The sequence below is a fragment of the Plasmodium malariae genome (genome assembly GCF_900090045.1).
Source record: "Plasmodium malariae genome assembly, chromosome: 5".
Classification (NCBI taxonomy): domain Eukaryota; phylum Apicomplexa; class Aconoidasida; order Haemosporida; family Plasmodiidae; genus Plasmodium; species Plasmodium malariae.
The window spans coordinates 786,394-930,572 of NC_041779.1; the positions used below are offsets into that span (position 1 = coordinate 786,394).

The window sequence follows — 144,179 nt, forward strand, 5'->3', positions numbered from 1 at the left end:
GTAATTATTATTACTATTGCTATTACTGCTGCGATTATTGCTGCGATTATTGCTGCGATTATTGCTGCGATTATTGCTGCGATTATTGCTGCGATTATTGCTGCGATTATTGCTACTATTATTCTGCATTATTGCTGCGATTATTCTGATTATTGCTGCGATTATTGCTACTATTACTGCTACTATTACTGCTGCGATTATTGCTGCGATTATTGCTGCGATTATTGCTGCGATTATTGCTGCGATTATTACTATGTTTATTTTATAATTCTTTTGTTATCACAAATATAAAAGTAAGCAAATTGCTCGTTTTTCCTCCTCTTCCATTTTCTTTTGGTCAATTTTGTTTCAGCTCGTAAAAAGTTTTTGCTAAATATTTTCCTCTGTCCTTGGCGAACTTTGCGAATGTCAGCTGCTCCTATATTTGAAAAAAGATAAAAAATCATTTCAACAAATACAATTAATTCAACAAAATAGCGAAAAACGTTTCAAAATACGTCAAACAATTTCTAAAATCTCCAAACAATTTCCAAGAAACAAATGCGCATATGTAAAAATGCAGAGAAAAAAATAAATGAACGTATGACAACTACTACTTTTGCACATTTTGCTTACCCTCAGTATTTCCTTGCTTGAAATGTGTAACGTTTTTATATTTTTCGTAAATTTCTTTTTCATTATGCCGCTTAATAGAAATAAAAATGCCAAGGTTATGTTTATCAATAAGTACGAGTTCTCCCCTGTTTTTTAAGAAGAGTAAACATGAAAATAAGAAAAAATAACAAAAAAAAGGAAAATACAAAAAACGATGTACGAAAACTTAATGTATTATATATATGTACATGTATATGTACCTACAAATGCACACCCACATTAAACATTATAAATAAATTTCTTCCTTACATTTATTCAGCACTGTTCCCGTATTTATGATATAATTATTGTAAAAGCGATTACTCGAGATGTTCACATAGCTGGGGGAAGGGAAGGGACGATAAAAAAAAAAAAAAAAAAAAAAAAAATGACATATATATATACATATACACACATACACATATACATACGTATATGTATATACACATGAAGGCTTTGACTGAAACGATTAAATCGTTTGAAGTGTATACACAGCCTATATTAGATATTGTGCACATTCACTTACGTATGCATACATGTTTATGCGTAAAAATATGCACAAGTGTGGTTACCTCATCAACATATGCTTGTAGTTCTTGTTCACTGAAAGCTGTGTGCACAGGAAGAAAAGAAAAAGAATAAACAGGAAAACCTGAATTATGGTGTGTTTTACTCCTATAAGAAAAGAAGAGATATGGAGCAGCGACCACGTCGCACACATGCATGTAATGAGAAAGAAGGGTGCGTATATTATAAACAGAACTGAAATGTGTTTTGCTAATATAGACATGAACAGTGCATGCACAATAAAAAAAAAAAAATTAAAAAAAAAAATTAAAAAATAAACAAATGAACAAATGAACAAATGAACATATAATATATATATATATATATATTTGTGCCAACAAAGGCGTATTACGCTCGCGCTTCAAGGTTGACTTGTGGACCCTCCTCTCGGAGTCTGTCTTTAAAATGTCAAGAATTTTGTTTATGATACAGTCGCAATCATTGATAAGGCAGTAGAGATCCTTTTCCAATTTTCTGAAAAATAATTTTTTTATTTCATAAATGATATCATTAATTCTGTTAACTATACATAAGTCATCATTTCTTGAATTTTCGAATAAATATTTTCCGTTTTTTGCTCCGTAAATGTATATAGGTAAAAGATCAATATTATTTCGTACATTGATTTTACTAGCTAGGCATTGTGTTGTTTGGCATAACAACTTAATTCTGTCTTCTTCATGTTTAATTTCATCAATTTTTGAAAAAACAAAAACAATTTTTTCCATATGTTTTTCATATATTTCTTTAATTATTAAAAGCAGACGGTTACTTAACAGTTTTCCAGAAGAATCAAAAAAAATTAAAATTATATCTACATAATCAGATAAATCATATATAATACTGTTAATGTCAAAATCCATTTTGTTCATAATATCTTTTAATCCAGGTGTGTCAATAAAATCAATATTTTTTGTTTCCAAATTTTTACTAACATACATTTTTGTACATAAATTATTTTTAAAATTTCTATTTCTATTTGATATATGCTTTAAAAAGTCAAATGTTTTTATAGTTATATCTCCATTAAATTCTGAAAAATAATTGCCACTCGTTATAAGTGTAAAATGATTTGTTTCAAATTCATATCCAGTTTTTTGTATATTTTCTTGTAAAAACCAATTAATAAATGTACTCTTCCCAGATGATGAATTACCTATTACTAATACACGCACTTTTTTCGAAATGGTCTTATTAATATTTAAGAATAAACCCTTTGCTACATTTCGTATATTTAGCTTATCTAGACCTTTATTATTCATTACTATATTCCCATTATATAATTCTTTTATTTCACTTACTATGTTATCATATATATTTAATTTCTCATTCATATTATTACTTAACCTTTTTTCAAAATCTTCTTTCTTTTCATTATCCTCCTCCTTGATATTTGTTGTATCAGAATTATCTGAAAATTCAGTGGACTTTTCGTTCCTGCACATGTCCAAGTTGTCCTTACTTTTGTAGTGCTCTGAGTTTATAGTCGTCTCACTCGGAACGCTTTGCATTTTGCACACCAAAAAAAATGGAAGTAGTGAAGTCGAGAAGTCGGGAAGTAGTAACGTAGCCAGATTACAAAATAATGCGCCTGAGAGGGGAATATATCGTAAGTGTTTATTTTAATGTTATCCTTTTGTACATACAAAAAATATTTGCATAACTGTGCGTGATTATGAAAAATGGTCAGGCGGGGAAAAATATTTGGTATATGAGAACTACTGTTGCCTACGTTTACTACTGTAAAGGTGCCACACACACACATATATATATATATATATATATATATATATATATATATATATATATATAACTGTATTGAAACGTATTTACTACCACGCCGTAGCATTATAAGAAGTTAAATATATTTCACTCATAATGTTTTGTGTCCTACTTTATATGAATATATTTTCACGTTAACTTTATTTCCAATATTAATTTTGTGTATATGCACAATGATTGCTCACACTAATAATATGCATGCACAAATAAAAAAAAAAAAAAAAAAGAACAATTTAAAATTTTCTCCTGTTATTCAACATTCATTGATAATTTTTTTTTTTTTTTTCTCACTTAAAAGAGGAAAAGGCATAAAAATGAATTCTTAGAAGGACAAGTGTGACAAGGAGAAAAAAAAAAAAAAAAAGGAATAAAGGAATGAACGAATAAATGAACGAACAAATGAACGAACAAATGAACGAACAAATGAACGAACAAATGAACGAACAAATGAACGAACAAATGAACGAACAAATGAACGAACAAATGAACGAATTAACGAACGAATTAACGAACGAATTAACGAACGAAAGATATGTATCATGGGTTGTGGATAGGGGAAAAAAAAAATTAAATAAATAAGAGACAGTCATGTACGTTTTGAAAACAGCAAAATATACATGCATATACCCATATAAATAAATATACATATATGGGTATTTTTTTTTTTTTTTCCCGCTTTAAATAGGTTAAATGGATAAAATATGTACGCATAGGTGTATAAATACATAGATATATGCATAAATTGATAAATAAATATATGCATAAATGCATATATGGATAAATAAGCATATGCATAAATAAACATGAATAAATAAACATATGCATAAATAAACATGGATAAATAAACATATGCATAAATAAACATGAATAAATAAACATATGCATAAATAAACATATGCATAAATAAACATATGCATAAATAAACATATGCATAAATAAACATATGCATAAATAAACATATGCATAAATAAACATATGCATATATGGATAAATGAAATTCAGTGAACACAATAGAATTAAATAGAAAAAATCATAGGGGTGCTCACCAAACTTGAAAAAAAACAGAGAAAAAAAAGAAAAGAAAAAAAAAAAGAAAAGAAAAAACAAAAAATACAAAAAGATGAACAGCAAGCAGTGAACTACGAAAAATAAATTACATCATGTTATAAGAATAATTACTGTAACAAAAAAAAAAGAAATATAAAAAGTGCATTTTTTGACAGTTCTCTTTGCTTTTTTTTTTTTTTTAACGTATGTGACAAATGAGTGTAAATCTTATATGCATACATAAGGGAATTCACATGAGCATACACATGAGCATACACATGAGCATACAAATAAGCATACACATGAGCATACACATGAGCATACACATGAGCATACAAATAAGCATACACATGAGCATACACATGAGCATACACATGATCATACACATGATCATACACATGAGCATACAAATAAGCATACACTTTAACTCGCTTAGACTTGCCGATCAATCAAAAAAGGCAAGTATAAATTGTAAAATAATTACATCATTCATTGATACATATGCATATGGATTGTCATGTAATAGTCGGGTAACCCCCCGTTCAATTTATTTTGTTTGTAAGATACTCTAACCAAAAAAATATTATCAAAAGGAAAAAATTTAAAAACAAAAAAAAAAAAAAATATACACACATAATATATATATATATATATATATGTATGTATATATGAAATCAGTACAGTATAGCTCTCACCATTTCATGCATGTGTATTATTGCTTCATTTTTGCTAAATGACGAAAATGGGAAGAGTATGCGTGTAATATTTATGCACATATATACATATGTACACAGGTGTGTGTTAAGTAAGCTTAAAAATTGTGCAAAATGGTAACTAAAATGTATTTTTCGAGGTAGCATTATGATAATGTGTTAATGTGCTAATTTTTTAATGTGTTAATTTTTTAATGTGTTAATTTTTTAATGTGTTATGTTTTAAACGTGTGAATGTTTCATTCCTATCGCTTTTTTTTTTGCCATTCCTTTTATTCGTTCATTTCTCAGATAGTCATCATATTAAAAAAGCAATTTTTGAAAGCTATATTAAACAAATATGTAACTTCTCTTTTTTTTTTCTTTTTTTTTATTAAGAGTAGCTAAAAATATATACATTTAAACCATCCTTGGAATACTATTACTAAAGTCTCACAAAATTAAAAATGAAACCAAATTAACGAAAAAGAGCATATACTTAAAATTTCTTTTCTCACTACTTATTTTATTATTTTTGTTCGAATGACTCTTTTTAGTATTTCTATAAAAAAACAAAACATTCTTTTCATGTCAACAAAGGAATAAATCAGCATCATCAAAAAAAAAAAAAAAATAAAAAAAAAAAAAAAAAAAAAAAAAACAATAAAAAAAAAAATAAATAAATAAACAATAAAAAAAAAAAAAATATACCTATGGGTAGGACTATCATAAAAGCAAAATTGCCAAGTAACATTTTGCCTGTTCTCACTTCTATGTATTGAAGAAAAACCATCACAACAAAAATAAAAAAAAAATATTTAAAAAATAAACATTAAAAAAAAACAATTCTATATTAAAAATAAGAATTAAAATGAAAAATATTCTGTTTAATTTTTGAAGTTAACAAAACTGAGGAAGGTGTTGTATAATAATTTTTTATATAATCCACATATCCTATTTCGAACTTTCAGTAGGAAGTAACATAGTCAGATAATTCCGGTATATTCAACCTCCACACGTGTACACACAATTACCAAAGAAAGAGCGAAAGAACATCAAAACAGCAAAATGGAGAAAAAAAGGTAAGTAGCTGAAAACTCCTAAGCATTTTTTGTAAGCTCTTTTTAACAGTCATCTTTCTTTTAAATATTGAAAATGCTATTTCTGATATATCTGACTTAACACATGTCGACACTTTTTTTTCATTTCTTCCTTTCAACGGCATGACGGATTTAAAAAAAAAAAAAAATAAATATAATAAACCAGATAAACAGAATAAACGAGATATGCAAATATATGTATAATAAATAAATGTAAAAAATGTATTTAATAAATAAACGTACAAAATGTGTATAATAAATAAATATGAAAAATGTGTATAATAAATAAATATGAAAAATGTGTATAATAAATAAATATGAAAAATGTGTATAATAAATATACAAAATGGAACAAATTCACGGCTACTTCAACAGTGATAGTACTCACTTGACAGTTGTAATGGCCCCCCCCCCATTTAAGTTCATGGCTTAGATATATTTTGATTTTTGTTCAAGTTTCTGTTTCTTCAAAAATTGCAGAAGCTACTAACAGATTTTTACACTCATTGCTTAAACAAAGTGTGTCAAGTTTTAATAGGAAGTGCACTGAAAAAAAAAAAAAACAAACGAAGCAACAAATAAACATTTCGTGGGTGCATAATTATGTTTCCTTGTCTTTTTTTATTTTTAAAAATAGTATCACAGAAGTTGCTGCCCATAAATAAGATTATTCCTTTGAACTAAATATAAGACTACCTTAATTTCAGGAGAATACATATCTTTTCAATTGTTTTTTTTTTCTTTTTTTAAAAAGAATGAAAAACGAATTTATATGAACATGTTCATACTTATTCACACATTTTTACAAGCATTCATGTTGGAAAAGGAGAAATATTATTTTTTTAAATAGGAACATCACATTTACAACAATTTCTGTTTCGACCATATGAGCTAATTATTCTTTCCGAATAACACGTTGACATACCACGTGTCTGTGTTACTCTTGGGGTGGGCTCTTTTTTTTTTTCAAATTTTTACGCTCGTTCATTTTTTTAGTTTCACATTCTTTCGCTCATACGCTCTTTCACCTTTGCAAATGTTTTTTTTTTTGCATTATAAAAGGAGTAAACTTCAGGGGAGCCACCAAAGATTGCTCAAATTAAACAATCTCATTTATTTAGTAGTTCATTTATGTATATGTATATATCTATTTATGCATTATTTGTTTGTGTATTTATATATACATTATTTATTTGTGTATTTATATATACATTATTTATTTGTGTATTTATATATACATTATTTATTTGTGTATTTATATATACATTATTTATTTGTATATTTATTTATCCATGATTTATTTGTACATTTATTTATACATTAATTATTTTTATATTTACTTTTTTTATTTTCCCTTAACACTGTGCAGTTTACCTGAACACTGTTCAGGTGCTATATAAAAACAGCAAAAAAAAAAAAAAAACTGTGATATGTAATTGCGCAAACTTTCCCATTTGCTTAACTATTCTTCATAGGATTATGTTTATTTCCTTTTGTGTAATTTTATTGTCACTCTAGACCTGCAATATTATCTGTATGTCATATTACGATTATTTTTTTACCTCACCGAACTACAATTTTTTCTTTTTTGTTTCCTCTGCTTAAAAGCAAACGATTAACTACTTGGTACTGCCTTAGTCAGCCTTAAAAAGTTTTTTTTTTTTTTTTCCCTTACTGGGCAATAATATTCGTTTTTCTTACTCTTTTCTCTCATTTTCTTTGACGAGGAAAAGCAAACAAGATAAGCTTCCGCGTTGAAAAGTTAAAATAAAAATGGAAGCAAAAAAAAAGGAAAAAATAAACTGAAGCAAGGTAAGGTAAAATTTTATATGTAGCTCTTTTTTGAATTTTTTTTTTTTTTTTTTTAATGTTACAACTCTTTTACGTCTATTCTTTCACCGAGTAGATAATTTTAAAATATGAGGGGCATACCATGTATTACGCATTATGCATATATTTGTATATATATATATATATATAGATAAATATAGATTTATGTGCGTATATTTAATCCCCAAAAATTAGAACATATATTAACACAAAATAGCAAAGATGATAAAACGCATGCCCGTTTATTTTTGTCATGGTATATAATAGTATATTCATAAATGCACATATAAGCATATGCATACATATATATATATATATATATATATATATATATATATATATATATATATATATATATTTATATATTCATTTTTTACAATTTTTGCGACCATACATTTTACTTAATTACCACTGCTTCATAATTGCTATTTACCGCTTCCCCTCTTGTACACCCTTTGTTCCTTTTAATGGGACAGGCAAAACAGTTGGACGCTGCATAGTAAGAGTATATAAAATGTAATCCCCTCACATGAAACGTACATAATGAAGTCCAGGAAAAACAATAAAACCGATAAAGCTAATAAAGCCAGTAGAGCTAACACATGTAAAGTAAAATATAGTTTTTTATATAATGACAAAATTTTAAAGCTGGCGGAAAACATAGTTATCTTAGCAAACAGTTTATCATTATACAAAAAGAAGTACAATAATTATGTTATGAGAGAAGAGTTAAGTACCAAGAAAAGAAATTGCAAAAATGGGAAATGCATAGAGAGTAATAATAATAATAATAGAGACCAATTAAACAGAAATAAATATATCCGAGGACTTTCTATAAATTCATCGTTTTTTCCAATTTTTAATTTTTACGAATGTTTTGTACGCGACTTAATAGATCTATGTAATAACTATACAGACATATATGTAGAATTTCTGTACATATTAATAATTAACAGTAATCTTTTCAACAATTTTATTTATATATGTACGTTTACCAGTGGTGATAAAAATGATCTGTTCCTTTATCTTATGTACAAAAATTTTTTAATTCTCATTGAATACTACTACTATTTCAACAACTCATTTTACTTCAACGAGTTATATATCAAGCTAAAAGGAATTTATGATAATAGAGAAAATTTGGTGGATAACTGCAAGGCGAGGAAAAAAAAGTATGTCCTCTTAGGGAAAAGCGTTAACTTCCTGTCAAATCAGATCGATCCTGAGCAATGTGGTACCTTCAGAGAGAAAAAACGTAGAAAAGTGAGAGGTGTGCAGAATGTGCGACACGTGTGAAACGTGCTTACTTTTTTATTTCTCGTTTATGCGAATGTTTTGTAACGTTATACTTACCCACCTACCCAGTAAGGTGCCACATACCATATTACAAACCATTTTCCACATCATTATATATTATTTATTTTATTTTATTTTATTTATTTATTATTTATTTATTATTTATTTTTTATTTTTTTCATCGCATTTTTGAACTTTTTATCTCAGATCCTTACGTACGAACAAATTACGAGGCTAATTTTCTATACAGATACCCTATCGAATACAGCGATTCTTCAAATTATGAACATGGCAACGTAAAACTTGCCAGGGATTACATTAATGGGCGCGATAATAGAAGAGAAAAAAAAAAGAAAAAAAAGAAAAAGACAGAAAGAGATGTGCAGATAAATACAGGAATTGACTCTGCGATGGGTGCACAGATGGACACCCCAATAAATTTAAACATCGGTGAAACACAGCAAAAGAAGTATAATCGACCTTCTGCCAACACTTTAAAAATAAATGATAGCAACTCCCCACCTGTACACAAGGAGCAGTCTTCTATTTTATTGTCAGAAAATAATGGGTCTTGTGCTTATGTCCAAAAAAATGAAAATAAAGGCAGCACATGCCATAATGCGAAAGGGGAAAGAGATAAAGGTAAAGATAAAGGTAAAAGTAAAGATAAAGATAGTGATAAACATAGTGATAAACATAGTGATAAACATAGTGATAAAGATAAAGCGTGTAAACGGGAGAAGGGTGGAGGGGAAAAAAGAAAAAAAAATAAAAATATTAATACAAATGAGAACAAAAATAATAACACAAAAGAGAAAGAAAATGATAACAAAGAAGAGAACGGAAATGATAATGAAAAAGAGAACGGAAATGATAATGAAAAAGAGAACGGAAATGATAATGAAAAAGAGAACGGAAATGATAATGAAAAGAGAACGAAAATGATAATGAAAAAGAGAACGAAAATGATAATGAAAAAGAGAACGGAAATGATAATGAAAAAGAGAACGAAAATGATAATGAAAAAGAGAACGAAAATGATAATGAAAAAGAGAACGGAAATGATAACACAAAGGAGTGCATAAAGGAGAACAGAAAAGAGCAGCTGGACAAACCGCGAACCATTTTAAGCAAATTATTTTCAAACTTTTCGGATAGCAGAAGAGACACAAAAAAAAGATGTAACCTGTATAAAGAAACCGTGGATGAGAAAAAATTTTTCTTTAACCAGGAGTCTTTGTATTCTCATAACAAAAATTTTAATATAAACAACTTTTATCAATTAAAAAATATGTTCATAATTTTTGAAAAGTTAAAGTACGAGCACTTGTACATATTGCTATATTTTTCTTTGTCCATTTTACCTTTCCTTTTCCATATATACCTAACCAGAATAATGATAAGAGAAAAAGAAAAATTCCACATCAATCATTACTTGATGTATATATCAAAGAAGATAAAAGAATACACTACTTTTTTTTATTTTAATCGTAATGGAGCAGATACGTCTAAGGAGGGGCATACCAGTGAGCACTCACTTGTGGGGAGCTCTCAAAAAGGGAAAAACCAAGGAGGAGAACGAGCAGTAGAAAGAGGAAGAGAAGGACAGCATTGGGAAGAACACGGGGTAGGAGAGAAAGTCAGGGAGACTGCTTCGATGAGTACAATACGTTGGCACAAAGCAGGGGGTAAAAAAAGATACAATGATCATCTTACGGGTGATCAGCAAATGTATACACATGACCATTTAGTAGATCCATATGATACCATTTGGGAAAACATAAACAGGATAAATATAAAAGATACGTTAGACCGACTAACAAAAGTACAAGAAGAAAAAAAGAATTATAATTATACATCTGTGTTTAAGAAAAACATAGATCTCTTGCATACCCTTCAAATGAAAAACGATATGAAGATGTTGAACCTTGAAATTGTTAAGGATGAAGAAGACAAAGAATTATCAACTTCTGAATTTTCGACCTTCATGAATTTAGAGAAGTTGGACATTTCGAAAAAGAGGTACATGAAGCAGCACCGGGGAAGTAAAGAAGAACAGGTAGAAATAGAAATAGACAAGGCAGCAGACAATGTAGGTGATAAAATGGAAAAAAGTGGTGTACAGGTTGGTACTAAAATGATGGATGAAGGAGTGATAAGGACTAAGAAGGAAAATGGAGCAAGGGAGGAGCGATATGACAGAGAAAGTTCCATGAAATCGAGGAGGAGAAAGAAAGGTGTTATGAACGGTGCGATGAAAAACGAAAAGGAGGAACAGGAAAAGGCATCCCCGAAGAGGAGTGAGGATGCTGATCTGCATACACTACTGTGGAAGAACATGAAAAGGGATCGCATCTACAAATGTTATAAAGCCATAGTAAGGAGAAAGAGCCTCCTTAACCATGGAGGTTTTGAGGATTTATTGAAAAGCATAAGCATCATTTGTAGTGATAAGTTTTATTCCTTCTTTATGAACAACATAGATATTAGAAATTCGGTGGAAAACAATTACTGCATTTTGAATGTAGTTCAGAATAATTACAATTGTAGGAAGCACAAGAGAGAAGAGATAGATGCAGATATACTAGACCATTTACACATTTCTAGTGTATATAAAGACAATACTTTAATTCATAATGAATATATTAAAAAAAAAATAAAACGAAATAAATTGTATACATATAAACTTTTTAATAATCAAATAGAAACATTACTTAGCTCGAAGGAATTATTGGATTATATAAAAAAGCAAAAGAAAAGAAAAAGGAAAAAAGAAATAGCACAAAAAGAAAAAAAAAAAGAAGACTTCCTATACATACAATCAAAAATAAAAAATAATGCATTAAATAATAAAAATAAAAAAATATATGATGATATATTTAAATGTGTTAAAAGTAAAAACTCAGAATTGATCGAATCTGATTGCAATTCGTATGATAATAGTGACTCAAGTGATAATATTACTTTATATAATTATACGAAAAAATATTATTCCGAAAATGTTTTTACCATTGACTACTTTGTTTTTTTTATTGTTAATATGTTTTATGTGTTTATACATCTTCATAATATTTATTTCTCTTCAACGTATTTGAATATCTTCCTTTCCTTCTCCATAAAACTAGTTTACAAGTACAGTCATAGAGCCCATCGTTCCGAGTCTGTATTCCCTCTTAGTGTTACCCCTTGTGGGCACATACACCCCATCGGCTGCCTACACGGTGATCCGAAAAGTAAGCCACGAACATGCTCAGGTTGGAAGTATACGCGTGTTAGAAGCACGCACAAAGATGCACGTACCTGTGCGCATTTTCTATGTTGCATATATACCTACCTATGTGTATGAAGTGCCCCGTCTTCTCTTAACTTTGCACCAGTTGTTCTACGCACGACTCCATTTATTACCATTACCATTACTGTTACAATTACTATTTCTTTTTTTTTTTCTTTTTTTTTTTTTATCCTTTGTAGACCTTTGTACAAGATTTCTAAACTTGAGCAAACCACGAAGGTACTCAGTTAGATTGACGAAAAGAAGCAAACGGATAAAAATAAAAAGGTGTTATAGTGTAAATAACATAAGCTGCAAAAACAGCAAAATGAAGTTACAGGAAAAGGATTGTGAAGAAAAAGTGGAAAAGCATAACAAACTAAATGTAGACGATAGCGGAAAAATAAAAGATATAATTGAATTCATTTTGAAAAAGAAAAAATTTTTGAACAAGAGAAGAAAACAAAAAAAAATTGAAAATAATATACATTTAAGGAAAACAAAGAGTTCTACTAAAGACATACTATTATTAAACACATTCGACATAATTGTAAACTCCTTTTTTGATTTATGTATATCGTTATGTAGCATTAATTTTAAATGTGTATGTGTCAGGAGGAAAAGACTAAACAGAATGTACATTAGTGAAAAGATATATTTTTATTATCATCTAATAAATAAACAGTATGATGTATCTTCTTTAAACAACTTTAACATGGTAAACTATAACAATGCGGTGGATGCATATTTATTTTATTTTAATGAATTCAAAAATTATGAAATGTTTGCCAGTCAACTTTTAACGAAGGACACAATGGAAGAAAAAAAAAAAAAAAAAAAAAAAAAGAACACACACGTGGATAAAGTCGAGGGGGGAAACACAGATAGGCAGATAGTCAATCAAGCGGTTATACGAGAACACAAACGGGCAGACAAATACTATAAAAATTCCAGTTTTTCCAGTAGTATGGAGGATGACAGTAATTACAGGGGAGAAACATTTGAAGGATACACTAGCAACATCACTTGTGCGAAGAGAGCAAACAGCACAGCAAGCACATCCTCTACCAAATGCAGCGACGAAAGCTTTTTATTTTTAAAAAAGATGAAAAAAAAAATGAATAAGAGAATTTACATTGACGAAAATAACATAATAAATATTCTAATAAACATAGGCTGCATATATATGAATAATATTAAATACAATGTAGATATATCCCTAAAAAATTTGCACAAAATGAATAACTGTCATCTTGTGAATGATAAAGAAAATTTTTTTAAGTATATAGACCAAGTGTTTTATCGTAATACCAATTTACAGTTTTCTAATATTTATAATCAATATTTTCTTTCTTTCTTTTTTTTTTTTAAAATGCATTATCTGTTTTTCTTGGTTAAGTATAAATGCGAGCAAGAAATGTTTTTGAAGGCTTACTGGTTCCTCTATGCGGTATATAACATTATACAGAGCTGAGAATGTCGTTAGCGATGTTGACAATAGAGGTGGTGGATGCTTGACTGTCCTTACGAGCAAACAATCGTGCAAAACGCCGATGTGGTGTAGCGCTACAGAGTTGCAGCGCTGTATGAAGTTGAGCAGATATGTATATATATACACATATATGTATGTATGTATGTATGTTTGTATGTATGTATGTATGTATGTTTGTATGTATGTTTGTATGTATGTTTGTATGTATGTTTGTATGTATGTATGTATGTATGTATGTATGTATGTATGTATGTATGTTTGTATGTATGTTTGTATGTATGTACGTGTGTATGTATACCTCGGAGGGAAAAGGCCACTCCCTTTTCCTCTCGATTTTTACGATTCATCTTCCCATACGTTTGCTTGTCATCCGTCATTACTTTTTCGTTCGTCCTTTCCTCTGCATTTTTTTTGAAAAAAAATACAAAAAAAAAATGGGAAAAAAATAAATTAAAAAAAAAAGGAAAAAAAATATAAATAATAAATTTTAAAAAAATGAAAAAAAAAATTTATCTAGCCACTCCTCTTAGCGAATTACTGATAAATCTGATAAAAACATCTTTTTTTTTTTTTTTTTTTTTTAAACGATATATAACATTGCTATATGTGTAATAAACACTTCGTGAAAGGAATTATCCTTGCTCTTTAATTTGTGCATGTAAAACGGATTACATTTAAAGGTTAACATTTAGCAAATCAAGTTTACAGGTTAACAATTATTACTTTTCATGTTATATTTCTTTTCTTTTTCTTTTTCTTATTCTTTTTTTTTTATGTTAAACGATAATACAACACCTACCCAAGTGAGAAGTTTACGTACGGACTTTCAGCTTATACTGTGGAACTACATATCTTTACCCGGCTGCTTGACATATAGCTTTCCTCTTTGTTTTCCCCTTTTTGTGCAACTCCCAAGCATGACTAATTTGAATATATATGCACACTAATCGTTTAATTAAAAAATAAAAAAGGAAAACACTGAGTTACTTCGCTAGTAGTACATCCCACACAGTACAGCGAGGTTGACCATGTGATAAATAAATTCCCTCAGTTATTACTCTCTTATTAGGTAAAAGGAAAACATAGCATTGTATAACAACAAACGGAAGAGGGAGTAATTCGAACAGTAGGACTTCAAGTATGGACGCTCCTGCACCTCAGCATGTTAAAATGAGGTAAACCTGTGAACTGGACAGGTATCGAATTGGCGAAGTGGTGAAGCCGCTAATTGGTGAAGCCGCTAATTGGTGAAGTCGTTAATTGGACGAAATGCTGGACGTGGTTTGGCTTTTGGTTCTTTTTTACTGTACCCTGGTGTTCTATCCACCCTGCATAGTAGTACTTTCAAGGAACGCTAAAAAGGTAAGGATGTATTTGGGATATTCAAACAAAACGTTATTACCAAATAAGTACAAGCGTAAACATTATTATAGTGTTATTCGCTGTGAAAAAGAAAAAAAAGATAGGGGATCAAATGGCAAGGCAGAAGAGGAAGGATTAAGTATTAATAAATTTGAAAAGGAAGATATAAAAGTAAACAAAAACTTAAATGTTAATATATTTCGAAGTGAAAATGAACAAGAGGAATCTGCATATGATAAGGGATTATGTATATATAACATCCTCAAAGATATAGAAATTAAAGATGTTAAAAAGGTCCCTATATTTAATGAAAATCTTACTAATGTAAAAGTCGAGAAAAAGGAAGATACCATAAATTTAATACAAACAAATCATAAAGATAAATATTTAAAAAACCATTTAATATATAAGGACACTAACTATAAATTGCCATATATGCTGAACTATTATCCTGATGATATGTTCATATTTAATTTCGACGGAGTTATAAACTTAAATAAGCAAGAAAAGATTATTGTTTCTTTTTTTACATTTTTAAAAATCTTTAATCAATCCCTAACGTTTAATGGTAAGAGGGTAAGTAACTTGGCTTTGTATGATTTCATGGAGAAGAGAAAGTATTTATTCGAAAGTATGGAGGGCAGCTCAATGCAAAGGGAAGTTGTTCCAAACCACTTGGACAGTGCCCCTAACCATTGCTGCGATACCGTGAAGGGGGAAGATCCGTTCATTCTTCTGAAGCTTATGCCCAAATTTATGTACACTAGATTACTTTATATATATAAATATTTAAAAAGGAACGAAGATATAGTTATAGCGATAAAATATATATACGAAGAGATCAACAACATTTGCATTAAGTATAACTACGATATTAATGAAATTATTCGAATGTGTGAGGAAAAAAATACCATGGCCATGAAATTAAATAGGCTTAGAGATTTGGAGAAGACTATGCAGATACCCACAGATTGTGGAGCATCGGATCATACGGATGTGGATACAAATGTGAATACGAATGTGGACGTGAACGTGTACGAAATAACCAAGGAACTGACCGAGGGAACATTCAACCCTAATGTACTTTACAAATATAAGCACATAGAAAATTTGGCCAATGTATTTCCCAGTTTTCGCTTCGACTTTGAAGATTTTTATACGAGTAATTTTTATTTAAAATTGTATGATAGGTACAAAGTAAATGCGGAAGATGTATTAACCCAGTTTGATATTATGCGTAGCTTGCTAATGAAAAAGGAGAAAGAAGCTTATACAAATTTACTCAAGTATAGATATGTATGTAATAATTTAACAGATGAAGAAAAAAAAAGACATGAAACTTTTAACCTTTGTTGCATTGATATAATTAATAATAATATTAACGTTTATAAAAAGCCGATATATATAATTTCTTCTGTTGAGGACTCAAGCTTCATTAGGTATACACTGCAATCGTTTGGATTAAATATCGTAGAGCCAGATGATGAGCATCTGCTTCGCATTTTTGGAAAAGACTCCTTAAATGTAAATCATGAGCAAGAACGAACTAATACAGAAAATTCCATTCTTTCCAGTTTAAAGAAACTCGTCAAATCGAAGTATTTCTCCGGAGGGGGGAAGCAAAAAAAAAGGGGCAGAAAGAATGAAGACAGGGTGGAAAAGGCAGATGACGAAGCGGAAGACAAAGCGGAAGACGAAGCGGAAGACGAAGCAGATGACAAAGCGGAAGACGAAGATGTGGCCGTCTGTCAATCCACATCAGTGTTGTTACCTGATGACAACTCAGAAAATACGGACTACTTGTTCGATCCGTACTGCCCAGACATAGGTTATTTAAATCATGTTAAGAAAACACAAAAAAGAGACTATTTTTTTAGAAAAAATCCACATTATATGAACATGTTAAGGCAAAAATGTAACTTAGTAAACACAATTATAGAGAAATATCATGACGATAATATAATACATATACTAGATCACAAATATGATGACTTAAATGCGTTAAACAATGACAAAAGATTTAATAAAAAGGTACGTTTATACTTTTGTGAATGGGGATATAATACATATGAAGAAAAACTAAAAGCTATATATAATGATAAGATCAAAACCTTTTCCCAGTCTTTTAAACTTCTATTTTTATGCTGCACTTATCAGAATTCTTCCAGAAGAGAACACACTCATGGAAAAGGTATACCCATGGATTTTTATGCGAAATATATGCATAAATATTTCTTGAAAAATAATTTAATTACGTACACAGACAGATATGGTAATCCGGTACAGCCTCCCTAGATGTTCATTCAGTTTATCCTCTTCGCTTTTTTTTTTTTTTTTTTTTTTTTTTCTGGAGAGTCATTCGAATGTTTTTTTACGTTATTACATGTCCGTTTAGTTTCCTTTCGTTCTATTTTTGTTTCCTTTTTTTCCACGTTTGTCTATCTTTTTTTTTTTTCTCCTTTCATCCAACTTTCTTGTATCGATGTGCATATTTGTCCCCGTATGTTTGTGTATATGTATGCATATATATTATGCTTGCTTCTACCTTTTTGATTCCTTATCCCCTGGATATACTTCACAAATATGAACCGGAAATACGAGCATACCTTCACGTACCATCGTGTATTACTCATTCGATTCGTATTCATGTACACCCTCACCTTAATGCATTGCTGTGTTTCGCTGTTTTGTATTACTAACTAGCCTCATGTTTGGCGGCGCAAATGCCCTCTTAGCATTTTAGTGTGCACCTCACGTTCATCATTGGAGGAGCCCTTTTTTTTTTTTTTTTTTTTTTTTTTTTTTTTTTTTTCATCATTTTCCATTATTTTTCAAAGTCCTGCTCCATTTCGCCAAGTTCCTAGTCTATGTCACCATAAAGCACACAAAAAAATAAAAAGAAAATAAAAAGAAAATAAAATAAAAAAAAAGAAAGACGTTCTTATGATCTATTCTCCCATTCGCCTCTTCCTTTTTGCACACTCAAATAATAAACTATTTTCTGAATAAAGGAGTTTTACATTTGGGTGTGCAAGTCATGTGTTCAGGGGTAATGGGTGATAAGTGTACATTGTTTTTTAATAGAGAGGAATCTTACACAACTTCTCAAATGGGGTAAAAAAATGGGGAAAAATGGACGAATACATAAACGAATAAATGGGAAAAACTGCACGTGAACAAACTGAGCAGCATGAGCTTGGTCCGCTCAACAAAAAAAAAAAAAAAAAAAAAAAAAAAAAAAAGACGAATATTTGCATGTGTGGGAGTACCCCTGGTCTCCATTCCTATCACAGCGCAACCGTGTACTTGTGTGCATGCATGTGGTGAGTCTTGTTGAGGTCGAAAGAGTCAACGAGAAACTCGTCTAGTTGGTAGAGGTGCAAGTTGAGATCTCCCGCGGATTGAGCAGCATAAACATCCCTACCTGAGTAGTACACATCTGGTATTTGTATACCCCATCCAGGATTGTCCTTCTTAAGCTGTTTAATAGCTGCTTCTATACGACGAGAAACATAGAACCATGGACCCATATTCATGTGTTCTTCTTGGACCCATATAACATCTCGTAAGTTTGGGTACGTCTGTAAGTCGTTCATAAATCTTTTAAAAGGAAATGGTGATAACTGTTCAATTCTGGCTATAGCAACACTCTGAATTTTATTAGTCTCTCTGTAATTTAGTAAATCATAATATACTTGTCCTGAACACAATATTATTCTTTTAATTTTATCCTTTTGATACAATTTATGACTGAACTGTTCAGGTAAATAAGGTAAAAATTCGGTTGATGTTAAAAAATTTTCTATATTATCAAAAGCCATTCTCATTTTAAGCATTTTCTTAGGTGTAATAGCTATTAATGGTTTTCTAAATGATCTATGCATTTGTCTTCTCAAAGCATGAAAAAAATTTGATGGTTTCGTACAGTTAATTATTTGCATATTATGTTGTTGTATTATCTTCTTATCTTTTTCTACAGAGTAAGTAGCAATATCTTCTCTATCATCACATAACTGTAAAAAACGTTCAATACGAGCAGATGAATGTTCAGGTCCTTGTCCATCATATCCATGTGGTAATAACATTACTATACCTGATTGTTTATTCCATTTGGTTTCCCCTGAAGCTATGTAGTTGTCTATCATTACTTGTGCTCCATTAGCAAAATCTCCAAATTGTGCCTCCCATATAACTAATGCATCTGGGTGTTCATAACTATACCCTATCTCATACCCCAAACATGCATATTCAGACAATAAAGAATTATTTACTTCAATTGTATGAGGTGTTTTCAACGAATCAAAGATATTATACGATTTGTATGTTACTTGGTCATGTACTACTGCATGTCGGTGTGAAAAGGTACCCCTTTGTGAATCTTGACCTGATAAACGAGCATGAAAACCATCTGATAGTAATGTAGCATAAGCAAGTAACTCGGCTGTTCCAAAATCAATATTTTTCCCTGTTTCTAAACTATCAATACGACTTTTAAATAATTTTGTTATGATAGGATGAGCATGAAAATCTTCTCGTAAGGTAAATATTTGTTTTCCTATATTTATTAATACATCTTTTTCTACTCCTGTTTTTCTAGAGGGGGAAAATTTTTGTGGTGTAACCATATGCTCCCATTGTGGAAGGTATCTCTCCTTTGGTGTTGGCACAAACGATTTAGACTGTTCATATACTTTTTCATATAAATTATATATATTTCTTTTATTTTGTTCAAATTCTTCTAAAGTAATTACTTTTTCATCAATAAGTTTTTTACTGTATAGATCTAACACCGATTTATGTCTGGCTATTATATCATATAATAATGGATTTGTAAATTTGGGCATATCCAATTCATTATGACCAAATCTTCTATACCCTACTAAATCTATAATAGTGTCTATGTTAAATTTATTTCTAATATCTAGTGATAATTCGAATACGTAAGTCACTGCTTCTGGATCATCTGCATTTACATGTATTATAGGAACATCTATACACTTTGCAATATCGGTGCAATATTTACCCGATCTTGCATCTACCGGGTAAGTGGTAAACCCTATTTGATTATTAACAACAATATGTATGGTTCCACCTACATTATAACTTGGAAGTTTTGACATTTGAAATGTTTCATAAGCAATTCCTTGCCCAGCAATAGATGCATCTCCATGAATAGTAATAGGTAATACTTTCTTCTTTTCTTTATCATTACAATAATATTGTTGTGCTCTTGCTTGACCCATAAGTATAGGATCTACTGATTCTAGATGAGATGAATTATCTACAATTCCCATGTGAATATATCTTTTAGATTCTTCATCAAAATAATCTATTTCTACACCTAGATGATATTTCACATCACCTGTATTACCCCATATGTTATCACTAAACCCAGTCTTTCCACGAAATTCTGACATCATTTGTTCTAATGGTTTGTGTAATACATTAAATAATACATTGAGTCTACCCCTATGTGACATACTCATTAATACACTATCTACATGTAACACTGCTGCTCGCTTTATTAATGCTTTCATCCCAGTTATTAATGTTTCACATCCATCTACTCCAAATCTTTTCGTTGTAGCAAATTTTGCAGCCATATAATTTTCAAAAATAAATGCTCTTGCTGTATCTTCCAAAATTTTTTTTTTCATATTTTTATTATATTGATATTTCTTATCATTTTCAATTCTTCTCACAATGTAATTTACTACATTCTCATCTGTTATATGCATATATTCAAATCCAATAGTTCCACAATATGTTTCTTCTAATCTATTTATTAAGCTCCTTAACGTATATTTTGTTTTCTTCTCTTTTGTTAAAAAGCCTGTTATGGATGGCAGATCAAATGAAAATTCTTTATCTAAATCATCATTAGTAAAACCAAAATCTTCAAAAGACATCTTTTTTTTATCCTTTTCATATATTACACTTGAGTATGGGGGCATGTTCGGTAATGGCAATGGATTTATATTTGCATACAAATGCCCTTTCTTCTGATACCACCTTATAAGTTGAACTACACGTGCCAAATCGTATATATTCTGAGTTTTCCCCTTTTCTAGCATTTCCTTGTTTACATAAGTTATTCGTAACTTACTGTTCTTAGATAACTCCCCTATACATACGTTACTCTTTTCTTCTTGTCTACTTACTATCCTCACCTGATTGGAAAATGGGGAAGGCACATCCTCATAGATATTTGCAAAATATTCATCCCATGACTTGTGAACAGAGTTTCTAAAAAGAGGCAGGAAAAAAAAAAAAAAAAAAAAAAAAAAAAAAGCGCGTAAGCGTACATGATATATGAGGTGCAAGCAATAAACACGATAAATGCGGTATATGTAAAAAACGCTATTGATCAGGCAGATAAAATGATGCACACAATGAACAACATTAACAACGAAGGGAAACTCCGACAGAGAGCCACTAACAAATTTTACTTGTCCTTTTTCCATATCCTGTAGGTCCCCTCTATGTATGAGGCCATGCTCGGGTTAAAGTTATGACTGCATGCAAGACTACTTAGATGAAATGCTCTTTTTATATATTTTCCATTTTCTCTCATCAGATGATTAGTATGTACTATTTTTTTCATCTTTTATTTATATATATATGTATATATATATATATATTTATTTATTTATTTATTTATATATATGTATGTGGGTATATGTCCATATGTATACGTATGTGTGTACATAAATGCAAAGGCATAGACTTACATTCCTATGCACACGAGTTCACTTGTATATAACATACGTTGCATGTGGGAACAGATTTCAGCTAATTCATTTTTCGTATATTGCTAAACTGCGTTTTTTCATACGTATAAATGGTTTGTGTAGTTACGCATATGTTTGTATATGTATATATATATATATATATATATATATATATATATTTATGTATGCACACGCGTCTTCATGTGTGCATGCAAAAAGGTACTTCACCTGTGGCCTCAAAACGCTTCCTCGTAGATTCTTAAATAAATGTGTACCATTACTTTTTACATATTGGGCCTATTTACAGTGTCTCGTCATTATGTAATTGTTAACTGCGTACAGTGTAAGTATATAACATGTAGTTAATGGTGTAACTATATAAAGGGTTGCTTCTATTCTTTCTATTTCTTACAAAATTGGAAGAAGTACCCTCAAAAAAAGAAAAAAATATATATATTTGCAAAACAACAAAGGGTACTTGTTATAGTATGTCACTATTTAAAATGTATATACCTCATGTATATGCACTAACATAACGCATAAAAGTACTTAACTACAAATTAGGAGTAAACATTTTGTATATTTCAAAAAAAAGATAAAATAAAAAAATTAAAAATTAAAAAAAAAATATAAAGTTCAGCGTACAAAGGAAACGCTTCTTGCTCAAAGTTTTAAAAGAAATTTTTGAGATCAAAAAAAAAAAAAAAAAAAAAATTGTTCATAAAGGTTGGAAAAATGGATACATACATATATATATTTAAGTAGTGTTTATGTATACATATATATATATATATATATATATATATATATATATATATATATATATATATATGCATATGAATTTATGAGCATTTTTTTCTTCTATATGGTGTTTAATTTTTTTTTTTTTTCCACGAACATGTTGACCAGTTTGGTTATCATGAATTGGGTAATTAACCCCTTATATGCTTGTTCATCTTTCATAAAAAAAATAAAATAAAATAAAACATAAAAAATAAAAAATAAAAAATAAACAAATTAATGTGTATATAATTATGTATATATAAACACATACGTGTATATGTATATATATATTTATATTTATATGTATGTATGTAAAGATATACATATGCGCATTTGCGCAAGTGCTTGGAAATATATACCAAGAAGTAGTACAAAATTCGCTAAAGAAAAACATATGCATGTACCGGTAGAACCAAACGAAATGCAAAAGAATTGTAAAAACTTGCAAAAACTTTTAAAAAATTGCAAAAAATTGCAAAAAAATTTTGAAAATAGGAAAAGAACAGCAAACTTATTTGAGATTACAAGAAAGCTAATAACACACACTATATTGTAATATTGCATAGAGCAACGCAGGTGAGCTACTGAATACAGCTGTTTAGTACAGATGTTCAGTACAATTGCTTAGTACAACTACTGAATACCCGCATACGTGAGAGCTTAAAAGCTTAGTCTCATTCAATAAGTTAAAGGCATAAAATATGCAATTGAAGATCTTGCACATTGAACGTGTACAGGTCAAGAAGCAAACATGCACATACATACGTAAATATGCCCAAACACATATAATGATAGGGGCATGCATCAAACATTTTATAATTCTGTAAGAGCAAATGCGCCTAGACAAAATGAGAATTTCAAAATGGATTATTTTATTTTTTTTATTTTTTATTTTATTTTAGTTTAGCTTATATTTTATTTTAGTTTAGCTTATATTTTATTTTAGTTTAGCTTATATTTTATTTTTTATTTTATTTTAGTTTATATTTTATTTTTTATTTTATTTTATTTTATTTTTTTTCTGTTCTTCAATTGTTGAGGTGCAAAGCCGTCAAAAAGGTATACCCATGACGGTGTGCTACCGTGTGCTGCTGTGTGTTTGTACATGTACTAGTATTACTGCAAAAATGTGTATACTTCTGCTAGTTAATTTTATTCGTACCATTTTCGCACGTTTCTCTTGGCTCAGTCCCATTAACGCTTGTCTTACCTCACGTTATCCCCATCCCAAAATATTATTTGCTTCCATTTAGTGAGTAAAATCATTTTAAGAAATAAATGAAAAATGGTGGAAAAATGAAAGAACCGAATTGTGTTATAATGCGGTATTAGCCTAAGTTTTTTACATCGAACTGATGCAGATTGCAATTGAGAACAACGTACACATTGAGGATATAAACGTTGTTTTGTATCGTATAATTTAAACAATTTTAAAAAATATAATAGACATTTTTTCTTTTTATAATATTGAATCATATCTTTTATGACTTGTACAGGTGGTTGATGATCACCTATAAATCTTTCATGGCATGTTACACCACAAGTATGACATCCTGTTTCTTTGCAATAATTCCGCAAAATTTCTATTTCTCTTTTTGTTGCATACTTCATATCTTTGTCTAAACTTTTACGTGAGTCAGAGAACACACCTGGCATTTTCACATCGCTTGGTGAAAACTTATTGTATCTGAAAAGGAAAAACAGGAATGAACATATGCATGTGGGGATAGGGTGTGGACGTGAAGTGGATGCGAACCGGACGGTAGGTGTGAACTGCTGGCTTGGTTTGTTCAATTCGTCTATATGTGCATATATGTATGTATATATATATGTATGGATGAATGTATGCACGTTCATGTACATATGGTGCGCATGTTCAGGCCTGTTCAAGTCTTACGTGCCGTTGAAGAGCTTGAAAAACAGATTTGTCAAAACAAAGTAGCGCAAGTAGTTAAAGGTAAACAGGCTTAACTTGTTAATCCTAGTAATAACAAATTTTTTTGCGCACTGATATAATATTTCATATTTATTCTTTAACGATGTGTTTATGAAATAATCCGAGCTATTATATAAAATTGTCTTTATTAATTGAACTTCATACTGATTAAAAAGAATTCTAATAAGTGTTATCTGAACGACTTCACTAAATACATTGATATAATAATTAATTAAATTTAACTCAAAAAAACCTATAACTCTAGATATATAATTTGAACCACTTACTAGTAATATATATGCTTGGGTTTTTTGAGAAATCATATTTACGTAGTGGAATAACAGGAATGAGGAGCATAGCTGGAGAATGTATACCACTGAAAATGGAACAATCGAAATGAAGCAAGATGTGGAAATAAACGCGGATTAAAAGTACTAATACAAATTATGCACATATATATATATATATATATATATATATATATATATATGTACGTACTTGTACGACGCGCTCTTGCATTTTTAATAAGAAAGAAATGCACGTAAGTATAAACACATATATATGTAAATACATATAAGCATACACACGTACAGCATACATATATGCGCGCGTGTTCGTGTAAGTGGCACTACCTAGGAATCTCAGGAGAAGCGTTTGAAAGAAACCCAGTATACTCCGCACAATGTTGTACTTGAGATATGTATTTATTATTAAGTACACTCCATCTACAACTAACGCTTTTTTTTGAAAGAAAAATTTTCTTAAAAATTTTGGGGAAAATAATTGGGAAAATTGATATTTCGATTTTACAATAACATATCTCTTTAACATTTTTGGTGAATCTCTAATAAAATACAAAATTTTTGATCCATTAAAATTGTTGTAATTTACATTTTCAAAAGCTCTACAGCTATTATATATTAAATTGACTTCATTTTTATAAAAGCATTCATTGCACAGTCTTTTTCTAATATTTTTCCCCTTATTAAATAACACGTTTAAAGGGACGTTGAAACTTTCGTCATTTTTAAAACGCGATTTTACGAAAAATAAATTTATAAAAAATAAAAGCAAAAAAAAGAAAATTATACTAAAAATTTTCATTTTGACAAAATAGCACCTTTTTTTTTTTTCCTTTTTTTTTGCTTCACTTGTCCCCTTTCTACTTCTTTATTTTTACTCTTTTATTTTTACTTCTTTTTTTTTACTCCTTTATTTTTACTCCTTTATTTTTACTCCTTTATTTTTACTTCTTTTTTTTTACTTCTTTTTTTTACTTCTTTTGTTTTACTTCTTTTTTTACTTCTTTTTTACTTTTTTTTTTTTTTTTTTTTTCGTTTTCTCACTCACTCTGATGCTTTAACAAATTAATGCTAAGCCTTTTCGCGGATATTTGTTTTTATTTCATGCTAAACTGGTTCGGTAAACTTTGCAAATTTGGATAACTCGGCTAATTTGGATAACTCAGTTAATTTGGACAATTCAGTTAATTTGGACAATTCAGTTAATTTGGACAATTCAGTTAATTTGGACAATTCAGTTAATTTGGACAATTCAGTTAATTTGGACAATTCATTTAATTTGAAGAATTTTTGTACTTTGTCTATGTTGTGCGATTTTTCGCGTTTTTTCAATTTTGCCTGTGTTTCCCATTTTCCCACCTTTGTCTATTTTCTCCCCTTATATTATTCTTTTTTATTTTCCCTCAGTTCGTGCAAAAAGAAATAAAAAATAATGACATAAAAAAAAAATTTAAAAAGAAATGGAATATGTGCACACATTGTACATATGAATAAATATCAAGAAGAAAAAGGAAAAAAGAAAAAGGAAGAAATAAGTACTACGTTTTACCTGATTAACAGTATCTGGAATAGTTAAATATAATCGAATGTATGCCATAAATACTAGATAAAAGAAAAAAAAACAACTATTAACATATACATAATATATTATACTCTATTGTACACACACAGTTTTCTACATATTATCCATTCAACTATGTGTGTACGTGGCATGTGCAATAATTTAATTATATGATATGTTCTAGAAAAAATGGCTACTTGAAAGAGTACTGCCTATCACCACTGGCTCTTTCAGAAAAATAATATAAAGCAAAATTTGTTCCAAGTGAAGAGAGTTCAACGAATTGATTAAGAGGCAAAGAGATAAAGAGACAAAGTAACAATGACAACACGACAAAGTGTGTACTTGTAATATTAATACAAAAATTATATAAATATAAGGAAAATACAAGGTTCATACCCTTTCACGCAAAATATTATTCCCTCATCAGGCAAATTTTGTAACTTTATGCACAGGCAAGAAAAAAAAAAAATAATAATAATATAATTGCATGTATTGCGCATATTTTTATACACACATTTAAAATAAAAAAAAAAATACCTATTTATATGTATATATGTTCATAAATTTACATAAGCGTACATATACATATAAATTTTTGCTCGGTCCCAGTAGTTTAAACAGAACATCTCAAAACATTTTCCAAATTTAAGAGCAAAAACTGAATTGTGCTATTTCTTATATTATGCAAGGAGAAAAAGAGAGCATATTAACAGATACTGTAGTTGATTTAAATATAAATTAAAAATTTGCTGTAACAGAATATAAAAAAGGAATAATTTCCGTTAAAAAATATTCTAATTTTTTCACAATAAAATATTCCCGTATTCTTTTTTTTTTTTTTTTTTTTTTTTTTTACAAAATGAAATGGCTAGCTTTATAAATTGCAACGTATACTATTTTAAGCATAGGTGTTGTACATGTTTAACTTTGAATTTTGTGTTTTCCCCTTTTTTCCCGTTTTTCTCTTTTTTTTTTATTTTTTGAATTTTTGGTGAATAAATTTTAAACAAATAAATTTAGCACGTAAAAAGGATTAATAATTATGTAAAAATCACGGAAAAATGGCACATAAAAAAGGAAAGCGAAAGTTATGCAAAATAGGAGTATCAGTGAAAAGCAGGCTTCGAAAGCAGTTCTTAAAGATAAAAAGGTAGATCTACATATAAATATATATAAACAAGTTCGTATGTACATATATTCATAAGTATATATGTACACACGAAATTACATATATGTTCACACGTGCGTGCACACATTTTTTCATATACGCTTCAAAGACGCGCAATTTTACATCAACATATGGCATAATAAATGGGCAATTATCTATTCTGCTTTCTCTTTATCCCACCCAAATTAGCGGCTGCATGTATGTACGCATATTATACACCCGCAAAATTGCGTACACAAATGAGTAAAAACAAACACGCACACGTAAATAGGTGACACATGGGAACATATATGCATATGTATATGTGTAAATATGTGTATGTATATTTGTATGTATATGTGTATGTATATTTGTATGTATATTTGTATGTATATTTGTATGTATATTTGTATGTATATGTGTATATGTATGTATATTGTATGTATATTTGTATGTATATTTGTATGTATATGTGTATGTATATTTGTATGTATATTGTATGTATATTTGTATGTATATGTGTATGTATATTTGTATTGTATGTATATTTGTATGTATATTTGTATGTATATTGTATGTATATGTGTATGTATTATTTGTATGTATATTTGTATGTATATGTGTATGTATATTTGTATGTATATTTGTATGTATATTTGTATGTATATTTGTATGTATATTTGTAGGTATATGTGTATATATGTGTATATGTACATATGTATGCATTCACACATATGTGTACGTATGTGTATGCATGTGCATATATTTACACTTACATGAAGGATACATGTGAACACGCACAAACTTACAAATCACGATACCCACGGAGGACAAACCTCTTGCGAGGTACCCACTGTGCTGTTCCATTTCATGTTCAAGTAAAATAAGGAGTAAGAATCCAACACAAAAAAATTTGGGAAAAGGAAAAAATAAGTATTAAAATATTTATTCTCTTAATATTAAAATTATTTAACAAATTCGAATTATCATGAATGTACAGGTGAATGGACTTAAAAATTTGTATCATTTGCATGCTGACTGTAATGTAAAAATAAAGCTGCGTTAATCTGTACATGGTATTGCTATTTAAAAATAAAATAATACTGAATGGACTAAAATTAAAGCTAACATTATTACCATTACTATTATTACTATTATTACCATTACTATTATTATTATTTAAATTTTTGAACACTTGTGGGTTATTGAGCACCAATTTTTTATCCTCTTGCATTTTGTTCATATTGTCATCCACCTGACCAAAAGCTGACGTGTACATAAAATACATAAAATAAAAGAATATTTTGGTTATAATTAATGCACACATAATAACAAATTTATAAGATATAAAGGAAAGAATATGTAAAAAGGATAAGTTTATATCTCGGCATACTAAGAGGAACATAAATTTAATTAAAGCTGTTTCGAGAAATAATAATATAAATACATAAGATGATATATTAAATAAATTATCAGGGTTAAATGTAAAATTATTTTTTTGTGCCGTAACTGTTAATGTATATAGCAATATATAAGTAATGCTAGACATAAGAGGTATATACAGATCTGCTTTAAATATACCAATATTACTACTATAATCTACATAATTTATATCATTCGAATTATTTCGTATCAACCTTAAACTACTAGATTTTTTTTCATTATAAAAAAAAGGTTTATTCTCTGAACTATATGCACTGTTCATTTTCATTTTATTTGTCATCTCTTCACTTTTACCATTATTATAATGTGTATTATTATTTCCATTTAAAATGAAAGCAGATCCATATGTTTTATCTTGTTGTGTACTTTCCATTTTTCTCTTTAAATGATTATATACATAATACGTTCTTGATTCACATAATGCCTTACGTATATATATATAAGGCATAAGTATAAACAAAATTTTATGAATAACATAGGAATGTGTCACATCGAAATAACCACGTAATAAGGATAATTTATTACCAATAAAACTAGTTTCATTATTTATTTCAATCTTTTTTTCTAGTTCATTCATTACCATATTTGCTACTCGCTGTTTAACTAAATTATTTATCTCATTATTTGTCTGTACATTATTCGTTAAACTTTCTATAATGTTGTGCATTATCCCTTTATTAGATGAATCTTCTTTATTATTTACATTTTGACTAAAGAAAAAATTATTTTTATTACTTACCATATTATTATCATTTTTAAAAGGTTGTTGTAGTGCATTACTCATCTTGTTCTTATTCATTTCATTTTCATAATTTATTGTATTTATAAATTCTAAGCTGTTCTGTGTACTTTTTGATTCCTTACTTAACATTCCATGGCTTCGATGATAATTTGCATCTGCTCCTGCTGCAGTACCTGGCCCTTCCTTTTCCTTACTGTTATATATGTTCTTATTAAACATTAAATTGCTGTCCGCATATATCTGTTTAGTACTCATGATATAATTATTACTTCCACTGTCTCCATGACTGTCACTTCCTCCAATGATGTGATTGTTCATGTACATGTTCATATTATAACTATCTTTGTTCAGGTAATATACATTACCACTCAAGTTATCGTTCCCTGCCCTTCCTTCATTATTACGAATACTACTATAACTATTGCTAGCATTACTACTACTAACATTATTACTTCTAGCATTATTACTACTAACATTATTACTTCTAACATTATTACTACTAACATTATTACTTCTAACATTATTACTACTAACATTATTACTTCTAACATTATTACTACTAACATTACTATTAACGTCGGGTGTATTTAAGATATTACCACTGGCACTATTACTTACAAAACTATATCCATATGCTTCCACTTTTTTCCTTCCAAAAATGGGATGTGTGCTTACATAATTAGACGATGATACATTACTGTTCGGATTATTTGCATAATGGTCGTTCGGGTTACTACCATAATGATCGTTAGGATTAGTGTTATTATAATTGTACATAAAATTATTGCTATCTACCTGCATGTTAATATTAGTTTCATTCGTGTGTTCACTATTTATGCTAGTGTTATGCATTATATTTTTGTTATCATTGTTCCTTGCCTCTCTACTACTGTTGTTCCTGTCATTATTATTATCCTTTCCAGAAGAAACCATAAAGCTTTTACTTGTCACACTATCTACATTTTGTCTATTCATTACATGCATCTGATTGCTCTTTCCATAACTCATATTATTCCATGATTCATTTTCCTTCGTGTTATTCACGTTGTTTGCTTTTCTTCTATCGTGGACATTGTGCTCTACATAATTATTATTGTAATTCATAATAAACAAATTAAGGTACAAATGGACGCGTAACTACTTGCGTAACTACTTGCGTAACTACTTGCGTAACTACTTGCGTAACTACTTGCGTAACTACTTGCGTAACTACTTGCGTAACTACTTGCGTAACTACTTGTGTAACTACTTGTATAATAACTTGCGTAACTACTTGTGTAATGACTTACGTAACTACTTGTGTAATGACTTGCTTGATAACTTGCTTAATAACTTGCTTAATAACTTGCTCAATAACTTGCGCAATAACTTATATGATTACTCTTGCAGAGGGGATGGGGGTAAAAAACCATTCAGGCAAAAGAATATTTACTTCGATCAGTTATTTCGTGCATACACTGCGCACATTTATGTGTACATTTACTTGGTACACAAATTGTTAAAAGCGTGTTTCCTTATACATACGTACAAATAAACATATACATATTTCGATGCTATATTCAGCAGACTCAAAAATTGGTAAATGGTGTTAAAATTTAAAATTAAAAAAACAAATGATAAACACAAAACGCATATAAAGTGGGGGGGGAAAAAAAAAAAAAATTTACATTCATAAATATGAATTTATAAATATACATACATAAATATGAATTTATAAATATACATTCATAAATATGAATTTATAAATATACATACATAAATATGAATTTATAAATATACATACATAAATATGAATTTATAAATATACATACATAAATATGAATTTATAAATATACATTCATAAATATGAATTTATAAATATACATTCATAAATATGAATTTATAAATATACATTCATAAATCTGAATTTATAAATATACATTCATAAATATGAATTTATAAATATACATACATAAATATGCATCCACAAACATGCATATTTAAATAAACATAAATATACGTATATTTACTACTGCAAAAGTAAATAAACTTAAAAATTGCAATTCCTCAAATAAAATATGGCAGAGTAAAAAAAAAAAAAAAAAAAAAAAATATAAATATATGTACTGTGTATTATTTAAATTTAATCATAATGAAGCTATTACGAAACTTCGTGAGGAGGAAAAACCGAATTTGAATTCTGCCAAGCATAAAAAATTTAAATGGCGTAATGTTATATATATATACATATATATATGTATGTATGTATGTGTACGCACATTTTTGGGTACATGTGAACACGTGCATATGCCCATATAGCCGTCATAGCATCATCAGTTCTCTTTATAATAAGAATATGAAGCAGTATGCATATGTAGTACGAGTATGAATCAATGAAAAGGTGTGGCATTCACTCATATATTGCGTGCATTGACTTATATATTAAATTTTCGTATAGTAACGTGTTAATCATAACTGAGCGTGTTCCCTTTTTTTTAAAAAAAAATTTATATATTGCATAATAAGGGTAGTTAACATGAACAAAGGAAATAATATATCAGTAAAGCAGACGTATCTATATATTATAAAAGATTTTATTTTTTTACGTTCTCACCTTTACAATTAACTGAGTTTATTGCAAATGCATATTATATGTATATATATACAGGTGGGGACAAAATTTTAAATATAATGGTGGTCATGACAAAAAGTACTATACTTCCATATATTCATTTTAAAATAATAAAAGGAATTAACAACAATTCACTGTTTGAAACTACCAAAGAGCAGTGGAGCAAACTTCATAACATAATAAAATGACCAGGTGATACGGGATGGTACATCACTACAATGTTCTGTGTTTTACGTGCTACGATTTTCTATCCATCCGTTGATGTATGTATGCATTTATGCAAGTATTTATGCATATATTTTTTTTTTTTTTCCATGTCCGTGGACCCCTTATGAACATTTTTATTTCACTTAATAATTCCAAAAGGAAAAAATTTACGAAATTTTTTTTTTTTTTTGACGCGTATTTTGGATGAGTAATTATCATCCATTTTTTTATAATTAGTATTATTTAGTTGATATTATTTTCCTTAATTTTCCGCTTATATTTCAATTTTTCATTTATTTTCTCATTAAATAAATACTACTACTATTGCTATATTTGTACACACGTTGTCACTGTTTTGGTATTATTTTCTTATATTCTCTATTGGCTTTTCCCACCTTTATCAGTGTTAATGATTCAAACTAGGTGCATTGACTCGTCTTTAAATTATTTACGCTATTTATGCTATTTATTCTATTTAAGCCATTTGTTTTATTTAAGCTATTTATGCAATTTTTATTTTTTCTCTTCACCTCTTTGCATGTACGTTTGTCAGGAAAAAAAATGAAATATCTTGTTGTAGGAATGCGTTATTCTTCTCGGCTCCACATATTTTCAAAAATTATTTAGCCTAACAGAACGGCATTCGTCTGTTTGTCTTAGTCATGATGTTTCAATCCATCAGTCTTTTCTTTTTTTCTATTTTTTTTTTTTCTAATTTTTTTCTTCATCCTTTCTCTATTTAAGTAAGCTGCGTCTCTTTGCACCTTATCTTACATTATGTCGACAAAATTTGTGGAAATACCCCCATAAAAACAAAAAACATATAAAAAGAATGGATTCCCCACCCCCTCCTCATGAGCATATTAAACCAAAACTTTTATTTTATGTGATAACACCTCTTACAAGGGGCAGTTTCATTATGTCGGAGCAGAATAAAACAAAGTATAACACAAAATAATAAAATAAAAATGTACAGCAATATGCGCATAAAAAGAAGTGCTTAACGAGTAAGTATGGAAACATGAATTGCCGACTAGACCCCAAGAAGGATAAGATACGCGTGCTTGTCATTTACAGGTGTACGATGATTTCTCCCATGGCGGAAAAAGACTAAATATTTATACATGGTAATACCGCGGTAATAACGAGGTAATAATGCCCTATTAGTGTGGTAATAACATTTTAATAAACCCCATTGTACATGCATAATTATGAGTATCCTACTAAATCTCTGGTACCAATACCCGTGTAGGTACTACTCCTGAGTGTTAAAACTACCGCTTGGTATCACTCTTTAAATGCATGTTAACTGTCTCTTCAAAATTGTACACATAGTCTTTATTAGCATATTTCACCAAAATGCTGTCTTGTTTGTCATCCGTAAATAAAGTACTGTATTCGTCTTTGCGGCATACTGTAAGTAATTTGTAGTTTTCTCGTGTAGCTATGAAATACCTGACACATATGAACAAGGGGGATTGGGGTTATTGTGTGTGTGTGAGAATAATTAAGTGTGCACATATATACGCATGCATATGCACGTACAGATATGTTTACATGTACGTAAACAGATACAAATATATATACATATGCAGATGCTTATGCATTATGTGTATTGTGCTCCATACATGTTTTTTCAAAACTAAAAGAGGGGCATATAACACATTAAAAGAGATGAAACACAAAACGCACATGATATACTACATAACACAAGTCAAAATTTAAAGTATAAAGCGCAATGGGCAAGACGAACGGGGGGGATGTAAGGGAGTAAAACATGAAAAAGACATAGAAATGGATGGCATTAATAATTGTACCTCCAGAAATTGTATGCGCGTAAAGTATTAACATCATTCTCGTAATAATCTTCTGCTTTTTCCAAAATGTATATTATTTTATTTTTTAAAGAGGAGAGAGGGAAATGAAAAGGATGTACCTTTATATTTTTTAACTCCACATACTTGTTGTTCTTGTTCATATAATTTGCTATATATATATACTTTTCATCTTGCTCATTATATGGGAACTCACAGTTGTGTGGAAAGCACACTAAGGATGAAATAATATTTTTACTAAAATTATTCAAGTAATTAAGCACATCGTTGTAGGAAAAGGTAAGAAAGAATAAACGAATGGTTAAAATAAAGTAAAATATATCATCTGCACTTATATTTATTTCATCGTCTGAAATTGAATTTATATATTTATTCATGTTATCAAGACACAATGTTTTAATTTCTCTATCGTTATCAACAAGCAGCCAAGTGTTTATAAAAAAAAATAATAAACTAATATTTAAAAAAGAAGGAGCTTTATTTATTATATCATTTATGGGTATATAATTTTTTAATATTTCTTCTTTAATATATTCATATATTTCGTTCTTCTGCATTAAATTTTCGCTAAGGCTATATAACACATTGGACAAGGACTTGAAAATTAAAAAAAATGGCACTTCCACTTTTTCTTTATCATAATAATAATTGTTTATTCTTACATAACTATTTTTCTTTGTTCTACATTCATATGTAACAATATTATTTTTATGAATTTCTAAAAACCTTTTCAAATTTAATATGATCTCGGTCAAGTAAAAAACCAATATTTTGGGTACTATATGAATCCCGCAAATTGTTAAAACTTTCATTAATTCTGTCTTTTCAACTACACTTTTTACATAATTATTTGTCATTTCGAACTTTTCATTACATTTATTCTGAACAAAATTGTTAATCTCTTTTATGTCTTCATTTAATATATTTTTTTCCTCTGCACTTAGAAATATATCTTCCATTTGTGCACTTGTAATAATAGGCCCTTTTTCCATATATTCTTTAAAATAATTTTTTATTGCTTGTTCATGTTCTTTTCTTCTTTGAACGAAATTTTGAGCTGAATGATAGTAATTTAAAATTGCATTTTTTAGATCATCCACCTTGGCTGTAGAGCCGAACTGCTTCCTACAACCTACCAATGACACTCCACTGTTTAAACGAAACGCGAATGCTAATTTGCAAAAGGGTAAACCGCATCCAGCAACTCTTGTATTCATTAGAAGCATAATTGGAAGCGGAATAAATGAAATACGCTAAAGATAGAGTAGAGAAAAAAAAAAAAAAAAAAAAAAAAAGAGAGTGAATGAATGAGATATATAGATAAATGGATAGATATAAACCCCAAATGAGGAAAAAACTAAAAAAAGGTTCTGCAGAAGAACAAATTACATTTTCGGATGTTTACATATTGGTATGCTTCAATACACATACAAGTGCACACATGTGTGTTTAAATATACATGAACAGGTCAGGCATTTTTTTTTTTTCTTGTTTCTGAACAATGTCACTCTTTTCCTTGCTCATGTAAAGGAAGAAAAATATAATAGCTACATGAAAAATAAAACATGTAAAAACAAAAAAAAACAAAAAAAAAAAAAAAAGTGGAAAATTTTCTTTATTTTTTAAACCGTTATAACGACATATCAGTAGCATACCCAAGCACGTAAATGTTTTATTTAAAATTATCGTTTTTTCTCGTCCACTACCTATTCACACTAATGTGTTGTTCGCATGCGCTAGTAGTAATGGTACTACTAGAATGTCCTCAAAATGAGACTAACAATATGAGGGGAGAAAGAGAAAAATTTATGTTCTTTTCCCTCACTTCATTTTGTTTTATTTTAGATAGTTTGCTATTTTTTTAGAGGAAGATGATAAATTAAATATTCCTTTATTTAAAAAAAAAAAAAAAAAATTTGGCTATAAAAAAAGCACATATAAGTATATGAGATTGTGTTCATGTACTTTTTAAACGCTTACGGAAAAGTAACATCTCTCCACATTTGGAGTGCATACTACGCGCTTAAGAAAAAATATTATAAAAAATATATTAAATAAAAATATTAAATGATAAATAATGTAAAAGTGGAAGATAATATAAATAAACAAAAAATAGAGAATAATGAATAATGAACAAAACAAAACAAAACAAAACGATAAATTGCGAGAAAAACAAAGCGCTAAATAGATAAATGCTCGCATTAACAGCGAATAGCCTAAAGAGCAAGATAAAAAGAAAAAATAAAAGAAATCCTAACACACAGTTAAAACAATGCAACACATGTACTCCTTCATCGTCTGTATAAATAGCACGCATTGAAATTGGTAAGGTATGTTTTGTATCATTAATTTTCGTCTTCTAGCATATATTTTTATTTTTTTAAATGCAGAAAAAAAATAAAAAATATATTGTTACATATGATAAGTGTCATCAAAATAAATTTACTTTTTTGAGCTATCCGTTAGCATAAAACAGGTAGGTGTCGTGTATATATATGTATATGTATATGTATATATATATATATATATATATATATATATATATATATATATATATATATATATATATATATATATAACATATATGCCTATGTGCATAAATTTATAAAAATGGAACGTTGATTTATTTGTATGTGTTCTTTTGATAAATCGGGAAAACGAAAACATATTAAAAGAGAATGATTTGCACATATATATAATCATTTATATATATAATATATGCATAGAAATATATATAATATATGTATTTATGCACATATGTGTATTTACATTTATATATGTGCATTTACGCACACTTGCACACTGAAACAAAAAAAAAAAAAAAAAAAAAAAAAAAACATAAAGAGAAGTTTAAAAAGAGATCAGAAAAAGAAAAAAAAAAAAAAATTATACGAAAAAGAAAAAATAAAGAACGGTGTTAAAACTTTTTAACTATTTTATCCTTATAATCATATACTGAATTAACTATGTCATTAAAAACTACATTTAAATTTGATCGCATATTGTAATAACTAAATATGTCAGTATTTATTAAATTATATTCATCGAGTAACTTAGTGAAATGTATTTTTCCATAAATTTTATTATACATGTCCTGTTCAGAAGAATATTTTTCAAAAAAATATGTTTCAACATGAGAATTAAATCGTATGTGTTTATTACTACATTTTTTACTTTTGGAAATATTACCTTCTTCAGTGGAAACGGCTTTTTTTAAAATTGATTTTAACACACGCTTCTCTGGTTTGTTGAGCGTTAAAGAATTTGCTTCATTTACGCATGAACTGTTCATATCATTATTACTTTTATCATATATGCCCTTTCTGTTACTAAGATCCCTATTCGGTTCGCCACTTAACCATTTCATGTTGTTATTTACTATTACGTAATTCTTGGAGTTATATATTATGTCACAGAGGATCGAAAAAAAACTTGAATATTTTTGTTTACTTAAATGATTATGAAAATTTAAATTCTTATTTATACGAACGGAGTTTACTTTATCATCAGTGTTTTGTACTCTGTCCCGGGAACTATCCTCCCTTTCGCTCATAACTCCATTGACAGCAGCGGTTTCCGCATCCTTATTCTGGTCGGGGGTGTTACACAGCCCAGCATTTTTAACATGTTCATTGTCAACATCTTCATTATGTTGTTCTGTAAGTTTGCGTTCATCTTTTCCTAACAAGTTATACTTGTTTTTCCTCCAAAAAAAATCACTACTAATATATTTATATATACTGTACGATCGTTTTCTATGTTTCTTTCTTTTTTTGGTAACTCCTGCAAGTTCACACGAGTTACAACTATCACTACTACTACTACAGCTACTACCTCCATTATTGTTATCACTGTTAATCGAGCAGCTAATGCTATCACCACCTCTATCCTTGCTAATCTCCTCCTTTTCAGTTCTTTCCGCATTAGAACAATTTATTTCATCAATTGAAGAGCTACATGGAGCACCTTCCTTATGCACATTGCACGTTAAACAACCTGAAATAACATTATTTTTTATGACTGTTAAGTTTCCATTGTTTCTTTTTAGCCTTATGGTACTCCTGTTTATGTGTACATTTTTCACTCTATGTTTTATTATATATGAATTTATAATTCTGTTAACTGTTTGTACTATAAATACACGTATTAACGAAAATAATCGATTAAAAAATCCTACTATGGTTAGTATTATTAAAAAAGAATAATACACCTTTACACATTTAAACAGCTTTCTGGGCATATCAATAAAATTCATTGTAAAATTATTTAAATAAAATATTAACATCAAATAAAATAACAGTGTAATATGGGTTTGTAAAATTTTCTCTTCCATTTTTTCCTGTCATAAAATATTTTTTTTTTTTTTTTTTTTTTTTTTGAAAAATAATGGCTACAAAAAAAAAAAATAAATAAATAAATAAAATATATGATATTATAATATGTAAAAGGTATACATACACACACATATATACATATATGTATGGTAAACACCCATGAGCGATACTAAATCTGTTTCACTCGAAACGAGAAATACATGTAAAGGATGTATACATAAATGATTGTACATTAAAATGAGGTACTGAAAAATTGTCTTTTTTTTTTCTTTTTTGTCAAGAAATACCATTATTTTCCTGTACAACTTAAAAAGTTTGTGGTTCGTTAAATACATCCATATATATTTAACTTTAATTATGTTTACTACAAAAGTCTCCTTTAATATCTTATATATATTATAAATATTATAATATATATATTACGCGTCATATATTCGTACGTTTTTCTTCCTTCTTCACGTTTAATACTTTTGTGTTTTAACCTCGTACGCATATACAGTGGGAAAACACATTCGCGTGTCTACATACGGGCATATTTTATTCTTACACAATCGAGCACTCAAACATATGGGTATATATTATGTACACATTTATGCATATATATATTTACACATATGTATATCTACACATATGTATATCTACACATATGTATATCTACACATATGTATATCTACACATATGTTTAATTATACATATTTAATTATATTTACATTATACGTTAGTCAAAAATTTAAATCTATCTCCTTTCCAATATTATATTAACATGGTCATGCAAAAAAAAAAAAAAAAAAAAATATGTATATATATATATATATATATATATATATATATATATATAACTTGCAAAAACGCATACCACTAGTGATAATAAAAATATATACGTTAATTCAAATAATGGACTCATAAAAAGTTGTCATTCATAGATAAATTAAAACAAACTAATGTCAAACGGCACAAATAAAAAGCAGTTCCGTTCCATAAGATTTACATATATATAGTATATACATATGTTACATATACATACATATATACAGTACATATATATATATATATATATATATATATATATATATATATATATATATAGTACATACATACGTTACATATACATATATGTAAATACCCCAATATTGATACCTACATGTATGCACTGTTCATACGCATCAAATACATGCTGTTATATTAACAAAAGTAAATTATTATCTTGTATATATCACCAAGATCACGATGTTTTTCCTTTTATTGAAATACCTAAGTAAAATTTTTTCTGCTAAATTCAGCAAATATATATATATACATATATGTATATATTTTTTTTGATAAGGGGGGGGGGAGAATATATGTTTATTCTTGTTTATCACTTGGACTTTTCCCTTCAAATGTTCCTTTCAGCTGTTCCTCCAGCTGTTCCCTTTTTTTTCCCTTTTTTTTTTTTTTTTTATTATTTTATCGGTTTTTAAACAAATAAACATAATGTTGAAGAAGTTCCAAAATTCGTAATTTTCATCTGCATATTTGTACCAGTAAATATTTTATAAAAAATAAAAAAAAAATAAAGAAAAAAGAAAAAATAAACAAAAAATGAAGAAAAAAGAAAAAATAAACAAAAAATGAAGAAAAAATATAAAATAAACAAAAAATGAAGAAAAAATAAAAAATAAAAAAAAATAAAAAAAAATAAATAAAAAATAAATAAAAAATAAATAAAAAATAAAAAATAAAATAGAAATTAAAAAATAAAAAAAAACTGCGTGGAAACTTAAAGCCCGTTGAAAATATTAAAAAACTAAACGCAAATATTAAGTATAATTTATGCTGCAAGTAATCATATAAATTTTACTGTTAAATATGTACATATATATACATTATGTTCGCACTAATATCGTACATAAATAATTTATGTATATGTATATATATACATATATTTTATATATTGTTGATTATATTTACTTCTACATTTTTGTATACATTTATATATGTCTTACTGTATGCGTAAATAAATGTAAACGTATATTGCTATTCAAATGTTTATACAAAATGGAATAGTAAATATATAAACGTATGCTTAAGTGCACGTATTATATAGAAACAAAAATACAAATGCGAGTATTTTTGTAAAATTATATTCTTTTTTCTTATTCCTCTGAAATTTTTTTTACTGTTTTTGTCATTTTGCTGCTGTTTTTGCTGCTGTTTTTGCTGCTGCTTTTGTTGCCGTTTTTGCTGCTGCTTTTGCTGCCGTTTTTGCTGCTGTTTTTGCTGCTGTTTTTGTTTTTATTTTTGTTTTCGTATTAATCTCATTTTCATTTTAATTTTCATTTTCATTTTCATTTTCATCTTTTCAATTTAATTTTACAATAATTTAAATATACATTTTTAAACAAGAAACGTCGCATATATAAGTTTTATATATCACGGTGAAAAGGAAAAATAAAGATAAACATGGAAATATACATATTTATTATAATATTATATATATAACAGTATAATATTATACATACATTATTCATATGTATATATGTATATATATGTATTATACGTGTACATTTATAGTATGCTTATATTATACATACATTTTATATGTAATATATAAAAAGGGAAAAAAAAGGGAGCAGTTCAATAAACGTTTGTTTTAACGTTATAATACAATCAGTTTCTTACATGAGTATATATATTTACATATATGTATGTACATATATAACATTTAACATATAATGTATAATATATAATTTTTATTACATTATTGTTTACGTTAAAAAGGATTTACATGATGAAATTTTTTTTTATTTTTTTTGTTGCCTTTGCCTTTTTTTTTTTTTTTTTTTTCCTTTTAACATGTTTAAACGAAAATTTTTAATCCATTGGTTTGTAAAAAAAATGGACAAAATGGGAAAAATGAATAATGAAAAGATGAAAAATGCAAAGACGAACTTTATGGTACAATTCTAAATCTGGCAAAAGTAAAAAATTAAAATTTTTTTTTTTTTTTTTTTTGTTAAATATCAGTTCGTATGTATAATTATACAAATTTACATACATTTATACGTATATAATATGCATATATATATAATCCACGTAAAAGTATAAAATAATATATTCTTCCTTCTTTTGCACTTTTTTAACGTAAAAACAAATACCATTTAGACAAATATACAAATATAATCTTTCCTTGCGCAAAAATCAAAAGGTTCAAAAAACATTTTTTAATGGTTTCTATGTAGACAACGTAAAATGATTATAACGATTTTGTAAATTCATTTAAATAAATGAAAAGGAGAATTCTGCCTTATAGTTTTTTTGTACATGTATTTTGTATTATATGTTCATATTCTTTTTACTTTGGTTGAACAAAGAAAAATATGCACATTTTTGCTTATATTTGCTCGTTTTTTCTACAAACAGGCAGCCAATAATAAAAAAAAAAAAAAAAAAACGAACATAAATACAGACATACATAAGTATATTACTACATATATATATATATATATATATATTTGTATACTTGTTTGTTTGTTTATTTATCTATTTACGTGCCAGTGAAGGAATGCAAAAATGAACGTAAACGGCACATAGAATTATTACAGGTTAATGGGAAAATGGGTTAGCACTCACCACTGCCCTTTACATTCTTGCGCTTTCTAAATGTTCTCACGTTAAATGAAGAAAAGGAAAGTAGTTTATAAACACATATATATATATATATATATATATATACATATGTACATGTTTCTATATATATATAGATATTTAAATATTTGCGCATTTATGTATGAATAAACATACACCGGCCAAGGTACAAGGCAGACAAACTGCATACTTGTACTCGACCGAACTTCACTCATTTTAACAAAAAAAAAAAAAAATTATTTCTCGTTAATATAAAACACTGTAGACACCTGCACTGTTAATAATTTGCAAGGTACACAATAAAGTAGTAAGCAAATTTGTATATTTTTCCTCCCCAAATGCTCCCAACTCTGTTTTTTTCAACGAAAATGAATATTTTATTATTTATATTTTGGTACAAGTATGCAGGATAATAAAATAATAATGTCGTTAATTTGTTGCTTATAGTTTTAACAGTCTCTCTTAATTTTAAAAGGATTATAAAATTTTATTTTAAAACTGAAGTGTTATCACTGTATGGGAGAAGCACGTGCAGTTTTTGCCGCGCTTTCTCTTGAATGTACGCCCATATTTATATAAAAATGTACATAAAAGTATATATACAATTTGCAACTCCCCTTTTTTCAAACAGGTTAGCCGCCTTATCCGGACGAACGTGCAAATGCAAACGCCCTTGCGTTGTTGGCTGATGCGATAAACAATAAATATCATTTGGTTACGTCCAGTAGTTGCTACATATATATATATATATATATATATATATATATATATTTGTGTATAATAGCACAATCTTTTTAACACGGTTCCCCTTGTCATCAATATATTTCCCCCTTCTACAGTTTGTATATACATTTATATATATAGATATAAACATGTACTCGCGGCATGAACGATGTTATTTTACCGATATGCCCCTTAAAAACCTTTTAAAATTCTCCTTAACATTTTAAAAAAAGGAAAAAAGCATTTTTACTGCTATGTAAGCGGTAAAATTGTGTAAGCGCATAAAATGAAATAACACAAAATTAAGAAAAATTAAGCATAATAATGAAATATTTAACTATCAAAAAATTAAAATAAAATGATTATCCCGTTACATAAAATTTCTGCAAAATATAAAACTTAACCAAATGGGTATACCTACTTCTCTACCAAAAACAGAGAAAAGAAAAACTTAAAATAAAAAGGAACTACTTATTATATATGAATATGAAAAGCAGCCTTAATTTAAAAAACAAAAAAAAAAGAAAAAAACAAAAAAAAAAAAGAACGAAAGAAAGAAAAATATAAGAAACTAAGTCAATATGTTTATATATACAGGTATGTAAGAATATATTATATATCTGATAAGTTTCCTTACGATAACTGTCATTTTAATGACTATATATTAGTGCTTACAAGTTTACATCCTGCGTTAAATTTTCACTTATTTTCACTTTTTAATTTGTTTTAGTCCAACGGCTCATATGTTAAATAAAAGATATATAAGCGCATTTTAAATAACCTAATACTATTTTACTTTAGTCCTACATTTTTGTTATGTCATACATAAGCCAAATATTATGAGCAGTCAACTTGTATTCATATATATATATATATATGTATATATATGTACCATATGATGAAGCGAACTTTCAAAATGAACTGTGCAAAGGATAAATACGTTATAAATATTTACACTATAATGCAATATAATGAAATGTTATATAGTTTTTCTATTTATTTATTTTTATTTTTATTATTACTGTAATTTGTACCTTAATTTTTATTATAACTGTAATTTGTACCTTAATTTTTATTATAACTGTAATTTGTACCTTAATTTTTATTATTATTATCTTTATTTTTAATATTTTTATTTTTAATATTATTATTATTTTTTATTTTTTTTTTTAACCTTTTTAAGCTAATATTTTCAGTAACCGGTATATGAAACTTCTCATTTTGAGCTAAAATATTATGCTATTAAAATGGTAAAAAAAAAAAAAAAATGTATATGCATATATATATATATTCTACATACGTACATATATATATATGCATATATAAATGAGCATATTTTGCATTTCCATATGCGCGTATGCTACATTTACATATGCATATATTTTACGTACATATATGCATATAATTTACAATTTTATCTACATTTGCATTTATGATTAAGCACTTGTATATGTATATGCGCGAGTACGTGTTACCCCCATATTTGAATGCACACATATACTAGTTTAATCGAACTGTTTTCCTTTTTTCTCCTTTGTCGAAATTCACGTCATCTTGAATATAAGGTACATATTAGGGTCTTTATGTATAGGATGCATTTTTTTTTTTTTTTTTTCCAAAAGTACATCATTTGTGTACCTTATACATGTACATACACGTGCCCGAATATACATGTACACGTACATACAAGTGCATGTACATACATTTACACTTATATAGATATATGTACATTTATTTATTGCAAACTTTACCCTTTTTATAAATGTTATATGAAAAAAAATTACACGGATAATTTGTCTCAACGATTTCGTCATTATTGTTATTACTGTGTGGTTTAGTTATGCATATATGTTCATATTTGTTTATACATAGGTACATATGTTCACATGTTTGCATATGTGCAGGTACATATGTGTATACATATTTATATATCCACTTGTACATGTGTAAGTATATACGTGTTTGTATATGTGTATGGGCATGTATGTATGTATCTATTTGTTTATGCTTTTAAATTACATGTTATTTCAGATTTTCCGCATAGCTCGTATTAGTAGGTACTCTACATAAATCATACGCCGAAAAATCGTACACCAAAAAAGGGTTTTATGGAAATCGTACGCTTTTGGCGTTTTGGCGAATGGATTATACATTTAGATTATGAGCATTTTTTATAAATGCACTGTTTTTGACTCGTCCTTGCAGCGTGCATATTCATCCTTTCCGTGTGCATGTTAGTGCCTACCGCTTAACGGTGGGAAAAAGGCAAGATGTCTCTTAAATTTTTAATAAATGAACCAAAAGTAAAGCTACTGTTTTCACCGAATGAGTTTTTTAACACATTAAATGATATGTTCAAAAATTCGAAGAAAAGAATTGTGATAAGTTGTTTATATATGGGAATAGGGGAGTTAGAGAAAGAATTAATAGAAAGTATTAAAAATAATAAAAATGTAAAAAATATAAAGATAGACATATTACTAGATAAGCAAAGAGGTACAAGACCGGAAGGGAAGTTCAAAGAAAGCTCAATAAGTGTTTTATCTGATTTATTTAATTATGTTAATAATATAAATATAAGTTTATTTCATAATCCTTTATTAGGTGCTATATTATATAATATATTACCTTATAGAGCTAATGAAGCTATGGGTGTTATGCATATGAAAGCATATATTGGTGATGATGTTATAATTCTCTCAGGAGCAAATTTAAGTGATAGTTATTTGCGAAATAGGCAAGATAGGTATCTTATAATTGAAAATAAGTTATTAGCTGATTCTGTTCATAAAATTATTAACACTGTTCAGAATATGTCATTTACTTTAAATGTAGATTTAACTATGCAGTGGGAAAGTGATTTGGTAAATCCTTTGGTAGAAGCTCATTTATTTCGTGAACAGTACTACAGAAGAATGCGATTCATACTTAGTGAAATTGAAAAAGATATATATTATTATAATATGCAACAACTAACAGGAAAATTGTATAACAGTAATATAAATGATTGTACAAATAACAATTGTAATTACAGAAATAGCAGTGGGAGTTATTGGGCTAAGGCAAAAAGTTTTGCAAATCCTGTAAAAGATACTATAGATTATGCCAACAATACGATAGACTGTAGTAACCAAAGGAGTATTTTAAATCATTTTAATAATAAGGAAAAAAAAGGGAAAATAAAAAGTGGAAAAATTAATAGCCTGTTCAGGAAATTAATTAAAGGGTCATTACGTAATAATGTAAAAAAAAATGACTGTGAAAAAGCGAAAGATATATCAACCTTTTTAAGGGATAAGGATGATTTTTTTCATCCATTATTTGAAAAAGGGAAAAGTATATTATCAATTGAACTAGCTGTGCAATGTGGCTTTTCAATACCTCCTATATTTGATGAAAGTAATATGCTGGAAAATTTATTAAAAAATATAAAAAAACATAATCAAGGATTGGTTATCTCATCTGGATATTTAAATTTTCCAAAAATTTTTTTAAAATTATTGAGAAATATATATGATAATTTAATTTCAAAAAAAGGGAAAATACATTTTATTACATCTGCACCGTGTGCTAATAGTTTCTTTAAATCTAAAGGGATATCTTATTATGTACCACTTGCTTATAGTATTATTGCTCATACATGTATTGAATTTATTACGAAAAACATTGTAAATGTTTTTAAAAATGTAAATAATGAAAATAATTATTTAGAAAAAAAATTATACTCATCCACAAATATTTATTTAGAATATAATAAACCGTCATGGACATATCATACTAAAGGAATGTGGTTAATTAATTATGCTCATAATCAGGAAAATAATACAAATTATGAATATTCAGAAAATTGGAATTTTTCAAAAATTATGACCAACTGCTCAAACAATTTGGAAAATTGCATGAACAAGTCAGAACATTTTCAAAATGAAGAAAATTTGTTTGCACATATTTTAGAAAAAGAAGAATTGGATAATGCCTATACTACCAGCGATTGTATAGGTCAAACTTCTTCCCATTTACCATGGGGAACAGTAATAGGAAGCTCTAACTACGGATATAGAGCAACATACAGAGATTTAGAAATGAGTTTTATAATAAAAACAAATGATGATAATTTAAAATATCAATTTCAGAAGGAATTAAATATTATATATGAGTTTTCCAAATTTGTGCATATGCACGAACTGAAGTTAAGGTACCCTAGGTGGCTCAGGTATCTGGTCAACTACGTTTTAAAGTGGCTTTTATGAAAGCAGTGCATGTCGTGCGTTTATGGTTGTATTGGTGTTTCTTTCGATTTGTTTCGTTTGAATGTGTACATGTATGTATACCACGAGCCAGTAAACGCATTAAGGATCAGGAGAACCATCGCTTGAAGTAGCGTTCCTTCTTTTCTCCTTTCTTTTTTTTTTTTTTTTTTTTTTTTGTCCATTTTTCAGCTGTTTGCAGTATATATATATGTATGTATATGTATGTATGTACACGTACACATTTTATACGTTTGCATAATTTTTCCTTTTCACCCAAATATTTTTTGAAGTGCTGTTTCTTTTTCTTTTTTTTTTTTTTTTTTCGATTTATAAATATATTGTAAAAAAAAATCATATTAATCTTTTTTCCTAAAAACGTTTAACTTGTGCCTCATAAGCAAAACTAAACGAATTCAAAGGTGAAGCAAAGCTTTTTTTTTTTTTTTCTCGTTTTTTCATTTTACCGTTTATCCCTTTCTTTTGTGCTTCCTTTCTACACACATTTTTACCTCACTTTAAAAACTGCTTTTATAACATTACCACCATGTCCATGGGCTTCATTTAACTCGTTTAATTAGATGAAGGGAGATACAACACAAAAATAAAAGAAAAATATGAACATGTAATATAAAAGGCACAACTCATATATATTTAGAGGCGCGCCAATGCATAATTAAAAAGAGGCTATAAGTAATAATACTACAAAACATTTACTGTTTTATTTTTAACTTCGCATTAAGGGTGAGTCATGTACACGCAATGTAGATATAGTGCTCATGTTATGCACACATGTATGTAAATATGTACCCACGCTATCCCCCAATATGTGTGCTATAATTCCGACGGTATGTATTCTTTATTTCCCTCTACGAATTGGTGATACAATTTATTTTTTAAATAATATGAGTTGTCAGAAGATTTTAAAAGAACGCAGTCTAATAGGCAGTTTAATCGAAAGCACGTAAAATTGGCACTGATAAGAGGGAAAACAAAAAATGAAGTGAAATAAATAAAACTAATGTTTACTCATTCTTTTGAAATTACTCCGTTAGTTTTCTTTTTCTTTGTTCTTTTCTTTGTTTTTTTCTTCGTTTCTTCGTTTCTTCGTTTCTTCGTTTTTTCGTTTTTTTTTTTTTTTTTTTCTGTTATAGGTGTACAACGAAATACTTCTCAGAAAATGCAAAAGTCAGCATTAACTCGAATTTCGTCCGCGGCAAATGCATAAAAGGATTCTTCGAATTATTTCAAAGTGTAAACATTATAGGGACGCGACGAGAGAAATGCACATGTACATATATGTATATGTATGCATGTTTATGTATACATGTACGTATGTTGGCGTTTGCCCCAGTATACATTTTACGTTGCCGTTAAACGTCATCCTTGGGCTTGGTGGATGTACAGTAGGACTTTTTCTTCAGTATCTGGGGAGATTGAAAAATATTAGTTCATAAAAAATAAAATAGGGAAGATCATAGAGAAGCTAGTTAGGATGCAAATGAGAAGAAAATTGATTCAAACGAAGCGCTAAAAATAATAAATGAAAAGGCAAAATCTGCGCAGGTTCTAAGCGCGTTAAGTATATGCTGCAATAGATGAGGAAGCTCAATAAGTACAACTCCGAAATTGACAGAAATGAGGTATTTGCCTTAATTTTTTTTCGAATATATTGCAATAATGCCTGTACGTACATATACTTAGGTATATATACATTTATGCTTCTTGTATGTACGTATGTATGTATGCATGTATGTATGCACGTATGCACGTATGCACGTATGCACGTATGCACGTCATTCGGGGGGAGAAAAAAGGATGAGAAGTATAAAATTGAAATACAGCAAATAAGAAGGCATAGCAGAGAGGTAAACAAAACATCTATATGAACATCCGTACGAGTATCTGTACTAATACCTGTGTAAACAACTACACGTGTGTGAGCTTTAACCACACTATGTTTGTTTTTGTATTTCTCCTATTTGTTCGTTTATATCCAAATGTAAATGCTTACAAAAGCCCCTTTTTCAAAAACAGCAATTATATCAGCAGCTATTTATTACTGCACAATGGAGTTAAGATGCCCTGTCAAATAAAGAGGAAATGTATACATAAAGGTTTATGTTTTTTAAGTAAGTCATTATTTCGGAGTAAAATAAGGGATTGTACCACACGTCTGTACGTGTTAAACAAAGGAGAAGAGGAGAATCTCTTTTTTTCAAGTGATAACTTAAACGAAAGGAATAAAGAAAGGGGAGTGAAGAAAGAGCAGGTGGGTAAAAGGATGGTGAAAGAACCGGACGTCAATAAATTGAGGAAAGAGTATGATTCGAATGGCTTGGACTACTTGGACGACACTGAGAAAAAACCAAATAGCCGGAGCAAATCTGAGCGTAATAATGACATAAAAGATACACTGAAAAAAACACGAAAATTCTGCAATTACTTAACAAGCAAATTAGGTAGACTAAATAAAAAGCTTAGGGAAATAAAAAAATTAGAAACCATCTTTTACGCAAATCCAAATATCCTAACGGAAAATCAACAAGTTAAATTAAGTAAAAAAAGACAAATAAAAAATGAAATAGTTTTAATTAACAGATACAGAAAAAAGTATATATCATACAAAAGAAATTTAATGAAAAACGTTGACGACCTTTCACCTTTTTTTTATTCAAAAAAAAAAAAACGCAAAAAGGAGTTATGTTCACCCCAAGAATTCCGAGAAATTCGTACGCAAAAAGAAACGATAAGATATAAAAATTCATGTGGTGCTCTAACCTGTTACGTGACAAGACATACCGCATAAATGAGTGAAAAAAAAAAAAAAAAAAAAAAAAACCTGTACATTTCATAATATTTCTGACCACGCAAGGTGGAAGCAACCCCATCTTTTTTTTTTTTTTTTTTTTTTTTGATTTTAATTTTTATTTTTTAATACCCTTCTTCACATCCGTTGCAGTAAAATCGGACAATCCCAAAGCAGCAGTGCAGAGAATAAAAAGTATAGACTTCGAAAAGGTACCCAAGAATGTAACTGATTACTTAGTATATAATAAGATTGGGAGTAAAGAAGAAATTAAAATTCTGTTTGGTCTTCGGGCTATAAAAGTGAATGGAAACACAAGTAAGAGCTGAGATAGGAGAAGCATGAACTCCGCAAATGCATACATATGTGTGAGTATGTCCATAGCATATGCATGTGTATATGTGTTTGTGCTTATGTGAATATCATATGCATGGGTGAGCGAATATGCACTCTGACGTGTAAACATGACTACCAGTTAGTACGTGTACATACGCAGCTACTCACTGCTTTGCAATTCCTTGTAACACTCACCATCTTTTCAAATAAATTACCACCCTGTTCCTCTTTCGAACAATGAACAGTCGATGACGAGAATTACGTACTAAATGTAATGGAGGATGAAGTGAAAGTTTTCAATGAAGTGATAAACATCCACGAGGATCAGTAAGATAAACATATAGAAATAAACAAATTTTTAAAAGATGCTTACGTGTGTATGTGAGTGTTTGCTAGAGATTGTGAGCAATTGTAGGCTATTGTTGATTAGTGTGAGTTATTGGGGGGGGAGTGCAACTATACTCGGTTGCAAGTTCCGATGCATAGGGAGAAACCACACACTACAGACATTATGTGCACATTCTAAGAAACGACTAATGAAACGAATACCCTTTTCTGTACATAGAAGGGATATTTTTTTTTTTTCATTTTTTGTTGTTGATAAGGAGCAAGTTCATACATACTTTGTTTCGTTTATATGCTTGAATACATTTTATTAAAGAAATAAAAATGGTATACATTCTTTTTTTTTCTTCTTTATTTTCGTATTTTATTTGTTTTTTTTTTTTTTTTTTTCTTCCCCTTTAGCTATGTTATTCGAAAAAGATTTACAAGAGACCAAAAGCGAATTTTAAAAGAAAAAAAAAATGAAAGCATATCAGATGTCAAACGGGAAATTAAAGAGTTTGAAAAATTTTTCAATATCAAACAATGACATGCAAATAGTTGAAGGTGCATTCAAGCTATTTTGTTTTGTAGGAAAATATTACAACTGCTCCATGTACTTGTGTAAGTATATATATATATATATATATATATATATGCTTACGTATGTACAAACACATATACGTGCATACATATGTACACACATACGTACAAATATACATATACACATACGTACAAATATACATATACACATACGTACAAATATACATACATACATACGTACACATATACACACACACATACGTACACATATACACACACACATACGTACACATATACACACACACATACGTACACATATACACACACACACACACGTACACCCTTACATATATATTCATTTGTTCATTTATATTCTTTTTTTTTTTACTAGTCTTAGGTATATTAAACGCCAAATTACTACACGGTCATATATTACCGTTCATTTGCGCAATTACATTTCTTACGCATTTTTAATCGTGCCCCCCGCCTCCCCTACTTTTGAAAAAGTATGATAATACGAATGGATAAACATTATACTTTTACATCTGTATGTAATTCGAAAAAAAATTATATATATCCAAAATAATGTTAAAGCATGTCGTAATATGAATATTTTTTTTTTTTTTTTTTTTTTGACTAATGTATTCTGTTAAAATTTATTTATAATAGCATAATGTATATATATTTGTAAACAAACCTTTTTAGTTATCATGGGGATTTTATCATTTTTTAGTCATAAACAAATTGTAGTCATATAATAATACGAGGGTAAGGCATCTCCAGCCACTCGTACTTGGCCTTATACGTGAGTATGCACATATATATATATATATACACTTTCCAGTTACAGTATTTATACCAGTATAACATAACACTGTGCTATATATACAAGTTTATATTATTTTTTTTTTTCTTTTGGAAATACATGTTTATATCACACATTAAATATTTTTTTTTTTTTCTTTCCTTTGTGTATTGTTTTATTTATGAAAAGTCGACCGTTTATTTATTATTAGCTTTGATTATTTTTTTTTTTTTTTTTTTTTTTTTTCTGAGGATACATTCGGCTTCATCACTACATACTATTATTTGGGGAAAAAAAAAAATATACGTATATACGCATACATACAAATACATACATATGTATATATATATACGTACATATGTACAAATTCGTAATTCTTATACGTTTGTTCGTGTTGTACTTTATATGTATGTACTACGAACTACCCTTTGTATAATTTAAGTACGTATGTGATATACTTTTCTACCAGTACCGCGTATACATCCGCGCGGTGAAAAAAACAAAGCATATGACTATTATGTTAGTATGAGGCTTTATTTAATTTTCTTTTCATGTTACTTCTTTTTATTAATTTACTGTTTTGTCGTTTCACTGTTTTGTTGTTTCACTGTTTTGTCGTTTCACTGTTTTGTTGTTTTACTGTTTTGTTGTTTTACTGTTTTGTCGTTTCACTGTTTTGTCGTTTCACTGTTTTGTCGTTTCACTGTTTTGTCGTTTCACTGTTTTGTCGTTTCACTGTTTTGTTGTTTCACTACTTTACTGTTTCACTGTTTTATCGTTTTATCGTTTTATTGTTTTATCGTTTTATTGTTTTATCGTTTTACTGTTTTATCGTTTTATCGTTTTATATCATTTTATAGTATTATTTAATTTTATCATTTCATAGTATCATTTAAATTTATCATTTCATAGTATCATTTAAATTTATCATTTCATAGTATCATTTAATTTTATCATTTCATAGTATCATTTAATTTTATCATTTCATAGTATCATTTAATTTTATCACTTCATAGTATTATTTCCTTTTAATGTTTTATTTATTTTTTTTTTTTTTCGTTTTTACGGTTGACGTCATTACTCCAAACAAATTAATCATGTGAAAAATAATATATTTATTTAGTTAGGAATTTAAAAAAAAAAAAAAAAAAAAAAAAGAAGCAAAAATGAATAACATGGCGCATGATATCATAATGCAGACAAAGCCGTACAAGTTAGGGATTGAGGATATTCAAAATTTGGGGTCTTTATATTTTTTTGAAAATAACAAAAAGATTGAAAAGTATAATGAAGAAATAAATCTGCTGAAACAACAGTAATACTCCAAGATGAGATGCAAAAGTGTGTGTGTGGTTACACGTGCATACGGGCATACATACGTATGTGCTTTGTAAATGCTGTGTGCCATGTAGCTGCTTTATTTGTATATGTATATCTGTGCATAACTTGGAAATAACAAAGAACTCAAATTTTAGAATAATATATCGCTTACGTGCGCAAGGAAAAATAGAACAGCGGTGCATGTATATAGATATGTATACATATTGGAACTGTACGCTTTTATTTTTATTCGTCTTATTTTTATGAATTTCATTTTTATATACCTTATTTTTTTTAATTTTTTTTTTTTTTTTCACCCCGCCTTCTGTGTATCCCCACCCCGCATATGTAGACTGAACGACTTGAACGAAAAAATGGGAAAATGGTAATATAATGAAAATATATGAAAATATAGAAATTAGAAGGATGTGCATAATTTCTTTTATTTTACACTCTCTTATTTTGTGTTGCAACTGCTATGACGTTTTTATTTAACACCTTAATTTTTATTTTTATTTTCCTTTTTTCGTCTTCCTTTCCCCCCTTCCCTCCCAACCTTTTTTTGATTGTAACAGCGGATATATTCATAAAATTGTTGAGCCAGCCAAGTTCCCCGAGTACACATTTTGGTATTACGAGTTGAAGGAAATGGTACAACAATAAAAAGGGAAAATAAAATAAAATAATAAATAAAAATTAAACAAAATAAAATAATAAAAATTAAATAAAATAATAAATAAATAAAAATTAAATAAAATAAAATAATAAATGAATAAAAATTAAATAAAATAAAATAATAAATGAATAAAAATTAAATAAAATAAAAAGGGAAAAGGTTGCACATGATGTAGATGCGCATATTTGCCTGTACACATTCATGTGTGTATCTTTCCAAGTGGTAATACGAGTAGCTAACCAGTTTTCCTGTCGTGATGTTCATATAAATGGACATACATATACATTTATACACATATATGCGCATATATACATATGTATATACAACTGCATGCAATGTGATGTACTGCTAACTGCTTGAACTTATGCCATTGTCATTTTTTTTTTTTTTTTTTTTTTTTCCCATCCCCTTGTACCCATTGCACTACCAGAAGGAGTTCCAGGATTTAGTCATGTACGAAATAAAAAAGAAAAAAAAGCATTTTAAATTTTTAAGTTATAATTGTTTGAAATATTTAAGTAATAGAGAAAAAATGAAATTAAAAAAACAAGAAGAGGAACAAAAACGATTAAAAATACACTCAAAAAATATATCCTCATATATGGATCTATTTTGGAAAAAAATTGAAAAGCTTGTTTGGGAAGAGAAAAAAAGAGAATTACAAAAGACATTAAATAAAAAAAAAGAAATGAGGTTTAAGAAGTTTGTAAAAGGAGCTATTAAAAAAATTAAAAGTTCAAGAAATAATGCTCATGTGTTATTTGAAAATAGGTCCCAAAGTATCTGCTCAAATTCGAATAATAACAGTAGTGAACATATTAATCATTCCTGTACCGTGGGTAGTGAGCTTCAGAGTAGAAGGAACAGTATTGTAAGAAGTGGACGTAGTAGCATTGTGCGTAGTGGAAGGAGTAGTGTTGATCGAGGTCGACAGAGCAGCGTTGTGCGTGGTGGAGAGGACAACCTCGACCGTAATAACAACATGGAAGATAGTGATATAGATAAGGAGTTAAATGAGGAGGATCTAACAGATCAAGAAGAAGAGGACGTATTGTTAGATGAACAAATGGATTCTAGCGAAGAATCAGAGGAAAAGGAAAGGGAAATCAATCTGCTCGATGATGAAGCGAACATGCCTGTTGAAGAACTGCTCAAGCGCATCTACGGTTTTAAAAGCGGGGAGGAGTACATTAACTTGATGCAGCAGAAGGGTGCAGATGAGGAAGTGGAAGAAGTAGAAGAAGTGGAAGAAGTGGAAGAAGTGGAAGAAGCGGAAGAAGTGGAAGAAGCGGAAGAAGTGGAAGAAGCGGAAGAAGTGGAAGAAGTGGAAGAAGTGGAAGAAGTGGAAGAAGCGGAAGAAGTGGAAGAAGTGGAAGAAGCGGAAGAAGTGGAAGAAGCGGAAGAAGTGGAAGAAGCGGAAGAAGTGGAAGAAGCGGAAGAAGTGGAAGAAGCGGAAGAAGTGGAAGAAGCGGAAGAAGTGGAAGAAGCGGAAGAAGTGGAAGAAGCGGAAGAAGTGGAAGATGCGGAAGATGCGGAAGAAGTGGAAGATGCGGAAGATGCGGAAGAAGTGGAAGATGCGGAAGAAGTGGAAGATGCGGAAGGTGCGGAAGATGCGGTGGATGGGGATGAAACGAACCGAGCTGCAGTCAACGGGGTACAGAGGACGCTTGGTTTGTGCGCAGTATCGAAGGAAACAAAATGGAATGAGAAGAAGAGGAAGTTCTCACCTGACAAGGATAACACGAGAAAATGCAAAATAATGAAGAGTAACTCGTTTAGCAAAAAGGATGAAGAGTTAGTGTGTAACATGGAAGAAAGGCACTTAACGAAAATACCACCATTTATAAAAGCAACATTACGTGACTACCAACATGCTGGTTTACACTGGTTATTGTATTTATATAAAAACAATATTAATGGAATATTGGCTGATGAGATGGGTTTAGGTAAAACGTTACAATGTATATCATTGTTAAGTTATCTTGCTTACTATTTGAACATATGGGGACCTCACTTAATAATTGTGCCAACGTCTATATTAATAAATTGGGAAATAGAACTAAAGAGATTTTCACCTTGCTTTAAAATATTATCGTATTATGGAAGTCAAACTGAAAGATTTAAAAAAAGAATTGGATGGTTTAATAGAGATTCATTTCATATATGTATATCCAGTTATTCTACAATTGTAAAAGATCATATAATCTTTAAGAGAAAGAATTGGAAATATATTATCCTAGATGAAGCACATAATATAAAAAATTTTAACACGAAAAGATGGAATATTATATTAAGTCTAAAAAGAGAAAATTGTTTATTAATAACTGGTACACCATTACAAAATAGTCTAGAAGAGTTATGGTCTCTCCTTCATTTTTTAATGCCAAATATATTTACATCCCACTTAGATTTCAAAGAATGGTTTTCGGATCCGTTAAATTTAGCCATTCAAAAAAGTAAAATTTATGATTCAAAATATTTAATTGATAGGTTACATACTGTTATTAGACCATATATACTTAGGAGATTGAAAAAAAATGTAGAAAAAGAAATGCCGAATAAATATGAACATATCATAAAATGTAAATTGACAAGAAGACAAAAAATTATTTATGATGAATTTATAAATAATAAAAATGTACAAAACACTTTGAATGAAGGGAATTATATTGGTCTCATGAATGTATTAATTCAATTAAGAAAAGTTTGTAATCATTGTGATTTATTTGCTAATAAACATATTCAAACTCCATACTATTATATGATTCCTATAACTTTTTATCTTCCTCGTTTTTGTATAATTTTTGACAAAAATTATTACTTAGATTACTACTTAATTTTATTCTTGCACAATGAATTTACTTCATTAGGTGGGACTACTGTTACATTGAAGCACCACCATGATAGAAGTGGAACAAACGTCAAAAATGATTACCAGTTGATTAGCGAAATAGATTCTCAGGAAGGTATCAGGGGGGATGTTCATATTGATTATGGGATCAACAGAAACAGTGGCATTGGGAACGGTGGTAACAGCAATAGGCCAATCCCTCAAAAGAACTTTCCTAACGGGAGGAATCCCTTCGTTCGCAGCAAGGTAGGGTATACCCCTCCAGAAGTAGAAGGAAGCACGTTAAAAAATAATATTTTCAATTCGTATGAAAAGAATGGTTATCATGTTTCTTCTTCATCTGTTCCCTCTGACGTAGGGATGCCTCATACTGGTGCGCAAAATGCACAGTGTAATTCAGTTCCACTGAGTAGCGGTACCCTGATAAATTTAGTTCGAGGAGGTACTCCTCCTATCCACGACAACATTGAGCAGGTGGAACACGCGTGGGTAGACTCATCAGTGGAAGTGTCGAAGAAGTCTCACTCATTTATCCACGCTAACAACACATGCAGTAGTCAAGTGAAAGAAGGAGATGGGGAAAACCAGCAACCTCCTTTTCAAAAAGATCAACAAAAAGGTTGTAACAGCAGTATAATTAACCACTCCATGGTGAAAAGCATGCATGAGAAGCACTCTCACACACGCAATTTTACCAGAATGGATGCAAGTGATACGGGTAAAAACAATATGAGCGGCGGACAGGAAAGTTTAGCTCCTCAGAACGAAGAAATCAAAAAGGAAAATCGTCTCAACGAGTACAGTACCGTGTATAGCAGCGTGTATAGGAACATGCATAGCGGCTTCAGTAACTCCAGTTGGGTAGGCAATTTGCGCAGAAATAATGAACCAAGTGCATATGATGTAAATATAGAGGATGTGCATAGCTATGTTAATAACCAAGTGTACAGAAGGAATAGACCCCGAAATCTGTTGAGTTACTCAGACGAATTTTTAAAAGAGTTAAATAACAATTATGATATATTGTCTATATATATAGATCCGAACAATAAGTACAAGAGTTATGACGAATATTTGTATAGCGTAGATTATGAACCAAGCAGCAGTGCAGCACTCTGTGAAAGCAATAATAACATGAACGTGAATAGCGGAAGAAACGTTAACATGAACAGCAGCGGTAACGTTAACATGATCAGCAGCGGTAACGTTAACATTAACAGCAGCGGTAACGTTAACATGATCAGCAGCGGTAACGTTAACATGAACAGTAGCGGTAACGTTAACATGAACAGCAGCGGAAACGTTAACATGAACAATAGCGGTTATACAAACACGTATAGCAGCGCCAATTTTAACATGCGCGGCAGTGCCAATATGAGTGGAAATTACAATTGTAGTTATAATAACAGTACTAGTCATAAACCGTACAGCAAAAACTGGTCTAACGAATTTGCTAGTTTTAGAAAAAGAAATTTCATATACCGATATGAGATGAAAATTTTAAATAGTGAAACGCAGTATAAAAACTTTTTTACTGATGAAACGAATCAGAGTTACCTAAATTCACTGGAGCATAACTTGTGGGTTAAGAAGCAAAGATATATGGAAGAAAAGAAGAGGGAATATGAAAATAGCAAAAAAGATGTATTTGTCAGTGAGTATAACTATGTCAAAAAAACTAGGGCCCCTTTGTTCGGAAAGAACCTTCTAATGATGATAAAAAGAGAATTTTCTAAAGATAAAAATATTGTTTACAACTGTAGTAATAATGTAATCATGGACGGTCTGTCCATTATGCGGGAAACGCGCGTACTAGACATACCAGAGGGTGGATTTGAACAGGGAGATGCAACTACTGGAAAGGGTCTCGTTGACTACGTGTGCAGTGATGGTACTACTGGTAGTGGTGGATGTGAGGGAAAGAGCCATCTTGTCTTGGAGGTGCTATTCCCGACTATGGAGTGCTTTTTAAAGGAACATGGACCGATAATTGATAGGTTCACTATAATAAACACCCCCGCAGTGATCTGTGAGAGCCACAAGATATGCATCAACAACAATTTGTTAAATAACAATAAAGAGTTAGATACAATCATTAGAAAAATAAAAATAGCCACAAGAGTATACCATGAAGCTTTTTTAAAACAGTCTATAATATTTCCATTAAATAAAGACATATCATTAGGAAGCGGTAAATTATTTGCTTTAGAAAAGTTACTATGTAAATGTAAAAGAGAAGGAAACAAGTGTTTACTGTTTACACAATTTATAAAAATGTTAGATATAATAGAAATATTTTTAAATCATTTAAATTATTCTTTTATACGACTTGATGGATCAACAAAAGTGGAACAACGTCAAAAGATTGTAACCAAGTTTAATAATGATAAATCAATTTTTATATTTATATCATCAACAAGAAGTGGTAGTATTGGTATAAACTTAATTGCTGCTAATGTTGTTATTTTTTATGATACTGATTGGAATCCATCTATTGATAAACAAGCCATGGATAGATGCCATCGTATTGGACAAACCAAAGATGTGCATGTGTTCAGGTTTGTTTGTGAATATACTGTTGAAGAAAATATATGGAAGAAGCAACTACAAAAAAGAAAACTGGACAATATATGTATTAATATGGGCAATTTTAATAATCAAACTATTACTACAAATGGAGTTAGTAATACAACTAGTATGAACATTAATATGAACACAATTGCAGATGATGATAAACAGAATAACAATATTTCAACAAATTCAGAAGCTAGTAAAGACTGGTTTTCAAATGTTGATACTATTAAACAAATTTTTATTAATAAACAAAATAATGATGAAGATGATGATATATACAAAGACAGACTCTTACATGAACATCTAGAGGATACTGAAAAAACAAATGTGCGTTTTGAAAAAACGTTGGAACATGTTGAGGATAAAGATGATATTCATGCTCTCCACGAAGTAAAGAAGGAAACTCAACACGTTATATCTCAGGACTTGCAGGTACATGTGGATATTTGGAAGTATGTGAGTGTAATTTGGTGGAAGTTTGAACATATGGAAAGTGTCTTCTACCCCGAGTTTTCCTCTCTCCTTTATGTGTTTTGTTAACATTACATTTGCATATCATTTACACTACATCTATATCGCGTTTGTTTGCCTATATGCCGTACTGTGCCTGCCTGTGCTTGCTCTTAAGGACAGTGAGGAGAGAACAAGTGGGCTACTGTGCCGCCTGTTTTCGCCCAAACGGAGTGAATAATATTATTAATTTGCGCATATGTATACTTGATCTTACATGCGTACACCTCTTCTTAGGAATTTGCCAACAAGAATAATTTCCAAGAAACGTATACCCTCACCTCCTACTGTTTCAACTTTTTAAATGATAACTTGACGGATAACTTGAAACAACAAATCGATGAAATGAAAATGAAAATAGAGATTGAGATGATGAATGCAGGAGAAGATGAAAATCCGTCCTTTGATGATTCTTCCAGCCAAAGTGAACAAGAGTCACAAATTCTTGAACAGACCACAAAATTATGAACAGGTCAGAAAATTATGCACAGGTCAGAAATTTAAGTACAAACCACAAAATTACGTGCAGGTCAGAAAATTATGCACAGGTCAGAAATTTAAGTACAAACCACAAAATTACGTGCAGGTCAGAAAATTATGCACAGGTCAGAAAGTTAAGTACAAACCACAAAATTACGTGCAGGTCAGAAAGTTACGAACAAACCACAAAGTTACGTACAAACCACAACATTACGTACAAACCACAACATTACGTACAAACCACAACATTACGTACAAACCACAACATTACGTACAAACCACAACATTACGAACAGGATAGAAATATATTACAAATGTGACAAGTTGAACAGAAATAGGACATTACGGAGAAAATGTACATGGTAAGAACAGCCCACTACTCGGGCAGGGTTCTTTATTTGCCGTGACTTACTGCACATCAAGTACTTTGAGATTTTCCTTTATATATTTACGTTTGTATGTGTGTATGCATATGCGTATATTTCCCCCAACACCACTGGGATATTATTTGGAATATACGGAACGTGGGCTTATATAGGTATCTTTGCCTTCATATGTGTACACATGTTATGTGTATCTGTATGCTTTAATTTTTGTACGTTTATTGATATCTCCTCATTGTCAATTAACGACCATATGTATTTGTATTATTTCCTTTGATCTACACTACTATATATGTATGTGCATGCACATGTGCATGGGAAAAAGAAAAAAAAAAAAAAGCCTTCCACTGTACGTCTATACTCCATCTACGTAACTGGTGTGTAACATCTGCACACCTGCTATATATATATATATATATATATATATATATATATTTATTTATTTATGTGTGCTCTTCATGTATTTCTTAACAATTCTTTAAAATTAAAAAAAAAAAGAGAAAGTCGTGCAGGGAGATATATTTGTGCATACGTATTTCTTACTGTTTGTTTTTGCATTTGTATCATTATTTGTAAATGTGTATGCCGTAGGTATATGTTGGTGTGCATTTTTCTACCCATATATATTCATATATATGTCCTTATTATTTGCGCCCGTACACGCATAAACATATACCTGTACTATATATGCATATATATATATATATATATATATGTTACGACGCTGTAATTGTGTACACAAATGTGTATTTTTTTTATTTCTTTTTACCCTTTTTTAATTTTATAAAAAATATGAAGCATTAATACTGAAACATGATTTTTTTTAAATAAAAAAATTATGAAAAAAGGGAGAGAGCAGAGCAGTTACACTATCAGTTCATGAACTTGTACAGAAATATACGAATTCGTACGAATGAACATTGCATAGAGGCAGTTACCCCGACTCGTGTATGCTCACCGTCAGTACATAACACCAGTACGAACTCAAAATAAAAATTGCTTTTAAAGAAAAAAAAATAAAATGCACATGAAAATATGTTCGCACCTTAATTTGTGAAATAAAAAGTTTGATCGGGATAGGTAAATGATGACTGACGGTCCCAACTTTCGCTTTTGCATTTTTCGCTTTGTTTCGATTATCTTTGCTGATTTTATTTTATTATATTTTTTTTTTACTTAATTCAGTTCAAATGTATTCTTTTTTTATTTTATTGAATTCACTCTTATTTTGTTTTATTTAATAAAATGGGTTTTTTCAAAAAAAATAAAAGTACAAAATATAAGAAAAAAAGGAGCTACTCATGCCAACGTCACTATCATGCGTAGCGCGTGCGTGTGATGCTTCAACTTTTGAAATAGTGTTTTAAAGCTGCGTGGTATTTTGTACATTATGTATACATTAATGGTACGCAATATATATATATATATATATATATATATATATATATATATATATATGTATATGTATATGTATATGATCTACTACGTTATATTTATACTTGACATAAACTTGCGATATACGTACATTAATATATTGGCAAAAAAATTATGAACAAGTCAGCAAAATAGCAAAGCAAATAGAAAAAAGAGATTCGCACCTGTTTTAAATTTTTTAAATATTTCAAATCGTTTCTAATCATATCACATTGCATTGCATTGTTTTATATTATTATTTTTTTTTTTCTTTTCTTTTTAAAAACGTACACAAACTAAGGTTTTCAGTTCATATGAATTAGCAAATTTTGTTTATTCTGTTTTCTTCTCACACATGGAGAAAATAGCCTTAATACAGAGTAAGGCCTAATAATCACACAGCTTAAAAAAAAAAAAAAATGAGAAAAATGAGAAAAATGAGAAAAATGAGAAAAATGAGGAAAATTAGAAAAATTTGCATTATATTTTAGTGGACCTTATTTTATTTTCGAATTGTAATTTATTAATATGTTATCTTATTAACCTGTCGACTCGTTTTTCTTTCTTCCATCTCAAACTTGTCGGACCACTTCAATGCTTCGTAATTCTTACTGTGCGCATCACCCCCCTTCCCCTTTTTTGTAGATCCCTTGGATTACATACGACTAAACATGGAGGAGGAAATTTTTCTTAAATGCAAAGGAGAACGAGAAATAACTGGAAAGTTGGATGTAATGAAAAATCAGTGTATTACATTTGTTCACCATTGTATATAACACATCTTCTATTCATGTTGTTCTCTATTTATGTGTTCAACTACGCACACAACACATGCATATAGACACTAGTACGTACATAGCACATACACGACGTTTTCTCCCGCTCTGTTTCTACCCCATTTAAATTCCAAACAACTATTTCCTCTTCTTTAAAGGCATATGATAACCACCTGAATATGATCCTTTCCAACGCTCGCGAAACATACAAACATAGTGTAGTAGAAAATGATGAAGAGTGTATTAAGGTAACAGTTGTACCGTTATATGACAAACAAAATTAATAATTTCTTACCTTGTTATGTAACTAATAGTATAACATTAAGCATAGTATGACACGATATAAGGAATGAACGTACTGCTAACAGACTGCTGAATAAATGCAGATTGATATAACAAATAGAGTGACGAATTATGGGCCATATGTAGCTAATTTCTTTTTTTTTTTTTTTTTTTTTTTTTTTTTTTTTTAGAAAATGGAAAGAAATTTAGACATGATTTTTGTTCGAGGAGACTCCATCATTTTAGTGTCATCTGCAATGAAATAAAAGTTTATTCCTTCTCGAAAAATAAGAAGCTCAACGTTTGTACATTTGCACGTTTCTGTATATATGCATATACATATATATATATATATATGTGTGTGTGCGTGTTTATTTGTCTGTGCCTGCTTGACATTGTTCGTATGGGTCTTTTTTGTAACCCTAGTTTTTACGCTTTTTACACACCTTAAACTTTTCGTACATTTTTTTTTTTTTTTTTTTTTTTTTTATTATTACTAATTTTTCACGTAGACTTTTTTTCTCTATCCATTTTGTTCCAAAATAGAAGCTAATTATTAAACGGCATATCCTAATGAACACAAATTTGGAAGATAAAATTGGATAGGCATTAAATAAACAAAAATATTACCATTGAGCTGCACTTATATATTTAGCTAATGTGGTGAAGCTTAGCATTATAAGACACCTGTAAATATACTTGCTCGTATGCTATAAGAGAAATGTACTACTACAATGAAAAATAGGACAGTAAAATTTGCAAAAATGATGAGTATAACGAACGCGTTAATACCTATCTTTTTTTAAATTAAAAAATATGCCGTTAGTTTTAAAAAAATAAAATAAAAGCGAAACAAAAACAAAATGAAAACAAAATAAAAATAAAGAATGTAATAAGAGGATATATAAAATGAATTAATATTTCTTATAAAAACAAATTATTCTTTTTGCGTCAAATCTTATAACACGCACACTTGTGCTTCTTCCTTTAGTTTCACTCTTCCATCTGCACTCGCTTCGATATTTCGTTTTCGCTTCCTACTATTTTGTTTTTGTATCCTGCCGCTTCGATTTCGTATCCTACTGCTTTAATTTCGTATCCTACTGCTTTAATTTCGTATCCTGCCGCTTCGATTTCGTATTTTGCCGCTTCGATTTCGTATCCTACCGCTTCGATTTCGTATCCTACTGCTTCGATTTCGTATCCTGCCGCTTCGATTTCGTATCCTACTGCTTCGATTTCGTATCCTACTGCTTCGATTTCGTATCCTGCCGCTTCGATTTCATATCCTGCCGCTTCGATTTCGTATCCTGCCGCTTCGATTTCGCATCCTACCGCTTCGATTTCGTATCTTACTGCTTTATTTTCTCATCGTACCATTTTGTTTATGCTCCTTACCATTTATATATATTACTTTAAGCTCTATTTTTCGTTCCTTTTTCCCCATAAATATGGAGTATAAGGAAAAGCCTGAGGGACCGTTCTTTGTTTCTTTTTACGTAAGGATAAAAAAGGAAAGAAGTAGAAGTACATGTAGGCGTAGACGAGGAAGAGGGATTAACTCCTTCCATATTTTGCGCATTGCTTGCTGATTCATATCTTTTCTCTTTTTTTCTTAAAAAAAAAAAAAATAATAAATAAAAGATTACAAATTTCACCGCATCCGATGAGTTAGCTTCGTACAAAATAACTGTAACAGGTAAATTGCCAAAATTTAGGGGTCTTGCAAAAAAGAGATGAAACGACAAGATGAAATGATTAAACGAAATGAATAGACGAAATGAATGGACGCATTTATTAGACAAAATGAATGGACGCATTTATTAGACAAAATGAATGGACGAATTTATTAGACAAAATGAATAGACAAAATGAATAGACAAAATGAATAGACAAAATGAATGGACGAATTTATTAGACAAAATGAATGGACAAAATGAATAGATGAAAGAAAAATGGGAAAAAAAATATATATATATATATATATATATATATATTACAATATTATTTTACCATAATACATAATCATAGCTGCATGCCAAACAAATGAACACAACATCCATCCTTGTAAACTTGCAGATTTCTACGGCAATTCTTACGAATCAAATGTTATAAACACAAATGGGCATCGTCAAATTAATTTTCCAAACAACTACATTGAGATTAATGAGGGTATGCGCACAGATAGAACGAAACGAAATGAAGCCTAGTGAAATGAAACCAAAAAAAAAAAGGAAAATAATAAGAAAAAAAAAAAAAAAAAAAGGGAAAAAAAAAAAAAAAAAAAAAAAAAAAAAGAGAAAAAAAAAAAAAAAAAAAAAAAAAAAAAAAAAAAAAAAAAAAAAAAAAAAAAAAAAAAAAAGAGAAAATAATAAGAAAAAAAATGATGTATATAGCGAAATAACTAGCTGAGAAAAATATATTGATACTTTCTTCATCCATCCCTCTCGTTCAACTTCAATTTACCCTTATTAGAAAGTGCCATAAACGATATAGTTGAACATTCCTTAAAAATTGAAACCTTTGCAAAAGCAAATAACATTGACGATAATGACAACAAAGAGGATAATGCCACCTGTGATGGCAATTTTATTTCTATCGCATCAGAAAACATAAAAACTTTCCCGTTTTTACATGAACAGTTAATAATTACCAAAAATGTTATAGTATCTTATAAATACGAAGAAAAAAAGGATGAACAGAATAATAAAGAAAATACTGAAAATGAAAAATACAAAAAGAAAAAAATTAATGAAAAAGAAGAAAAAAAGAAAAATAAAAAAAAAGACAAGGGCAAAAATAATTCAAAAGGGGAATCGGACAAGTTGAAGAATTGTATAAAGACGGATATCAATATAAGTCAGTCTTAGAAACGTGCATTTCGTTGCAGCTGTTAGAGCAGTTACATGCTTGTCTCTGTGCATGTGTACTCCATTTTGTGTATACATTTGGACGTTTGTTTGTAAATGTATTTGTTTGTATGCTCCTTAGTCCATTTGTACATTTGAGCGCTTTTACACAAGTACGTGTTTGCTATGTTTCCTCTCCCTCCCCAAGGCTTTTATATCACGTTCAACATAAATTCCTTGGTCGGACACTACTGCGGAAGATCGAACTACAATATAATGAACATAAGGGTTAAATTATTGTTCACCTGTGTACTTGCTCTTTCATTAGTATGGGCATGTGCGTATATGTATATATATATATATATATATATATATATGTATGTGTATGTGTATGGGTGTGTGTATGGATATATGCATATGTATATATACATATGTGCGCATACATACACGCGCGTGTAAGTCAAATGCTTGTGCATTTTTTTTTTTTTTTTTCCCTCATTGAAAGGTTGACGGGGTGTATAACATACCCGCGTCTGTCGGCGAGAAGATACCAAAAAAAGCTGCTCTCTCTTTTCAAGTAAGATTATGCATTAAAAGAGCTACTAATTTTTGATGATCTTAAAAGACCATGAAACGTGGACATGTACAAGCATATACCCATACACATAAACATATATATGTACGCACTTCATGTTTGCTGATGCGTACATATTGTTCTGTGCCACGGCACATTCCCATTTTTGCTTGTTTTATTTTTTCGATTCACCACCTTGCAGTTAAAGTTTCTCGACTTCTGTTTCACGGATGGTACCCTTGAAGAAGGTTTGTCTATTTTTTTTTGTAAAAAATTTTTGTTTCTCCTTCATTTTTTATATTTCACTTTCTATTTTTCATTTTGTCCTGTATGCATTTTGTTTTATTGGCATTCATTTTGTGCTAATGCAGAGACAGAACGTGATAAGTATAGCATTAAGTGGGGTAAAAATAATATATACAAATACCGAAATATAAAGGTACTGTACATAGGAATGAATACTTTATATGTAATGCTATTAACCATAGGACATACTATTATTTCATTAAGACAAAAATATATTTGTCTTACTATAGGAAACTGAGTATATTTACAATTTTTTGTTCTATGAATCATTCGATGTTAATGCTTATTTGCTATGCTTTAATGAAAATAAAAAGCAAAAAGGTAAAAAAAAAAAAAAAAAAAAAAAAAATATTTAAAATTTATCATCAATTGTACATATATATAAAGAAAAATAAAACAAAAATTTTGAATAAATAATTTTTTAGAAATAGGCACAAACATAGTATTCACTCTGCTCAGTCACAGCAGTGCGGAGGGAAGCATGCACATATATACGCATACGAATATGTACATGTACCTATATAAGTACGTATTGATATGTATATGCACGTATACATAATCCTGTTCGCCCTTAACCCCTTTCAGACGGAGCATCCACCAAAATGGTGGAATGCTTATGTGGAATGTTCGAAGTTAACATATCAGACGTCATATCTAATAGAGGTAAAATGGAAAAAAAAAAATTAAAAAAATTTTTTTTTTTTCCAAATTGGTTATTCTGTAATAGCTGTCCTCAGGAATTTTTAGTTTCCTAGTTTACTCTATTTTATTTTCATCTTTTTTCTCTTCTCTTTTGTCTTTTAACTTTTTTTACTTTTCATTTCGTGTAGTCATTAACTCAAAGTACAAACTGAAAAATATGAATGCACCAAAAAAGGAAACCCAAACCATACAAGACAGTAAAACTAGTGAAGACTTATTCATTTACAATAATGCCTATGTTGTATTAACCATCGAATTTTATAAACGTAAGTGAACTAAAAAGAAAGGGAAAAAATAAAATAAAAAAAAATAAAAAAAAAATAATAAATAAGTAAATAAAATAAAAGAAAAGAAAAATAATAAAAAAAATATAAAAAGTAGAAAAAAAAATATAAAAAGTAGAAAAAAAAATATAAAAAGTAGAAAAAAAAATAAGTAAATAAATAAAATAGCATAGAATAAAAAATAGCTACCCTTTTTCTGAACCAAAAAACAAATCCGTGAGACACTTGTATCTACTTTTCAAAATGTGCAATTTTTATGTAGCATTCTTGCAAAGACTGACCACTGATAATATATTCAAAACGGAATATTTTAAAAATAATATAATAACGAAAAGTAAAGAAGAGAAGGTACAAAAGGAAACAAATGAAAGTGTCAGCAATATGTTTAACAGGTAAGGACTCACTTTTCCTGCATAAAAATGGCATAATAGTGAATATCGTAGTGAATATCGTAGTGAATATCATAGTGAATATCGTAGTGAATATCGTAGTGAATATCGTAGTGAATATCGTAGTGAATATCGTAGTGAATATCGTAGTGAATATCGTATAGTGAATATCGTAGTGAATATCGTAGTGAATATCGTAGTGAATATCGTAGTGAATATCGTAGTGAATATCGTAGTGAATATCGTAGTAAATATCGTAGTGAATATCGTAGTGAACTCCATAATGCAATTACAATGTATTCATAATTTTTACACCACACCGATGCATGTGCACGTATTCATATGTGCTGTGGCACCCCTCGCCTATCCTGTTTTCAATTCTTATTTGATCTGAACGCAGATTAATTCTTGAAGGCATTTATTTTGTCAATAGTGAAATTAATAAACTGAAAAAGGAAGATCAAATAAAAATTTACCAAAAATCGAAAGAATATTTTTCCTTCTTAAATAACTTGAAGGAAAATGCTGCTTACATTAGTTTGTACAACAGTGTGAAAAATGTCATGGTTAGTTTTTCTCATCTTCTGTTCTGTTCCTTTGTTCTTCTGTTCTATTCTTCTGTTATATTTTTTATTAAATAATTTCATAAGAACAGTTCACTGGCTGTTCCCCACCAAAAAACGCTGATTTTTTTCTGTTCGTAGATAAAAATAATGTACGAAATTATAAACAAAAAAATTTATAAAAATTTTAATCTACACGAGGATATTGCATTTACGGACGAGGAAGAAGAGGAAGAACAACAGAAAGAACAGAAAGAACAACAGAAAGAACAGAAAGAACAGAAAGAACAGAAAGAACAACAGGAACAACAAAAGAGTGATGCAGAACAAGAGGGACAGGTAAAAGAAGGAAATCCAAGGAATGGAAAAGGAAGCCCACAGGAAGAGCGGCAAAAACAGGAACACGAAAAACAGCCTCAACTGATAAAGCAGCAACATGTTCAGCAAATACCGCAAGTGCCTGAACTATGCGAGTGGAGCGAAAAGGAAAATACCATGTGTGAGGAAAACTTGAACTGCATTTTTGCGCATTTATTTAATCTTGTTCAGGAGTCGTCGAACATAATAATAAACAGCTATTTTGAAAAGCAAGAAAATTTTAACAATAATGCTATAGATGAAATAAAAAAAAAAAACAATATCAACGACTTGGAAAAGTACTTATATAATATTATCATGGAAAATGAATTTTTGTTGAAAGAGAAAAAGAATGAACATTTTTCCGAAGCAGTATTAGTTCTACTTTTTAAAAAGCTGATAAATACACATTATGAAAACAACAATAAAAAAAAAATTAGCAATATGAACACATTTGTGGAAAGTCAAAATGATAATCATCTTGTTAATATTATAGAAAATTATACCGAATATGAAGATAACTGCAATGGGGAAAATACTGTTCATGAGAATAATTATTTGTATAAAAGGAATGAAAAAAGAAAAAGCAAAATACAAAGCCAGAACAATAGCTTAACTGGGTTAATAAATACCATTTGCGCAAAAAATAAAAATAATTCTCCTAGCTTTTATTTATTTGAATATATTGAACATTTTGAGCATATAATTTTAAATAAGAATATATTAACTCAAAAAAAGGAATACTTTAAAGAATGCATACAACAGGAAGATATTATATTAATTCTGAATTTAGAACAAAATAAACATGTCAAAAAATTATTTACCGATATTATTTACAAATACGCTAAAATTCTGCTAATAACAAATAACATGGACAATTTAAATTGTAAAAAGGAAAGACAGCAAATATGCTATAAACAGTATCGTGCCTCCAAACAAAACAATCCAAATAACACAAACCCGGACTTTGCAAATTATTCGGAGTCTCACCATGATTATGGTTTTCATCAAAATTATGACTCTTATGAAAAATATATTAACATCAATAAAATCGAGACCTGTGTGGGTTGTCTGTCAGCCTATATACAGCTAGCCAATTTTGTAAAAAAAAAAAAAAAAAAAAAAAAAAAAAAAAAAAAAAAAAAAAAAAAAAAAAAAAAAAAACAAAAAATAAAAAATAAAAACACAAAATAAAAAATAAAAACACAAAAAAAAAAAAAAAATAAAAACACAAAATAAAAAATAAAAACACAAAATAAAAAATAAAAACACAAAATAAAAAATAAAAACACAAAATAAAAAATAAAAACACAAAATAAAGAGATTAAATAAATAAAACAAAGAGTGTAGTACATAATAGAGCGCAGAGCAGCATAATGCAACATTGTGTAACTAAAAAGCCCTGCTAACACCGCATGAACAGTTCATGTGGAAATGTAAAGTGTGTGCACTTTTAGCATTCGGTGAAATATGCCACTCATACAAAGTTCCTTACTTGTTTATAGGAAGACGTTGAAAGCATTTTCATTTTAAGTCTACTGTACTTAAATATTCATAAATATAAAGAGGCGCTAAATCTGGTTGGTTACCTATTGGAAATTATAAAAAGGAGGAGAGCAGAAAATAAAAAAAAAACTAACAAGAACACAATTGATAGAAAAAAAGCTGATCACATAACAGATGACTGCAAAAATGAGGACTACAAAAATGAGGACTACAAAAACGAGGACTACAAAAATGAGGACTGCAAAAACGAGGACTACAAAAATGAGGACTACAAAAATGAGGACTGCAAAAACGAGGACTGCAAAAACGAGAACTACAAAAATGAGAACTACAAAAATGAGAACTACAAAAATGAGGACTGCATAACAGAAAAACAAATGGACTTGAAGAATCTACATTTATACAGCACATTCAACTACAACAATTTAAATATAACTAAAGAAATTTGTATATATATAAAAGCGCTGTGCTACTTTTTCCAACGCAATTATATATACTATTATATTAACATGTGCATTCTTTTAAATACGAATGAAAATGTTCTCAAAAGGGAAATTGAAAAAAATGTCAACTTGTTTCAAGAAGATAAAGAAAAAAATGTAAATACGCAGTTCGACGGTAAAGAGAGTATAAAGAAGGAAGAAGACTCGCCCAGGGATGAGAAGAAAAATAAGGGTTCCAAGAAGAGCATCAGGAAAAAGGAACAGATAGTAGCTGGAAGAGCGGGAGAAGTGAACAAAGATGTTAACAAAGTAGACGATGCTAACAAAGTAGACGATGCTAACAAAGTAGACGATGCTGACAAAGTAGACGATGCTAACAAAGTAGACGATGCTAACAAAGTAGACGATGCTAACAAAGTAGACGATGCTAACAAAGTAGACGATGCTAACAAAGTAGACGATGCTAACAAAGTAGACGATGCTAACAAAGTAGACGATGCTAACAAAGTAGACGATGCTAACAAAGTAGACGATGCTAACAAAGTAGACGATGCTAACAAAGTAGACGATGTTAACAAAGTAGATGATGTTAACAAAGTAGATGATGTGAACGATGAGGAGGAGGCGAACAAGGAGAACACTTTAGAAGAAGCAAAAACAAAAACAAAAGGCAAAGCAAAAAAAAGGGGGCAGCAAACACCTACCAATAACGGAAGCACAGCGGTTTTCCCTGAAATTCGTGTAGACAACATACCATTGAAGGATAAATATATGATTTTGTTTCTTATATATTGCATAAAATTTAATATGTTAAATATTGTCATGTACATTTGTGAAAATAAAAATAAGTTTTTAACGGAAGTGTCCATAAATACTAATTTGTACAAGCAATTAACTATTAGGGCATTTTTTGCTATTAAAGGTGAGAACAAAATTATGATTTACTTAGTATACATTTGTTTGTGTTACATCTCACCGTGCTCACTTCAGAACGTATCACTTTATGGTCTTCTCAAGTTGGAATTTTTTTTTTTTTTTTTTTTTTTTTCTACAGATTATGTAAAGTGTGTTGAGCTCATTGAAGAAAGGAAAGAACACCTTAACAACTTAGACATTCTTTATATTTATGGTCAAAGTTTGTACAAGTTAAGGGATTACGAAAAATGTATTGAGCCTTTAAAAAATTATTTAAAATTATGTACAAGCAATAATATTTGCGCAAAAATTTATGTACAGTTAAGCAAAATATATATTTGTTTAAATCTATTTGAAGAGTGCAAAATTATGATTAAGAATTCATTGCAAATATGTTCAACAAGTTATGCTTATATATACTTTGCTTATTATTATTTAAGAAGAAAAAAATATTTGTTTGCATATAAACTGTTATATAAGTCGAATGAAATCAACATTTTTAATTACAAACTCTGGGCATACCTATCGATAGTGTTCCTACACTTGAATATGAAGGTAAACAATAAAATGGAAATAAAATAAGAGAGGATGAAAAGAGGAAAAAAAAAAAAAAAAAAAAAGAAAGGATGAAATGAGGAAAAGAAAGCAAACTAGGCAACGCAGACAAGGAAGCTACGCAAAGTCGCATTTTCGTTCATTTTTCCATTAAATGCGAGTTAAATTATACATGTGCGTGTAAATATATAAACACGGGAACACCATGCAAAAGCAGTACTACTGATTAAGTGCACATTTTATCATTTCCTTTTCTGTATTTTATTTGTAGAGAGAATCCGATAGAAGTTTAAGTAATTTCATTAAAATGAAAAAGTACAATAAGGATGTTATTTCTGATATCATCGCAGCATACAAAAAACTTGGTTACGAGAAAGAAGAAAAACAATTATTAACATTATGTAAACAAATGGATTAATAAAAAATAAATATATGCTTGATCAACAAAAAAGGGGCATACTTTAAGGATATCCCTTCATTTTTACGCATCAACTACGTGCGCAAAGTACGCATATGTGCATATATACCCATGTTGTCATACACATTTGCGCTTACACTTACGCTTACGTTCATATTTACATTAACATGTACGTGTACATGTACTTGCACATGAGCAAATAACTGGAAACAAAATCTTTCACTTTTTTACTTCATCCAAGGTTTATACGCGTACATATATATATATATATATATCTATGTGTATATATTTATGTGTATATATTTATGTGTATATGTTATGTACTAAGTACTACGTGTACACCGTGCATACGCGTTTTGAGGAATTTTTAACAGCTGATGTCGAACTACCAAAGGGATTAAAAAAAAAAAAAAAAAAAACAACCTATAATTGCATTTTGCAAAAAGGTTAAATAATGTCAAGAATTTACGTTCAAGCATTTTTATGTCACTTGCTATACCTTAATAAAACCCTAAATTATGTAAAATTGGGGGGGGGGGGTCAAAAACAAATGAACAGATAAATACTTATGTTGAAAAAAAAAAAAAAAAAAAAAAAAAAAAAAAAAGAGAAATGTTAAATAAGACACAAAACAAAGGTATACATAAATTAGCATTAACGAATATGCAACAACGATAAAACGTTAAAATAAAATATACATTATGAATGAGTAGCTTTTTAGTACACGTGTAATAAGGGAAAGGTCGTTACTCAAATGAAAGGTAAGTAGTGTGTATAGGTTTTTCTTGTACTTTTTTGTTTATATTATTTTTATTTTCTGTGTATTTTACTTATATTTTTCATTTATATTATTCTTATTTTCCGTTTATTTTATTTATATTTTTCACTTATATTATTTTTATTTTCTGTGTATTTTATTTATACTTTTCACTTATATTATTCTTATTTTCCGTTTATTTTATTTATTTTTTTCACGTATATTATTCTTATTTTCCGTTTATTTTATTTATATTTTTCACTTATATTATTCCTTTTTTCCGTTTATTTTATTTTTATTTTTCTCGTATATTATTCTTATTTTTCGTTTATTTTCTCCTACATTTTTGATTATTTTCCTTTTCTTTTTTTTATTATTCTCCCTTTTTACCGTTCTCCTTTTTTGTCCTTCCTTCGCATTATAAAAAAGCTAATATAGGAGGGTTTATTTTTCTTTAAATTATAGCTCAGAAATGGACGTTTGCAAATAACAAATAAAATTTCAAGAAATGAAACTGTTTCGTTCTCTTCTCCTTTATCCTTTTTTGTAAGTTTTTGATTTAATATAATATATTTTTTTCTATTTTATTTTATTTATTTATATATTTATTTTTGTTTTATTTTAATTTTTCTTTTCTTTTCTGTTATACAACTTGAGAAATGGGAACATGCTTAATTTGGGTGAATGTGGATACTCTTGATGGTAATGAAACTGATTGAAATGCACTGTAACATAATTATTTTATTTTTTTTTTTTTCAAAATTGTTTAGTTCCTTTTTAAAGTATTAGGGAGGTATATTCGTTAATGTCAAATGAGCTAAGTTTTCCCAAGGAGAAAAAATAGAAAGCTAATGTTTCGTTTCTTTGGGGGGCATGCCAAAATGTTACAAGCTACTTTATCATAGTGTACCTATATATGCAAGTGTGCATGTATGTACGTGCGTATGCGTGTATATATACATCTATTTATCTATATCTGTATGTGCACATGTACACATGCACACACACGAAAACGCTGAAGTGAAAGACCACAAAATGATTCAAAGGAAGACCGTACCTAATGATTTTTTGTAAAAATAAAGAAACAAAGGAAGAGGAAAAATAATAAGCAAACGAAGGAGCAACTAAAGGAGCAAACAAAGGAGCAACCAAAGGAGCAAACAAAGGAGCAAACAAAGGAGCAAACAAAGGAGCAACCAAAGGAGCAAACAAAGGAACAAACAAAGGAGCAAACAAACGAACAAACATACGAGCAAACGAAGGAGCAAACGAAGGAGCAAACAAAGGAGCAAACAAACGAGTCCAAACGCGTATACCATACGAAATACAAAATAAAAATGCAGCAATTCCAAAAATGACTGAGGGAAGGCACAGAAAAGAGCATGTAAAGAACCCAGTTGATTATATGTTATTGTTTATATCATATATAATTATATGGTCCATATTATTTGTGTATTGTTTTATTAGAAAAATTAAAGAATTTTATAAATTACAGATATATTTTAAATTACTCTTTTTAAGAAATATTGTTCAAGGAATTTTTAATAAATGTACAATAACACATGTTAAGAAGTTATATAAGAACATATTTTTATCGTTTTTAGCATTTTTAAAAAATGAAAATAATAGTACCATTTTATTAAGTAAACATATTAGCAAGGTACCTAAACATATTTACATTGTACTAAAAATGAGTGATATTATAATATTACACAAAAAGAAACTCATGAATTATATTCTGAACATACTAATATATTTATATGAATTGAAAGTCCAATATGTAACTATATATGTGGCTGACCATTTTTTTAATTCCTTATTTTATGATAATTTGACGCAGGGTTTGTGTGGACATAATTTTTACATGAACAGAGTAATTCAGTCGACTAGGCAGGTTAGTAGAAACATCACTAACAGAGGCACCTGCACATGTAGAGGTTTCAATAGTAGCAACTGCACTACTGCCAATGATGCTAACAGCGATCGCACTAGTAACAGTTGCACTACTTCCAACTGTGCCAACTGCGGTTGCACCAGTAACCGTTGCTCCACTTCCAACTGTGCTAACTGCAGTTGCACCAGTAACCGTTGCTTCACTTCCAACTGTGCTAACTGCAGTTGCACCAGTAACCGTTGCTTCACTTCCAACTGTGCTAACTGCAGTTGCACCAGTAACCGTTGCTCCACTTCCAACTGTGCTAACTGCAGTTGCACCAGTAACCGTTGCTCCACTTCCAACTGTAATTGCCCGCAATGCGATGCTCACGGCGCACCAGACGAATTCATTATAACAAAAATGTCCTGTCCTGTTAATAATTTTTCCTCTCAAAAGGGAAGAAGAAAGTTCTCAAAAATGTATTGCACTTACGAAAATTTTTCACTCCATTTAAAATTTATGAACAAATATTTTTCTCATGACAAGTTAATAAACATAGCTGAGCACAGTAATATTACTTCCGAAGGTGAACTAATAGCTGAAAATTTTTTACCAAGTACTAATAAAAGTATAGAAAACGTATTAAGGAAAATGTTTGATCTTGACAAAAAAGAATTTTATGATAAAAATGAAAATTTTTTGAAACAAATATGGTATGTTTTTTATTATTTTCCGAAAGAAGTAATGGGAGCATTTTTTTGTAAATTCAAATATTTTTATTGCTTGTTCAAGCAAAAAATAGCTAGCCTTTTTTCGAAAATTTTCGAATTTGTAAAAATGGATTTTTCATTTTTTCGAAGATTAATAGCACAAAAATTCTCTCAAAATAAGTGGAAAAAAATATTGCATGGACAAACAAAATGGTCAAATGGGATGATGGACACAAGTAAGCACTTAACCGAGAATGGATCTATAGATATAAGGAAAGAAGAAAGACAGCCTGCTGACAAACGTCCTCCTTCCCAAGCTAAAAGTACTTACTTGAGTAGTTCACTAAATATTAGTAGCATACAGAAAAACAGGACACTAAACTATAACACTCATGATGAACTTTTTGAAAGCTGCTTACTACAAAATGATGATAAGTCCGTAGAGATTATTAAAAATTTTATTAATAACAACATTCCTTTGTATGTAAAGCCCATATATATAGATGTTTTTCGTAATAACTTCAATGCACTATATAATTATATACCTGTTGATGTAGTTATTTCCTTACGAATGGGATTAATAGATTACCTTTTATCTACACTTATATGTTATAAAACGAAAAAAAATGTTCCCAAAAAAAATTGTATCAAATTTTTATTTGAATATTTTAGTTCATTTGTTTTTTTGTACAATATTATTCATCCATTTGAACAAAATGGAATACAACCATGGGTCTTATCAGATGCAGAAATTTATGAATTTTTTAGTTATAATATTAACTCTGTGAAAAAGGCAATAATGTACTACAGCAGTTCGATGCAAAGGTACGGACGTTAATTTTGAAAAAGAACATCCTGAAGGAGCCATGTGCAATGGTGGTGATGCAGCGATATATGTATACATGTACATGTGTGTATATGTTCGTGTATGGGTACATATGTGTGCACTCTTGCAAATTCGCTTTACACTTTTCCTTAAACTAAGACGAATCATTTTTTTTTTTTTTTTTAAAAGAACAAACCTCTATTCATTTTTTTGTGAACCACAATACAACATGAAGTATAATTAATTAATTAAATAATTAAACGGTTTATTTATTTATCTGTCTATTTATTTCTTTTTTCTTTTCTTTTTTTTTTTTTTTATTTTACATTTTTGAAATTGTTAGAGAAAGTGCATTCAACTGGTGAGTCTATTTTGTCAGGAAAGAGAAAAAGCAAAACAGTGAAATGAAAAAACGCCAAAACATGAATGAATGAATGAATGAATGAATGAACGAATGAACGAATGAACGAATGAACGAATGAACGAATGAACGAATGAACGAATGAACGAACGACTAAATAGCTTTACGAAAAACAGCGGCATAAAATTGTATGAAAAATGATCTCCCCTTGAAAATGCTTTACACACACGCGTTCCAGACACAAATTCTTCAAAAAGCAGTATAGCTGCGGAAAAGGAACAGATGTAAATCTTATAACGGTCAGACATACACAAGCACGAACGAACGTAACACATAAATACACAGATAATACAGTCGTATCTACTCTGTACACATTTTACATTTTTGCGCAGTCGTTAAAAAAAGTCTGTAAAGAACATATTCTTGTGGAAATATAATTGGAAAAAAAAAAAAAAAAAAAAAATTTGCTTATTTATGTTATGTGAATGTGCAAATGTAAACAAGTACTAATTGATGATGTATAATTATGTAAAACTTTTTTTTATTTTTTTTTTTTTTGTGAAATTATTGAAACACTAAATCTTCTGTGCATGTCCAGTTTTTTATCTTTCGCATTTATTTTTTATATTAAGCCCCATGTGTGATGTATACATTCTTACATATGCACATACATACATGCATACTCGGCGAAATATTGCAAGTACTGCATATTCATCATCGCAGATATTTTAAAAGAATTTTATCAGAAAAGGCGAAAGGGTTGTACGGACATATACATGCGTATAATTCTGTGTGTTCATGTGCATACCTGTTTGAATGTTCGCTCATACATGCACATATGTAGGGGAATATACTAATTAATAATGAACAAATTCAATTTTTAAAAAATTTGCGCCATTTTTGTTAAAATATTTTTATTTCTATTTAATCCAATTAAAAAATGTAAACTTAAGTACATAAATAAACAAGCATACGTACATATTCATACATGCACTATTATATGCCAACATATGCACATGCACATGCACATGCACATGTATATATATATATATATATATATATATATATATATATATATACATACATATGTATGTACGCGTAATGGAATGTTTTTAAGAATAAATGGCCTTTGTCATTCACCTATTCAGACGGAAACATTTTTTAAAAATTTATATATGCGCGATAATAAGAGAAATTTTATTAAATAGGAATTTCTTTTTCTTCTTTTATTTCTTTTTCTTCTTTTATTTCTTTTTCTTCTTTTATTTCTTTTTCTTCTTTTATTTCTTTTTCTTCTTTTATTTCTTTTTCTTCTTTTTTTTCTTTTTCATTTTTTGTTAAACCTTTTTACTTTTTCTCATTCTTAAAACCTCGTAAGGTGTGCAATTTTGCTGCGGTTACATATGTGAAGTGATAGTTAATTAAAAGATAAAGGGAAAAAAATAAAATAAAATAATGCAATACAATACAAAACAAAGCAAGCGTAAATCATTTCGTTAAGAGGGGAAAAAAAAAGGTACTATGATATACGTCAGTTCTACTGGATTATATATGTAGTACACATATACATACACATACTTGTACAAGTGCCAACGTATGTACATATATATATTACCGTACATTATACATACATTTTTTTAAGAAAGAGAAATTAATTGATTCTCCTCTTTTTTTAAGTATAATTGTTATATTAACACCACCATACAATATTAACCAGTAAGAACGTCATTGTTATGATGTCCTATTAACGTATGTATATGTGTAAATATATGTGTAAATATATGTGTACGTAAATACGTACAGATTTATTTGCACATGCTTACAAATTTATTTGCAAATGCTACAAATTTATCTGCACATGCTACAAATTTATCTGCATAGACCTACAAATTTAATATTTGCATAAACTTCTATATACGTGTGATAATAAACTTAATTAAAAAAAGTTAAGCCAAAACAGAACAAAAATGTTCCATACGGGGGAAAAAATAAATAAAGCAAAACAAAGCAAAATAAAGTAAAATGAAGTAAAATACAGTAAAATAAATCAAAATGAAGTAAAATACAGTAAAATAAATCAAAATAAATCAAAATAAATCAAAATGAATCAAAATAAAGCAAAATAAAGCAAAATAAAGCAAAATAAAGCAAAATAAAGCAAAATAAATCAAAATAAAGTAACATAAAGCAAAATAAAGCAAAATAAAGCAAAATAAAGCAAAATAAAGCAAAATAAAACAAAAGCAAACAGTAATTTAAATTCCCGTTTTTGCATCCTCTTTTTTTTTTTTTTTTTTTATACATACATACATTCTGTACATAATTATTCTTTACGTATACGTAAATTCATTTGTTACTTGTATGTTTATTTACTCAGTACTTATTCGCTATTATTTTAACAATCTGTAAAAATTTACCAAAAAATGTGTATGCATGCATGTGTTTATCCCAATTTCGCCTTGTCATTATAAATGTTACTACTTCCTTTCTTTTTATTCCTCGATCGATCTTCTTTATTTTGTTTTTTATTTTACCTTCATTTTTAATTTTGTGTTTACTTTTGTGTTTATTTTGTGTTTATTTTGTGTTTATTTTGTGTTTATTTTGTGTTTATTTTGTGTTTATTTTGTGTTTATTTTGTGTTTATTTTGTGTTTATTTTGTGTTTATTTTGTGTTTACTTTTGTGGTTATGCTTCTTTCTATTTTTATTTCTATTTCTATTTCTTTTTCTTTCTTTTTTTTTTTTTTTCTTATAAAAATAATTAAAGATGTCAAATTAAGCGCTTAACGTTCTGCACATGTTACTAATAAATGTTCCACTAATAAATAGAAGAATAATTTCGTTAATACACCCACTCCCCATTTGTTTTATCCATTTTTTCTTTTCTCTTTCCTCCATTCTATTTCTGGCTATTCTGTGCTATTATATTCCATATGCTTTTTTATTTTGTACCATTAAGTTCAATAAGCTTTTTTATTTTGTGCACCTATTTTGTTGACCGCATCATGTCCATTTATGTTTACTTAACTTGCGTTTGTTAATCGGAAATTTATTCATATATATATATATATATGTGTGCCTCTTTTTTTTTTTTGTGAGCTCCTGGCCTATTTGCATTAGAATAAATAATTTGCTTTTTACATGTGCATATGCATACAACATATGCGTATACGTATATGTCGAGGAACACACACACATGTACTGCCAATTACTGCAAATTACCGCCAATTACCGACAGTTACTGCCAATTATAGCGAATTACCGCTAATTGCCCCTTCTCACATTTTGAAATATACTCATTCCTTGTACACTTAAATATATCTGTGTGCACTGGTTGGTGCTTGGTAGGTGTTCATGTAAGTCTTTCCCACCAATTTTGCAATAATGTACGTAACGGTAGGTACTAACGATATATTAATTACAATAAACGACTTTGTTAATAAGAACTCGTCGACGTACCAGCTGACTGATATTAGCAATAGTATTAAAATAAATGAACTTATTAATAAAATTAAATTATTAAAAAATTATACATATGAGAATTCATCATTGGTGTTATACTTTGCGAGGGTGGAATGTAAGCTGGATGAAAAATTATCTACGTATAATAAATCAAATAGAAAAACCATAAAATTAGAATTATACTTATCATCATTGATTACAGTTAATGTTAGAACGCTACAGTCATGTGGGTCAGGAACAAGCCGATGTATTCCTTTATGGTCCGCATGCTTTAGACAAACTATTAAAATAAAAATTGTCGACACGAGTGAAGTCCGAGTGCTGAAGCAAAAAATTTATAATCTAACGGATGAGTCTGTTTCGTAAGCAGCAAAAGAACAGGGGGAAAAAATGAGGCAAAATTAAAAAAATTTAAAATAAAGCAAAATAAAGCAAAATAAAGCAAAATAAAGCAAAATCAAGTAAAATAAAGTAAAATAAAGCAAAATAAAGTAAAATAAAGCAAAAGAAAGCAAAATAAAGTAAAATAAAGCAAAATAAAGTAAAATAAAGCAAAATAAAGCAAAATAAAGCAAAAGAAAGCAAAATAAAGCAAAAGAAAGCAAAAGAAAGCAAAAGAAAGCAAAAAAGACGATCTCGTACACATGCGCATAAGCGCGTGCCTCTTTTTTTCATTGTGTGTGTGCGTGTTCATACCTACGAGTCTTGAATGCTACTCGTGGTGTTATGCCTCCTTTATGAGGAAAATTTTCATTAGTTTATTTGCACACATTTTATACTTTTCCGCTTCTCTATTTTTTTTTTTTTTTTTTTTTTTTGAAGAATACCCGTTGAGAATATTGTACTGCTCTATAAAGGCGCACCCCTAAACAACTTCTTAACCCTTAAAGAGTCAGAGCTAGTTGACAATTGTAGAATTGATTATTTTGTACCAATATGTTACATATACAAAGAAAAGAAGGAAAATGATGAGGATGACAGTGATGAATGTGAAGAGAATAAGGCGCGTAATGAACTTCAGGATATGACAGGGAAAAAAATAAACGCGGAAAAAACAATAAACATGGAAAAAAAAGAGATTAATAATGATGCAGTTAAAGGAAGTGAAAAAAAAGAAGTGGGTAATGAAAAATTGGAGAGCACTGAGAAATAAAAAAAAATAAGCGTAATAGCTAGTTCCGTGTATATATTAGTAAAATGTTCAATATAATTGTTCTAATTGTATGAGTGGACTGGAAATAAAGAGCACTCAGCCATACAGATGTTCATGTGAATATGCATTTGTGTAAGCCTATATATATATATATATATATATATATATATATATATATATACGCGTGTGTGTTGTGTACGCGCACTGGAGGAAATGCCAAAAAATAAAAATAAAAACTGATAAACGAAATAAGCAAGATAAACACATAGGAGAGTAAATGTATCAATGGATATAGGAAGAAACGAAGTGAACACAAAGGCAAGCATTAGCTCTATAAGAAAAAATCAAAAACGTTTTGCTTCCCTTTGAAGGGTAATCCTTAACTGTAAGCAGCAATTCTTGTGTAACACACCCAATTGTTCTGTTAACTTTGTGCGTAATAGGTCTCCTTACTTATTTACATGCTTGTCTATGTACAAGCTTACCTGCTAGTGTATTCATTTGCTTACCCGTTCATATATTCATCTGCACACGTACATACTTTTTTTTTCTTTTTTTTTTTTTCCATGTTAGCAGAAACTTACGAGTTATGTGACAGCAGATTAAGTCTACATTGTTAAATTGAAACACCAGTATATATACCAAAATGCAGCCAACTATATATATATATGTATGTATATATGCGCAGGAACGCATTTTTTTATTTTTTATGAAAAAATATAATAATTTCTTGGGTTTTTTACTATCCATTCTGTTCTAATTATTTTTATTTTCTTCTTCATTTGTTATCTTATATTTATTGCTTTTATCGTTATACTTTTATTATTATTATTTTTTTTTTTTTTTTTATTTGTCATTTGTTTTTAATTTTTAAAGAGAGAGCACTTACAAAGATAATTTTTTTTTTTTTTTTTTTTTTTTTATATAAAAAAATATAATATTAAAGAATATTTAAAAGTAATGTTTCACAAGGAATAAATAAAAACAAAGTAAAAAAAAAAAAAAAAAAAAAAAAAAATAGCAGCTAATAAGGAAGGGGAAAAAAGAAAGCCGCTAATAAACGATGGGAAGGGGAGGAGTGGGGAAAATTAGCTCCACTTAAAGACCCCCTTAATAATGATTGTCCACACAATGTCTATAATAACTTCTATGCATATTAAGTATATCACTATCCATTCTAGCTTATAGCCATGCTACAAAAAGTTAAAAGGAAAATTAAACAGACATACTAGAAACATCACTAGTGTGAAACAAGTAAAACTAAATAAAATAAAAAAAAAAAAAAAAAAAAAAAAAAAAAAAAGGGATATGTTCATTTAGACTGAATATTTATTATGGTTCACCTGAATCGTTAACTCGTTCTGTAACATATCGTACAAATCCTTAATTATGTCTAACCTAAAGGGAGAACCGCCACATACATTCACATGTATATATACATATGTGCATCAGCACATACATATCCAAATGTATATCCATATTTATCGCAATCGCATCATGTTACATATTCATAAAGCTACTAAACACAGTAAAATATATATCAAAGGAACATATATGATATAATGAAAAGAAGATTTTCTATCGCAATTTTCCTTTCTTCCTGACATAGTCATACTACTACGATGAAACACTTCCCCTTAAATTATTACTAAACTATTTTTAAGCGATTTTTAAACTATTCTTAAACGATTACTATAGCAGTACTATTTCTTTAGTACAACATTATTGTGGTATCAGAAAGGTAACATGCACATATATACGAGCACACGGAATTGCGTACTCCTATGTGTGTATGCACATAAATGCGTTTTACTTTACCTATGATTTAATATTTCCACTCTTTTTGAGATATCTAGATATTTGCGGAAATGCTCATACGTGTCAGTAAAGTCATCGTGGTCCCAGAAAATTTCTGAATTGTGCATGTAGGAATGAAAAAAAAAAAAAATAATAAAATAATATAATATAAAAAAATATAAAATACTATAAAATAAAAAAATATAATATAATATAATATAAAATAATATAATATAATATAATATAATATAAAAAAATATAAAATAATATAATATAATATAAAATAAAAAAATATAATATAATATAATATAAAATAATATAAAATAAAAAAATTTTCGGTTCGCCTGATCTAGACTGGACACTCACGCGTAGTTATGCATTTAATATTTATATATATGTGTAATTATCCACTTGCACATTCGTGTAATTATATATCTGCGTATTTGTGTGTGTACGTGTGTATCTACACAGCTATGCATTTTTATATGCAAGTACAGCTTTTTATTTTTTTTCTTCTCCTCATGCTACACAATTTGAGGAGTAATTTGATATTAATCAAAAAAAAAAAAAGAAAAAAAAAAAAAAAATTTTATTACCTGGAGTGTCCAATATATCAGTGTTCAAATTAATATAAAATCTATTCACAAACAGTTCTCCAATTTTTTTACTTATGTCATTTTTCTTTAACTGTATCTTTCCCGTTCTAGCTAAGCACTCTGTAATAGCAAAACATTGTAACGCAAGAGCATATATACATATACATGTGTTTCCATTAGTACTGTTAATTTATTACAAAGTACTCATGTTCAATAACACCATATATGAAAATGAGTCTACCTGGTATACTCTTTGTCTTGTCAATAGTATCATCTACTACTTTTTCGAAGTATGATAACTTTACGCTCTGATGAGGGACGAAACACATATACATATATGTATATATGCACATATGTATATATGCACATATGTATATATGCACATATGTATATATGCACATATGTATATATGTATATATGTATATGTGTATATATGTATATGTGTATATATGTATATGTGTATATAGGTATATGTGTATATAGGTATATGTGTATATATGTATATGTGTATATATATGATCAATGCATATGTACACATGAGCATGATATGTACATGAACACGCCCTGTCAACATTCCCGCTCTACCTGGGCAAATGCATACGAGTAGCTTAACTTTTCAAATATATTGTTTGTGTAAATATAAATAACATCATTCTTTATCTTAAAAGATCGTCTATCAACTTCTTTTATGCTTTTAAGTTCATTATCATCATTCGGAATATTCATGATATAAAACATGCTGTCCAGTTCGTTGTTATTTTCTGTATATGCTTCACTTAAGTAATCCTTCAGATTTAAAAATAATATCTGCACAAATGGAAACGTAAATAACATGATAAGGCACATTAATGCTACAAATACACATTATATACGTGAAACATGTCTGTTTGCTGTATCGAATGGTTTTTCTTTCCTATTATTTACTAGTCTACTCTATCCATTCCTATACTATCTTATACTTTTTTTTTTTTTTTTTTTTTTTTCCCCTCTCTCATTACTTCCTTCTCCTTTATGTCGAAATCCCATAGGACAATGCAACCAAAACGAAACAAGAAAAAAATTTTTTTCTGTTCAAATGCCGAGCAGAATATTACTTCACTGTACACTTTTTTTATTCTGTAAAAGATTTGGAATAAAATTATCGTGTTCATTGTGATGATATGTATATGTACATAGCACAACTCGTATGGACAGTATTGGCAGTATAGACATATGACAATGAGAGGGCATCAGAACCATATACATGTTTCAACACCTCGATACTTCAAGAGACAATACGAGTGTAGGAGTCTGTGTTCTCTTACTTGATAAAATTATTATTTATATTATTCGTTTTAAAATCTTTTACAAATGCAGAGAAGTGCTGAAGAGGTAGAAATTTTAAGAACTCAATATGGACAAAAATAATGCAAAAAGGAAGAATAAAAAAATAAAAAAGGATAAAAAAATAAAAAAAAAGAGTAAAATTAAACAAATATGCATGTACGGACTGCGTAACTACAAAAAGAGATTGAAAGTGAGGAGATCATTTTCCCTCCTCCTTTTTCAGCCATTTTAAATCTCCAAAATGTGATACATAAAAATGAAAAAATAAAATAAAACATATAAATTAACAAATGATTGAACAAAAGAATGAATTGTTCATATGCACGTAACTTACAAAATCGGTACCAAGACAGACCGCTATTACAATTCCCGTTGGATGTGCATTTTTCTAAATAAAAAATAAATGTATAAAAAGTGGGATGTAAAACGTAAAATACAAAATACAAAGTGCACAATGTGTAACACTCCTTTTTGAACAAAATTTTATTAAAAATAACTTGCAAAAAAAAAAAAAAAAAAAAAAAATTTACCTTATTTTTCGATATGTCTAACTCATTTTGCTTGTCAGCCGCTAATTCAAGTTTCTAAAGTGAATGGAGGAATAATAAACATATAATTTTTTTCCATTATTTTTTGAGTAAAAAAATAGATTTTTATGTGTGCCACGATTATGTATTCCACGTTTATATTTGCCACTCCCATTTTCTTTTGTTTAACTTGTTCGTATGTACTTCCCAGAATATTTGACAGAGGCTTATATTTATCCAAAACATTCTGCAAGGAGAAGGTAGCATTATGCATATATATGCATGCATACATGTATGCACATATATATGTATGCACGTATGGGGGAAAATAAAATCCGCCAGCGTTAACGTGGGACCAACGTTAGGAGTGGACATTCATATATAAATGTGCAAATGTAGCCCACTATTATACTGAGGTACATGCAAATATATGAAATGTTTGTTCTTACCAAATTATGCTTAAACCTCCTATTTTCTTTCCTTAAGTATTTGGAGGTCAGTGTGTTATCCTATAAAGCAGAGTGAAAATTTCATTTTTAGCACTCCACAGGTGTAAACAGTTACAGGAATAAAGTAACGATTAAAATGGGGCATATGCGCACATGAGGGGGGAGAACAGTATGTTCACAGATACATGTGTATGTGTATGTATGTGTATGTATGTGTATGTATGTGTATGTATGTGTATGTATGTGTATGTATGTGTATGCATGTGTATGTATGTGTATGTATGTGTATGTATGTGTATGTATGTGTATGTATGTGTATGTATGTGTATGTATGTGCATGTATGTGTATGTATGTGTATGTATGTGTATGTATGTGTATGTATGTGTATGTATGTGTATGTATGTGTATGTATATGTATGTGTTTATGTGTATGTGCTTTTAAATGATCGTTCTCGTGTTCGCGCTCTTGTTTACATTTTCCGAAGATAAATTATTTTGGAGGTTGAGTTCTACTTGCTGATTGTCATTTTGATCGTCCTCATTCTTTATTTGATCTCTAAAAAGCACATACATACTAAAGCTACATGCACATGCAAAGATATACACATATGTATATATTATATATGTACATATGTGTATACGTACATACGTACAAAGAGGGATACATGCATATATATAAGTATATATACAGAGAGATAAAGCAATGGAAATAGGGGAGTATGACTTAAGGTACTTTCTATTTTTTGAGTAAAAATTTACTATATTGTAATTTTATTAAAAATGTATACTTATATAAAAATACATTTACATTAAAAGAATTCACAAAATACTGAAATATATATTTAAACTCATTTCCTCGAACATACATATACATATATATATGTGCATATAGTTATCTTATTTACTCCTTTTGTTCATTTTATTTGTTTAATCAAAAAAAAAAAAAAAAAAAAAAAAAATCACTCATCGGGACCATGTGTCCAGAGCATTATATGCAGCATATATTAGTTTATATATATTATTTTTTTTCTTACACATATCATTCATTTTTCTCGCTTGCAAACAAAACAAATAATTTAGTTGCACTGTATTGTACTCTATTGAATTGTGATGTATTGATTTTTCCGATTTGTTGATTGGCTTTGCATAAGTTTTTCAAAAACGAGTATGTTGAACCAATGGGTTATTTGTTATGCACTAGATGAGGGAATATACCATTTCTAAAAGATTTTTTTTTTTTTTTTTTTTTAGTTTATTGTACTGGGTGCAAGATAGAAATTACGGAGCAGCTTAAATTTGATAGCTTTTATTTTGCTCAAATGCTTCAACTTAAACATATAAACCTCAAATTTTTAAAAATAATGGGTCTATCCAATTATAGCAGTTAATTTTTCCCTTTTTATAAATTCTTTTATATAAAAGTTCTTCCTTCTTCAATCCTCGCCTGAACAGACCATGGTTTTTGCTTCCGTTGAAGCGTTTTTCCTAGTAAAAGAAAAAGAGGGCTTGCGTGTGCACCCACCCATAAATATATATATATATATATATATACATATATATATATATATATATATATATATGTTCATATGTGCATCAGTCGAAAGGACGTCATGGTCACGTCGACTTCTCGAAGTATTACAATTTTCTCAGAAGTGCAGCCTGTACCGCTTTATTATATGAAATACAAACGTTTCAGCTTGTGATATTAAAATTTTTTAAATTAATGTAGTAAATTTAATAAATGTAACATGTGTTAGTGAATTATAACAATAATTTTTCAATTTTAATACCATACTTTTTGTTTCTTTTGACCTTTCCTCACGTCCTTTCTTTTTCTTTTTCTTTTTGATGTAGCAACTACTTCTTGTGTTAACATTATTGTGATATGCAACTAATGCCAACTTTTTTATAAACAGCCAAACAATACATTTCCACTATTCTAGACATAAAACAATTTAGAATTTATCATACATAAATAATTCAAACAAATTGATGAACGATATTTTATGACTTGCATATATTTATGTTTTTTATGTCTTCATTTTATGTCTTCATTTTATGTCTTCATTTTATGCCTTCATTTTATATCTTCTTTTTATATCTTCATTTTATATCTTCTTTTTATATCTTCTTTTTATATCTTCTTTTTATATCTTCTTTTTATATCTTCATTTTATATCTTCTTTTTATATCTTCATTTTATATCTTCTTTTTATATCTTCATTTTATATCTTCTTTTTATATCTTCATTTTATATCTTCTTTTTATATCTTCATTTTATATCTTCTTTTTATATCTTCATTTTATATCTTCTTTTTATATCTTCATTTTATATCTTCTTTTTATATCTTCATTTTATATCTTCTTTTTATATTTTCATTTTATATCTTCTTTTTATGTCTTCATTTTATGTCTTCTTTTTATGTCTTCATTTTATATCTTCTTTTTCTTTTTCTTTTTTTTTTTTTTTTTTTTTTTTTTTTTTTTATTCCTTTTCATTTTGTCGTAAAAAGTGTAAAGCGTCATTTTTGAATGTATACAACACAGAGGGAACTGATTATTCCCCCCCAAAAAAAAAAAAAAAAATTTTCTCCCAACCATTACGTACCCAGTCAACATTTGCTCAAACATATGTATATGCACCCACGTGTGTATATACACATATGCATAACCTACTAATTCGTACATGTTATTACTTAAGACGAAAGCTTAAAGAGCTGCTCATGGATTATGCCATATGCCATATGGATGTATGCATACTCTACATACGTAATAATAACAGATTTATCAAAACTTAACATATGAAGAACAAGCTAAAACAAATGATTTTTATTTATTCAAAATTATACATCTATAACACATAAGTGTGTATCGAAATCACTAGCAGTTATGTACATGGTCTCAAAAAATAGAGTATATGTCTATGTCATGTAAAACTAATATTAATTTATACGTTATAAAAAATCACATATATTTACATATATTTACATATATATACATATATATACATATATATACATATATTTACATATATATACATATATTTACATATATATACATATATATACATATACACATATATACATATATACATTCATACATGCATACATACGAATGAGAAACACTCGAATATGTATGATTATAAGAAAAAAAAAAAAAAAAAAAAAAAAAAAGGTCATGCAGTACTAAGAAAAATGAAAAGTAATTTATAAATAGTATATTATATCCTTTTATTTTAAAACGTACAAATGAAAGTGATTGCAAAAATAGAAAGCAATATGAACACATGATAAGTAAAAAGTTAACATACATTCCTGTTTTGCAAAGGGTGTAACACTTATTTTTGCAGAGTACACTGGACTGGTAAAAAGTAGTAAAGTCATAAAATTAGGAGTGGGTGTATATATGTGCATACCTGTACATGCGTATATAAACACATGCTTTGGTATACAAGCTTAGATGCATATCTGCTTGGTGAATAGGAAGCACATGGTACAGTGTGAAAAGATATATAAACAGCGCTGCAATAACAACCTGCTATACTTCCGTAGGTTTATGATATATTATCATAAGTAGTTTGTTCATCAGTGAGATAACCTTTTTTTTTTTTTTTTTTTTTTTTTTTATCTATGAACCTATGTATGAACTCACCCTACTCCGCTTCTTATCTGTGCGTGAATTTCTTTTCTGCAGCACCGCCGTACCTGCACAGCAAGAGCATCCCGGCATAATGCTTCTTTCCGTTTTTTGGTATTTTCTTTTTTTTGTCTAATTTGCTTGTACAAAATTTGTAATTCATTTTACATGGAGATACATTTACTTCTTCTAGTTCATAATCAAAAGAAAATGAAAAACCTAAAAAAATATTATCAAATTCATTTATGTAATTATTTGAACAGGCTCCCATTACATTAGTAGTTATATTTGCGTCATGAATGTATGTTAACTGTAATAATGAAATACTATGAAAAGATAAAGGGATGCAAAATCCCCACAATAAATAGTCAGAATCATTCTTCGTTTGGTTAATAGTACAATTATTTTGTCCAGCAGTACAAGGCTTAACTTTAATCTTTTCTAAATTTTCCTTTTTTGATAATTTCATTTTAAATCCAAATGCTAGAGTGTTTCCCTCAGAACATATTATCTTTAACGAGTTTTCCCTGGATGGGGTTTTCCCACCGTAACTGCTGTCATTATTACTTCCATCAGTGTTGCCACCAATGCTGCCATTGTTTTTATCATCATCATCACTATCATCCCTACCATCGCTGTCCATGTATATAGTTTCAAACCTTAAGAAACTGTGCTTCACGCAGTACATCCAGCCGAAAGTGACTACATCGATGCTGTTTGTCCTGTAAGCGCAAGAAATATCATATTCCCCTTTATTATCACATGGCTGTATTTTGATTCTTTTTCCTTGACTGTTCAAACTTTTTAACTTTTCTGACTTGTTAATAATAAGTATAAAACCAGTACTTTTGATATAACCAACAGGACAACTTAAAGTTAAGGACCCTTTCGCTGAACCAGTAATTTGTTCACCATCTGATAAAACATCAGTTATATTTTTTGAAAGATAAAAATTTTCTTTGTCTATTCCATAGAGATTATTATAATACAAAAGAGCTGTCTTATATGACTCTTTTTTTTCTATACGCATAAATGAGTTTAAAGAAATCAAATCAAGATAAATTGGTATAATATTGGAATAAACTGAATTCTTCCAAATTTCGTAAGTCAAATCATTCCACCGTTCATCCATTGTGGTTCCACCCCTGATATCTAGACTACTAATTTGATTACTTGAATTGTTTTGTCCCATCTTCATGGAGACAATGTCTTTTTCGAGATCACCTCTAACAGGTGTTTGTTCTCTATCACTATTCGTACTGTTTGTATTATTGTTCTTATTGTACTTCTTCTTCTTATTCTTATTCTTCTTATTATTATTATTCTTCTTCTTCTTCTTATTATTATTATTACTATCATTCGCCTCTTCCAGAATATCCCGTAGTAGTGGGGAAAAGCTAAACACGTTCAAGTAAGGGACGTCCCTAAGGGGGTATTTATAGTTGTATATCTTGATCTGTTCTAACTTCTGGAGTGTAATTTCCAACGTGTTAAAAGACTTTGCTCCGAAATGTGCTGCAATAACTAAATGTGTTCCATATTTTTTAAAAAATTTCATCCATGGTTTTATATATTTTGAGCAATATTCACTGTTCGGATCACCTAGATATAACAATTTGGGGCATTTTTTTTCATTTTTTTTTTTTGATAATATAGGTAATTTTTCAATATCTACTAAAAAATTCTTGTTAATATTGTTTGTAAAATTTCTTAAATTATATGTAGCATAAGTATGAACACAACTATTCTGAACAACAAGGTATTTTTTCTTTTCCATTTCTAAGTTAACAAAATAACTACTATATGGCATGGATGCTGAAAATGGTTTTATATTTCGATCTAACTGGTCCACATTTATATTATCCATGGCTAAATTGGTAACATCATTTATGTTATCTATAAAATTAAAATATTCCCCTTTTTGACAAACATTTTCATTAATCACATCAATACAGTTACTAGTGTTAATTATTATCTCTTTAAAACCTGGATCTTCAATAAGTTCATTATTTGGTAATGGATAACCAAACAGAATGTCATAACCCTTCCCTATGTATTTGCTAAATATTTCATCGTTCGAATCATTACTCTCGTTTGTTTTGACATTGCACTTGGTATAAGAGAGTAGGAAGCAAGCGGTGAACAAACACACACATAAAACTTTTTTTGATCTTTTCGCTGCTGATCTGTTCTCCATTTTTTTGTGAGAAGCACTAAATTGTACACTTTACACCGATAGGTGCGAAGGTCATAAACGCAAATGTATGCGTATGTATATCTATATATATCTTTATCTATATATCTATCTATATATACATATATATATATATATATATACATACGCACATACATATAACCGCATGGACGCGTTGACATCCCAGATTTGCTCAAATTTTTAAAATATTCACCAAGATGAAAGTCAAAAAAGGCGAGAAGGAGGAAATTTCAGTGCTAAAGATATTGGAAGTGAAAATTAAAAAATAAAAAAAAGGGAAAAAAATGCAGTGGCATATGTATATATACACATATACACATACATGTATATATATACACATACATATATATATATATACATACATATATATATATACACATACATATATATATATACACATACATATATATATATACACATACATATATATATATATACACATACATATATATATATACACATACATATATATATGTATATATGTATTTTTTTTTCTTTCTGTTTAATATTTTACGCTAAGCGCATTTGGAGAGATCTGATATACCCTTAAATGGCACCATAGAACAACGTCATAAAAGGAAAATCGTGGACACAAAAAAGAAAACGCGGACAATGATAATATATATATACAAGTATTTATTTTTTATTTTTTTTTTAAAATTATGTAAGAAAAATTAATAGATAAGCATGTACAATTTTCGACAATATTTAACAATTTGCAATTGTTTTTGCAACAACTCTGTCCAAAATAAATGGCTAACCATAAAAAAAAATATGACCCGTTCATAATATTAATAATAAAAAAAAAAAAAATAAATAAAAATAATAATATTGCACACATGCCCCATTGTCATTTCCACGAAAATGATTACAATAATATTAAAGTTTCAGCGGTGATGAAATATAAATACATATATATATACATATAAATACATATATATATACATATAAATACATATATATATACATATAAATACATATATATATACATATAAATACATATATATACGTTCCTTTCCCGCTTCTGTTCAAATGACATGTTTTAATTTCATGAGTTGTTCATCACTTTTTACCTAGACGATATGTACACATGATTCAACGGCGGGAAAAAAAAAAAAAAAATTAATAACAAAGTAATGCTCCAATGGGCGAAATGTATCTCTCCCAACACTTCATAACCTAAGGAGAGTAGCCAAAAAATGCTTCTTCTCTGTCCGGTTTATAATCTCCCACAAATTGAAAGGTACTAAATACACTACATCAAAGAATATTTTAAAATACTCCAATTGTACTACTGCTGACTTGGTCAGGCATTTTGTATCGAGCATATTGGAAGCATCACTTTTATTTAAACCAATTTCCATTTGCTTAATTGTAGTGTAGTAGTAATTTTTTGTTGCAAATAAGATAGCTATTTTCCTTTTACTTGTACTACTTTTTATATATATATAATTGGTATAAAGAAAAATGGACTTTTGTTTTACATCCTTAATAAATTTAAATCTGTAATCTGTCTGATTTAAACTTTTCATAATTTCATATATTTCTTTAAGCCTTTTTTGGTGATAGGAAATCTCTCTTTTGACATGTGCACTTTCTGTAAGCTCCTTGTCCTCTTTTTGAAAAAGACCCACAAAATAAGTCGATATAAAATATGTATTCGCCTCAACATTTTTTAAATGAATATTATTTATATGTGGGGAGTAAATTAAGGGAAACATTTTTTTAAGCATAAATATACAGTCGTTGGTACCATCGAGTTTTTTTATTTTGTTCATTTTTTTGAAAAAAATATTTTTTATATATTCAATATTGAAATTGTAAACATTTGCAATTTTGTTTTTTGACGAATGGTACGCTAAGTCGGTGAGAAAACTAAGTATAATTATTGCATATATATTTGGGGAGGCATTTATGCACATATTTTCGCCCATATTTTCTTCTAACTTGTTCATATTTTTATTAATAATCGATGATTCATTATGGGTAATTTTTTCTTCCTTTGTACTACGAGTACATTTTAAGGGATTCGACATGTTATTGTTATACTCTCCAAAATGTGAATTCGCGCAATCCCTACCACGGAGGGTGCTATGTTCCCTCTCGTTATTTCCCTTGTCAATTATACTCCTTTTGTTACTACATTCGTTACTACATTCGTTACTACATTCGTTACTACATTCGTTGCTACATTCGTTACTACATTCGTTGCTACATTCGTTACTACATTCGTTACTACATTCGTTGCTACATTCGTTGCTACATTCGTTGCTACATTCGTTATTACATTCGATAACGCCTTTTCCATTGCTGCTGTTGTCCCCCTCCTGCATCAAACGGGAGTCAGTAAAGGCAAAAATTCGACGAATAATGTGCAGGTGTAACGAGTTTGCCAAAATGTCTCCAGCATAATGGTGATCGTTACTATTGTTAATAAGTATGAAGTAACAGCATGAACAGGTCAGGTATTTTATTTCTTCGAGCTGTAATTTGCCAAACTCGTTTTGAAGAATTAACATCATTTCTACACATTTATTAAGCAGGTCTTTGTATCTTACCGACATAAAATTCATAACGAGAAGGATCTCATAAATATTTTTGGCGTTATTGCAGTTGTTGTCACTGTTGAACTTATTCCCATTACTTCCATTTTCCTCATTTATTTTGATTGTTGAGTCTCTCCCCGCTGCGCTGCGCTCATAACAACTGGAGAGCGAGTGGCAAGAAACGAACTTGCTTAACTTTACTTTTAGCAAATAAAAGATTGGCTTGCAAATTAAATTTTGATGAGTACAAATTTTCAGTAGGGATATTAAATGAAGCATACCAAGTGTAGAGGAAAAGCATAAAATATGCTCATTTAAAAATAAAATAAAATAGGGTGAGAAAGGAGAAAAATTATTTAAAAAATATACCAATTTTATAAAATTATTGGATGTGTAGGTTGATATGGTCCTTGGTAATGTAACTAATATTTTTGTTATCAATTCATTGTCTTTATAATTAAAATAAGAAAAGCAGTTTAAACAGTCCAATAATATGTTCGTATTATATTGACTTAAATTTTTTTTAATATTTGCACTTAATTTACAAAATAAAAAGCTATTAAAATAATTTAAATTTTTGAGTGAATTCAAAATGGAGCTAATTTCAATTGGTTTAAAATAATTACTTTTCAAAATTATTATTTTAAATATGTTGTTATATATATGTACATTTCTGTACCCATATTTTGACAAAATAAATAAATCTTTATATATATCTTTAGTAAAAAGAAGCATTTTATTATTTTCGAAAAGAAGCACAAGTACCAGGGGATGAGTCCTACCGTTTCCTACATCTGGTATAGGTGTGTTATTTTGCGTAGCTGCGAGCATTTTGTTTTTCTCTCCACTCTTATGTCTATGTTTAACACATTCACATTTACCTTTCACATCATTTAAAGCATTTTCTGGCAACTGGCTTGTAGTTCCGCAAAAGGAATGCACTCCACATCGTTCATAAAAATGAGCAATGTAATTGATTACAGTTTCATTGTACAAATTATTTTTGGCAAAAAAATAGCCTATAGTAAAATAGTCTTTATATTTAAACTTGTTCTTATTTATGTCAATATAATGGTGCACATTTTGCACAAATTTATTCGTCATAACAAGTGGTATATTTAAAATGTCTAATAAAAATACAAATTCATTAACAGTCATATGTTGTATATACTCATCAAAACACAATTTACTTAATATGTGCATTATTAAAAAAGGATTTAAAAAAAGATTATTTTTATATATATATAATATATATATTAACTCATTAACTTTATAACTATCGAGCCTTTCAACAATTCTGAACATGAACACTTTTAATATGTAATATTTTGCCTTATTTGTACATAATAAAAAGCTATTTAAATATTTCAATATCTCCTGTTTATTTTTTATTATAATTACATTTTTTATATTTTTGTATTTTAATAACTCTTCATAAATAAGTTCTTCAATTTGTATATTTAGCTGTAATAAGGATGTCTTCTTAACGTTTTCTATAAACGATTTTTTCCTTTCTTTAATTATTATATTTCTTTTTCTCTCTTTTGAAAAATATGGCTCTCCATTTTTCTTATCCTCAAAAAAGTTAATTAACTTATTATCATTAATATTTGCAATTTCGTTTATGTTGTTATTTGCATTTTCCTCCTTTTCCCCACCACCCTTAATGTTTTCCGTCCTTTCGCTAATGTTTACTCTACATTTTTTTACGTAGTCATTATTAGTAGCTGTATTAATATTATAGTACCATTTTCCAGGAATGTTCTTTCTGTAAGGCCCATTTGTATAATTTGTTCGGTTTTCCTTAAATAAGCGCCTCAAAATTGTTGAAGTTTTATTTGACATTACAATGCTCATCATTACTTGGTAAAATTTCTCTAACCCCGCTTTTTCCTATTTTCGCTACGTGGTTGTTTTTCCCTCTTGCTGTTTCTGCCGTTCATTTTGCTTATACGACGTCGCTGTTTTGTCCATATATTTGCATATGGGTTTATCGCATACTGCTTATTCGTTTAGTTATTTATCTATCTATCATTTATGCTTTATATATCATTTATGCTTTATATATCATTTATGCTTTATATATCATTTATGCTTTATATATCATTTATGCTTTATATATCATTTATGCTTTATATATCATTTATGCTTTATATATCATTTATGCTTTATATATCATTTATGCTTTATATATCATTTATGCTTTATATATCATTTATGCTTTATATATCATTTATGCTTTATATATCATTTATGCTTTATAAATCATTTATGCTTTATATATCATTTATGCTTTATATATCATTTATGCTTTATTTATTCATTTATATCTTATTCTGCACACACTTCCTCCTTTTGCGTGCATCCCCCTTTTTACTTTCCTTTCCGAGGGTTTATTGACTGGTCTTCTGTTCCTCACAACTTGTTAGGCAAATAATTTACGCGCAAAAATGTAGACTTGTCCTTACATTTTGCTTCTCTAGGACTAACTATCTCTTCAATTTTGTCGACGTAAGCTCATGTACATATGTCTATATTATATATACGTGCGAGCAAAACTTTGGACCGCCCCTCTATACGGAATTGCTGTAATTATAAGCAGGACTAATAGTGAACTTTCAAAAAAAAATATTGCCTGTTCAGGAAATATTTACACACGAATTTTGGGCGGGAAAATGGCATATGAGTACACACACCCAAGTACATATATATACACATGCATGTATATACATGTATTTATATATATATACATGTATTTATATATATATATATGTGATTACTTACATATGTATGTTACGCGGGGAATGCATTAACTTGTTGCATTTGCAAATCAGGCAGAAACGCAATGCACAGCCTAAAACTTGTTCAAAATATACTAAAAATAAGGTATAGGGACTTAAAAAAATTAAGAACAAAGATGAAAGAAGAAGAAAAAACCTGAATGCAGCTCGTAACTCTTCAAACCTCCAATTTGTATCTAATGATTAGGGAACATATAACTGTATAATATGATGCATTTCATTGTACAAAATATTTCCATAAAATATTTCAACAGGCAAATGGCATTTATTCATATTACATACTCACTTTTATAAATAAAAAATTTTATTATATTTCTTTTTTCGTTGAAGTATATACGCTTGATCGATTAAACATTTCACGGGAAAATGCAGGATGTATATGTTTATATATAAATTTATATATATATATATATTTTTTTTTTTTTTTTTTTTTTTTTTTTTTTTTTTTTTTGTTATTCTTTCTTAAATCGATAATTTCGTTAATATGTTAATTTGCTATTTTGTTGTTTTCATATCGTTCCATTCAGTTAAGATACAATTTTTAAATCTACACAAGTATGCCTCACAACTGTGGAGTGCCGCTAAAGGGGTATGTCATTTTGCGCTATAATTACGTATGCACTCGTTTAATAAATCCCATGTTTATTCTTTTTTCTTTTGGATTAAAATACGTAATCCTTTTATCAATTTATAAATTATGTTAACGTGAAAGGGAGTAAATCAGAATACCAAAAAGAATGTGGAGAAAATGACTGAACAAACATTCCGCTGTTCATTATATGCATACATATACGCGCATACACATTGAAGAGAAAACAATATGGTCAAAAGGTGAGTTACAACTTAATTACTATGCATAATGTTGAATAACAGCGGGGGAGGTGATCCCAGCATATGAAACGACACAAATGATACTTAAAGAAAAGATACAGAATAATGTGAAACGAAACATCGAATGCGTAAACAGATATATGCACATGTATACATATACATATATGTACACATATACACTTATCAAAAGGGCAAATGTGAGAAAGTTTATATGACCATTTGTAGAAAAAAAAAAAAAATAAAATAATAATAATAAAATAAAATGAAAAATAAAAAAAAGTAATACTGTAAATATATATCCAAAAAGGCACACACTAGTATGTTACATTCTCGTTTTCTCATTTTTAGAGAGATGAACATACTATGTAAATTATAGGAGTGTGCACTTCCTGGCTGTTTATTTCTTGCACACGAATTTTAATTTCACATGAAGAACTTCCTACTGGGCAAATCTCATAATCGTCAATAGTAGATGCTGTGTAATCGACTGCAAATCCAGCAATAATAAATTTTCCTTTTGAGCAAGTTAAACTAACCACAGTGCTATCATTTAAGTAAATTTTTTCACAATAAACCTTAGACTCTAACGAATCCAATAATAGACTCTTTTCATTTGGAAGACAGTTTATCCATAGAAAACTTTGTGCACCTTCGTCAAGGGTGTGATGGGGTATTTCCGCCATATAGTGCTCTTCCCTTTCCTCCAGCTTACCACTAACTTCACATTCTTTTCTGTTACTTACACACGGTTTCATGTTAATATTTCTTTGTATACCCTTTCTGACCGTTAAGGTAAAACCAAAACCTACTTTCATTTTTGATGGGCAAGTAATTTTTCCATTCCCTTGGACCAACTTCTTCATTTGATGTATTTGATTTAAATTTTCTTGGCTACATAAAATCCATCCAAATTCAAAATTTTTATCTGCATGTATATCTACCCCACTAACACACTCATTAGTCAAAGAACACATATGCATTATAATATTATCATCATATAGTTTTTTCTTATTAGTAATAATAAAACCACTTATAATCTTTTCCCCTCCTTTACATTTAGGTGAAATATTATAATTAACATTCTTATCTATATATTGTCTATATCTTTTTATATGCATTTTATACATGTCTACTTCGTTTTTGTTTAACTGAAAAGGATATATATTATAATTAGAATAACTCAAATTAGAATAATATTCTAAAGCCATATAATAGGAAACTTTCCCTTCATCTGATTCTAAAAAATGGGCAAATGGTATAAAAATTAATTTAATCGGTTTTGCTAGTTTTCCCTTAATGCTATTTTTCCACTTCTTCTGCCAATTCGATTTTAAAGCACTTATTCCATTCTTTCCATATTGATTATCTTCTCCTCCGTGTACTAATAAATTCCTCTCTTTGATGTAATATATTTTTTCATTTGATATGACTGAACCGAAGTTTAAGTTTCTACTATGGTAATTATTCTTATTAAGGATAACAAAAGGGGTTAACCTTTTTTTATTTAATTTAATCTTTCTAAAACTATTTTTCATGTTATCATTTTGTACATACAAATTATTGATTATGCTTCCACCATAATATATCCCTGATATTAGGTGAGTACCAAATAAATTGAAAAAGTTCATCCAAGGTGTTATAGTCTTTAAACAGTTTTCCTTATATTTATTGTTTCTATACATTTCTAAATTACATTTATGTTTATCATCTTGTACATTTTGATAATTTTCTCCTAACTTGGTTAGCATATCGATAAAATTTGCATCCAACATATTACCGTTCACTTTATTAAGAGAAACAAAATATTTTGCACACAGCTCCTTTTTTATTATTATAGAATCCCCTCTGTTAATTCGGTCCACTAGCATTTTGTAATAATTAGAGCCACTAAAAGGCTGAATGTTATACTGCGGTGGAAATCTGTAGCTCTTTTTGTATTCCTTATGTATGTCCTCCACTTCGTTAATAACACTTTGTTCCTTTGACCTGCTGCATTTTACGCTCCCCCTCTCGAGCGCGCTGTACCGCACCCCCCCATAATCACTACTACCATCACTACTACCATCACTACTACCATCACTACTACCATCACTACTACCATCACTACTACCATCACTACTACCATCACTACTACCATCACTACTACCATCACTACTACCATCACTACTACCATCACTATTACTATAACTATTACTATTACTATTACTGTTCCTGTTACTCTTCCTATTACTGTTCCTATTACTGTTCCTATCCCTGTTTCTATCCCTGTTCTTATCCCTGTTACTATCACTGTTACTGTCATTCTTACTTTTGTCCTTACCGCTTATCAGCCCATCGCTCAGCCTCATTTTATTCTTAAGGACGTAACGCCTATACCCCAAATCTGCACCGAAGAGTGGATCCCCCAGTGGATTCCCTTTAATAATATCGTATGTCATCCCCAAGTAGCTTATTAAATACTCCTTAATGGAATAATCAGAATCATGAGTATATAAACGAGGATTGAATATACTATCTTCCGCTGAAGCTAAACATACCACTAGCTGAATTATCAGCGCGGGTGTGCACAAAGTAAGACAATTTAGCTGCATATTTGTAAAGCCAGTTATTATATATATATATATATATATATATATATATATATATATATATATATATATACATGCACACAAATGGACGAACGTGAATATTTGGATAAAAATTTTTTATTAAAACAGAAATAAATAGTCGACGATAAAATATAGACGCAAAATTATAATATAGGTATGTCCCCTTCTTACGTTTTTATATGACTTTTTAAGGAAAAGTTTGACTACTCACACGAGTAAGTACAGCAGTATGTAAAAATTAATTATGGCGTTGAAATAAGAAAATGTGGAGAGAACATGAAAAAATAGATAGTACGACTCAGTTTGTTGCTACGGTGTATATATATCACTCGAATAATACTGTTTAATCTTATGCCTTTGTTTTTCTTGCAAATTGGCATATGTACACAGATAACAGCTTGATAAGAAATTAAAAAATATATATATATGCTTACATTCGTTATACAAAAAAAAAAAAAAAAAAAAAATGCACATATGCATATAAATATATATAAGGGCACACATAATATATACATGTACTTCCCTTTTTCTAGCTATAATGATCACCTTTTTGGTCATACTTTTATTGCTTGTTCATAAAATTATGAACGGTTCAGAAAAAAAAAAAGCCCTAATTTAAAAGGCGAATAATTTCACATTTCGTTAGTGTTGTAATAAGATATATAAAGCCACAATTTTATTTGACATATTAATAAAATGAAAAATAATACAATAAATTATTTGTCTACATAGGGGGAAAACCCCCCACGATACGTTCTACAATTTGTATGAATCTCGGTTGTGCCAACTGGGGTAAAAAAAAAAAAAAAAAAAAAAAAAATTAACTAATCAGTTAATAAATTAAATAAATGATTAACTAAATAATTGAATAAACAAAATATGACAAAACGAATTAGGGAAAAACAAAAGGATATATCTTCATTCTTCATAGTCCGAAATATTACTTTTAAGTGTTACTTTCTTTCCATCATTGAATATATAACTATAAATGAAAAAAAAAAAAAAAAAATTGATACAATGATCTATAAACATATTTTTTCACAATAGCTTAAACATACTTTATAAACAATAGTGAGATAGACAAGTTTTTTGAAAATTATAAATTTCATGTAAGAAGTGGGGGATTATATCATAAAATAGAAAAAAAAAAAAAAACGAAAAAAGAAAAAAGAAAAGACAAATTACACACATACCTTTATCCTGATCTGCAATTTTAAAAATCTTGAAGCTTACTCGCGGTCCTATTTCTATCATTTTGGATTCCTTATCATTTATAAATTTATCCATATCAATATTATTTGATACATAATTATATATGTCATAATATTCACTTATATTTTTTTGTTTATATGCTTCATTTAGCAATTTTTTAAATGATTCTCTTTTTACATTTACTACATATTGACGAAAATATATCGTTTCGTCCATATTATTGTAACAATATAATATGATTCTCCTGGGTTTATTTGTAAAATCGTTATTCAAATTTACACATGGATATAAATTTTTTAGTATATTTCGTGTAATAACTAAAAAATTTTCCATTTCACAATTTGCACCATCATTGAAATTTTTTAAAATAAGTAATGGTTTTAATTTTTTAAAATTAAAATATTCATCTTTTGAATACTTCGATTTAATTACTGACGAATTTGTAAAACTTTGAATTTGAAAAGTTAAAGATAATTTTGTATAATTGCTCATAATGTTGTATAGCAGTCTATTATTCTGTACATATATAAAAGTGGTGTATTTATAGCTTAATTCTTTTAATTTTTTATTTAATTCGATTAAATTTTTTAATTTGTTTACATAAAAAAGTACACAATATGGGCTAAACAAATCGAAGAAATCATGGGATAGAGATCTTAGTTCCGCATTCATTCCTTTTTTCTTAATTGCCATTATGTTTGTGCTTTTCACTACTTTCTCATCATTCGCATTTGCATATGCATTGCTCTTTTGTTTTGTATTTATCTTCTGTTTTGTAAACTTCTGTTTTGTAAACTTCTGTTTTGTAAACTTCTGTTTTGTATTTATCTTTCGTTTTGTATTTATCTTTCGTTTTGTATTTATCTTTCGTTTTGTGATCTTCCTTACTTTTTGCTCTCTCTTATTTTTTTTTTCAGCATCACTTTTTATTTCCCCCTTAAATTTTCCCTCTGCTGTTGTTACCATTTTTGCCTTATCTCTATTACTACGTTTTGCTCTATTTCTTCACTCAAATTTTCCCCATAAATGTATATACATAAATATGCATACAGGTGGATGCAAATAAATAAGTCTGTTGCTCTGTCACACTGGGACAAGAAAACGGCTCCCTTGTAGCGGTGCACAAAAGCGTACACACATAAATTTGAGGTACTTATATATATATATATATATATATATATATATATATATATATATATATGTATATATATGTATGTACATTCATGTAGTCCCCATTTACATTGGAAAACATCCAAGACTTAAAATGTACATGCTTAAAGGGGTCACTAAAAAAAGATTGCCTTGAGTGCTGCTTCTTTATAAAATTCTTATTAATACAGGTTGGTGGAATTCTTAAGGTTATAATATTTTTATGTTCAAAGTAGAGAAGAGTGAAACTACGCATTTTATATTGTTTCACTACGTTTCATTTCGTTTTATTTTATTTTATTTTATGTTATCGTAATTATTTCTTTTCTGTTCTTTTTTAAATTAAAAAAATTGTATCTTCCCCTTTCAGCAAAATACATAGCTTTACCAAATTTAGTAGCGAAAAAATTTTAAATTAACATGTACTCATTTATAAATCGATTTACTAAAAAAGGAATAGATAAATAAATTAATATGCATACATTTATATATATTAATGATATACGCATATTTAAACAAAAAAAAAAAAAAAAAAAAAAAAAGGGATAAACAAATGCTTAATAATATCTATACGCATGTATGCATGTTATACATTCATGTACATACATACATTAAAAATCGCTACAAAGATATTTCAAGAACTTCATGAAGGCCAAAATGTGAAGTAAAACTTTTTTTTTCCTTTTTTTCTTTTTTTTCTTTTTTTTCTTTTTTTTCTTTTTTTTCTTAAATAAAATACATCATATATTGAAGAAATGTGAAGAGCAAAAGATAATTTTTTTTAAGGTATACAAAAGTACAAAATTATGAAAAAGTTCGTATATATATTGTAAATAAATACTACATGTAATATATTTAATTTTAAAATAAAAAAAAAAAAAAAGAGAAAATGAAATCAAGATAGTTTTTACATATAAGATTACATGCTGTGATATGTAGATATAATATATAATTACCCAGACATGCAATAAAATACAGGAAGCAATTTTTTTTTTTTTTTTTTTTTTTATACATATATTATTGCCAAGATACCCATAAATCGAAAAAATGCTTGATTTGGTAAAATGCGTTTTGATATTATTGATTTGAAAAAAAAAAAAAGAGATAGCGGAAAGGAGATAAGGCTAAACTAGATAGGCCAAACTGGTTATGCTAAACTGGATAAGTGAAAAGGAGTTCGAATTAGTTCATATTGGTTTAGAATCAAAAGGCAGGAAAAACGTATAAAAATAAAATTGCACAGATTGTGTTCGCAGGTGAGGAAAGTACTTCCTTAGTTACAACAAAATGATACTAGAAATAGTACCTCTGTACAGCCATACCTTTTTTTCAACCCTGTTAATAATAAAAGATATAAAATATTCAAGCAAGAAATGTAAACTAACTGATTTATTACAGAAAGACAATGGAGAACTATCACAAGAAGATGATAAAGGTTTATCTGTTTATAAAAATGATAAAATAAATTTTAACAAGTATAAGAAATTGTATAATTATGATTACTTAAATAATAAGAGTGAGTTTTATGAAAATGAGAAAGATGGGAATATCTACATTCTTATAAATTGTGGGTGGGATGACAAATTTTGCATTAATGATATAAAAAATGTGTTAAGGTAAAAAAAAAAAAAAAAAAAAGAGGAGTCTCTACGTGGCCCCATTCGCTCCCCCTCCTCACTCCGTATATACGTGCTTATTCATATACATTAGTGCATGGATGTGTATATATACATATATGTATACATTGGTGCATGTGCACATATATATACTTCCATTAAATTATCCCCATTCCGTTCGTCGAGCCCTTCCCGGGTTGTTTCCCTAAGTACATGCACTGCTGCACACAACATGGGATAAAAATTTCTTTTTTTTTTTTTTTTCATGTTCTGTAGGGTGTGTGCTTACGTAGACTTCATCCTAGTGACTAATCATAGTTTAAAATATGTTGGCTGTCTCCCCTTAATATATATGGAATTAATAAAAAGAAAGAATAATAGTAGGGTACCGATAATATGCCATGAATATATTAAAGCATTTAGTAAATATGTTATGTTAAGTTATTTTAAATGTACAAAGAATTGTCAATATTTTAAAAATATAAATGAAAATGAATATTTAAAAATAATAAATGAGTTGTATGAACATATAACAACAATTGAATATAGAGAATATTATATTTTTAAAAAAATAATTTGTAAAAAAAAAAATATAGTTTTTATAGTACCATTATATTTTATTAACAATGGAGATAACATTGGTTCATCAGCTATTATTATAAAACTGTTTAATTACAAAATATTATATTCCATAAATTTTAATGTAATAGATTATTCTTTTATTGAAAGAACAGGCGCTATAAAAGAGTCAGATGTCTTTACCTATATTAGCAATTTTCATTACACAAATAAAAATTATTCCAAACTGATGGATATAAAGAAAATTCTGTATACAGTCAATAGAACCATAAACAACTTGGGCTGCGTGATATTTCCTGTGGACATCGATGGTAAGAGGTGATTCCATGCCATTGGGAAATCAATGCATGCATGGTTGAGCGAATGGATGAGTGGTTGAGCGAATGGATGGGTGGTTGAGCGAATGGATGAGTAAAATAAACAAGTGAACAAAAAAGTGTAGAACAGTGTAGTCTAAAATAGAATGCATATATAAATGTCTCCCCCATGCACACACAGGAATATCTGTGAAATTTTAAAATTGATTTTGAGCTTTTGAATAAAAATACTCATTTTTTTAATTTTTTGCTTATATCGATAGGAAGTTCAGTTACGTTCTTTTTCTCTTTTCATTTGGCTGCACCTCATACCGTTTTACGTTCAGTTTTTTTTCAATTTTTTCATTTCGTTCAACTCGTTCAACTCGCTTAGTTCACTCAATTTTTCTTTTTTCCAATCCTTCCCTCTTTTCCTTCCATTTAATCGTAGGCATATTCATAGATCTCCTATTCCATGTTAATGCCCTTTTGGAAGTGTGTTCACAAAGATATGCCCTTTTGTTTCTGTGCCCCTATTCGTAAGAAAAATCGCGCTTTAGTTTTCCCAATTTGTTGCCTTCCATTTCTCGCTTCTCCATTTCTCACCTCTCCATTTCTAGCTTCCCTATTTTTTGAATCTACATTTTGGCCGCTTCTTTATTTTACCTGACCCGTTCATGCACTTTCGTTACCTTTTCAGGGAAAATTTCACAAGACTGTTATTTACGTCCCTCACGTATATGAACGAATATATTAAAAGCAATTTTCACAAGAATAGAATAAATTTGTTTAAAATAAAAAACTTGATATGTTTAAGAAATTACAATGATTTTAAAAAATTCGAAAACGCTTATTATATTTTATTTTCTTTTCCTGCGTCGTTCAATAATGACTCAGCTAAAAAAATTTTATCAACCTTCCTTACAAAAAAAAAAAATATTGTCATATTTACCAAAAAGAGTAATGTAGATAGTCTTTCAACGAATTTATGTAATTATTTTTATTCAAATCGAGGAAAAGACAACAGAGGAAATTTTAATTTTTCATTTTTCCAAAATGTTAAAATGGATGATAAAAAGTTATATGAAATTTATTTGAATGAAAAGAGTAATATTGAAAAGGGAATGTTTCATAAGGCGGAAAAAAAAAAAAAAAAAAAAAAAAAAAAAAAATGTTAAGAAGAAACAATTAAATTTTATATTTGAATCCCATGAGGAAATGATGTACCTAAAAAGGGAAAATGACATGATCGAAAAGGAGAAGAGGAAAAAAGATTGCAAAAATAATAAAAATAAAAAATTTGATAAAAATAATAATATAAAAAATATAAGCAAATTTGGAGAGCTAAATTTGAAAGATGAAAGTAACACAAAAAAGGAAGAGAGAAGGAGGCGGTTTAGCTCTCCCACGTTTGATCATCCAAACTACTTGTTTTTGAAAAGAGAAAATTATAAACAAGAAAACTATTATGATTACTCAGATGAAAGGGGAAAAAAGGAAAACATGATAAGAAGTGACAACTCACATGTCAAAGGGAGTGAGGATAATAAGATAGTGGAAGAAGATGCGGTAAAAGATGAAACGAAAAATGGATGGAGTAATAATGAGCAATGGGAGTTTGAGGAGGGTGTAACTGGTTATATGGAAAGCGACCACGTGGACGATGTAGCAAAGGAACATAGGGACGAGGATGAGGGCGAAAATGATGAGGATGACGAGGATGAAGATGAAGATGAGAGCGACAATGATGAAGATGAAGATGAGGATGACGATAATGAAGATGAGGATGACGATAATGAAGATGAGGATGACGAGGATGACGATAATGAAGATGAGAATGACGAGGATGAAGATGAGGATGACGAGGATGAAGATGAGGATGATAATTACGATGGCGAAGGTAGGGCCTCCTTTTCAAGATCAGGTAAACACGAATTCCACAGTGCGTGTAAAAAGCTACAGAGAAAACATAATATAAGCTCGTCTGTAAAATATAAATGTTCTGATGAATTTTATGGCTATGAAGAAAGTAACGCGAATGATAAGGACCATCAGGCGATTAAGAAGAAGAGGGGAAACGAAAAAAAGAATAGCAGAAAGCTTAATGTAGAAAATGAATACAACAACTATGGCGATGATAACAATTATGGCACTGATGATAGTAGTGAATACTTTGCACATGATGAAGTAGCAAATCTGGAAGGGGGAAATAAGGATGATGAGCTTATTTCGAAAAGGGAAAGAAGGTACAATAACGAATTAGCTAAAAATTTTAACGACATTTTAGAAAACGGGGATGAGGGCGAGTGTCAAAAGGAACAAGGGGTCCATACATCGTACTATGCCCATATAAGGAAATTTGCCAAAAGTGAAAATAATAATAATGAAGAGAAGAAAAATCAACGTAAAAAAAAAAAAGTAAGAATAAAATTAGAGCATAGTGACAAGGATAATAATAGTTATTACACGGGCGATGAGGCATTACCACATAAGGAGTATTATATAAATGATATTTCGTATCGTGCAAAAAATAATTCCAATGATAGTAACAGTAACAGAAACAGAAACAGTATTAATCCACATTTGTTAATAAAATATGAGGAGCAGGAGAAGGAGGAGGAGGAGGAGGAGGTGCATCATGACTATGATAAGGTAGGTGGTAGGAATATTTTTTACAGTATGGGTGGAGAGAAATATGATATCCTAAAAAATGGGGTGAAGATAGAGAGTAAAAATTTTACCAGTAAGACTATATTGTACAACGGGGAAAAGGGCGATTTAAAAGAAGCGACCATGCGTCAATGTTACGAGTCAAATGGAAAAAACAAAAGGGGTATGAGTAGTGGAAGTGACTGCAGTTTTAAGGAGGGTAACAAAAATGTCTTAACAAGTAAAAAAAAAATTTGGAAACAAAAACTAATTGATTATTTAAAAGAAGTTCCTACGAACATACAAGAACAGCACATATCAGTTTCATTAAACTGTGGAATAAGTTCATTTAATATGGAAAATTATGTCAATCAGAATACATTAAAAACGATATTACTTTTAATGAAACCAAAGCATTTTGTTTTGCTTCCCACATGTAATAGTTTTTTTTCCTTTAATTTTGAAATGTTATTACATTCATGTATTCAACCAAATGATGAAATCAAATTTTACACATTTTATTCTCCTAATTTTTATGAACAAGTAAGTCAAAATCATGTATTTGTTCAGCGCTATTTTTATCGCTCCTCCATCTGTATAGATTCAGTCAGCATACCATTAAATAGTACATATGAAAATGTGTATGTTAGAAGTATTTATAACTTACTCAATATGGCTAGTAATACCCAAGGGAGTTTTAGGGTTTTCAAAATTGTGGCTAGTGTAACGAATATGGAAAATACGGATGGGGAAAAAAGAAAACATAATGATAAGATAAATGGAAAAAGGTAAACAAAAAAAAAAAAAAAAAAAAAAAAAAAAAATATCGAAAAATTTGAATGTTACATGGGTTGCGTGAAAAATGGAGCTCTCAGGGTTGTTTGGAGGCACATGTATATGTACATACATACATTCACTGCCTATGCACATTTCACACATACATACATGCATACATACATCCGTACACCTATAGCATATACTCACATAATGGTGTGTACCTACATACACGCTGTGCATTTCATGTACTTCTTCCACTCACCCCCCCTCACAGGCGTAAAAGATTCTTAAATGAACACAGCGCATTTTGGAATGAATGCAATGATGCTAAGTATACATTATCGTTAAGATATAAAAAGAATAATGAAGAAGGGGATGATATAGAGGAGATAGATAATAATAAAAAAGAAAATGTACAGGAGAAAGTGAAAGAGGAAAATGCCTCTAATGGGGTTAGTGAAAAAAACATACAAAAAGAAAAAAATGATAAAAATAATGAAAAGAATGATGATAATAATGAAAAAAATAATAATGAAGAAAGATATAATAATGAAAAAAAGAATTATAATGAAAAAAAAAATAATAATGAAATAAATAATAATAATGATGAAAAAATTAATAATGAAAAAAAATTTATAAATTATTATATGAATGATGAAATATATAACGGACAAGGAGAAACAGATGAAGAGTTGCTCATGGACGACTTATCTGACTCTATTTTATCATCACACACCGATGATGAAAATAATATATCACATGAAGTTGCTATGAGTAAAGAAAATACATTGCATGGTAATATATATATTGGTAATGTAAACATGCAATCCTTATGTACTACTATAAACAATGCTTTTCATGGATGCCTCACCTTTATGAATGATAATGAAATAATAGTTGATGGAAAGACGTACATTAAGAAGGAGGAATTGGAAATACAGGAAGACGATCGAAGGGGGCAGTTGAAGGAGAAGCATAGAATAGTGAAGGATCAAGCCGATGGACTAAGGAAAAAACAAAATACCATTTGGACGATAGAGAGTTCATTAGATCCGTCTTTCTATTTTTTACGAAATATTTTGAAGAATATGTATAACAACATTTCGATATAACAATTAATGGGTCGAAATGTTCATAACTGTGAGAAACCCGCTTTTTTACATGTGTCCTCCTATGGACGTTTCACCTTATCATCACAGCATAGTTACGACTTCATTCAGTCATATTGCCATTTCGTCATTTCTTTTTATCTTTGTTTTGTTTATTCATTCTTTCTTTTATGTGTTTATTTATTTACTTACCTATCCATTCATTTACCCATCTATTTAATTACCTACCCATCTATTTATTTGCCTATATACAATCTATCTATCTATTCATTTATCTATCTATTTAATTATTTTTCTGTTGCAAAAATGCGCGTTATTGATCCACTCATTTAATTAATTATTTTATTTTTTTAAATATTTTTAATAGAGCAATAGCTAGCTGCGCAGCACATTTGGCCTAGCGTATTTAAATTATCCTCCTTAAAGCAATTTTTTAAAAAATAATTAAACATTAATTTATATATCCTATATATGCACATGTGCGCATATACAAATATATATATATATATATATGCGTGTGTATTGTATATATATGTTTTTTCCCCTTATTAATGAACCACAATATATACTACTAATAAATGGACTCCTAACACGTGTACTTGACGCTTTTGGCATCATATTGCTATATATATATAAATGTAAATTATCTACCATGTGGGAAGAGAAAAAAGAGCCCTTGCAGCAGCTTTGTTTCACCATTGTTCTTTACCATTTTCCCTTTCTCTTTGGTACACTCATCTATGAAACTTTACGTAGATATGTGCACATAAATATTTGATATGTGGCGTAGTACTTGTTTGTGTTCCCCATTATTGTAAAAACAGAAAACGAATTTTCCAAAATCCGACAAGCATAAACCTAAACTTAATACTATATGTTTCCCATACTGCGAACATAAATACTTATATTCAAAAACCTACAATGTTAATTATTCATCTTAGGCATATACTTACGGATAGGGATCATACATATGATATGTATAATATGTATATAAATATATGTACATATATACACACATATGTATAACACATGCTTGGACGATCCCAATAGGAGCTGCCTTAATTCCTTACGCAGTTTTCATTAAAAAAAAGGAGAAGTTTGAAATAAATTTTCTTAAAATTTCAGAGTAAGAAAAAAAAAAAAAAATTAATTGGCGAAAATATACGCGTCGTACAAGTATGGCACACACAATATACACATACACGCAAAATACACGATAATATATGCATACGACCACGTGTGCATGTATATACATACACGCGTTAATATGTGAGTTGTTCCTGTTGTACGACGCACTACTGCACAGATATATATATATATGTATATATATATATATGTATATATACAATGCGCATCATTAGCACTGGGAAAACCCGCTTTCTTATCGGCTAATTGCATTATTATAAAGATGAAAATAAATGAGTTTATACACACATTTGCGCAAACAAAACTTCATGTTCCTCTTCGTTAAGATGGGGGCGTGTAAAAAGGTGCACACGGAAGTGCTTCGCGGTTTGTATGTAAGATGTGGATATGCGAGTACATGATGTAAAAACGTGCGTTTGATGAATTAAATTTTGCGTATATAATATGTAAATATGTATAAAGACGCTTAACACGTATAACAAGCCTAATATGTAATAATATGCTGCTCTCAAGTAATTTTTTAATTTACAAAAAAATAAAAAAAATAATAAACTACACAAATTTGCAATTTACAAACACACATATATCGTAATATATATATATATATATATATATATATATATATAACACGATATGTATGCAGTAAATGCTCCGTTTTGTTCTTTCTCGTAAGATAACCTAACAACGCGGGCCCCTTCTCCTATACTTTTTCTCTTCCACTATGTACTTTTAACACATCGTTCAATCGACTTCTTCTACAGTGGGTCCACTTCCAGATGGGGCATTTCCGGGCATTCCTCCTCCTGGGAAATTCATTCCTCCAGGCATACCACCTGGCATACCACCTGGCATACCACCTGGCATACCTCCTGGCATTCCTCCTGGCATACCTCCAGGCATACCGCCGGGCATACCACCAGCACCAGCAGCTCCTCCAACATCTTGATATATTTTGGACATAATTGGAGCACAGACTGCTTCGGCTTCTTTCTGTTTTGATTCATATTCATCCTTACCAGCTAGTTGATTTTTCTCTAACCATTCAAGTATTGTAGAAATACACTTCATACATGTTTCTACTTCATTTGCTTGTAATTTTTCCTTAATCTTTTGATCTTCTAATGAGCTTTTAACACCATAGCAATAGTTTTCTAGACTATTTCTTGCTTCAATTCTTTTCTTATTCTCTTCATCCTCTGCTTTATATTTTTCTGCATCATTAACCATACGATCAATTTCTTCAGGGGATAACCTACCCTTATCATTGGTAATAGTAATATGATTTTGTTTTCCCGTGCTCTTCTCAACAGCTGTAACATTTAAAATTCCATTTGCATCTATATCAAACGTAACTTCAATTTGTGGTACTTTCCTAGGGGCAGGTGGTATACCATCTAAATGAAATTTACCTAACAAATTATTATCTTTTGTTAATGCTCTTTCTCCTTCATATACTTGGATTAACACACCTGGTTGGTTATCAGCATACGTCGTAAAGATTTGACTTTTTTTTGCTGGAATAGTTGTATTTCTTTCAATCAATTTTGTCATAACACCACCAGCAGTTTCTAAACCTAAGGATAAGGAGCATACATCTAATAACAATAAATCTTGAACAGCATTGGACTGATCACCCGATAATATTGCTGCTTGTACTGCTGCACCATATGCTACAGCTTCATCTGGGTTAATAGATCTACATGCTTCTTTGCCGTTAAAAAATTCTTTGATTAATGTTTGTATCTTAGGAATTCGTGTTGAACCACCAACTAAAACAACTTCATGTACACTTTTTTTATCCATCATAGCATCTTTTAAGACTTTCTCTACTGGTACTAACGTATCCCTGAAATAGTCAATACATAACTCTTCAAATCTTGCTCTACTTACTGTTACACTATAATCTATACCTTCAAAAAGGGAATCAATTTCGATGGTAGCTTGTGTAGAGGATGACAACGTACGTTTGGCCCTTTCACATTGTGTTCTTAACCTTCTTAATGCTCTACTATTTTTTGATAAATCTTTACCCCTATTTTTTCTCTTAAAATCTTCTACACAGAAATTAACTAGTCTGTTATCAAAATCTTCACCACCTAAGTGTGTATCTCCTGCTGTTGCTTTCACTTCGAATATACCATCTTCAATTGTTAACAAAGATACATCAAATGTACCTCCTCCTAAATCGAAAATTAAAATATTTTTTTCCCCCTTTCCTTTTTTATGTAAACCATATGCTATTGCTGCTGCAGTTGGTTCATTAATAATTCTCATTACATTCAATCCAGCAATGGTACCTGCATCTTTTGTTGCTTGTCTTTGAGAATCGTTAAAATATGCTGGTACAGTAATTACAGCATTCTTTATGGATTTACCTAAAAATGCTTCTGCATTTTCTTTCATCTTTTGTAAAACCATTGATGAAATTTCTTCGGGATGAAATAATTTCTTTTCCCCTTGGTATGTAACTTCAATCATTGGTTTCTCATCTACACCTGACTTTACTGTAAATGGCCAATGCTTCATATCACTTTGCACAGATGATTCTGTAAATTTCCTTCCAATTAATCTCTTTGCATCAAATACAGTATTTTCCGGATTCCTAGCAACTTGGTTCTTTGCTGCATCTCCTATTAGTCTCTCTGTATCAGTAAAGGCAACATACGATGGGGTTGTTCTATTTCCCTGATCGTTTGCTATAATGTCCACGTTTTCATTTCTCCATACACCAACACATGAGTACGTTGTTCCCAAGTCGATACCAATGGCAATATTCGACTCGGGCAAATTTGGCTTGGCTGCTTTCGCGTTTGCCATTTGGACTTATTGATTATATGCACGGGCTATGCGCTATATATGGGGGGGTATATATACAAATATATACAAATATATACAAATATATACAAATATATATATATGTATATATATATATGTATATATATATATGTATATATATATATGTATATATATATATGTATTTATTTATTTACTTATACACGCAAAAGGACACTTTAAATAATTAAAAAAAAATATATGCGTGTTTTATTTTGTTTTGCCTTGTTTTTCGCTTTGCTTTGTTAGCTTTTTTTTTTTTAAAAAAATGTAACTGCGAATAATTTAAATACTTATTCAAAAAAATTTGCGCAATGCACGTAAAATGAAAATATATACAATGTGAAATGGTAACTACAACCCTTTTATTTCCATATATTAAAAAATGTATATTTTATTGGTATATTATTAACATGTAAACATATATAATATATAATATGTAATATATAATATATATTTATTTAATGTATTTTTTAATACTTACAATATTCTTAATCGATAAAGAAAAAAAAGAAATAATTCTTTTGGCAATAAAAAATATGTACTTTAACTTTTTCGTTAATTTTAATTTTGTATCTTTTATTTTTTATCTCTTTTACTTTTACTTTTACTTTTACTTTTAATTTTACTTTCAATTTTACTTTCAATTTTACTTTTTTATTTTTTCTTTCTTTTTTGGAAGAAAAATAATTTTATAAAAAAAAAAAATAATATTATTTCATCAAATTTTTTTAAATTTTTTTGTTCAATTTTTAAGGGGCCAAAATTCGTGATTTTCAAAATTTTCAACTACTCGTGGGTGGGTAAATCATGGGGCCATCTGGTCCCATATCAAATCTGTAGCTTTTAAAAAAAAAAAAAAAAAAAAAAATATACATACGTACATAATGCGTACATAATACGTACATCATACGTACATCATACGTACATCATACGTACATCATACGTACATCATACGTACATCATACGTACATAATACGTACATAATACGTACATAATACGTACATACATGCATAAATACATATGTATGTATGCAATGTATACATAGGCATACCCTTTTGACCTTGAAATTATTGCTATTGCATGTTTTTTTAAAGCTAATTACATATATAAATATGCAAGTAGTAGGTTCATGTTTATATACAAATATATATAAGTATATATGTACATTTATTGAACTACTACTTGGTCGAACCTCACATAACAGTAGAGGCTAAACTTTTCGGAAAAAAAAAGCCCCATCATAGGAGCACTTTTGTCAGTATATACATGATGAACATATAACATGGATATATTATATATGCACATAGAGTCGTACCTATATATATATATACGTGTTCAACATATAAAAATGTTCAATAATGCTAGGGGCAAAAAACAGAAAAAGAAAAAATAGCAAATGTAGCAATAATATTTTCTCCAATTGTTTTTATTTTATTATATAGTGTAAACGACACCTAGGTATTTTTTTTTTTTTTTTTCATCATCCTTATTGGTCCCTTATTTTATTTTTTTTTTTTAACATGAAAATGTTCTTCCATATTTTTTATATTATGTTTATAATATGACTTAAAATTTTTGCTAAAAATGATAGAGATTATTACAATCAAAATGAAAATTTTTTATTTTATTTTTATATTCGTATTTCCTTAATTATGTAGCATCAATTTAATTGGTGAATTATATGGTGAGTTCGTTGGATGGTATATTAAATGGTAAATTGAATGGTGTATTAAATGGTAAATTGAATGGTATATTAAATGGTAAATTGAATGGTATATTAAATGGTAAATTGAATGGTGTATTAAATAATAAATTGTATGGTGTATTAAATGGTAAATTGAATGGTATATTAAATGGTAAATTGAATGGTATATTAAATGGTAAATTGAATGGTGTATTAAATAATAAATTGTATGGTGTATTAAATAATAAATTGTATGGTATATTAAATGGTAAATTGAATGGTGTATTAAATAATAAATTGTATGGTGTATTAAATAATAAATTGTATGGTGTATTAAATAATAAATTGTATGGTGTATTAAATAATAAATTGTATGGCGTATTGACCAATAACTGACGCAAATTCATGACTTATATATTTGTATGTATATATATATGATTAACTAGCAAATAAAGGCCAGCCGCCCCCTTTTTTCTACGTAAATTTTTAATTTACGCAGATTTATGTATGTACCGTTTGTATATTCACCACATTGTATAAAAAGAAATTCCCGCATCCATGTTCTTTGCGTTTAAGCAGTGTACACGCATATATGATGATAACGATAACGATCATTACATTTTGCAGGGTAAAAGGCTTAAAGCGTTTTATACATAAAAAATAAATTTTACGTGCTTGTATGTCATAAAAATATATATAATATACCTTTGTATGTAAAAAATGTTCATATATTTATTTAAATCTGAAATAAAAACGAGACTATTAGATTTAACAGTATATTAGAGAATACTTAATATATGATGATATTTTGATAAAAATATATGGGCAGCTTTTACTGAACTTGGTAGGCCAGAAAATAAATAATCAAAAAAAGAAAAAATATATATAAATGTTATATATGTACCATATACATATACATGTCATGTACATACTCATGTCATGCACATACTCATGTCATGTACATACACATATTTGTATGCGTAATATATGTTTAAAAGGCACAGTATATTATGGAATGCTTATACTATATGTTTGGATGGATAGTAATTTCTATTTCGCTAAGCGAGGAAAAATAAAACAATGGAATATCCATATCATTGTTATGTTAATTTACAAAATAAAATATATAAACCTAGTGTTATGCGAACCTTTTTCTTATGAATTATGTATAAGCAAATATAAGCAAATTTCAATGTGTTGAAGATTAAAAAATTATATTATCGCACAAATTATGTACGCGTGCATATAATTTTAAATCATCGCAAGGTGAATTTATTAAAGTGTATGAGAATAGGAAAAGACAAACAAAATATATAGATTTTTAAAATTAAAAAAATACATATTGTTTTCTCGCCTAAACTTTTTTATCAACTCCTAAAATGAAGGATTTTTGGAGCAACCAATTTTTGTAAACTTCGTTTTTAAGTGGTTTCCCCATTTGCTTCGCCCCTTTTTCGTTTGTCAATCGGTTGAATTCTCTTCATTGTTAACTCTTTTTAAAGAACACAGGTTGCTCTCTTAATTTTTAATTTTCGTATTCATGGCATGTAGAAAGAGAGTGTTATATTTTTTTTGTTAAAAAGAGAATAGCAGCTTGAAAATAAAAATAAAAAAAAAAAAAAAAGTAATAGCAAGGAAAAAAGCAATGTAGCAGAGATTTTAAAAAGCTGAATGTGGAGAGATACTAAGTTAAATAACCAAAACTGGGGGGCACAAAAAAAAAAAAATATATATTTTAATTATTTCTTAATACTATATTATGTACATATGTATATTTTAATTTCACTTATTTAATTTTGTGTTAATTTAAATTTTTTTTTTTTTGTTTTTTTTTTTTTTAATATATAACTTTGTTTTTACCATGAGGGGGAGAAGGGAATAATTTAAAAAATTTATTTTACTTTTTTTATATGTATGATTTATTATATATGGAATGAATAAAAAATAGGCTACAAAAATTGGATGTATTAGAGAAGCTAGCAAGAAATGAAATATATTCATAATGAACAGTGTATAACACACACATCTTCATTTTGCAATTTTTTTTTTTATTGTTGTCCATATAAACTTAAAATTAAATTAGTAATACAAAAGAAGTCCATTTTTGAAACGATGTAGTAATAAACTGACTAAAAATTTAGCATTTCCATTTTAAAAGGAAATCATATAAGTATATCTCTTTTTTGTTAGCTGTTGGATTAAAAGGCAGCTTTCCTATGACATAAGCATACAAAATATACATGTACATATTTACCTAATTTTGTATATATAACAGGTGATTCCGTACAAGAGCAAGCATATAGCGCTTCTAATTTTTTACGAAAATTTTCTGTACAACTTTTTTCTGCACTCGTTTCCCACCAGACATGAAGCGCTTCGAATAAGCTGCTTTCGTTCTATTTATCATTTGAACGTAAATCAATTTAGTATAAAATATATTGTACACTTTATTAATTTCCGAGAAAAAAAAAAAAGAAAAATAAGTAATTTTTTATGTTTTACTTTTCATATTTACAATTTAATATGTGCTAATCATATAACAAAGGAATACGGAAACTAAAAATAATCGAAATGCTTCTTACCACATGCGCATACTTTAATGTGTCTATCCATATGCATTTTTAAGAAGAACATAACGAAAATTTATTCATATTTGACTCATCTTTGTGAAATGAGAGCATTGTAAACAATGATTTGGAACAAAAATGGTGCCAAAAAAATTGTATTAAAAAATTGAAATCACCCAGCTGTATACATACGTATATATATGTGCTTCTCTGCACTTGTAAATGAAAATTGCATAAGAATTATGTACTTTGTTTTTTTGGCTTTCTTTACCAAGTCATAAAAAAAAAATATATATTTATATATATTTATATATATATATATATATACAAAAATATGCATATAAAAATATCTTAATAAGGCGATAACTAGCTAAAAAAAAAAAAAAAAAGAGTCATCCCAAAAGTAACAAAAAATTATTAACAATTTATCTTAAATGAAAAAAATATTCGCAGCTGAAATATAAAAAATTATGATCACGTTAGGTGAAATATAAAAAATTATGATCACGTTAGGTGAAATATAAAAAATTATGATCACGTTAGGTGAAATACAAAAAATTATGATCACGTTAGGTGAAATATAAAAAATTATGAACACGTTAGGTGATATAAAAAAAATTATAAACACGTTGTGCGAAATACAGAAAAGATATATTAAAAAATAAGCAACAACATTGGAAACTGCTTGAACACACAAATCCAACAAACGTCAAAGCATTCGGTTTTATAACATTGGAATGCTGTAAAGTAGGTACATATATATATATATGTACTTATTTTTGTATGTATTCATTTTGTATGTTAATCGTTCATGGGGCTAGTTGCCTGAATGGAAATTGTTCTTGTAAACTGAAATCTTAAAAATGTTGAGGAGAAACATAAGATTGCGAAAAGAGTATTTATATTTAAAACGAGTGGAGGAAGAAAAGAAAAAATATGCAGATAAAATAAAAAGTATAAAGCAAAGCTATAACGAGAATAAAAAAATAAGAGGGGATTTAAAAGATGAAGAAAATGAATTAAGAAAAAAGATGAACTTGTATGATGAAAAATCACTTAACAGAAAATTAGATGATGAATATTTTTTCTGCGGAATTGAAAATCCTCGAGTGTTAATAACGACGTCAAGAAACCCGTCTGCTCAGTTAGAAAGTTTTGCAAAAGAATTTAAGCTTTTGATTCCAAACAGTGAAAAAGTAAATAGAGGGAGTTATTATGTTAAAGATTTAATAAATTTTGCAAGAAAAAATAATATAACGGATGTAATTATTTTACATGAATATAAAGGGAAACCAAGAAATTTAATAATTTGTCATTTGCCATTTGGTCCTACGTTATTTTGTACTATTAAAGATTGTAAGATGAGACATGAATTTATTGATCAGATAAATAATATGTCATCGTGTAATCCACATTTAATTTTTCATAATTTCAATTCAGATTTAGGAAAAAGAATTATGAATATTTTTAAATATTTATTCCCACCAGTTAAAATTAGAGTGAATAAAAAAAAATTAGTTAGAAATAAAAATTGTGAATATATAGCAAATGGAATACATACCAAAATTATAAAACAAACTGATGAAAATGGAAAAGAAGAGGAAGAGACAGAGCAGACTGATAAAGAATTTCAAATATCCGTTAAAAATGATGAATATGGCAATTTACAGAAATATGAAAATAATAGAATTATTACATTTTTTAATAAAAATGATATAATATATTTTCGCCATTATAATTGGGAGACCAATGAAAACAATGAAATAATTTTAAATGAAGTTGGCCCGAGATTTAGTTTTATTGTTTATAAGATAAACAAGGAAACCCTTGATTCTTTGAATGAGGATTATGAATACGTGTATCGCCCGTTTTTAAATTCAAAAAGGGCATTATTATCGTGATAGATCAGTATAATGAAGATGAAAAAAAGGAATAGAGGAAGGAAAAAAAGAAGGAAAAGAGAAGGGAAAAAAAGAAGGAAAAGAGGAGGGAAAAAAAGAAGGAAAAGAGGAGGGAAAAAAAGAAGGAAAAGAGAAGGGAAAAAAAGAAGGAAAAGAGGAGGGAAAAAAAGAAGGAAAAGAGGAGGGAAAAAAAGAAGGAAAAGAGGAGGGAAAAAAAGAAGGAAAAGAGGAGGGAAAAAAAGAAGGAAAAGAAATAAAAACAGAAAAATAAAAAAAATTCTTATGTAACATATACGCAGTGACATATATAGTAGCATTTGCATAAAAACATGTACACCTTGTATCTCTCTTTTTGGAAAACGACAATTTCGTATTCCATGGTATCCTCTTTGTGATATGTTAAATCTACAAAAAGGTAACTCCAAAACACAGTGTTGCTAAGATTGGGGTATTTTTAAGTGATCCAGCGTATATATATATATATATATATATATAGTTGACATTGTGCATGTGTATACGCATATATGGGGATGTAAATATGTATTGTTCATATTTAAATGTGAGTGCACGAGATTGTGAAAGTTCTTTTTGTAGTCATTAAAAATAATTTTATGTTGAGTCATATTTGTATATAAACATTTCATTCATTCGTTCATTTTTTATGTGTAATAAGTATACGTCTAAATGCACGGGTATACGCAACTTCCCTAATTTTATCTTATTCAATTTAATTCAATTTTTTTAATTTTATTTAATTTTATTTTAATTTTAATTGCTTATATATTTGTTCCATAACCATACGTTACTACATAAATATTCATGAAAAATAAAAAAAAAGTAAAATGATGTTTTTAAAATTATGTTTTTTCCAATTCCGCCCTTCTGCTGTAAGAAGAGGAATGCAAAAAAAAAAAAAAAATTACAATCATCATATTTACGTAAAATCATGTCAACATCAGCTTAATTAAAAAGAATAGCTCCTATGAAATCTTTTGTATATCCTGCTATGGAAAGCATATTTTGGGAAAAAAAACTATTTCATATGTATATGTATATGTATATATATATATATATAAAGCAAAATTAATGCTTCTTAATCGTTTTTATTGCGACCTGACTTGTTCATGTAAATTTACAGGAACCACAGATATACTTTTTTATTGACTATTTTTATTTTTTCACTTTTGTTGTGCGAGTTATCATAAAATTTAGGACATATTTTTATTATATTCATACAAGATATGTTTGATTAATTTTCGAATCCTTAAAAACGAAAAAATTATCCAATAACAAATGCCCTATTTTTGCATATACAAATATAATATTTTTTTTATATTTTTTACCATAAAATGAACATGTTTCTAAAATGTACGTTCATGAAGGTAAATTATAAAATTTCACACGAGAAATATGTAAGAATAATTTATAAAAAAGAGGAAAAATATCTTAATTTCACATTTTTTTTTTTGTTTTTTAGTTTTTTTTTGTTTTTTTTTTGTTTTTTATTTTTTTTATTTTTTTTATTTTTTTTTTATAAATTTTATTTTTATTATATATTAATTTTGCTTTATTCCCTTATTAATTCTCTTTTTAATATATATATTTTTGAATAATTATATTCACGAGTATCAATATCTCATTTTATTTCATTTTTTTTTTTTTTTTTTATCCACCACATTCATACTCTCTTACTCTATGTATTTTACTTTTTATGCAATCATATTTGAAATTTAAATGGTTGCCTTTTATTATTATTTTTTTTAAATATTTAAAATATAACAATTTTAATGAATTAAAAAGCTATTTCTTTCGCTCTTCCTATATATATTTTTTTGTATCGACAATAAGCAGGTGGCTAATTTCCTATTTTTTATTCTCATTTAACCAAATATGTTCATAACCTAAATTTCCAAATGACTGGGGAGGGTTTTCGTTTCCTAAATATGTTATAAGTTCTAGGGTCAGCATGTTAATTTCCTTTTTTTCTTTTTTCGTATTTTCGTTTTTTAGCTATCATTAATGGCATAACATACTTAATTAAAATATTCGCTAAAAAGTGTTATACGGTATCTTTTGTTTTTTCGTTAAACATATAAATGTGTATTTGTTAATACTACAACTAACTTAATGCTATATATAATCAATGAACATTTTATAAAAAATATAAGCACTTTATAATAAAAAAAATTGAACTACGAATATGATTAAAATTGCGATTACGCATATGAATACTTTAGTAAACATGGAAAAAAAAAAAAAAAAAAAAAAAAAAAAAAAAAAAAAAAAAAAAAAAAAAAAAAAAAAAAAAAAAAAAAAAAAAACAAAAAAACAAAAAAACAAAAAGACAAAAAGACAAACAAAAAAAAAACAAAAAAACAAAAAAACAAAAAACAAAAAAACAAAAAAACAAAAAACAAAAAACAAAAGAATGCTACAATGTTCTCTGTTTTAAAGGGTAATAAGTAGTATATTTCTTGTTAATAAAAAAATGAGGAAAAAATTGAATCGACACAAAACCCATTGTTTATTCTTTGTAGAAGGATAATAATGCTCACTTGTTAATTTTGTCGGAATAATTTGAAAATAATATTTGAAGTTACTACGCATGCTTAAATAATGAACATTGATAGGTATAGTTCAAGAAACTACAGGAAAACTGATTTTTTATTTTTTTTGTAATTAATTCCAATAATTTTTTTACTTACTATTAGGAAATTAATCTTTTTTAACTTTTTTATGTTTCCCATTTTAATTTTTATATTATATCACCATGTTATTTTTTATATTTTAATAATTTCTTACTTTAGTATATGCATATCACTTTGATTATTATATTTTAACCATTTCTCCATTCATGTTTAAGCATATATATAAAAATTTTTACATGTATATATATATATATATATATATATATATATATATATATATATATATGATATTACTACATTGCAATAGTTCTTCAATCTTAAACATATATATATACATACATATAACTTATCACTAATATATGTCGAATTTAATGAATAAATGAATTATACCTTTGTAATATAATAGAATATTGTAAAAAGTAACAATTTAATGAAAGGACCTGAACAGTTCATACATTCATATTCCTAATTACCTGGCTTGTGGATAATTATGATCTTTTTTTTATTTTTTTTTACTTTTTTTTTTATTAAATTTAATTTCTTTTTATTTCTTTTTATTTGTTTTTATTTTATTTTATTTTATTTAGTTTTTTTTGTTTTTTTGTTTTTTTGTTTTTTTTTTAGTTATATTTGTATATTGAGTACCGAATTATATTTTTTTTCTATTTAAAATTTTAACAAATAGTTTATCTAACTTTTTAACTTTTAACGAATTAATAAATTGTTCAGAATTAGAATTTTCCGTAATTAAAAAATTAATTTTAAAATTATTAACTGATTATTATTTATTAAACTTATATTCTGAACATTTTAAGGAAAAAATGCTTGCAAAGAGTGGTTTAAAAAAGTGTGGCGTTTCCGGACTTACCATCGCCTTGTTGCTTGTTTTGCTAAATGTAGTGCTACTTGTACTGTTAGAATCCCCGTTATTAGTAGGAAAATTTTTACATGTTATAAGCGTTTAACTACAAAAGTGTTGTTCAGCAGGCTAAAAGATAAACGTATTAGTCAATAAGTATTATGTGTATATATATATATATACATATACATATATATATATATATATATATATATATACATATACATATATATATATATATATATATTTATTTATTTATTTATTTATGTATTTTTTTTTTTATATTTTTTATTTCCTTTTTTTTCGTTTTGGTAGAATACTGCTTCTTCATTAAGGAATAATACATTAATAAAGTTAGAATTAAGTGCGAGGGGATGTCCTAGAAAATTAGCTGAAAAAGCACAGCAGACGAATAATACAAATGCTCAAAGTTGTACTCGGACTGATTTGGCTAAAAAGAAAAAAAAAAAAAAAAATGAAATGCCAATCGGAGGTACGAAAAATGATGTTACGATATATTTATCAAAAAAACAGATAAATAAGTTAGTTAAATCATGTTCATGTTTTGTAAATAAGGACAAAATTTATAGTATATATTATTATTATCTTAAATGTAAAATTTCATGTTATCTTAAAATGATGTCCAAAATAAAGAAAAATTTTTATAAAATGTGTAAACAAGAAGAAATACCTAATGATATATATGATCTTTACTGGACAGAATGTAAGAAAAAACTTTTTCAACATTTAAGAGAAATGAAATGTTCATCGAGATGGCAAACTTTTACGTTTCTAAATAAATCTGTAATAACTAATTATTCCTTAAATGTCTTCTTGGAGAATTTTGAAAATATATGGAATACTAATATTGATGTATATGGATGCAAGGCGGCTAAATTTTTAGAAAAAAAAGTAGATGATTATATTTCATTGAGAGACATTGAGAATTCCAAAAAAAAAAAAAAAAAAAAAAAATGCTGCAAGTTGCCAAAAAGGATATACTTAGGAAGGAAGGTAAGAATAACAGAGAAAGAAGATGGGGGTCCTCTAATAACCACCGAACGTACATATATAGAAAGGATATAATCATGAAGAATTTGTTTATATATATATATATACAGGTGCTTTGGTATTTTTTATTTACCCCAAACGTTAGAAGTACGTCCGTCAGTATATATAATCGACCGGAGTATATTTTGTAGTATTGAAATACAGTAAAAGTGAGTTTGTTTCTTTATATATATTTCCTAACATAAGAAAAGATTACTGTAGAAAACATTAGTTACCGTTATGATGATCATATTTTTGTGATACCAAAATCCTTTAAAAATTTGCAATTTTTATTATTTTTTATATATAATCTTTTTTAATATATTTTTTTATTTATTACATTTTTTTGTTGTATATTATTTGTGCTAAAATTTGTATTATTTTGAACATGCATTAATTATCCTCATTATTTTCTTATTTATAATATAATGCACATAAGAAATGATAAATATTATTATTATTATTATTATTATTATTTACATCCACTTTACATCCCACTTTTAATGATATAAATTTTTATTTTTGAATGAACTTATAAAATTAATTGCACGGAAGTATTTTATTTTATTTTAATTTTTTTTTTTTTTTTTTGTCCCATTGGAATATGATTATATTTAAGTTTATATTCGATTTCACACAAAAAATGAGAGAGCATTTTCAATAGTACACTTTAATCTGTATGCATATAACTATATACATATGTATATATATATATATATATATATATATATATATATATATATATATATATATATATATGCAGATAGATGGATAGATAGATACATGTATGTGTGTATATATATAAATATTTCCTTATTTCTAGAAAGAGTAATATGCATTGATTAAATCAAAATTATCTGTAGCACCATATATCATGTATCAACTATATTATTCAATTTTAAGAAATAATATAATATGTTCTGTATTCCAGCTGCTGATAAAATTTTTAAGTAACCTGCTATAAAATTGTACTACGAAATAGTTAATTTTTGGTAGAATTACTTCGTATAATCGATTTTTGAAAAATTCAACATATTTTCAAAATGTAGATTAATTATTATAAACAGGAGTAATTGTTTATAAGGCACTTGTTCTATATATATAAATTGAAATATAAATATAAATATAAATATAAATATATATATATATATATATATATATATATATATATATAATATATATCCAATTAAAAGAAAAAAAAAAAAAAATCTGGAATTTTATGAACAAGTCAAGCTACATGAAATATAAATGTATGTACTGTTCATAATTTTTATAACAATGATACCTTAAGTAGTTATTTTATTTATGAACATTCATAAATTTCATTTCAAGTACTTTTAATTTAATATATTCTACGTTTATACACATCTTCAAATTATTGTAATGTCATATGTTTATTTTTTTTTATGGAAATATAAATATAAACAAGTAAAAACAAAGAAAAATAAAATTATGAGTTTATATTTACAACGGCAATATTTTTTTTCTAGACTTCCCATGCTCAGGGACTAATAATGACAACTCTGGAAGTGCTGGAAGTGACTGTCCTGGGTTTGATTACCATGCATTTGAATTCGCATGCCACGAAGATAACTTTTGCACCAGCAGGAAACCAGGTTTGGGCAGTAGTAAACCAATTTTTTTCTCATTATATATATAATGTATAATATTATATGCATATATTATATGCATATATTATATGCATATATTATATGTATATATTATATGTATATATTCTTATATGTGTATATTATATGTATATAATATACGTATATATTCTTATATGTATAAAATAAATTTACTATATAATATAGCGAATAATATTAATATCATTTTTTATTTTATTTTATTTTTTTTTTTTTAAGTATATAATAAAGTTATTCATATTTATTTATTAAAAATGCTTCATTTGTATGTTTTATTTTTTTAATTATTCCAAAAATAGTTAATAAAAAATGAATAGACCTAGAAATATAATATTCATATATGTTCAAAGGAAAAACAAAGGATGTATAAATTTACTTGTTAATATATGAATAATTTTATTATTTATTTTATTTATATCAGGTTAATCAAACCGAAAAAAAAAAAAATAAATAATCGAAAAAAAAAAAATTAATATAACAATTATATAAGGAAAAATTACGCATTACTATTTGGTCGTAGTGCATTATATATATATATATATATATATATATATAATAAATTTTAGATGTACCTTAATAATATATATAATATATGGAAAAGTTTAAGTAAACAATTTTACTTGTATTTTTTCAAAAATACATTTATTATATATATAATAGATGTAAATTTTAAATAATTATACTGGATTTATAAAAACACAATTAATTTAAAAAAATAAATAAAATTAAATAAGAAAACATTATTATCTGTTACATATCCTTTTAATTAATTATAAGAAAAAATAATAAAAAAAAATTAGTTAATTTTCTTATATCCCAAAGAATACTACCAACAGCAATTATACAAGCTGACTAGGAGAAATTAGAAATTCCTTTAGGATTATAAAAGTTGTCGGTGAAAATTTATATTCTTTCGTATGCTTATTATTCACAGAACAAGTGTTGACTAGTACAAATTTATGTTTATTTTTATAGTTCTTATAATTTTTCATGTATACATATACGATCAATAACTTATATTAGTATACGCTCTCTCCGATTTTGACTTTCATACTCTTAGAGTTACGTTAGAAGAAAAAGAAAGTATATATATATATATACATATGTATACAAATATTCTATTGTAATAATTGTAAGAACAAAAAAAATTATAGCTACTACGCATAAAAATAGTAAGTAAAAAGATGTATGAACGTTCATGTATATATAAAAGATTTAATGCAAGAACTTCTATCAAAAAATATTAAATGTACATAAGAATTAATTTCTTAAACAAATTACCTGAATAGCGAATAATATATATCTATATCTATATATATTTTTAAATTTGCAAATACTTATTTAGCGTCCAGATTATTTTCTAAATGAATTTATTACAAAAGATAGAACATTTATACTATTGAATATATATAGTATATACAATTAATATATACATTTAATATATACATATAATATATACATATAATATATACATTTAATATATACATTTAATATATACATTTAATATATATATATAATATATACATATAATATATACAATTAATATATACATTTAATATATACATTTAATATATGCATATAATATATACAATTAATATATACAATTAATCTATACAATTAATATATACGATTAATATATACATTTAATATATACAATTAATATATACATATAATATATATATGTATTATTTATAAATTATTTACTTTTTGAAAAAAAAAGAACTACAGTATTCAAAATATTTAACACTAACATATATATAGTATATTAGAAAAAGAACAATTTGTCAATACAAATGATCTGCATATTAGCATATTAATATATTAACCTTGTCAATATCTATTTCAGCCTTTGAAATTCAAATAGGCAAAATTACCATTTATAAAGGTAACATCCATAGCCTTCATGAAAGAAATAATAAATGAAAAATTATCATGTTACTGTAATTAAACTAAAAATTTTTTACTTATATATGATTACCATTTTATTTCTTGCATGTTTTCCAATTATACTTTTTCATACTAACCAGTTGAACTTTCACATCCTCTCCATTACTTCTTAATTTATATTTTAGCTTACAGATAAAAAAAATATGAAAAAATAACACATATATATGTACATGTATGCATATGTATGTATATGCATATGTATGTATATGCATATGTATGTATATGCACATGAATGTATATGCACATGCATGTATATGCACATGAATGTATATGCACATGAATGTACATGTTATATATACATGTATATGTTTATGTATATGTATAAAACATATGCCGATATTACGACAATTATTCAACCTTTGCTTAAGTGTGCATATGTATACTCAATACTAATATATGTAGAATTTAACGAATATATAACATGATATTCATGTTATAAGAAAATGGACAAGGAAACATTATGATGAAAACACCTGAATAGTTCATGCATTTATATTAAAAATTATCTGACTTGTGAATAATATAAGGCTTTTTTTTTTTTTTTTTTTTTTTTTTTTTTTTTTTTAGTTTTATAGTAAGAACAACGTACTTATATATTTTTTCCCCATAAAAGTGTAACAAATAGTTAATATACCATTTTAACCATTAACTAATTAATAAATTATTCTGCGTTAGAAATTTCCGTAATTAAAAAATTAATATTAAAATTATCAACTGATTATTATAAATCAAACTTATATTCTGCACATTTTGAGGAAAATATGCTTGCAAAGAGTTGTTTAAAAAGGTTTTACTTGTTCGGATTTAGCATCTCCTGTTTGTTTGTTCTTCTAAATGTAGTGTTAAATAATGTATTATTAGTAGGAAAATTTGTATACCCTAAAAAGCGTTTTTAACTATAAATAATGCGTTGTTTGACATGCTAAAATAATAAGATTATTAATCAGTACACACTATATATATACATGAATATATATACACATGCATACATATAATTTTTTGTTTTTATTTTTTTTTGGTAGAATACTATTTGTTTATCTAAAGAAAATGCATTGACAGAGTTACAGTTACATGTTTGGGGATGCCCAAGAAATTTAGCTGATATTACTCAGAATGAAGAAAGTAAAAATGGAGAAAATAAAGTTGACGAAAATAACAATGGAGAAAATAAAGTTGACGAAAATAACAATGGAGAAAATAAAGATGACGAAAATGAAAATGGAGAAAATAAAGATGACGAAAATGAAAGTGAACATAATGAAATTATGAATGAATTAAAAACAAGTTTATCTGAACCAACATATAATCTACCATTCGGATGTACGAACGAAGATATTTCGAAAAATTTATCAATAGAGGAGGTAAAAAATTTAGCTGAAAGATGTTCGTATTTTCCAAAAAAGAGTGAAGGTTATTTCTTTTATCATTATTACTTTCAAAATAAAAGGACATGTTTTTTAAATATGTTATGTAATATAAAGACATTGTTAATCAAATGGTCTCAAGAAAAACATATACCTAATGATTATTTTGAGGTATTATGGGAAGAATGTAAATTATATCTATTGGAATGTTTATCAGAAATGCAAAATATATCTAGGTGGAGTTTTTTTTATCTCATGACGAAATTTATAAGAACTAAATATCATCTTTTAGAATTCTTGGATAATTTTGACAAAATATGGGATACTGTTATTAAGAAATATGAAGAAAAATGGACTAAATTATTAGAAGAGAGAGTAAATAATTATGTAGCATAATAAAACAAAAAAAGGGGAAGGGCATGTTGCCCTAAAATGAGCAAAAAAAAAAAAAAAAAAAAAACAAGTGGCTCAAATAGTGAAAAAGGGAATTGCATTTAAGGCAACATCAGGCAAAAAAAAAAAAAAAAAGAATAGCAGTCAGCGGTGAAGCCTCAAACAAATTTTACCTCCATACACACTTATATGTATGTGTGCATAATCATATATTATATATATAAGTTCATGTGTATTCTGTATTAACCGGAAAATAGTAGTACGTCCGTTAATAAGTAATTGAGAGGAATATATACTCGTAGTACATGAAATAAAGGCAGAATGATTTTTCGCCCTTATGTAATTACTAACATAAAAAATAATGATTGTAAGAGTTTTCTGTTCCTATTATCATCATCGTTATTGTTATACGAAATACTTGAAAATTAAAAAATTCTTTTTTTTTTTTTTTTTTTATATTGTCTTTTTTAATTTATTTTTTCATTTATTAAATTATGTTATTGTATATTATTTGTTCAAAAGTTTGTATTATTTTAAATTTTTGTTTGTTATTTGTCCTCATTATTTTCATATTCGTAATATAATATATCATTATATATATATATATATATATATATGAAATGATAAATATTGTTATTTACAACATATTCGCTCTATATCGCTCCTTTTAATGATATAAATTATTTATTTTTTAATGGACTTGTAAAATTAACTTTAAGGAAGCTTTCTTTTTTTTGCTTTTCTTTCCCATGGCAATAACTATTTTTCGGTTTATATATACTCGAGTTAACGAAGTTAATATGATCTCAAGTTGCATTTTCCTCGTACATATAATATGTACAACATGTACATGTACGTACATATATATATATATATATATATATGCATATATGTAGAATTACAAATATTTAAACAGTGCTATGATTAGATAAAGCAATAACATTTCTAGTGCTATATAATGCACAACATCATTATTGAATTTTGTGAAATGATATATATAATATTTTATATTACATCCCTACAGCTAACGAAAATTTTAATTAACTCCTTAAAGGTGTAAGTAAGAAATAGCTAATTTCAAGTAATGTTTTTAATGTTCTTAATGGACAATCCTTTAATGAAACATTCCTTATATTTTCAAAATGAAGATTACTATATATGTGAGAACATACTTTATAAGATACTTCACTAGATAGAACAACGTATATAAATTTTTATTCAATTAAGAAAAATTAAGAACAAGAATATATATGCAAGAACTTTATATGCACAAGTCAGGCAATTTGGAAGATAAATGCATTAACAGTTCATAATATTTCATAAAAATGCTTCCTTAAAAAGTGATTTTTTGTATGTACATTCATATAACATATTTCATTGAAGTACTTTGATTTTAATTTATATTTTACGTATGTACAACATTTTCGAATTATTAATAAAGTCTAAATAAGTCTTTTTTTTTTTTTTTTTTTTTTTTAAATATATTTATATATTCACAAGTAAAGGAATAAATAGAAAAAATTATAAGTATAATATTACAATGGACTTTCTTTTTTTTCTCTTGCTGTTCCTTGCACGGCACCTAAGGAATGTTAACTATGGACATTAGGACAGCAGCTTCGAAAAAAAATGGTCTCTAAATTTGCAAAACAACGTTTTATCATTTGTATTAGCAGGAAACCAGGTTAAAGGGTAGGAGCATACGCATTTTTTGGTTAATTATGTATATATATAATACATATATTTGCTTATAATATAGCGAATAATACTATTTTTTTTTTTTTTTTTTTTTCTCTCTTTTTTTATATTTATTAAGACATTCAATTCATATTTACTGATTTATTGAATTTCAATTGTATAATGTTTTATTTTTTTTTAATTAATCTAAGAATAGTAAATTAAAAATGAATGGAGATAAAAATATATAATATTTATATATGTTCAAAGGAAAAGCAAAAAATGTTAAATTTTACTCATTAATATATGAGTAATTTAATTAGGTATTTTCATTATATCAGATTAATTATAACAAAAAATAAACATAAAAAAATAAATGCAAATAAATAAATGCAAATAAATAAAAGCAAAAAAATAAATGCAAAAAAATAAATGCAAAAAAATATATGCAAAAAAATAAATGTAAATAAATAATTGTAAAAAAAAAAAAAGAAAAAATGAACAATATTTTTAAGCAAAATTACACATTACCATTTGGCAGTGTAAATAATGGATTATATATAATTTTCATAATATATTAACATAAGCAAAAATTTAAGTAGGATTTGCATGTATTTTTTCAAAAATATGTGCATCACATATAACTATAATTTTTAGATTATTGCATTAATTTAAAAAAATATATATTTTATTTAACAAAAAACAAAATAAGTAGAAAATAATAAAATAACATAAAAAGCATATTATATATATATATATATATCCTATTATTTAATGATAAGAAAAAATGATGAAAACAATATAGTGTAATTTTATGATATCCCTAAGAATACTACATTCTACTGATGGTAATTCTACAAATTGATTAAAAGGAATCAATAATCCCCTTAAAATTAGCAAAGTTGACGGTAAAAATTCATAATTATTGATTGACTTTCACTGCACCTAGTGTCGACTTGTAAAATATTATGTTCATTCGTATTATTCTCATAATTTTTCACGTATGCATATACGGTCCGTAATTTATTTTAATTTACTCTCTCTCTATCTATCTCTCTCTATCTCTCTCTTTCATTTTCCCTTTCATATTCTCTGATAGTTACATTAAAAAAAAAAAAAGAAAGTATATATATATATATATATATATATACACATATACATATATTCTATTGTGATAATTTCAGAAAAAAAAAAACATTATAGCTACTATATATAAAAAAAAATAAATAAAAATAAATATGAATGTTCATGTATAAAAAGGGCGTAATGTAACAACGTTTATTAAAAAATATTGTAAGTACATAGGAGTTAATTTTGTGTACAAATGTCCTGAATAGTTAATGATATATCTATCCATCTATATATATACATGTATACATATATACATATACATATATACATATACATATATACATATATACATATACATATATACATATACATATATACATATACATATATGTATTCTTCAATTTTCAAATATTTTGTATATAGACTAGATTATTGTTTAAATGAAATTATTACAAAAGATAGAGTAATTTTTTATACCTTTGATTACATGTAATATTTATATAATATTATATATAAATCCATTTCCATTTGAAAAAAAAAAAAAGAACTACAGTATTCCAAATATATAATGCTACCATATATCGTAAATTAGTAAAAAAATAATTTGACTATTACTGATGATCTGTATTAACCTTGTAATTAAGTATTTCATTCCTTGAAATTCGAATTGGTAACACTACCATTTAAAAAGGTAACTTCCATATCTATTGAAAAAAAAATAATAAATAATAAAATGATATTTTATTGTAACAAAAATTACAAAATTTTCCTTATATATTATTAGCATGTTTTTTTTTTTTGTTTTTCTTTGTATGCTCGTGATTTCAATTTTTCCAAACCAACCAGTTGAACTTTTATATTCTCACCATATTTCTTAATTTATATTTAAGCATACATCTAAAAAAAAAAAATATACATATACATATATATATATATATACGCAAAACTAGTATATACAGAATTTAATAAATAAAAGATATAGCATGACATTCATATAATAAAAAAATTAGGAAGGAAACATTCTGCCGAAAACGCCTGAACAGTTCATGCATTTTTATTTTAAATTACCTGACTTGTGAATAAAATATAAGGAATTTTTTTTTTTTAGTTATATTTGTATATTGAGTACCGAATTATATTTTTTTTCTATTTAAAATTTTAACAAATAGTTTATCTAACTTTTTAACTTTTAACGAATTAATAAATTGTTCAGAATTAGAATTTTCCGTAATTAATAAATTAATTTTAAAATTATTAACTGATTATTATTTATTAAACTTATATTCTCCCCATTTTGAGAAAAATATGATTACGAACAATGATTTAAAAAAGATTGGTTTATCCGGATTTACCATCGCCCTATTTATTTTTTTGAATACCCTGTTATCAGTAGGAAAATTTTTACACGTAAAAAGTGCTTAACTGTAGATTCTTTGTTTAATACGCTAAAATGATAAACGTAGTAAGTCTGTATATATATGTATACATATATACATATTTTATTATTATTATTTTTTTTTTTTTTTTGTAGAATTCTGTGTCTTTATAACAAGATAACTTAATATGAGAGTTCCACTTAAGTAAGCGTGGATCCTCCAGAATATTAAATTATGTATCACAAGGAATAAAAAATGATGATGCAGAAAAAAAAAATGTTTTGAAGGCACTTTCAAATCATCCACTTGTAACTCAAAATAGACCTAATTTGCCTTTCGGATGTAAGGAATCCGATTTAGCAAACAAATTATCAAAAAAGGAGTTAGATCAAAAACTGAGAAAATGTTTTACAAATTACATAAGTAAGAAAAAGGCTTATATTATTTTTTAACATTACAGTGAGTATCTGAGGTCACTTTATGTTGATATGATGCATAAATTAGCAAAGGAATATGCAAAATGGTCTAAAAATAAACTACCCAAGGATGAACGCGATTTTTACTCGTCGCACTGTAATAAAAAACTTATTTTGAATTTAAAAGGAATGGAATATTCTTCTAGGTGTCGTTTTATTATTTTAATGAAGTTATCTTTAATATCGTATTTAAAATTTCCCTCTTTTATTAAGCTCAATAAGAATATATGGAAATTGGTTATTGAAGGAGATAAACACAAATGTTCTAAACTTTTAAAAAAAAAAAGTAATGGATTATACATCATCATAAGGGGTTGAAATAGTCAAAAAAAAAAAAAAAGAAAAAGAAACTGAAGCGAAAATGATGCGAAAATGATGCGAAAATGATGCGAAAATGATGCGAAAATGAAGCAAAAATGATGCGAAAATGATGCAAAAGAGAGAACAGGACCCCCGCAGTTAAGGGACAGGCAAATAAAAGGTAGCTAGTGAGAAATGCTACATGTTACGACCTTCGCACATATTATATATATATACATACATACATAAATACATACACTTATATGAAGTGTGAATAAGTGCTATTATGTTATGTATATATTAAACAAATATGTGCATATTTTTTACTAACCAGAAAAGAAGTTATAGTAGTACGTTAGTTTGTAAATAATCGAAAGGAACATATATATTCTGTAGTATTGAAATAAAGGAAAAATGGACGTTTCTCAATATATGTATATATATATATATTCACCGACAAAAAAAAAAAGATTATTGTAGGAATCGCCTCTTATTATTTTTAATATCATTAGTGTTATACGAAATGTCTTATACATGTTAATGAACAAGCGTTATCTTAAAAGATATATGAGATATGTTCAATTTTGCATAAATAAATTAAAAATTTGGTAATTATTTATTTATTTATTTTGTTGTCAAACCTTTTTTAATGTACTTTTTATTTGTTAAATATTTTATAATTGTTCATTACTAATTGTGTATAATTTTGTACAATTTAAAATATTTGTTTCTATTTTATCCGCATTATTTTCACATTCGTAAAATAATTTTTATATATTATAAATGTAAAACCAAATGCTATTATATACATCCGTCTTTTCATGTTATTATACAAATTTTTATTTTTTAATAAACTTATAAAATTAATCTAAAGTATTTCTAATTTTTTTTTTTCCAAACATAAATGAGTTGTATATATATATATATATATATATTTATTTATTTATCTATATTTATATATTTTTATTTATTTAAATACAAGAAATCGTATCAGGAGTAAAATAGATACAGTGCATACTGTTAAATGGGCGAAATGCTTTTCATAACTGAAAATTTTCTACTTTGGCAATACAAATTTTAACCCTTATACTTTTTTTAATGTATAGTTCTTATTTTTTTTAAATATAGGAATTATCAATTTTATTAGTGTCTTTAAATAAATTTGCTTCTTTAATTATTATGTTGAGATTTATAATTTTCTTTTTATGCTTATTAAATTGTGTACATTAATGATAAATATTATTTTAGATTATTATAACATTGTATTATAAGAAAATACCTGACCTGTTAATAATAATATGAATTAAATGGGTTATTTATTTAATTTTTTTTTTTTTTTTTTTTTTTTTACTGTGAGTAAATACTCATGTAATATATTACACTCTTTTTCATGTAATGTTATTCACTACTTCTAGATTCTTACTGGAAATTCCCTTTTCTATGTGCATAATATGTTAATTGGCTATTAAACAATTTTTCAGTACTCATTACAAATCAGTATTATAGACATATTACCAATTATTATGCATATATATATATATGCATGTGTGTGTGTGTGTGTGTATACATATGCATGTATTTATTTACGAACTCCAGCAGGTTTATTTTGTATGAATATTTCTCATAATAAATATTGGTAATTTTCTAAAACACAGGAAATGTAAGTCATTCTGAAATTTTGAAGTGAATACATACATGTAGTTTTCCTATACCTCAATAGAAATAATTATTTAATTGTATTATACTTATGACATATATATAATTTCTTTTCCTTTATGATTTGTTCATAACAGTAGTATATTATGTTGTATGAGTATTTCATTGCGAATAATCTTATTATTGGACTATAATACCATAGAATACATACTACAATAAAATGCAAACATTCTTTCAAAATATATTAAAAATGAACATATTACAAAAAATTTAGTACTCCACTAAATACAGTAACTCAAAATTTGCCCGACTTGTACAGGTAAATATTCAAATTTTTCCTAAAATGATGAATTAGCTGTATCAATTTTTACTATATCGAAAATGGTATTTCATAATAGTGTTTACAGTAATAAGCTACATAGTGCAAATATTTTGTTCATTATGAAAATAAGGTAAAAAATTATATAATAAAATTAAAAAGGAAAACAAGTACATGTAGAATATATTTATAATAAAATAAATAAAATTTCTGTAATGTTGTTAAGTGGGATATTATAAATGAGAAAGCAAAATATTAAGTATTATTCAGGAATAATCAATCAAGCATAATATTACACATAAACTCTTTTTTACCTATTTCTATTTTTTCATATTTATTTTTATATAATTTTTACTGATGTAATGTCCCCCTTTGTTTATTCGTTAATTTTTTTCTATGTACTTAAAAAGATAATTTGCTTTATATATGCACGAAAAGCTTTTATAGTGCTGTATGTATATGTATATATATATATATATATATACTATTCCTGTAGAGAAGGCAAGAAAAAAAAATATTATATTTCATTAACTATACAAAAATAAATAAATATAAACATAAAAATATATATATAATTTATTTGGCGATGAGTAAGAATATGCATGAATAAAATTTAAATAAAATATAAAAATTTTCTATGGTTCATCCGAAGTGCTTACACTTATAGTAACAATTCCCTGATGTGCGCACAAATTTTCTGTATTTTTTTTTTTTTTTTTATAAAATTTTAAATTATATTATTAATATAGTTTATTTCATAAATGTTTATTAACAATACGATACAACTTTATATTATTCTTTTTCTGTAATACATATATATATGCATTAAGTATGAAGAGTTAAAGCATTTCATATTACCATTCAAAGTATTTCATTCTAATATAAAAGAATGTGAAAAATTAATTCAATGTGCACTTACCTCAATCTTATTATTATAAGAGCATGTGCATGCTAACATTGTCAGGAGGAGTCGGATACAATAGTATTCAAATATAAGACCCCCCATATCGGAAGTTAACATACTTAGCATCAAACCATTGTAGTACAAATAAATATTATTTTCATTCCATTTATACTTATAATTCTTTACTTATATAAGGATTCTATGTTTTGCATTAATAAGATCGAAATTTTTTTACATTTTTATAAGACCCCTTTTTCACTTTTGTATTCTCCCCATTTTAACTCATATATACTTGCCACTTTATAACTCATATATACTTGCCACTTTATAACTCATATATACTTGCCACTTTATAACTCATATATACTTGCCACTTTATAACTCATATATACTTGCCACTTTATAACTCATATATACTTGCCACTTTATAACTCATATATACTTGCCATTTTATAACTCATATATACTTGCCACTTTTTAACTCATATATACTTACCGTTATTTCCTCCTATATTTTTTCCATGTGCACATAAATGAAAAAGAATGAAAAAAAAAAAAAAAAAAAATCAGTGTTTCAATAATTATCGATCTGTATGTATAGTTAACTTCTATTTACATAAAATTTAATGGACGAATAAAATTAAAATTCATAAATAGATAAAATTAACACATTCAGTATTTTCCTTAATGGTTCCTTAGGGATAACTACTTGTAGCACCACTAATTACATGACTTGTTCATAACATGGAGGAACATTTTATTTTTATTTTTCAAAATTGCAAAAACCGGTTTAAGAATTTGGGTATTTTTTTAATAGTGCTTAATGCAACTAATCATTTTTAATGGTATTTATTTATTTTTTTTTTTTTTAAATATATTTGACAAGTATAAAGAGAAACATAATATTAAGTTATTTCATATATTTGATGAAATTTATTAAGAAAAAAAAAAATTTGGTGGGTTCCTATTACCTCAATCTAACTTTATATAGAGGATCCAAGTGTTAACATTGTTGTATGACTTTCAAGGCCCATTGATTCAAATTTTCGACAAGTAGTTCCAAATTCAACATCTTCAGTAACTTCTCTAGGAAGGAAAAGAAAATTATTTTGTCGCTGTGCTTATATTCATGATTTTTTATTTTCTTATATAGGCAAAACATTTTTCTTTCGTTTGTACAAGGGAAAACAACAAAATATGACACTGTAATACATGTTTGAATATATTTATATAAATAAAATAAGAAAAAATCAAACGAATTAAACGAAATATATGTATGAACATAAAAAATTAAAAAAAATATTAAATTTAAAGAAATTTATGATGTGTACATAAATTTATATTTAATATTACCTGACGCATGCGACACTGGTTATATTATATATTTTTTTTTTTAAATGTATCCAATAAAAATCATACACAGCTGAGATTAAATTATTTTTATTTTAATACATATACATAGTGAACATACAATTATAATAAGTAAATATTATTACATTGACATTGCTAATGTAAAAAAGATATAAAAAAATTTGATCGACTCCATCCCAAGTACTCCCTCGCAGTGATTCATATTAGTATGTTGACTTGTGAACGCCTGATACCCCGGGACTTGAACCAGTTACTATCACTTCCTAATCAACACGCCTAACCACTGGTGTACGAGTCGCTTAAAATTATTCTGTATAATTATAATTATACTCAATTTTTTTTTTTTTTTTTTTTTTTTTTTTTTTTTGATTTGATAAAAGTATACATACATAAAAAAAAAAAAAAAAAAATTAAAAATATACCCTCTACAGTGTGTACATATATAAAATTAAGTTATATTAAAATGTATAATATTAAAAAATGTTTTTTGAAAAATGAGGATTTTCTTAAACACAAAACGTTTTATCTACAAGTTTTATGAAAAATTATGAACAGTAAATATTTTTATATCTCAATTTGCCTGACTTGTGCATAATTATAATATTATGCATTCTTACAATTTTTTATTTTTCATAAAATTTGTAAAGACACATACACTGTTAATTTATTTTTTATCTGGCATTTCATATAAATTAAACGAATTTGATAGTATTTGATACAATTTGTTAGATATGAATAAATGAACAAAACTTTGAGATATTTAAAATGTCAAAAAAAAGAGTGGTGCGCCCCCTACCCCAATCTGCTTTTGCTATAAATCCGGATGTTAGTTTTGTCGTAAGGGTTTGTAGACACACAGATAGTAACCTTAGACACTTAGTTTTAAAGTCAGCATGCTTAGCCAATGCGCTAGGAACAACAAGAAAATAATACTATTATTGTAACTGTACTTATTATTTTTTTTTTTCTTTATATTTCCGTAATATTTCACTGTTACATAAACATTAAAAAAAAAAAAAAAAAAAAATTGATGTTCTGATAGTTGCTGGAATAGATATAAATTCAAAATTAAATTGCTCATTCATGAAAATGAATAATTATAGAACATTTTTTTCTTCGTGAATTTACAATAAAGTTAGAGAAAAGAGATTATCGATATTTTTGTTCTATCTTATTTTTCTTGAACAGGTAATATTATTTTGTTAACTTAACTTTAATTTTCTTCTTAAAACATTGAAAAAAAAAAAAAAAAAAAAAAAAAGGAATATTAATTTCATTGAGAATATTAAAGGAAAATATAAGTTTTTATTATGTATCGACGAAATTTTTTTCTATTATTGTATATCTGTTCGAGTTACCAAATCAATGTTGAACACGAAGTATATGAGCATAAATGTTTTTATATAACAAAATATTTTCTACTAAAGGCGGAAATACCTTACCGAAAGTAGGTTTATAGAAAAATTAAATATTAACCTGTACATGTCAGGTGATAAAGTGATTTAGAGTTTAAAGATATAATTTCGTACAGCTAGTTTATTTAACATATTTACATAATATAGTTTTTGCTGCTTATGCTTAGGAGTACGTTGTGCTGTAGAAAAATGTTAGTGTACATAACAATATATTTTTTTTTTTTCGGGAATTGATTTATAAAATATACATATTGTCACTAAAAAAAAAAAAAGAAACAGTACAAGGTTGAACGAAAGTTTTTAATCATTCACATGTAAAATTTTCTTTAAAAATATAAAGCATAGAACAAAAGAAATGATAAGAATTTCATAGTTTTCAATTTTTACCGTAAAATATTTGGAAGCTTTTTTTGATTTTTTTGTAGCCTCATTCATCTATACCATTACTACAACAGATAATAAGAATATGTATCATTTTTAAGATATATTTTGCTAAATAGAGGAAGAAGATTGTATCGAATATTACAATAAAAACATATTGCTATAACTGCATAGCTCTCACAGTATTGCGAACAAATAAAGAAAAATAAGAAAAATAAATAGCCTTCAGTGCTTCTCGAGCATTTATGAAAATATTACGAGAAATTTTCATTTGAGGAAATATGAACTAGGGTTGTTATACGTGTTTCCCTAATATAGGAATATATTTTATATGCACTGTTGAAATATACAGTAAAGAAACATGTATATTATTTAAATTTTGTACATACTTTTTTGTTCTTTTATAGTATATATATATGTATATATATATGTATATATATATTTATATGAATATATTTATATGAATATATTTATATGAATATATTTATATATATGTATGTATTCAAGAAGACCAATTTTCTTAGTCCGACGAAACAATTTAAGAATGGAACTGCTCTGTAAGCTATTGTTACTGCATAGATGAGCTGCATATATATCAAGGATAAACTAGGATGTTAATATTACGCATAATTATACTTTTCTTTTTTATTAATGCAACAGAAAAAAAAAAAATACAGTATATAATACATAAACTAAATACTCTCTCTAGTTTAAAAAAGTGTATGAATTAGGAAATAACATATAAATGTAGATAATAATATATCATCTCCATTAGCACTATTTATTTCATATATATATAAAAACTAGTGCTATTACATATATATATTCTTATATATGTTTCGCCCCATATATTTATTTTTGTATTAAGAAATATATGTTTAATGATAATATATGTTCATAGTACAAATTTTTAAAAATACTATGCATTAAGATATTCATAAACTTATAATAAAGGAAACGTAATATATGATTCTTGTATAAAAAGAATAAAAAAAATATATATTAGCAAGCAAATAAAAAAAAAAAAAAAAAAGGAAAGTAACAATATTACAGCATTATGAATAAGACAGGCACTTTATAACAAAAATATATGTACTGTTCATAATTTTATATAAAAATAATTCCTTAAAAAGTTTTTATTTATGAACGTGCACATTTTACATTTAATTACTATTCCTTTTATGTATTTTGAGTACATACACATGTTCAAGTAATTATTTGCATTAAAGTGTTTTTTATGCTTGTGAATGAAGAGGTGAAAAGTTTGGCATATATATGAAAAAAAAAAAAAAAAAAATTTTGAGTATAATTACCATATCAAGATAATTTTCTTGCCTTCTTTTCCAAAGTGGTTATGGATATTAATTTTTGAGAGTAACTGTTGAGTATTCGAGTTCCTCGGATCCCAAACTCTTGTTAATAAAGTTAACGTCTGGATACACAGCAAGTTAAATTGGAGTAGGGACACACCATTTTTTTTTAATTTCCAATTATGAATGAATTAAGTATATTTTTCCTTATATGTAATAAATAATAAGAATATTTTATAATTTCATTTTGTTCTAATTGAAAAATGTAATAACCATCACTTACGTTTTTCGATTAAAATGAAATAATTAAAGGATGAAAAAATGCAGCAAAATTATGGGCAGGTCAGGCGATATAAAATATAAAAATTATTAATGTTCATAATTTTTTATAAAACTTTTACATAAAATATTATATGCTTAAGAACATTTATATTATTCATGTAATTATTTGAATATTATACAATTTAATGTTATTTTATATATATATATATATATATATATATATATATATATATATATATATATATACATTAATAATTAATGCATTGGGTATATTTTTATTTTTTTTTTCGTTTTTTTCCGGATGAATATAGAGCATATATATATATATAACGCAAAAAAATAACGCAAAAAAGAAAACAAAAAAAAAAAAGTATAAAAATTTTTTACGCGGCTCTCATTGCAGTGGTTAAGTTTCCTTATAATGACGATTTGACGGAAACTGGTTCAAGTCCCAGGGAAACAAGCTCTCGGTTTTCACTAGTCAAC

The 144,179-nt window shown here is 27.7% G+C and overlaps 25 protein-coding genes across 25 annotated transcripts; 13 read left to right on the forward strand and 12 right to left on the reverse strand.

Annotated features, from left to right (window-relative positions):
- Window positions 1–337: 337 nt before the first annotated feature.
- On the reverse strand, window positions 338–2,711 carry PmUG01_05025100 (conserved Plasmodium protein, unknown function; the record flags this gene model as incomplete). Its single annotated transcript, XM_029003452.1, has 5 exons — window positions 338–418; window positions 616–740; window positions 904–974; window positions 1,206–1,308; window positions 1,553–2,711. The coding sequence occupies 5 exons, from the start codon at window positions 2,709–2,711 to the stop codon at window positions 338–340; spliced, it is 1,539 nt and encodes a 512-aa protein (XP_028860397.1).
- A 5,483-nt stretch (window positions 2,712–8,194) lies between these two features.
- PmUG01_05025200 (conserved Plasmodium protein, unknown function) lies at window positions 8,195–13,692 on the forward strand (the record flags this gene model as incomplete). The annotated part of the gene is given in 4 exon segments (XM_029003453.1): window positions 8,195–8,885; window positions 9,155–10,023; window positions 10,038–12,180; window positions 12,419–13,692. The coding sequence occupies 4 exon segments, from the start codon at window positions 8,195–8,197 to the stop codon at window positions 13,690–13,692; spliced, it is 4,977 nt and encodes a 1,658-aa protein (XP_028860398.1).
- Window positions 13,693–15,078: 1,386 nt separating this feature from the next.
- PmUG01_05025300 (conserved Plasmodium protein, unknown function) lies at window positions 15,079–17,367 on the forward strand (the record flags this gene model as incomplete). Its single annotated transcript, XM_029003454.1, has 1 exon — window positions 15,079–17,367. One exon carries the CDS (start codon window positions 15,079–15,081, stop codon window positions 17,365–17,367), a length of 2,289 nt encoding a protein of 762 aa, XP_028860399.1.
- Window positions 17,368–18,359: 992 nt separating this feature from the next.
- Window positions 18,360–21,676, reverse strand: PmUG01_05025400 (2-oxoglutarate dehydrogenase E1 component, mitochondrial precursor, putative; the record flags this gene model as incomplete). Its single annotated transcript, XM_029003456.1, has 2 exons — window positions 18,360–21,318; window positions 21,522–21,676. 2 exons carry the CDS (start codon window positions 21,674–21,676, stop codon window positions 18,360–18,362), a joined length of 3,114 nt encoding a protein of 1,037 aa, XP_028860400.1.
- A 2,116-nt stretch (window positions 21,677–23,792) lies between these two features.
- On the reverse strand, window positions 23,793–25,626 carry PmUG01_05025500 (conserved Plasmodium protein, unknown function; the record flags this gene model as incomplete). The annotated part of the gene is made up of 3 exons (XM_029003457.1): window positions 23,793–24,273; window positions 24,484–24,898; window positions 25,155–25,626. 3 exons carry the CDS (start codon window positions 25,624–25,626, stop codon window positions 23,793–23,795), a joined length of 1,368 nt encoding a protein of 455 aa, XP_028860401.1.
- Window positions 25,627–28,409: 2,783 nt separating this feature from the next.
- On the reverse strand, window positions 28,410–30,824 carry PmUG01_05025600 (C-13 antigen, putative; the record flags this gene model as incomplete). The annotated part of the gene is made up of 1 exon (XM_029003458.1): window positions 28,410–30,824. The coding sequence occupies one exon, from the start codon at window positions 30,822–30,824 to the stop codon at window positions 28,410–28,412; it is 2,415 nt and encodes an 804-aa protein (XP_028860402.1).
- Window positions 30,825–33,812: 2,988 nt separating this feature from the next.
- PmUG01_05025700 (conserved Plasmodium protein, unknown function) lies at window positions 33,813–35,599 on the reverse strand (the record flags this gene model as incomplete). The annotated part of the gene is made up of 2 exons (XM_029003459.1): window positions 33,813–33,993; window positions 34,356–35,599. 2 exons carry the CDS (start codon window positions 35,597–35,599, stop codon window positions 33,813–33,815), a joined length of 1,425 nt encoding a protein of 474 aa, XP_028860403.1.
- A 1,691-nt stretch (window positions 35,600–37,290) lies between these two features.
- Window positions 37,291–38,706, reverse strand: PmUG01_05025800 (conserved Plasmodium protein, unknown function; the record flags this gene model as incomplete). The annotated part of the gene is made up of 1 exon (XM_029003460.1): window positions 37,291–38,706. One exon carries the CDS (start codon window positions 38,704–38,706, stop codon window positions 37,291–37,293), a length of 1,416 nt encoding a protein of 471 aa, XP_028860404.1.
- Window positions 38,707–45,327: 6,621 nt separating this feature from the next.
- On the forward strand, window positions 45,328–47,307 carry PGPS (phosphatidylglycerophosphate synthase, putative; the record flags this gene model as incomplete). The annotated part of the gene is made up of 1 exon (XM_029003461.1): window positions 45,328–47,307. One exon carries the CDS (start codon window positions 45,328–45,330, stop codon window positions 47,305–47,307), a length of 1,980 nt encoding a protein of 659 aa, XP_028860405.1.
- Window positions 47,308–49,261: 1,954 nt separating this feature from the next.
- On the forward strand, window positions 49,262–51,323 carry PmUG01_05026000 (conserved Plasmodium protein, unknown function; the record flags this gene model as incomplete). The annotated part of the gene is made up of 4 exons (XM_029003462.1): window positions 49,262–50,087; window positions 50,267–50,431; window positions 50,695–50,776; window positions 51,197–51,323. The coding sequence occupies 4 exons, from the start codon at window positions 49,262–49,264 to the stop codon at window positions 51,321–51,323; spliced, it is 1,200 nt and encodes a 399-aa protein (XP_028860406.1).
- A 1,964-nt stretch (window positions 51,324–53,287) lies between these two features.
- Window positions 53,288–60,520, forward strand: SRCAP (Snf2-related CBP activator, putative; the record flags this gene model as incomplete). The annotated part of the gene is made up of 5 exons (XM_029003463.1): window positions 53,288–53,436; window positions 53,794–53,826; window positions 54,017–54,092; window positions 54,548–59,974; window positions 60,290–60,520. The coding sequence occupies 5 exons, from the start codon at window positions 53,288–53,290 to the stop codon at window positions 60,518–60,520; spliced, it is 5,916 nt and encodes a 1,971-aa protein (XP_028860407.1).
- Window positions 60,521–62,683: 2,163 nt separating this feature from the next.
- On the forward strand, window positions 62,684–63,652 carry LSM3 (U6 snRNA-associated Sm-like protein LSm3, putative; the record flags this gene model as incomplete). Its single annotated transcript, XM_029003464.1, has 4 exons — window positions 62,684–62,708; window positions 62,974–63,059; window positions 63,263–63,352; window positions 63,578–63,652. 4 exons carry the CDS (start codon window positions 62,684–62,686, stop codon window positions 63,650–63,652), a joined length of 276 nt encoding a protein of 91 aa, XP_028860408.1.
- A 1,185-nt stretch (window positions 63,653–64,837) lies between these two features.
- PmUG01_05026300 (conserved Plasmodium protein, unknown function) lies at window positions 64,838–73,247 on the forward strand (the record flags this gene model as incomplete). The annotated part of the gene is made up of 17 exons (XM_029003465.1): window positions 64,838–64,885; window positions 65,031–65,085; window positions 65,466–65,558; window positions 65,862–66,245; window positions 66,444–66,523; window positions 66,741–66,812; window positions 67,012–67,057; window positions 67,181–67,248; window positions 67,346–67,436; window positions 67,701–67,778; window positions 67,946–68,083; window positions 68,479–68,650; window positions 68,891–69,056; window positions 69,195–70,511; window positions 70,916–72,281; window positions 72,414–72,829; window positions 73,101–73,247. 17 exons carry the CDS (start codon window positions 64,838–64,840, stop codon window positions 73,245–73,247), a joined length of 4,737 nt encoding a protein of 1,578 aa, XP_028860409.1.
- A 2,111-nt stretch (window positions 73,248–75,358) lies between these two features.
- PmUG01_05026400 (conserved Plasmodium protein, unknown function) lies at window positions 75,359–77,428 on the forward strand (the record flags this gene model as incomplete). The annotated part of the gene is made up of 1 exon (XM_029003468.1): window positions 75,359–77,428. The coding sequence occupies one exon, from the start codon at window positions 75,359–75,361 to the stop codon at window positions 77,426–77,428; it is 2,070 nt and encodes a 689-aa protein (XP_028860410.1).
- Window positions 77,429–81,163: 3,735 nt separating this feature from the next.
- On the forward strand, window positions 81,164–82,394 carry PmUG01_05026500 (conserved Plasmodium protein, unknown function; the record flags this gene model as incomplete). The annotated part of the gene is made up of 2 exons (XM_029003469.1): window positions 81,164–81,603; window positions 82,064–82,394. The coding sequence occupies 2 exons, from the start codon at window positions 81,164–81,166 to the stop codon at window positions 82,392–82,394; spliced, it is 771 nt and encodes a 256-aa protein (XP_028860411.1).
- Window positions 82,395–83,482: 1,088 nt separating this feature from the next.
- Window positions 83,483–87,663, reverse strand: PmUG01_05026600 (conserved protein, unknown function; the record flags this gene model as incomplete). Its single annotated transcript, XM_029003470.1, has 13 exons — window positions 83,483–83,587; window positions 83,738–83,792; window positions 84,213–84,306; window positions 84,788–84,907; window positions 85,029–85,095; window positions 85,373–85,594; window positions 85,786–85,903; window positions 86,092–86,150; window positions 86,448–86,501; window positions 86,644–86,697; window positions 86,831–86,887; window positions 87,090–87,149; window positions 87,565–87,663. 13 exons carry the CDS (start codon window positions 87,661–87,663, stop codon window positions 83,483–83,485), a joined length of 1,164 nt encoding a protein of 387 aa, XP_028860412.1.
- A 3,091-nt stretch (window positions 87,664–90,754) lies between these two features.
- Window positions 90,755–92,923, reverse strand: PLP4 (perforin-like protein 4, putative; the record flags this gene model as incomplete). Its single annotated transcript, XM_029003471.1, has 1 exon — window positions 90,755–92,923. One exon carries the CDS (start codon window positions 92,921–92,923, stop codon window positions 90,755–90,757), a length of 2,169 nt encoding a protein of 722 aa, XP_028860413.1.
- Window positions 92,924–94,113: 1,190 nt separating this feature from the next.
- On the reverse strand, window positions 94,114–97,347 carry PmUG01_05026800 (conserved Plasmodium protein, unknown function; the record flags this gene model as incomplete). The annotated part of the gene is made up of 1 exon (XM_029003472.1): window positions 94,114–97,347. The coding sequence occupies one exon, from the start codon at window positions 97,345–97,347 to the stop codon at window positions 94,114–94,116; it is 3,234 nt and encodes a 1,077-aa protein (XP_028860414.1).
- Window positions 97,348–99,463: 2,116 nt separating this feature from the next.
- PLP5 (perforin-like protein 5, putative) lies at window positions 99,464–101,710 on the reverse strand (the record flags this gene model as incomplete). Its single annotated transcript, XM_029003473.1, has 1 exon — window positions 99,464–101,710. The coding sequence occupies one exon, from the start codon at window positions 101,708–101,710 to the stop codon at window positions 99,464–99,466; it is 2,247 nt and encodes a 748-aa protein (XP_028860415.1).
- A 936-nt stretch (window positions 101,711–102,646) lies between these two features.
- Window positions 102,647–103,906, reverse strand: PmUG01_05027000 (BRIX domain, putative; the record flags this gene model as incomplete). The annotated part of the gene is made up of 2 exons (XM_029003474.1): window positions 102,647–102,710; window positions 102,918–103,906. 2 exons carry the CDS (start codon window positions 103,904–103,906, stop codon window positions 102,647–102,649), a joined length of 1,053 nt encoding a protein of 350 aa, XP_028860416.1.
- A 1,470-nt stretch (window positions 103,907–105,376) lies between these two features.
- On the forward strand, window positions 105,377–111,118 carry PmUG01_05027100 (conserved Plasmodium protein, unknown function; the record flags this gene model as incomplete). The annotated part of the gene is given in 6 exon segments (XM_029003475.1): window positions 105,377–105,705; window positions 105,982–106,595; window positions 107,032–107,119; window positions 107,281–107,730; window positions 107,744–110,017; window positions 110,281–111,118. The coding sequence occupies 6 exon segments, from the start codon at window positions 105,377–105,379 to the stop codon at window positions 111,116–111,118; spliced, it is 4,593 nt and encodes a 1,530-aa protein (XP_028860417.1).
- Window positions 111,119–113,002: 1,884 nt separating this feature from the next.
- Window positions 113,003–115,078, reverse strand: HSP70 (heat shock protein 70, putative; the record flags this gene model as incomplete). Its single annotated transcript, XM_029003476.1, has 1 exon — window positions 113,003–115,078. One exon carries the CDS (start codon window positions 115,076–115,078, stop codon window positions 113,003–113,005), a length of 2,076 nt encoding a protein of 691 aa, XP_028860418.1.
- A 5,132-nt stretch (window positions 115,079–120,210) lies between these two features.
- IMP4 (U3 small nucleolar ribonucleoprotein protein IMP4, putative) lies at window positions 120,211–121,248 on the forward strand (the record flags this gene model as incomplete). The annotated part of the gene is made up of 1 exon (XM_029003477.1): window positions 120,211–121,248. One exon carries the CDS (start codon window positions 120,211–120,213, stop codon window positions 121,246–121,248), a length of 1,038 nt encoding a protein of 345 aa, XP_028860419.1.
- Window positions 121,249–124,717: 3,469 nt separating this feature from the next.
- On the forward strand, window positions 124,718–125,841 carry PmUG01_05027400 (RAD protein; the record flags this gene model as incomplete). The annotated part of the gene is made up of 2 exons (XM_029003479.1): window positions 124,718–124,809; window positions 125,091–125,841. 2 exons carry the CDS (start codon window positions 124,718–124,720, stop codon window positions 125,839–125,841), a joined length of 843 nt encoding a protein of 280 aa, XP_028860420.1.
- Window positions 125,842–130,159: 4,318 nt separating this feature from the next.
- PmUG01_05027500 (RAD protein) lies at window positions 130,160–131,158 on the forward strand (the record flags this gene model as incomplete). Its single annotated transcript, XM_029003480.1, has 2 exons — window positions 130,160–130,234; window positions 130,421–131,158. The coding sequence occupies 2 exons, from the start codon at window positions 130,160–130,162 to the stop codon at window positions 131,156–131,158; spliced, it is 813 nt and encodes a 270-aa protein (XP_028860421.1).
- Between the last annotated feature and the right edge of the window lie 13,021 nt (window positions 131,159–144,179).